At 36.4% G+C, this 144,179-nt stretch overlaps 1 protein-coding gene and 1 pseudogene across 2 annotated transcripts; one reads left to right on the top strand and one right to left on the bottom strand.

Annotated features, from left to right (window-relative positions):
- Window positions 1-28,532: 28,532 nt before the first annotated feature.
- On the bottom strand, window positions 28,533-117,885 carry LOC149548056 (uncharacterized). 2 transcript variants are annotated; one of them, XM_089792085.1, is made up of 4 exons: window positions 117,427-117,885; window positions 29,439-30,587; window positions 29,263-29,350; window positions 28,533-28,891 (listed from the first exon to the last, which is right to left on the bottom strand). In XM_089792085.1, exons 1-4 carry the CDS (start codon window positions 117,784-117,786, stop codon window positions 28,662-28,664), a joined length of 1,827 nt encoding a protein of 608 aa, XP_089648211.1. In that variant the 5' UTR covers window positions 117,787-117,885; the 3' UTR covers window positions 28,533-28,661. The 2 variants fall into 2 exon arrangements, with proteins under 2 accessions (XP_089648211.1, XP_089648212.1); XM_089792086.1 differs by lacking the exons at window positions 28,533-28,891; window positions 29,263-29,350; window positions 29,439-30,587 and adding an exon at window positions 103,083-103,621 and having other exon boundaries at window positions 117,427-117,878.
- LOC149548057 (uncharacterized) lies at window positions 36,970-38,381 on the top strand (annotated as a pseudogene).
- Window positions 117,886-144,179: the final 26,294 nt, after the last annotated feature.

Below are 144,179 nucleotides of genomic sequence, written 5' to 3'. Positions count from 1 at the left end.
CTTGAATGTCAACTTTGAAGTATTTTCAATATTCAAGTCTTTTAAAAGAGACTTGGGAATCCACATAACTTTAGATTTTCCTTGTTCTTTGGGTGCTTGAGATTGCATTTCTTCAATGATGGATTTAGGAACCCACATTTGCTTTGATTTAGCTCTCTTAACAGTGGACCTTTGCAGTCTCTTTTGTGCATTCTCCTTCTTAGCATTCACATGTCGATTAGATGGGACATAGTGATCTTTCTTTTTCAATGGATTCTTATGTTTATTCTCACTTCCAAAGGACTTGGGATTTATGGATGAATAAAGCTGATATGACTGGTTTAGGTGGATAGATGGGTGAAAAGTCATCAAGGATGAGTGTCTTTGTTGATCTTTAGGTATGATGGGAGAGCTAGGAGTGGAAAGTGTAGGAGATGAAGGAACATAAGGTCCCAATATAGATGGAAGGTTTGAATGCTTTAGCTTAGATGGATAAGGACCAAAGATAGATTTAGAAGATGCAAAGGCATAGTGGGAAGGGATATCAACATCTTTAGAATGAGCAACATGGTCAAAGCCATCAATAGACTCATGAGTACCTTTGATAGGAACAACATTTTTAATAGTAGCACTTGAAGCTTGAGAACAATTTTGAAGTGGATATGGAGAAGTAGAACATGAGGGGATGCTTTGATCTTGACAAGTAGCCTTGGATAGCATATGAAGAGAACTTTTCTCATAATTTTCAGTAAGCTCAAGGGAGATAATGGAAGTTGTGTCTTCATCATACTTAGGAGGTGGATAAGATATAGAATATGGAGGGGAAAAATCTTGAAAGAGATGAAAGGGTGCTTGATCTTGATCTTTCTTGATATTTATAGCTTTTTCTTTTTGAGAGTCCTCTTGACATGGAGCCACTTCTAAGGACAAGGGAGAATGAAGAGTGAATGGAGTAGTGCTTGGATTAGGCATAGTAGTGCATGAAGGTTGAGGATGTTTAGGATTAGTAGCATGGAAAAGGTTTGCAGCCAAGTGAAGGTTAGCTTGAGTTTCTTTTAGAGGTAGCCCTTGAGGATACACGTAGTCAATGTGGAAAGCACTAGGTTTTTTGTTTGTTGGAGGCAAGTTGGAAAGATTTGAAATGTCGGGAGATGCATGAGTGTTGGAAGAAGTGGAAGATGTAATAGAGCTGCTACTAGACATAGGTTCATTAATGTAATCTTGCTCAAGAGAAGTATCTTCACCACATGAATCATTAAAGGTATCAATAATTTTATTATCAATAAGATCTTGGATTTTATGTTTTAGCTCAATGCAATCTGAAGTACTATGCTCATTATGTTGATGATAAGCACAATAGATATCCAAGAATGGGTTTCCATATGAGCTAGACTTAGGTAACATGATGATCTTATTACCAAGAAGTTTTTGCAAAGTGTCATCATAAGAATCTTCCAAGGGAGCAAAAGTTCTATTAGAAGTATGTTTAGGATCTTCTTGTTGTTTCTCAAGTGAATGGTATGCATCCATGTCTTCATAATTATCTTGGGCAAAGATAGGTCCATCATGAAATTTTGGCATAGGCTCAAGTGCTTGTTCTCTACAAAGGTCTTTAGATCTAGAAGATGAAGACATTTGATGTCTTGAAGTAGAGCATGTAGACCTAGAAGAAGAGGATGACCTCAAAGAAGGTGACTCACATGCATGTAAAGACCTTAAGGAAGATTCATGTAATGATGCAATCTTCTCCTCTAACCTTTTCTCAAGTTTAGACTTCATTTCTGTCATGCGCTTAGAGAGATGAAGGTAAGAAAGATCATTTGTCTCTTCTAGTTCTTTGTATTGCGCATATAGATCTTGAAACTCTTTAGTAACATGGAGGATATCATGATCATCTAGATTCAGTTGAAGTTTGGTAGCACAAGATTTGAATTCCATAGTGGTAGATGCAAAGCCAAGCATAAAAGAGCCTAGAAGATAACTTGATGTTGAAACTATAGGAGGTAGAGTGTTTACTTGCCAAGATAGTAGAGAGAGATTAAAGTGACTTGTCAAACAATATGTCCAATAAACTTACGACATGAATGACTCAAGTCAATAGCTAGGCAAGATGCCCAAATAGCCAAATAGATAGAGCAAGCAAGGTGACAAGTGAACAACTCTCCAACCCAAGAGTGTAGTCAAGAAATCAAGGCAACCATTTCAGCAAAAATATAACTAGCAAGTGGACATAGACCATGAAGATAGAAAGACCAAGAGTACCAAGACCAAAGAGCCACTTTAAGCATGTTCAAAAACTAGAGACATAGAAAATCAAAGTCAAATGATGAGACTCCCCTTAGCAAGCAACACAAGAAAAAATGTTAAGACTTGATGCTTTGACTTGGTTGACAAAGTTTGACAATAGTTAATAGCATAGCAAGTTTGATGTTCAAAAGCAATTTCTTTCCAAGCAAGATAGTGACACATGGAGTATTCTTCAAATAATCAAGCAAGGGACAAAACAACCTTGCATGATACAAGCATATGTGACGTCTCAAAAGAATTCCCTAGAATTATCATCATGTGTATGTTCAAAATATTTTCACAGGTATAGCACATTCAAGAACACATAAAGCAATATCTACCTAGAAGTCATGGTTCATTACTCAACAACTTGGCCCACGCTTGATGCTCCTTTGCCTCACACTAAGCGGTTTCTCACAAGAGATATTGGCTTTGTCATGGAAATGCCATAAGCATAACCAAGGGAACAAATATGGTGAGTATAAATCTTGGGGTGATCCGGGTAGTCCACTAGGATCAATCCTTGCACCAAGAAGTTGAGCGGCTAAAAAAGGTAGTTACTAACTTAGGGTGTTTAGATAGGGCTTCCGTTCATAGTGTTCCTCTTGCTCCCAATTACGGGACACCTCACCTTGCGATGAGTAACCGATCTCACGATCACAAGAGTACCTTAAGCATTCTTGCCTAGTGATCTCCCTATGGTCGAAATCCCATAAGCAATCACACTAGGCGAAGACAAACACTACATCTACCAAAGTTTTGTGTCTTTGGTAGCCTTGAGTTTATAGTGGGTTGGAAGAGCCAGGTAATCAGCTTGTCCCCACTTGGGTCGTTCCTCTCAGGTTGTCCGAGAGCAGGCCCTCTAAAAGATCTTAACTATACAAAGTGGATCAACTTTCAGAAGTCAAGATTTTTGATTCACCACAAAGGTGAAGAGCATACTCTCCTATTCCAATTGTTTTCTCTCAAACACGCCAGGAAGATTCAGTTACCCTTTGTTTTTGAAACCAAATGGCAAGTCAAGATTTCTGATTCACCACAAGGGTGAAGAGCATACTCTCCTATTACCAAAAGATTCCAATCACAAGTTTTATGTGCCTATAAAAGATGAACAATTTATTCAATGCCGCATATGGAAACAAAAAAATAAAGCAAGTTTGGGTTTTTATGCTTTGGGCAGCCCTGCAAACAATGTTAGTAGCCCTTGCGCATTTGAAGCTTTGACATGCATTCTTTTTGTATGCAAGGTTTCGATATTTTCTTCACAAAAAAAGCAACCTGCAATCACAACTCGTTAGCTTCAAAAGTTAGTGTGAAATAACATAAAAATATGCAATAAAAAGTGGTGAGTTGCCTCAAAAATCCAATTTATCTTCCAACCAAGTGCATGCAAAGAAAGTGCAAGTTAATCACAAATGCTCTCATTTTTACTTTTTGATTTTGACCTAGTCAACAAGATTAGACTTTTTTACTATAATTTTGCATCCAAAAATGAAAATGAAAAGAAGAGACCCCTATTAAAAATCAGAGAGCTTTCCAAAAATGCAAGAACTTTTAAAAAATCTCTTCATTTGCGCTCTAGAGATCAATTTTGTCAAAATAGGCCAAATTTATCAAATCGAGTTTTTGATCTTTAATACGACCTCAAAATTCAAAACACAAAGAAAGAACCCCCATTAGAATTGAAAAATATTTCTGAAAATGTAAGTTTTTTTGAAAAAAATGCTGATGTGCGACCAGAAACGACTTTTTATGAAAAAAAAAGAAAATATCATAACTTTCACAAATCAAATCAAAATATTTTGAAAATCGGACGGAAACATTTTGAACACATAAACAACTTGCAAAAAAAAATTTAGAACCAAAATCCAAGCGGTTTAAAAGATATGATCAAATCTTTAAACCAACTAGATTTTTGGCCTTCAAACCAATCTACTTATGGGTTGGCCTTAAAATTAAAGTGATAATTCTTCAAAAGCACTTGATTAGATCAAATATGCTGCTGTAAAAAACCAGAGATAAAAAATAAAAGAAAATGGAGCTAGAACTTGATTCAAACCCCACGGTGGGCGCCAAAAATGTACACTCGAAAGTGTCCCACTCTAAACCCTTCTATCCAAACAATTCCATGAGTTGGAATGCTTAGATGCTGGCTTAGAGCTCCCTATCCATGGAGTGCAAGAGAGTGTATTTCAAGTTCAAGGGCTCTCAGATGAGCCTTAGATATACTCTTTTTGCTAGTAAACCATGCAATGGGAGGTTCCAAAGACAAGATGCAAGAATGCAAATGTCCCAAGGAGTTCCTCAAGAATGCAATGCAAATGAAAATTAAGCTAGAATGAGATGCAAAGTGGAGCTATGCTAAAAACATGTATGAGAGTGTTACAATACCATTATTAAGCTATGTGAGATTAAGCTACATGTAAAAATGAAAGCTAAGCTAAGATGCTATGGTATGAGAGAATGTAGACAAGAAATAGAAGTTCTCCACAAAGCTCCAAAGAAACCTGTTAGAAAACCTGCAGCATAACAATGTTCAAAAGATGAGGATTGATTGAGGGGGAAAGCTCTCTCCCTTTTAAAGATGTATGGATGGTAGAGATCAAGATGAAGATGGTGGATGATCAACGGTGGAATTTGAAAAGAGGAGTGATCCATGTGCACACACAAATCAACCAATAGAATATAAGTTGACTTGTCATATAAGACAAAAGTCACAAAGCCTTTTCTTTTAATTGCAAAATAGAAAAAAGACTTTATGTGTACACTTTAAGTGGGTTAGAAGAATGGGGTCTTTTATTTAATTAAAAGGGGACATGTTCTTTTAATAAAATAATGAACTTAGGATAGCATAGTCAAACTATAGGTTATAATCAAATAAATTGATTATTAGCAATTTGGCTTAGGTAAGTGATTAAATTAATTTAGCCAAAATGTTGAAAAGGGGGCTAATAGTCTAGATGACCATTTTTAGGTGATTACAGCATCTGTAGATGTTAACTCAATGCCCACCAAGTTCAAAGCTATAAAAAAGGAAAATGGAGATGTTTTCTATGTTTCGTAAAGGCATCCATGGGCCTAAAGACAAGGTATGCCTTCAAACCCACTAAATAATTTTGGTAATAATAATAGTAGTTTTAGTCAAACCAAAACCCCCAAAATTCTGCTCCTCAAGTTCAAAATTAGAATCACAATTGGTCCAATCAACAGCCATACTATAACCAAGCCTATCAGCAGCAACCACCATTTAACCCATACCAACAACAATATAACTCTTACCAGCATCCTTAGTAGAATAACCAATAGCCATCTTAAGGTGATTGGCAACCACAACCTCAGTGGGGACCTAATCAACCTAATCAGCAACCAGTACTAATGCCTCCACCTCAATAGCAAGCTATTATGCCACCACCTCCTGCAGAAAATAGCACTCCTTAGCTCAACCAACTCAGCTTCTAGCTCAACCAACTCCAAATCCTAGTAGTAAGCAGTAGGCATATTCCTTGCATATAAATGATATTCATCTTAGATCAGGAACTACACTACCTGCACCCAAAGAGCCAATAATAACTGAAGTTGTTGATACTAAGGATATACCCATGAGCCAGCCTATTAATGTTCCACCTATTGCTCAAATTGCACCAATACCTAAGAATCCTCCTTATCCGCAAAGATTGTCTTAGGATGTGCCTCCAAAACAAAATCTTGTTGCCACTGATTTGATTGATTAGCTCAAACAAATGACAATGTAAATTCCCTTGTTAGATGCAATTAAAGAAATTCTAGTCTATACCAAAGGAATTAAAGAATTCTATATCAAGTAGCCTGGAAGGAAAAAGAAAGACCCTAATACTATCCATGTCTTAGGCCAGCTCTCTAATCTCATGTCAAGTAAAGTTATCATGCCTAAGTATTTAGATCCAAGAAGTCCAGTTGTAACCATCTTCATTAATGGTATCCAAATTCAAAATGTTTTAATTGACTTAGGAGCATCAATTAATGGTATGACCAAAGAAGTTATGTTAAAGCTTAGTATCATTGGTTTGTAGGACACACCGACACTATTGTAGTTACCTAATAATTCCATAGTCAAGCCTGATGGTACTCTGGATTCTTTAGAGTACCCTTCAAATTTTATAGTCCTATCACCCAAAAACACTCTTGGAGGTTACTCATTATCCTAGGAAGGCCTTGGTTAGCCATAGTCAATGCTTGCATTGCATGTTATTCATGAAAGATGATCATATCAGATAGAATAAACACCAAAAGGTTAACTTTGTATTCTCTAGCAAAACCCCAAAGTGAACTTGATAGAGTTGTCTGGCCTGACTTGGGAGATGCTGCTTTTGAAGTAAGCTCTGTGCAAAAACTAATGGTCATTGAAAGAAATACATTCATGGAATCCCAAGAAGAAGATGACATTCTTGCAGTAATCCTTACCAACTAATATGATTTTGAGCAGTCATCTTGTGATGATCCAAATTGTTCGCTTCAAACAATACTGCTTGAGAAAACCACATCTTAGTTTCTTGCAGCACCTGATTACCTTCACACTTTGCTACCTCATGAGATAAATTCTCCATCCATAGCAAAAGTGTTGATGCTAGAAAAAGTAAGGAGAGTTGAAATTGCTTCAGGAAGGGAACTGAATGTTAATAAAAACCTCAATGAGTCTTAGATGTCTACTATTCTCAAGCTTTTACAAGATAGTCAGCAAGCCTTTGCATGGGATTACACTGACATGATAGGCCTATATCCTAAACTTTGTATTCGCATAATATATATAAGCCTAGAATACAAGCCAGTAATGTAAGCCCAAAGAAGAATAAACCCTGCTTTGAGGGACATAGTCAAAATCAAGTTGCAAAAGCTTCTTAGTGTAGGCTTTACTTATCCTATCTCTCATAGTTAGTGGGTTTCTCCTCTTGTCATTGTTCCAAAAAAAGGAGGAAAGTGAAGAGTGTGTGTTGACTACAGAGAACTTAAAAGCCACTAGGAAGGATCATTTTCCACTACCTTTCATTGATCAAGTGCTTGATATGTTGGCGAGAAAAAAGTATTTCTCATTTCTAGATGGCTTCAATGGGTATAATTAGATATAAATATCACCAAAAGATTAGGAAAAAACAACATTTACATGTCCTTGGGGAACCTTGCTTATTTAGTCTTTCCATTTGGATTATGTAATGCCCCTACTACTTTTCAGAGAGCAGTGCTGGGTATTTTCTCTAACATTGTTGTTGATAGTGTTGAAATCTATATGGATGACTTTACAACTCATGGATCAACATTTGAAGAAGCACAAGCTAACTTGGAAAAGGTTCTTAAGAGATGTCAAGATTATAATTTCTCTCTTAATAGTGAAAAGTGATACATGATGATGGAGGAAGGAGTAGTCCTGGGGACATTATCTATCATTATTTGGAATTTAAGTTGATCCTGCAAAAATTGTAGTTATAAACACACTTCCTACAATGGCTAAGCAGAAGGATGTCAGAAGTTTCCTCAGCCATGTTGGTTACCACAGAAGGTTCATAAAATATTTTGGCCAACTTGTAGCACCATTGTATAATTTATTGAAGAAAGAAGTTGAATTTGCATGGACAAAAGAATGTGAAGCATCATTTCAGAAGTTGAAGGATGCTCTGACAACAACACCTATTCTTAGAGGACCTAATTGGAAGCTTCCATTTCATATCCACATAGATGCATCTGATTATGCTATTAGAGCAGTTATGGGACAAAAGGAAGGTATTACTAAACATGCAATTTAGTATATTAGTAAAAAATTGCAAGGAGAAGAATTGAATTATGTTGTTTCTAAAAAAGAGTTATTAGTAGTTGTTTATGCACTAAACAAATTTAGGCATTACATTACAAGCTATGAAGTATTTGTATATAATGATCACTTAGCTATCAAATACTTAATGAATAAACCTCCCATTAGTGGTAGACTAGCACATTGGTTACTCCTTATGCAAGAGTTTGATGTAAAGATCATAGACAAACCAGGCAAGGCTAATGTAGTGGCTGATTTCTTATCATGGCTACAAGTGTCAGATGATCCTGCAGCAAGTGATGATAGTTTTCCTAATGAGCACTTGTTTTCTATTGATTCTTTTAACCCATGGTATGCAAACTTAGCAAACTACCTTGCTACAAGGAGAACACCACCTAACTTTTCTCCTAAACAGCGTCATTTTTTAGTTGAGAAGAGTTTTAACTTCTGTTGGATCTTAGGCTTTATGTTTTATACAGGACCAGACCAAGTCACAAGGAGATGTATTCAAGAAGATGAAACTTATGACATCCTTCAGGCATGCCATGATGAGCCATGTGGAGGACACTTTGCCGCAAAGAGGACAGCATATAAAATCTTGACAACTGGGTACTACTGACCTACTTTGCATAAGGATGCAGCAAAGCATATTCAGCACTATGATAGGTTTCAATGTATGGGACATCCCACAAAGATTGATGAAATGCCTCTACAGCCATAGGTAGTTGTCACATCCTTTGACAAGTGGGGTATTGACTTTGTTGGACCTATTGAGCCATCTTCTCATGGAAATTCTTACATCTAATGTGCAGATTATGCAACAAAATGGGTTGAAGCCAAAGCTATGAGACATGCCAGAGATCACAAGGTTGTTGAGTTCCTTTATGAATGCATATTCACCAAATTTGGAGTACCAAGAGAGATTGTCATAGATCAAGGGGCACAATTCACATCTAACCTCATCACTGAGGTGATGTAGGAGTACATGATGTGTCATGGAAAGTATTCACCCTATCACCCTCAGGCCAATTTCCAAGCTGAAATTACAAATAGGGAGATTGAATCTATTCTCACTAAAATAGTAGTTATGCATAAAAAGGATTGGGCTACTCACCTTCCTAAAGCCATATGGGCTTACCATACTGCATGGAAAACCACCATAGAGTTTACTCCTTTTGAGTTGGTATATGGAAAATCTGCCTCTATGCTGATTGAGTTCTAGCATAAAACACTCTACACTGCTTTAGATCTGGACATATATATATATATATATATATAGATATATATATATATATATATATATAGATATATATATATATATATAGATATATATATATATATATAGATATATATATATATATATATATATATATAGAGAGAGAGAGAGAGAGCACAGCAAGATTGGTTATTGCAATTAAATGGACTAGATGAATACAGGAAGTCTATTTTACATAATATAGAGTTGATACAACAGCAACGGAAAAAGTGGTATGATAAGTTCATCTGTGATAAGAAATTTTATGTTAGAGATTGGGTAATGTTATATGATTCATGATAACAACATACACCAGGGAAATTTCAGACCAGATGGCTTGGGCCCTATGAGATTATGTCAGTATTCAACAATGGAGCTATACAACTTTCAACAATAGATCCTATTCAATTCAAGTTACTCATCAATGGGCATCTTTTGAAACTTTACCACAAACCTATAATCCATGTTGAGTTCCTCAAGCAGTTCTAGAGCATAGTTGCAACAATAGCTCCTATAGCCAAAGAATCTGGGTCTTCCACCCATGATTCTATTGATTCTTGATTCCATTCAAGACCACCATAATAAAAATTTCACATTTCATGGAATACTTTCTCCATAATATTTTTTTGTCTCACCTTCTCTCTTTTCCACCTATCCACCCCACTCCATCACTTCACATATGCAAGTGCAATTTTTGGACAACTCTTCCTATAGCACCTTCAAGTTAGTGCCACATATACTTGTACATACATTATTTCTATTCATAAATCTTTAGGATTTTGTGTCATTTTAATTTTTCACTCTTGCCTAACCTAGCTTGGTGGGACCCATGCCATTACTTCTTCTTTCTTTTTCTTTTTTCTTTTTTTTGGGGGTGGGGGGGGACTATTCCATTTTTCAAAATTTGTCTGCAACATGACATGATGATTTGTCCTTTTGTGATTGCATCATCACAATCAAAATGAGTTAAAGATATTAAAAGATGATCTCAATTTTTAATGACGTGTTGTGACATGTTCAAGGTGGCAGCCTTGGCATGCACAAGTTTTTATGAGATGTTATGTAAAACTCATATCATTAGATTTCGTGCAAACAAATCTTTAATTTTATGATCAAGTTGTAGTTTGTACATCATCTTCTTCTACAGTATTTTGTTTTGTAATTCATTGAGGTATGTGACTTGCCATCACTAAAATCTATGAGAATTGTGTTCTACAAGTTAGAAATTTGTCTGAGAAAAGAAATGGGAGGTGAGCTCCAAAGGCATGAACCAGTGGACCACAAATTTTGTTAAATGATGTGCCCACCTATGAAATGTCTAGGAGAGGATGGTTGGATTATTGTTTAATCCTTAAGGGGTTTAATGAGGATGTCGCTCTACAATTTATGTCCACTTTGCTAGATGAGGTTGCAAAAGTTATAGGTTTGAAAGTTGAATTAATAGAAGATGCAGTTGTTGAGGTGACAAGGTTGCCTCAAAAAGGTGAACCATGGGTGAAAGATTTCAACCTACAATCAACAAGAGCACAGTTCACTTTACATGGTGACCCTCGGTTAGATATTGACAAGAAGCAAGGAACTGGGTGATTATCTTTACCCCTAGAGTTCATTCAGTTGGCCACATTTATTATTCAGTACTTCACTTGCAAGGGACCCTACAAATCTTGCCCCAGATCTTTGGCCAATCTCGGGCACCTTCAATGACATATACCTCTGAACACAGTGCCTATGAACACCCAAGGGGTGAGAGGACATGGTGGGGTAGTTTCCCACCTAGCCATAGAATTTTAGGGGATGGCTTCTGCCGAGTAAGGGCCACCCAACTATAGGTATCAGGTTCCCATGCATACAGTGCGGGGGGGGTCTATATTGGTGTAGATTCTATATGTAACACCATATTGTTCCCTATTTAGAGTAATTATTTGTTTACACTTATTAATTAGATCGCTTTGATTTAATTAATTAAGTTTTCTATTACTCTAGTTTACTTAAGCTATCTCTTAGGTGCATATAATTAATATTTTATATTAATTATAATGTGCAACCTAGTTTTTCCCCTTTTTAGGGTTTTGTTCACCTTTAAGGTTGAACTCTTGTAATTATTGTTTTTTACATCTTGGAATACATTTTGCTCTCACTCCACTGAGATTTCTAAGCTTCACTTTTTTTTTCTTTGCTTTCTTTTTAGCAACAGCTTATTTTGCAGGCAGGTGTTCTTGGTGAACTATGAAGTTGGTTTTCTCAACTTCTACATGGTATCAGAGTAGCTGTGAATGCTACTCAAGAGATTTTATGGCTTTGACAGTTGATGACTAAGTTTGGTTTTCCTCCTAATCATCCCACTATTTTATGGTGCGATAATAAGAGTGTTATTCACATTTCTCACAACCTAGTGGAGCATCAGCACACCAAACACATTGAGCTTCATATGCATTTCATTCATCAATAGATTCAGGATGGTGTTATCTCTTTGGAGTATATTCCCACTAACGTGCAAGTTGCTGACATCTTCACCAAACCTTTTGCATCACCACACTATCTTTGGTTGTGTTCTATGCTTGGGGTTATGGAAGTTTTCCTTTGGGGGGTCTTGTTGAGGCCTTTCTTCCTTCATGTTTTTTCATCATGTTTGTTCTATCTCTTTTTGGAGAGGAGTTTTTCCCACTGTCTCTGGTTTACAGATATTTCCTTGTTTAAGGTACCTAATCAAGCCTTGTTACCGAGACCCATTTTCCTACTTTTATAGTTGAGCTAGGTTAGCTTACCTCTTGAGATTTTCTTAAAGGGGGTGTTAGAGTAATTACTTGTTTACACTTATTAATTAGATCGCTTTGATTTAATTAATTAAGTTATCTATTACTCTAGTTTACTTAAACCATCTCTTAGGTACATATAATTAATATTTTATATTAATTATAATGCACAACCTAGTTTTTTTCCCTTTTTAGGGTTTCGTTCACCTTTAAGGTTGAACCCTTGTAATTATTGTTTTTAACATCTTGGAATACATTTTTTTCTCACTTTGCTGAGATTTTCAAGCTTCACTTTTTTCCTCTTTGGTTTCTTTTCAGCAATAGGTTATTTTGCATGCAAGTGTTCTTGGCAAACTATGAAGTTGGTTTTCTCAAGTTCTACAATAAATACTTGCATGCTTTGCACTTCAAAATTCTCAATCATCTCTACCATGATGATCGATCGATAAATCTTCCCAGCTTCTTATTTAACATTGTGAAAAATCAATCTTTGTTAGTCTAGTCAAGAAGCAACCAGTCTATTTCATAGCATTGCCTAATAAAATTAATGGTGGAAAGGGAATTGAGTGGATAAAAGGTTGGGACATGGGAAGAATTTTTGCAAATGAATAAGGTTGAACCTAGAATAGTTGGTCCTAGAGGCCATGATATTGGTAGCAGAGAACAAACATCTAGGTCACCTAGAAAAAGAATTTCCAATTCTGGAGCCTATACTTCTTAGAGGAAGAAAAACAAAAATGCAAAATTTTTTAATATTTCATAATCTTGACCGCTCATAAGGCCAAGGTCTACATCTAGGAAGGGTAAGGGTAACATAATGGAACCAAAAGAGGAAACATTAGAACCTCATCCTGGTGACAATGCTGATAATATGGAAGAAACCCTACCTTCCCTTAGGGAAGAACATTTTGAAAACCCTCTTGAAGAACATTCAGAGAATCCTCTTGAAGAGAATTTGGAGAACCCTAGGGAAGAGAATGTTGAAAAGCCTCCTGAAGTAGTGGCAGAGGAGGGGGTCATTAAGAAGAAAAAGAAATGGAAGTCCTTTGAGCTCATCCACACTCCCTATGAGGTGAAGTAAAAGACTTTTTCAAAAAGATGTTGAAGCATCTATTCCTGTTAACATTGATTCTTCTAAATCTGTAGGAAATGAACCTTTGAACAATTCCTCTTTTGAGGAATTGAGTAATCAACCTGCAACCAGTGGCACAATAATGCAAGAGCAGAGTCTAGAAATAGAGGTTAGCCCTGGGGTTAACTACATACTGATAGATAGTGATCAAAACTTTGAGGACTCTGAAGACACAAAGGAATATGTACATAATTCTACCTAGCTAGATGTTAGTATGAACTCAGAGGAAATGCTTGAATTTGGGACAGAAATCATTGAAGAAGTACCCTAGCAGGGTAGTCAGGAAAACTTAGAAATGTTGGCTAACGTGGTAGCTAATGTTAGTGAAGAAAACAATTCGATCAAGACAATTGTTATGTGGAAGGGTAAGTCCTCTAAACCTGAAGAAATAGTTAAAATTCCTCACTTTCCTTCTGGATGGGTAGATATACTCAATCAGGAACTATTACCCCCACCAAATTTGTCTACACCTCTTGCAGCAAGAATAAGTTTGTACCAATAGTTGTTATGGGAAAAGACACAATGGAATTTAGAAAAAGAAAAATTGAAACGAGTCATTAATGAGTAGAACTCTCTGTTGGAGAAAAAATCAAATGAGATTGAGGTATTGAAATGAAGAATTTACTAGGTTAATTCCATAGCTGATGGAATGCAGATCACCCTCACCAGTGTATGCAATATTCCTTCAAAAGCAACTTGTTAATTTCAAAAAAACAAGGATTGTAGAAGGCCTCAATCCATCCATCTCAACTCCACATGAATTTTACTATGCCTTTCAATAGGCCCCAGTGACTCTAAAGAATCTGTTGTGTGAATTGTACTTGCACAACCTGGCAGTTCCTGATGACACAAAGTGGAATTCACTCTACATAGGAGATGTACAACTTAGAGCAGTTATGTCATGGATGCAGAATGAGATGAGTCATGAACATCACGTTGCACCATACAAGGAGAAAGAAATGTTAGTTCCTGTAATGATGAGGCCTAAGGTACAACACTCCAAAAGAACATATTTTGATTGGATCTCTATTACAGGAAACACTAGTGGAGCCAATAAGATCTATCCAGTAAGAGAACAAGCTTTTGTAGACTGGGTCTAGCATTCCTCTCGAGATGTTGTTACAGCAATTAATGCCTCTAGGAAGAGGTGGATAAGGATGTCATAGGATTTAAAGAGAATGGAACCTCACTCACCTCAAAATTTAACCCTTGCCACAATAAGAGTTCCATGGTATACTATGTTGAGCAGGACACTCCTTAACTATTGGGTTCCATTAAGGTTTCAGCCTCCACTTTTCCTTCATCCATTGCTAGCAATGAACGACAATGCAGTAGATTATGACATGGCCTCTCAAGTCCAATGTTGGGAAAGACTCAAAGAGACTCATGGATACTTTGATTATATTCATGATGAACCAGGGCAGAAAATAGCTAATGATCTAAGGGTCCATGCCAAGGTTCGAAACTTTATGATTGTTGGGGACTAACAATAGTTTAGTTGGGGGGAATGATGGGCTCCTAAATTAGCCATCTTTCTCACCACTTTTTATCCTCTTTCTAAGACATTTGATTGCACGTAGGAATACATTTATGGTTTTAAGCATGTGAACTTATGGTTTCTATGTATATGATTATATATGCATGAACATAAGATGGAATGTGAATATCTCTAAAGACATAATATCTGCTTAATTTCATAGATAAGAATGGTGAACATAATAGTTATACATGTTAATGGATGCTTTCTCTCCTAAGCTATGTTTTGGGTAGTTACCTCCTATAGTTGTAGGTTTGCAAGAGTGATAATTAAGACTAACACCCTTTCCTAATATTGATGATGTGGAAATATATATGTGTATATGGTTGGATGTGTGTGCATTAATTATCTTGCAAGAGTTGAACATGGATATTCAAGGACTGGCATACTAGTGCAAGATTCGTCAAAGTCAATTGTGATTGGAGAATCTTCATAAGCAAGTCAATGCCTTTTGTTGCATGCAATGCATAGATTTAGTGTGCGCTATATTGTGGGATTGTTCATAGTTAATAATGTTTCTGTTATGAAACTTTGAGTTGTAACCGATCCTCATAATGAAGTGATCATAGGTTTAGGAGTTAGTGGTAGTTTCCTTTTAAATAATCAACTGTTGTAACTCTTTCAAGAGTAAGTCAAACAAACTAGTTTTTAATAGAGAACTCTTGCATATTGTTTCAATCAAGTGTAATTGTTTTTATGGATGAATAGAATGTTCAGCTTGAGTTTGCAACTTTTATCTTGATTGTACTTTTCATTCACTCATCCAAGGGGGGCCAACCTGATGAGTGAACTGCTTTGTTAGTATAGAGTTCATTTTCTATTGATTTAGACTTTTTAGAACTCTGTTGTTCCTGTAGCCACTGATACCAGAATTAGTAGCCTATTCTTGCAGCACAGTTAGTTGGAGTAGTTCCTAACTGTAGTTTCTTTCTTTGATTAGAATACAATTGCTTATCAGTTTTAGTTTAGTTTTCCTAAAGCATAAGCATTTAAATTCCTTAAATAGGCTTAGAAGAGGAAGTTTGAAGCATATACTTTGTAGATGTCATTCCAAGTTTGTCCTTGGTCGATAATTAAATGAGACTAAATAGTGCATTAGGAATCATTTGGGGTGTCCAATCCTGAATTAAGTAGTCTATTGCTTTGGCTTTCTAATATCATTGTTTGGCCAAGTAGTGTGATCAAAAGATAATATGGTAGGTAAATACAAATTTGCCTTTGAATGTCATGTCAAGCATTGATTTTGACGTTATTAACAAGAAGGATGGGATAATTGTTATTGGAAATGGAAGTACTTAGAAGTAACGGATTGTTGATTATGTGGCGTAGGATGGGGAGAAAGGATGTATTTGAAATTATATTGTCATTTTCTCACATTCTTTTTGGGTGTTTCTGAGAGTTATTGGGCTTTATTGCCTTCAAACTTTTTTTCTTAGTGTGAATATACTCTACAATAGTCTTCTAGTTAGCAAGAATCAAAATAAGAAAATGGGTGGCCAGCAAAGGAGACATGAACCCCCTAACTGTGACAAGTGCAAACAACACACCAAAGTTTGGGATATTCTTGAGAGAGGAGTTTTGACCACCTTCATGAAAAGACTCCATGTTGGGAATCCTCAAGTCACTCAGTTGTTCTTGAGAAAGTGGAACAAGAGCACGTTGAATGTAGGTGGCCACAATATTACCATCACAGAGGAACTTATCTGTAAGGTGACAGGAATTCAAATTATGCATTGAAAATTCTATGGGGATCGAAAGTTCTCAGATGATGCTATTGAAGAGTTTCCCAAGGATTTATATGAGAGTAAGGCCCTAGTCAAGCGAGAAGCTAAAATATATTTCTAGCCTAAGTGTATCAAGAAGCTCTGGTGATTTGTTTTGCATGTTATTGTATACTATATTACTTTGCATGGTGGATATTCTAGGGTTTTCTCGCACCATTTTTCCATTTTGAACCATTTTAGGCATGGCATTAAGATTTCCATCCATTTTATCTTTATTCCTTGATGAATTCTAGTATTGATGGTTTGAGAGAGAAAACTCTCACCAAACCCTTCCCTTCATGATGACTTAATCTTTCTAATGTACAAGCACATTAAAATGCATTGTGTGGAGAAATTTATTAAGGTGAAGGACATGGTGGAGGATGAAGAGGAGTCAGAGGATTCTTAGGGTTACTCTCATACTAAAGAAAGTGGGGGTTTGCATTTAGAGGACAATGATGTGGCTCCAAAAGGAAAGGTTAATGGAAAGGGGTTTGTTTCTAAAGCCCTTGTGAAGTCACCTAAAACAAATGAATGTATCTTCAGGTAAGAAGCAAAGCAAGAAGGTCATGGGATTGGATGATGATTGCCTAGAAGTGGATAAAGACATGGAGATTGATGTTGAGGAAGTGGTTTGTAGCAGAAATAAATAGGGGAAGGGGTTGGAGAAGAAGCGAAAGAAGGATAACTCAACTATGAAAAGTTTGAAAACCCCTATAACCAATAGATAGGCCAAATTTGTTGTTTTTTCTGATAATTATGAAGAGGGGGTGATGACATGGAAATAGACATTGAAGAGGAAGGGATGAGAAAAAGTGTGAACCCCTTAAGGAAAAAATAGAAATTTGCAAAGGGGATGATGGTGTCAGTAAGGGCAAATTCTCCCCTCTGAGTCTTCTTAAAGATTAGTATGGGGATGACTTTCCTATTGAGGAGGTTGAACAATAAATTCAAGCCACCTAGGCTACCCAGGTCAAGAATCTTGTTGAAGTCTCCTCTACTCCTTCCAAGGGTAGGAGAATGGTCTTGAAGAATATTAGTATGAATTCAGTGAGGCTCTGCATGCTAGAGAGAAAATTGATCTCATGGTGAGGTGAAGCCAGGCAATGTTGATCTCTACAAGCTTATTGACCCTTCAATGATTATCCTTAATGACTACAACAAGAAGGAGAACTTGGATGTGTTGAACAATGCTAGAAATAGCTCGCTATATAATTTCATATCCATCAAGTGGTTGTTCCATCAGGTCATGGATTTAAAGGACAAGATGGGTCTCCTAGAGAGAAGGATTGGCAATCATAGGGTTTTAGACATTGATGATAAGGAGAACCCTATGATGGGGTCTTTGACTGATATGGAGGCCTTTTACAGACTAAAGGCCAACGTGTTGGAGCTAGACAACAAGGTAAATGGTATTGAGAGTACTCTAAGAAGTATTGCTAACTAGAGTTATAAAATTCTTAAAGCCTCCAACGAGCATATCAATATTCTCATTAATAAATTGGAGAATTTTGCAGGGGAGAAGGCCATTGTTGTTGTTCCTGGGGATCAAGGTGGAGCTACAAGTAGCAAGGACGAGCACGGTAAGAGGACCAGAGCCAATACTAGGAAAATGGTTGTAGTTGTCTCTACTAATGTCAGTCAAATTAAGGAAGTTTTTGAGCAGATGGACCAACTCGAGATGCAAGTTATCGAGCTTTTAAAGAATATGTGATAAATTCCTTTGTGTCCTAGTACTTCTTGTGTCTTTTGTGTTTTCTATTAGTTGGTTTTTTGTCCTTCCATTGATGGATTTTGTTCATCTACTAGCACTGTTCTTTTTTGTCTTGTTTTGCCTAATGGGCTTAATGTTTTATCTTTAAGGTTTCCATGTACAAGGTTTCACGAGCCCTTTAATTAGAATAAAACTAAAAAATCCCAAATATTCCCTAGTTAGCTTATAAGTAAGGAACACCAAATTTATCCAAAAAATCAAGGATAAAAACATGTTGCAAAAACATCTATCCTTGAAAGTATAGATAAAAAATAGTGTCTACTAATTTTATTGCACTAACACCCCAGCTTAGGCATAACTAAGGAGACAAAAGCATAAAGAAGGAAAATAGATAAGATAGAAAACCTAGTAGGAACAACAACCCCACTCCACCCCTCAAAATATGCATTAGAAAATCATCTTCTGGGACACAAGAAAAGTGTGGACGATTGTCAAATGATAACTATTATAGTGTTGAATGAATAACTTTATTTGAAACTAGGATCAAAATCATGATCAATCTGCATGAGTGCCCCCAATGACACTAATGGAACAATAAGAAGATGTCAAACAAGGAAAATTGTCTTTTGATCACAGATACAAAAGACGGTAATTTACATAGGAGCCCTCAAACAATGAATAGATAGCAAATGAAGGCAAAACATCTTTCAGTTAAGGATGCAGATGACACATAAATTTGTATAAGTGACCCCAAAGACAGTACTCAACTGTGCAAGAAAAAATTGCTACTTAAAAATGTAAGTGCCAATTATCTAGAAAACTAATCAACTGTGGAACCAAGGAAGCATCGACACAGACAATATAAAACCCCTCTGAAATATTGAAAGGAAATACATGAAAGGTCCATTGAAATGTTGTGTCACTAAGAAGAAGATGAAGGCAAGACCAATACAAAAAAGAGCATGATCTTGGCATGTATGTGATGGATGAACAAAATTTGGATCAACCTTTGTTTGCATTGGTATTCGGTGTAAGCCTCTACTTATGAGTTGAAGCTAAATCTTTGGCTTCCATTTGAAATCATAATATAGCATCAAACTTGCAAAGGCTGAAAGTTCCATTCTTTAAAAGCTCTAAATTTCTTCAATACTTGCAACAACAACAAAAATATATTCTCCTTTCCACCAACTATTAACTCTGATACCATGTAAAATATTGTGCTATGTTAGCGTATAGAATTTCAACTAACAAGCAAGCATTGGATCAAAGACAGAAAAAAAAAGAATAAGCATACAAGTAAAAGAGGAAATATTAGAACAAGAATAAGAACAACAAACTCTTTGTTGTTGATTTACATATGAATATAGTTACAATATATAGACTTTCTCAAAGAAAAAAGTGGAGAGAAAAAGAAATAGATTTGAAAAACAAGAAATATTTCTTAGCTTAAAAATCAAGCAACACCAACTTTACACAAAAATATAGAGGATAAAACAAGTTGCAAAAACATCTATCCTTAAAAGTTGGGATAAAAAAATTAAGTCTAGTAGTTTTATTGCACCAATAGTTTCAAATCATAATTTGGTGACTATGTCAATAGCCTAGACATAATAAAATCAAAGAAAATGTAATGGGAATAATGAGAAGTTGGTTAACCTTGGAACATCAACTAGCTTAAAGGACATATTGTCTCGTTTCACATGCATCCATAGTGAATCATTTAAGATTTATCTCTCTGAGATTTAAAGATTGTCAAGATGCCTTCCCTTTTGTTGGTTGAATTCAAGTTTTATTCCTCGATATGGTTTCTTTCCCCTACTCTTGTTCTTTGTTTCTTGTGATTTGCATCCAAGGGTTCTCCAATTAGGTTTCTAGTGGACAAAAGGAAAATGTCCTTCTTGGGGCTAGTGACTTATAAGAAACTCACTAAGGTGCTTAATTGTTCCCATTATCTTTGGTCAGTTTATCAAGACAAATCATAGGTATAAATCATTATATTCCACTTGTGTTTCTTGCTACTATTTTGGTGGTGGATGAGTAGATTTTTTTTGTCAACGAATTATGTACTATAGTTTTAATAAGTTATTTTTGGGACATCCTAAGAAAATTATACTTAATGTGGATAAGAATATCATGGATTCTTTATCCTCTGCATTATTTTGTTGTAACACATGGTTGAAAGCACCAATGGATCCTCAAGGTGCGTATATTAAGTTTGATATATCTTTCTATGTTCATCTATTAGTATAGCTTGTAGATTTTCTATATCGAACCACATATTTGAGGTTCTTAGTTCCAAAGTTTTTCGTAATAATGGTTGCTAGGTTTGGTGAATAGGGAAGCTACTTCTAGTGAAGTTTTGATAATGTTTGCCCTTGAGAAGTGTTTGGTAGTCATCTTGGAGCTTTGCTCGGCCTCTCTTCTCCCCTATCTAAATTATGTTCTAATAATATGAAATATTTGCAACTTCAACCTTTTACCAATTAGAAAAAAATATGTTCTTTTACAAATAGAAAATAATGTGTATTTTGAATACTAAGAAATTCAACATTTCTTCACAGAGGAGAATAAACTAGCTAATAATTTAGCAAATTTAACTTGTGTTGAAGCTCAAAGAATTTCAGAATTGGATGATTGAATCATCAGACTTTCTAATTGTAAAAGGGGTCTTAGATGCATTATTTGTTAGGATTATTTACACAAAATATAATAATTACAAGCAAATATAACTAGTAACACAAAGGAATAATGAATGCATAAATGAAGCAAAAGAAAAACATTCATCCAATCTTGGGCTACATCTACCAAATAGAGAGTCCAATATTATTATGCAATAAAATCAAATTATAATCTTCAATCTTCTTACAACTCAATATTGTTGCAAGAAGCTATATATTCTCAAGAGAAAACCCTAACCCTAAGCCAATATCACGACTTGTGTTAGCTTAACAAGTTAACTCTAAATATACTTGACAAGTCAACCTGGGGAAATCCTTAACAAATTAACCCAAAAAATTTATGAAAAGTGTGCAATACTTGTCTAATCAGTCACCACAAATCAAAACTATTTTCTATTTACAAGATTTGATTGAGAATTAACATTTTTTAACAAAATATATGTGAGCATTTTATTTGGATCTTTTGCAAACTTCACATTGTTATTGAGAAGGAACTAAATTGCAGAATTCCTTACCAACCCAATCTGAGATGAAGTTATTGAAGCTCCAATGCTCAAATTGAAAAATACTCATACTTCGCAAAGTTATAGGAAACAAGAGAGTTTTTCATGTCAACTTTGATGGCTTGCTATGTTGGCATATTTTCGTAGTCTCTATCTCATCATAGCATATGTTTGTTGGCCACTAAAGTGTGTGAGTTTATTATTATGTTAAAAAATCATCAATCTAAATCTATATCAAATTGTTCCTTTGTTGGCAATTGTAAATAAGTGTATTATTCTCCTATCATGAAGTGCACATTTATAAATTATCGAAGGCATAATTTATTTGTATAACACAAAATGTTGAAGAAATGGAGCATTAGTTGAATAGACACATGTTTGTCTTATGCACAAATGGGAATACCCAATTCAAGGTGGTTTTGAAGCAAGCTTTCTTGCAAAGGTCTTTAGAATTGATTGCGTCGAAGTTGAGGAGGACATGAAAGAGATCATTGGACGAGAACCTTCTACAAGATTTTCTATATATCATCTATTTCTTTTTTCTTGTCAAAAGACAGAGATTTAGTAGCAAACACTAGTATTAGTCCTTGCAGGGAACTAATGTTTCCAATTGCCTAATTCTAATTAATCCTTCCAATAAAAAATACATATTCGTACCAGGATTTGATGACAACATGCAAAGATAACAAGAGGGATGTTCCTTAAATCCAAGATATATTATTGCAAACTAGATTCAACTTGGTCAAATTTCAATGTCCATAACCCATGTGATTAGGTTGTAAGTTGCTAGCTACAGAATGTATGTGGGTAGCTAGGGTAAATAACTCTAGTTGCTCATGCACCATTAGTTTCTTCTTGTTTGCACTCTAAAGCCTAAACTCCTCTAATTGGGTTTTATTCTAACCTTCAATGGTTTGTTCAACCCTGCAGAAGATCACGTCCAATAGCAAATTCAATCTAGTTATATTATTTTCAAGCTATATCGTAACCATACTAGATATATGATTATTACAAAATTTGGTTTCAAAACCTCTGTCTCGATTTCACTCCCCATGAGCTGACCTCCATTACCATAACATCTCACTCCTGGTGTCGATATTGAGACAGTGTATATCTTTTATTGATGAAATTAGTTCAGAGGGCTTTTCCATTAAAAATTTTGGGTGGAGGTGGGATATGCATTTATAACTGCACCAAAAGCATATGTACGGCTAGTGCTACAATAAAAATTATTGACATGTAAAACACTTTAATTTGTGTGTTTCTTTTGATATCTTCACCCTTCTATGTTGGGTTATTTACATGCACAATAAAATATACTTCTACAATCCGAAAAAAATAGGTTTTGAAAGATCAAAATTGATGTGTAGAATTAGCTTTTGAAAGATCACAATTGGTGTGTAAAAGTTGAGCTTTAGGGGTGTCGCTTGCACATAAAAAAATTATAATGAAATCAACTTTTCAAAGAAGGGATTTTTTTTTAGTGCACCCAAGCTTTTTTTATTTCTAAGTTTAACTATTTTATATTTTTGTTTTAATTCACATTTTTTATAAATGTTTTAGATTAAGGTAAAAGTAGGTTTTGAAGGGGTCTCGAAACCCTTTACAACAATAAGAAAGATAAACCATTAAGCACACCTAGGTTTTAAGAGGACCTGAAACCAGCAAAACAACTAAACCAAGTTTTACAGGGGCCTGAGACCAACAAATGTGACCAGAAAAAACAACCATAAGAACACTGGAACCTGGAAAGTCGACAGACTGGAAGAAAGCAACCTGACAAACCTCCTAAACCAGTTTCCAGCAAACCAAAAACTCGACCAGTTCACCATCACTAAAAAACCAGTCAACATAAGGGAGCATAAGATTTTCCTTTTGATTTGAATTTGTCCTTACACGATCAAAGGATCATATCTAAAGGGGGAGCAGAAGACTTGGTCTTCCTCCTTTTAACTGCAATCCAACCATCCTCAAACTTCGCTGCCTCAGCAACCCAATCCTCAGAAGATGACCCGAGGAATCTAGGGGACACAAAAGCCACATCATCATACGACAAATGGTCCCTGGGAGGATCAACTGAAGCAGGGGAAGAGACCAAAGCATCCTCTTCAACCACCGGCGTGGAAAGAACGTGATCCATAGCCACAGCATCTGCAGGAGCATCCAGGAAAATCGCCAAAGCATCCACCTCAACCACCAGCTCAAAATGAACGCAAGCTGATGCCTCAAAATCCACAGGAGCAGTCCGGGATTGTTTCACCGTGTAGTGCTCAGAGGAGGCCCCAGACCACCAAGAAGGTGGTCGTCTAGACTTGGATTTCCCAACAGCACAACGGGCAGCAATGTGCCCCATCAAGTGGCAGTTCTTGCAACGAAAAGGGATACCCTCGAAATCCAATATTTGGGTCCAAGAACCCCTCGGGGAGTCCAAGCAAACCACCTCAAGAAGGCCCTTAGAAACATCCAAGTCTACAAGAAAGCGCACACAGGTCGAATGGAGAATATCTGAAGTGTCAGCATCCACATATAAGAAATCACCAATAGCATTACCAATAGTTTCAAAAATCGAATCCTGCCAAAGATGAATCGGAAGATTAGGAAGTCGGACCCAGATATGGAACTTATTAAAGGATTCCAAGAGTGGATCAAAATCTATGTGCCACGGTTTGGCCATAAGAGGAAATCTGCCCTGCCAAGAAAAATTATTGTGACACAAAATTATCTTCCTGTCATCAGAACTTTGAAACTTAGCTATAAAAAAACCTTTTGCACACGAGAAGATGTGGACAATATTTTCTATAAGTGGCATCCAGTTCTTGGAGATCCAAACATTTAGATCAGCAAGAGAGGGCCAATAACCTCGAAAGCGAAAAATGGCAGCAAGAGAGGAAAGCTCTTCTGTCGTATGAAAAATATCTTCAACAGATTCTGGATCAAGAGAAACCTTAATGGGATTTAAAGCTCTTGCAGGCGATACAACAAGGGGCCCAAATGAAGCTGCATGAGGGAGAGCACCATGTAAGCTAGCATGAGGGAGAGCGCCATGTAAGTCGGCTTCGAAGGCAGCCACGTCTGCAAAAGTCCTTCCCCCCGAACAAGGAGGAGACCCAGGAGCCGAGCGAGGGGCAGAAGGAGCCCTAACCCCACCCGCAGAAGAGGTCAAACGAAGCCCACCATAACTAGTAAAAACAACACCTCCACCCATGCGACCAGCAATGCCATGAGCAGAAGGTCCACATTTTTGAACGAGAGCAGGAGTAGAAGAACCAGGTTTACGAACGAGAACAGAAGCCCCATCCCCAACCGCAGACCGTCCTCCAAAATCGGCTCCTCCACCCAAACGACCGATGGGAGCAGAGACCTCAACGTAGCCAAACGCTGAAGAAGCAGAAGCGCCATGTGCGGGAGAACCAGATTTTCGAACAGGAGATCCAAGTTTTCGAGCGGGAACAGGAGCGGGAGCCATCTTTACTTTTTTATAAATGTTATGGATCATAAAACTAGATTTTGATAAAGACTACTTCAAATCTTCATATTCAATGTGATAAATATGTTGTGCATTGCAACAATTGAAAAAAAATTGTTTTATGAAGGCTATTTGAAATCTTCTTATGATTACATTTGCACTCAACTTTCCTCCTTTCCTCGTCAAATTGGAAGAATTAAGTGTTTTGCTACTATAGTAATTTCACTTTCTATGAGTTCTCATGGAATACACATCCCTCCAAATACTCCTAAAGAATTCATAGTTCCATACATAGTACTAGGAGTTTAGTTTAACTACCACTTTGACAACTTCCTTGAGTTGTCTACTCTATTGTTTTTTATTTTTTCATGGAAGATACTTTTTAAATTTATCAAAAATATATTAAGATGCACAATCAAATAAGTTCCATTACTGATCATTGGATTTTTCAAACAAAATTATTAGTAAAAATCCACCCTTTATGCTAAAGTTATGGATGTTAGGCCATACACATTCAAATGGATTTTTTTCATTAGTATTAAAGAATATAACAATCCAATAATAGGTGACTATAAAACATTATGGAAAATGTCTGATCTTGATTTTTGTGGTAATTTCATTTACCTCAAGGAGGGTGCCCTTCGACTCTAGTTTTATTTTCAAATAAATAATTTTTTTGTTTAAATTTGTATCAATAAAAGAAATGATGAACAAAGTAATTGTTCTATGTATACTATGTATATTGCAGTGTGCCTAGAACACAGTTCTCAATTATACAGAATTTTGGATCAACAAATGTCAATCACAATGGTAATCACAATTTATCTCAAACACACTTTCTTCCTGTCTACATGTTTGATTGACAATGAACATGTAAATGACATGTTACATATTATATTGTTGATTTGTTGTAAATTATCAATTTGCATTTTTGCTTTTCTTTGAATAATAAAACTTGCATGTGAATTTAATAAGTATGATGTCCAGCATGTTCTAATGCTTGAATTGTTTTTTTCAATTTTGGATCAGCAAACACTAGTGACAAAGGTAATGGCAACTCACCTCAACCAGAATTTGTTCATGTTTACATGTTTGATTGTCAATAAAGATGTAAATGACATGTTAGAGATCGTTGATTCATTGGAGGTTGTAGAATTGTACTTTTCGTTTTTTGTTTTTACATAATAAAAATTGCATGCGACTTTACCTAGCATATCGTGTTTTTTTGTTGTGAAAAAGACTCTTTGATATTTTTCTCTACTATTTTAAGCTGCGTGCTTCAGCATTTACTTTTTAAAACTATAACGAAAAATTTGTATGCAAGACTAAATTCTTGTCATTGCAGGTTTCTAGGACCAGAAAAATAAAATGTCCGTGAATAAACACAGCCCCTGTTTACCTTCTGTGATTATCTTATCAGAAACAATCGTTATATATTTCGAACATAGGGAAAAAATAACAATCGTTACATATTTTGTACATTAAAAAAACATATAACTTATCTTGTATAGACTACGTCTGACCATAATATGCAGGTTGTCCTGTGGATTCTGCTTTAACTAATAACTTAATATTACATAACATTTTCTCTCCACGCTTCATTTTTGCATATGAATCGCAAACAACTTGATAATAGCTGTGCACATTGACTTGAATTGATAACACTTCACAGTATACATTTCAAACAAAATGACAATTGACACTCCTCACATATCTTTCGTCACTTGTACTAGGCCCCTACTCAAGCCCTGCAAGAGCTCTTGTTTTTATGATTGGCTGCAAATCATATTGTCGTGTGCGTATAATTCATTTCTAAAGTTAACAAGATAAATGTTGATAAATGTTGGAGGCCAATGATGATACAAGTTATTTGTGATAGTCCACTTTTACGTTTTGTGGGTTCTCGGTCGGAAATAATATTAACAGCACCTAATATTTCCTCAGCCGTGTATAGATGGGAAATCATTAAAATTTCAATACACACCACTATTATTTTCCCTAACCTTATTGAACGGTAACATGTTCTTTATTAAAATTATTGGTTACTTAATCTTCAGAGAAATCGTCGACTATTGCCCAACTGTGAAATTATTTTATGAAGCAGTGGCCATGAGACTCCCAGATTGTATTAGCGATTGGATTTGTGGCTAAAGGTACATTGCTAATGTAGAACTAAAATAAAAGTTCTTCCAAAAAACTTTATTTTATCTTTCAAATTTCGATTACATTCATTCTGTTATACATTTGAGAACTATGAGGAGAACGCAGACTAGATTTAAATGTTGATGTAAACCCTCTATGATGGCCCTTGTATCCATATAGATATTATTTACGTTTTAGTGTTTTGTTAAGAAGTCATCCCTCTTGGTTTGTTCTAGGTTGGGGTTTGTCTTTTTGCTTCCTTTGTTCTTTGTTCGAAGCCATTTTTGGCCTTGCTCTTTGTTCTATCCTTTATTGTATAAATAGATACCAAGTATCTGTGCCTTTCGTTTTCTTTAAAAAGTGGTCGGGCACATTAGAGCACCACCCAAAAACCCAAGGGATGATTAAATGTAAAGATGGCATAACACTTCCAAAGACGAGGGGCAAAATGAAAGGTGAGGTGGAATAAAATTCACAAGTCTGCACTACCAGCTCTAGATCTAGAACAATTAGGAGTCATAATGAAGAGGACCCCAAGAAAGGGACTAAAATAAAGAATAATTTGAGAGTCTAGAGCTAGAACAATCGGGGGAGGAGATTAAAGAGATAAATGAAGTATTAAAATAATTTATTATAATGGGAGGCAAGTTGTTAACATTCCCACTGAAACAATTCCCAATCTCTAAAGCTAAATCTTTTTCACCACAGCCACAATATTTTGTACAATCTCTTATTTCAAAGGACCAATTTATTCTGACCTTTCTGACTTCGTAACTAAAAGTGTACACCAAAAAATTCAGAACATATCATACATAAAAAGTTGCCCCTCAAACACACAAAATTGTTAGTGTTATAATAATGAAAAATAGCAGCAGCAAAATCTGTTTACGAACACTACAACAAAGGGCATGCACAAAATAAGCCTATATGATAGAAGTACATGATGTTATTCGATGGTACAAAACAGTGCCGAACTAAAGATGCTCTTACTTCAACATGTGGGAGATTTTCCACTTCTATGATTATAAAACATAAATGCAAATGTCATTCACATAAACGCAAATGTCTTATAGAATGACTTATAATGGAAAAGAATGAATAATTATATAAAGTTGAGAGATGCTTTCCTGTTTTCTACCCTTCAATCAAAATTGGAACATTAAGAAAATAAGAATACTTGTTGAGTGCACGACTGAAAACTCAAGGATGGCTCTTGTTAAGGATTTCAAGGGGTCAGTATTAAATTCTACTCTCCTCTACAATCTAGCAAGAACTCCTAGCCACTTGCAACCACTTGGCCCAATGCATTAGTTTATTTCCCAATCAGTATTACCTACTCAGTGTACACTCAATTATTACAAGTTTGGTCATTTCGTAAATGGAAATTATTATTAATTATTGTTCTATATTTAGTATTTACAATATGCAAGTCCACAGAATTATATCACCACAGAGCTATAAACCAAAGACATAATCATGCTAGCAGTGGCGGTCCAGAACTTCATGCTAGCTGTGGAAATTATCTCCTACTTATCAAAAGACATATTGCTCATCTTAAATGCATTGATTTCATCATAATTATTTTGCAGCTTTTGCTTATACATATGTTATCTTTCTGGTGTAAGGTGAAAACAACTACCATAATTTAACACAAACTTTAACTTTTCACACAATCTACATATTTAATGTCTCTTCTGCAATGCCATTTACCACGTCTTTTACAAATGAAACAAAACATCTATTACAGCTCATAGGCATCAATCTTGGAGATTGATCCCATTGGTTTGAGTGTTCACAAGATATTGGTTTTAAATAGTGTTCTCTCTGTACTGAATAATGGAATCCACAAGCTGCTAGAATTGCATGTGTTGAGCTTCTAGCTATCTCCTTGAATTGGCATTTTCCTTAAAACAAAGCCAAAACATTTGCAAAAATGTTATAACTGATAATTAAAAAAGGTTTGGCAGGTTTTCAAGAGAGTAAAAGATTGCAATGTTATTCTAATCTATTCAATTGAATTTGATTAAAAATGTATGGAGATATTTTGGAAGAGCTCCCATGATCTTTAAACTAACAATGTTCTCAAGTAAGCCCATGTTAAATCCAACTATACGAATTTGAACTTTGACAAGCCCTTCTTTAGGTTCAAGTTGAATTTTTAATTACATGATGCATATGATGTTGAACAAGTATATGTTTCTGATGAATCATGCAAAACAACAAAGTATCTGTAATAGAATTGAATAAACTAGATGCAAAATCAATAATAACATACCTAATTGTTTGCTTTCATAGAATTGCTTCAGGTGACTCTTGACCAATGTCAAGATCTTCTCCTTTGCATTTGCATCAACCACATTGGCCTGCAAAATGAAAGAAGCGATCATGATCCTAGGAATCGAATACTGTCCTTTGAAAAATTAGTTATTAGAAGCACATCGTGCCACCTACCCTTTGAGAGGGCACCCCTGATAGCCTTGCAACATGTTCTTCCCCACAGATTGAAGTTGTAGGAGCTTGATTATTTATTTTAGAAGAATCACTAATCTGAGGCATGAGCTTTGCACTAGAAGTTGTTGAACATTGAGAGAACTGAAGTGGAGTGGACCCCACTGAAGAAATTCTATTATTCAAAACATAATTGTTATGTTTCGCACAGGATGTGCTACTTACTCTTGAATTCACAGATGTCCTTTCAATTGGCCTTGTAGCACACTTAGTCTTGGAAACTTTTCTGCTAATTTGAGAGGAGGATACAGACAAATGAGACCTTTCGACTTTTCGATAGTTATCAAGACCCAGACCATTACCTCCAAAAGATTTTGCACGCTCCATCATAGCCCATGCTCGATCAATCTCAATTTGATTGTCAGGCTTCTGTCTATTCTCCTTATGGTGATTAACGGGAGCAGGAAGAGCACATTCATTGGATCTGTCAATAATCTTATCACTGAAGCAGAAAGGCTGTGATGAGAATTGAAGCTCACCACGTTGTAATGATTTCCAATTTTCACGCATAACCTGTATACGTTCCTGCAATAAGCGTCGCCCAGAAAGAGTTCTTGAAGGTCCAGAAGGTGGTAGGGAAGCAGGGCTAGATACCTTGGCTTCACTGGCTGATGCTGAGGACTGGCTAGCAAAGGCCCTGGCTACATTTGATAGTTTGGGAGCTTTCTTGCGGATTACTCTTCTATTCACTGGCTTCTGACTTGAAGCACTAGTGGCATGTCCAGACAATAATAATGATGGTAGAACAGGTTGTGGATTAACTTTTTCCACTGTCTTTATAGTTGAAGTTATTTCCATTGAGATGCTCCTTGAAGTAATATCATCATCATACAATTCAAAAGTAAAGTCATCATTCTCATCATCTTCCTCTGTCTCAGAGCTTACAATACCAGATGCTTCACATTCAGGGCAGTACCATTCTCCTGTTGGCACTGTCCTCCCTAGCCCAACACAATATGTATGTGCTGCTGAATCACATAAATCACAAAGAAGCAAAAGACTGTCATCCTCCCTGCCATTACATTTAGTACAGAATACGTCTTGATAGGGATCCTGAACTGCTTCATTGTCATCATCTGGAGGTATATGAACCTGGCACACACAAGGATGGAATAAGCTTATCTAAGATGCCATAAGTTTAAATATGAAATTCTGAAGGATAAATCAATTTTACATGTAAAAAAGTTACACAATTATGAAGATTTTAACAGGTATGGCACACTACTACAGCTTACAAAACATTTATATGGGTAATTAGTTGATACCAATTTAAAAACATCACTTTCATTTTTAACAAATAGTTAGCCACTGTTATTGAAATATATAGACTGCTTATCGCCTGCTTAAATCTATATTCTCTGAAATGCTGGCGGGAGTGAATGTGTTTCAAGTAGAGACAGCTTTGACAGATCCTGGTGATGTCAGGGTTAGAGGAGACAGAACCACTTCCCCCTCCCCCACCATCCCTCTCTCTCTCTCTCTCCGAGAGGGAAAGCTGTGAGTATGAAGAAACTTTACCAGATTTTGGAGATGGTGAGTGATATTAAATAAATCATAGCTTTTCATTTGCATAAAAGCATCATCATCTATTTTACGGAACTGCATTTCAAACATAATGGTAACGAACTTAGACCTTTCATTGATCCATGACATTGGATAATAAAATTAAAATTTGAGTTTAAGAAATATGATAATGTACTTTTTTTTTAATGGAGGGTTCAGACCTGCAAGGCAACCCAGCCAGGCACAAAGCCTATGAGCTAACAACCAGCAAAGGCCACCACATAAACGATTTAGGAACCCGATACAGGCCCACTCGTGCCTGAAACCTCTTCGGCTTAGAGCCAAGGGCTGAGGGGCATCCAAGCTGTCAAAATAACCCAAGGCATGATCCCGGCTTCATCCCTTATGATGTTGGAGCCTTGCACTCAGCAAGACTTGATCCCTGGAGGGCTCTTTGTGAGCCATTCAACTTCACCAATAAACCAAGGGCCCATTGATGATGATGTACTTTTTGATTGTTATGTTATCATAAAAAAATAAAAAAATAGACTGACAAGAAAAGAAAATTAAAATATATATATAAGAATCAAACACAAAAGAATTGTCTCTACACAACTTCAATAAGTCCCAGTAAGGCATCTTTACTGTTTTCTAGTTCTCAATTAGCTGGGTACTTCAGTGGAACCATAGCCAAATTATAGCTGTGTCATGCCCCCATTACAAAATTAGCACTTTCTATTTTTCGTAAGCTCAGCTTTCCAGAAATAGTAACATTGGAAAATACCTTACTGGTTGAATCAACTAAAAATGGTGACTTGTCATCGAGGATATTATTCAAGATTTCCTACTCGTGGATTTCTGGGAAGGCTTGTTAAAGCAACATTTTGGACTTATTGCATGTTTGACATTTGCTAGCAAATGGCAAGTTTTCTTTAGAACTATAGAAGGTGATGTTCAGCCCGTAGGTGAACACGAAAGAAACATATAACTTAACAAAGTAAAATATTATTCATTCATCAAATGCTTCCGTAAATAATAATAATGTTCAATACCAACATGATGCCAATTACATAAGTGTATGTCATATTTATAACATCCGACACAGTGCCAATGAAGCGACACAACAGTGCCCATACTTGTAAACGTCTAACTACCTAGTTTTTCGGACAACATCATCCTCGCGAAAAAGAAAAGTAGTCTCCTTGCAACTCAAAACTGACAAAATTAGGAGACAACATAAAAATATAGAAGCAAACATAGACTAGGGAGAAGGTTGCGTACCAGAAGTGTTCAGCAGCTAGCGCAACTCGTAAACTTGATCGGTGTATACACATAAGTCCTTTTGTGTCCATGTGTTGACCTTCACAGCCTCCTTCAGTAGAAGTGTTGCCTCCATAGCCTAGGTTTGAGCCGCTTGCAATTCTTTTTCGACCTTTTCCTCGTCTTTCAAGAGCGTTGCTCGCTCTGTGCCCATGTTGCCTGCTGACTAGCCAATTTAGCAGCTAGCTCCTCTTGAGCTTTTGCCTCGACTACCCTGGACCTTGTCGCTACAACCTTCTCTACTCCTCTATCTACCTCTGCACACCGATGAGCATAGTAGATGTCTTTATATGTCCCTACTATCTCATGTGCAAGCTTCTCCATAACAGTGTCGGATGATCCCAACTCAGGTTTTGTAGTCCAATCAGTCAACATCTCTGGCGTTTCCACAGCTAGCCATCCTCTAGCCTCAAAGCAAGAGGGGAAATGCTCCAGACAGCCCCTCTAGATATACTTATAGGTTCGGATCAACTGCAACTCCCTTCTATAGGTCAAAGCATGCTGCCCAATAATTCGACCTCTCTACAGCACAACCTCCATGGCTCTAATGTATGCCATGGATCTCTCCTCATCCGACCCATAATTCAGCTTGTCCTCAGTGCCTGCATCTTGCTCCGTATCCACCTCTGCCCCTTCTGTGGCAAGCACATCCTCTTCCGGTGCGGCCCCCTCATCTTTGGGCGCATCCTCGGACTGTGGTACTCTCGACTCCTGTGGCGCTAGAATGGAAAATACTCCTGTGAATGCCTCTCCTCACCTCGGGGACTGGATGGAGGGCCAACATCTACAGGGGTGAGTCAGAATTATTGTCTTAAGAAGACACTGGCTCAGTCCATCTCTTCAACACCCTCGTTCTCTAGCTGTACTAGTTGTGTTGGCTAGGTCGTACTCACGAGTTCAGCCAACAGCGATGAAGCTATAGTGACAACAGCTTCTATCTCAATCACATCTAGTTGAACTTGAGGCTCGAGCTCTGGTGCCTGGTGTATTTCCACGAACCTTGCCTTTGGAACTGCGGTTACTAGATCTAGGGCAACTAAATCCACTGGGACCTGAGCCGATACATCTGTGCTCTCTGCCATGGTCATGGGTGGAGTCATAACAACGGTCACATGCCTCTAGTCAAATTCAAGAATAAGCGGCATGGGGGTGGTGGCTATCAAGTGTGCCGAAGTCAGCAACTAAGGAGAGAAAAGTATCTTAGGTGGGGACCCTCCAACAACCTCTTTGTTCCCAACCTCTGCCAAGGTACTCTCTCCCTCTAAATCAATCCCACTACCCTCTATGGTATCCTTCCATCCCTTATCAGTGCCACCGTATGCATCTAAGCCCTGCATTACCCTCTTCTGGCAGGCCACTGTGCCACCTGTGTCCAAATGCTTCTAGTAGAATACTAGGGGTTCTCCTGGTACCAATCTTCCTCTCAGTGGGACTTCAAACTCATCCACTAGAATTTGATGGAGTGTTGCTTTAAGAAACAACCCAATAGCATGGTGCGGCATATAGAATGTGCGATGTTGTAGTGTCATGAATTCCTCCATTCTATCAGCAAGGACGATCGCCCAATCATATACCATACCATTCATAATGCAATTCATGAAGGTAATCTGTGGCAGGGCTATATCTGAAGCCCTACTCACCTCAGTTAACCTGCTCTTAATCACGTCCATGATACGCCACCAATGGCCTTCCCGAATGAAGTCCTACCACAATCCTCAACTCTTAGTACCCCTTATGACAGATTCAAATTCCTCTAGCATGAGGTCGCATCCCACCACCTTCACCCAATACATCTTGCATTCTTGCAGCAGTTTGTGGTTAGTAGTCACCACTTTGCAGCCTCCTTGGTCGGGAATGCCAAAAACCCTAGTGATGTCGCAGGCTTTGAACAAGACCGTGAGGCAATGCTTCTTGTATGTGAATGTACTTATTCTGTTGTGTTTGTTGCATGTTTCAATCATGGCTCTTAATATCGGCTCAAACAGCCGTATGGAAAACACCGAAAGTTGAATCGCCCAATGTACTTACACACGGATCAGTATTTGTTTGATGAGGACCATGGCAATCATTTCTTGCAACCATCTATGGCAATCACTGCCATTCAACCCTTCAAACTGTACTGTGAGATGAGAAAGGTTGGCCTTCTGTGCAGATGACTACACTTTAGGACACACCTTCTGCTTCTTGCTACTCAATGCTCCTGGGCCTACAACAAGGACTCCTAAGGCCAATACTCTCGCATTCTTGTCCATCTCGGCACTATTCTCCTTCAACTGATCCTTCCACTGTCTCCTTTTCCCTGTAGACTGCATACTCCAACTAATTAACGATCTCTTGTTTTGTCTTTATTGCAACAAAGACGGTTAGGTTTTGCGGTTGCTTCTCCTTTTGCTTCTCCACATCACGCCGTTGCTTCAACTTCTCAGTATTCTCTATCCCTCTCCCGCAATGTATATTTCCTTCTCCCTTTGTGGCACTTTTGGTTTTTTGGTTTTTTTGTATTTTTTCTTTACCGTGGAATGCTTCCATTTTCTCCTCCACGACAATGTTTCTCCAAACGACAATGGCTCCCTTTTTGCTCCCTTTTTGTTTCTTTTACTCTACTTCTTTCCTCGGCCACGCTACATATGTCTTATCCTGCGGTCACGCTACATGTGTCTTATCCCTTTCCCTTTCCGAGGAAAAGTCTTCGTTGGCGGCATTTTAACTTTCCTCCCCTCTTTGCGGTGTACACCTCTTCTTTTCTTTTCTTTCATGCGGAATGCTCTTCTTATGTTTTTCCCTACGAATGCTCCCTCTTCTTTTTGCTTCCCTCCGCAGACCACGAAAGTGGTTTTACCCACAGACCACATCGCACCCACGGGACAGTCGTGTCCGTGGGACACGTGTTTGCAACCTCCCCATGTCCACAGGTCGCCATGTGTCCACGAGCCGACATGTGTCCACAAGTGATTTTATTTTTATTTTTTTAATTTTCTTTTTCTTTTTCTCAACTTACTAAGTCTGATGCCTAGCAAGTATTACCCCTTGCCTCACCTTCTTGCCATTCATGATAGATTTTTAGCTTCAATCCATTAATGGCATTAGAAATTTCTCACCTGTCCAAGGTCTATAATTTTATAAAACCATTATCACCAACTTCTCTAATTTTATATGCTCCAAGCCATTTGACCTTCAATTTCCCCGATTTTATCTCATTGCGTCCATTGTACCGAAGCACCAGTTGGCCTAGCTAGAACCTTGTCCTTTTCAAATGTTTATCGTGTCATGCCTTGTGACGGGTTTGTGCCACCTTCGTTGCCCATTGCGTTGTTAAGCTTCATTCATCCAATTTGTTTAATCGATATAGGCACTCTCATAGACTTTCCATATCTCCGAGTCTATTTTCAATTGCAATCCTAAGGCTCGGGACCATGAATTCAGCTAGTACCATGGCCTCTTGCCCAAACATTAACTGGAATGGCGTTTGTCCAATTGTGACTCTGAATGTTATGCAGTAGGCCCATAGCACCGAAAGAAACTTTGCCTCCCAATCTACCTGTTCTACTCTACATGATTTATATATGATAGCCACGAGGATTTTGTTTGTCGCTTCTGCCTGGCCATTGGCTCCTGGGTAATATAGACTCGACAACGGATGGAAAATCTTGAATTCAGTTGTCAGTAATCTGATCATGTGATTCACAAAGTGACCTCCTCTGTCACGTGTCAACTGGATGGGTATACAGTACTGTGTGATGATCTGCTCATATAAAAAATTCGCAGTGCTTATTGTAGAGTTGTCTGATAGTGCCCGTGCCTCTAACCACTTTGTTAAATATTCAGTGGCCACTACCATGAATTGGCAACGTCGGGCCCTACTCGCCTTCAGAGAACCCACAAAGTCCAGTCCCCAACATTCAAACAATTCCTAAGCCTAGGAAGGGTTTAACGGCATGAAGTCTTGCTTAAGTGGTTTGTCGGCTCTCTGGCATGTATCACATCTTAACACCCATTCCCGTGCATCACTGTAAAGTGTGGGCCACCATAATCCAACAAGCAGGGCCTTCCATGTAGTTGTGTCAGGTCTCATGTGGCCCCCTGACAAACCTTCATGTGTCTCCCTCAAAACACTGCACTTCCTCTTCCATTACCCATCAACTTAGTACTTGGTCTGGGGCCCATCTTATATAGGAGGCCATTTATCAGTTGGAAGGTCCAACTCCTTAACACTACCTTCCGCAGTTCGCCTGGTGGCATCCCCTTCGAAATTGGGACATGGATAGATATTCCCCAATAGATTTATACCATCCTGGAAGGATAGCGATCCTGAACAAGTGTGCATCCAAAAAATCATCATTAACCCCTTCCGGCGGCTCTCCTGACTTGATTCCGGAGAGCTGGTCGGCAATGACGTGACATTTCCCCGGTTGCACAATAATGGTGAAGGTGAACTCCTACAGTAATAACAACCATCTACTAATCCTTCCTTGGCTTATTGGTTTATCAGTGCCTGGTGGTCCACGTAAAAGGTGAATGGAGTAGCCAAGAGGTGATGTCGAAACTTTTTTACAGCATTCACCATCCCGAGGGCCTCCCTTTTAGTGATGTTGTAATTCTTCTTGGCTTTCGAAAGTAGCCGGCTTGCAAAATATATTGGGTGATCCAGGCCATGGTCACCAATTTGCGCCAACGTTGCACATATGGCGAAGTTAGAAGCGTCCACATGAACGTGGTGATAGAGCCAAAATTTCTTGATTTCCTTTTTGATTTAAGGAGTGCAGTAAGTCTCAGAAGCAGATATCAAGGAGGTTCAGATATTGAAGTGGGATTGAGCATTTTTGAAAATTGTCTGATTAGACAGGAGCCCTGCCAGTTGTTCTAGTTTTCAAATTTCTTGAGCATGTCTTGAGCATACTGTTTATTCTTGGTTAGTGTAGACTTAAAAGATAAGTAACCTCGAGATATTAAACCAGTATCAAGTGCCAGTAGCAGCTCAGTTCAAGATAGCATAGCTCCTGAATTGGGACCTTCAACTAGCATTAATGGTGAGATTTCAACAAGAAGAAAGTTTATTAAATACTATCGGAATAACTACTGCTTAAATATTCCTAGCATTAATGATCATTCTAGAGTCCAATCGAGAAGGACTCCAAGTTCAGGGTCATTAGAAGAATATTCTGTCTTTGCAAGGAGACTAAGGCAGCAACACACTAGTGTTGAAGTAGTGTGGGTCATTCACAAAATAGCACAGCTACGCAGCAAATGCAGCAGAATGAAATAGGTACTGCATCTGAAACCAGATCCAGACACCAGATCCAGAGACCATAGAATTCATTCATTTCAAAAAAGACAATGCCAATCTGCTGGCCTTTTTTATAATGCCACAGATTGGAGAGACGCATTTACTGAATCTTCTAGTATGGCACAAAATGATTACATGAGTTGAGGTCAAGCCATTTCAAGAAATAGTGACCAGAATATTGTAATGTTAAGGCGTTCTTCATCAATGAGACCTGATTCTAAGGAAACAAGACGAATTCAAGGCAGATATGGGACAGCAGATCATATTGACAGGAATGCGAGTTTCAGAAGAACTCATAGTGGCAGGCATATGCGGGATAGAATGCCTAAGCAAGATTCAACTGAAGCCTTGTTTACCATGCTAGATAGAAACTCAGTGGATAGAGAAATAAGACGCCACAATGGAAGAAGGCTGTGGGAACCCTTGAGGAGTTCCTCACATCGACAAGTTGGAACCCAAGTAGCTACTGGACATGATCAATTTTTTTGTACACTTAGATCTCTTAGTGATAGTCGAAGGCATGGTGATGAGATCTATCAAATAAATCAAGATGCAGTTGTTGACAGTGGGAACTTTACAGAACAGAGAAGTTTACTTTAGAAGATAGAAGGCGATGGGCTAGATCACAGGTCCGGGCATTGCAAAACCTTAGCAACAACTTTGGAAATTTAGCTGGACATGAGAGATCACGTATTTTGGGTGGTTATCATCATTCAGCACGCTGCACTTGTCAAATTGCTGGACAAACTGATGAGTCAAATACCAGGAGCAAGGCATGAAAGCATTACCAACGATGTTCAAGCAAGAATATCCAAAATAGCGCTTAAACACACATAGCAGTAATAAAGAAGCCAAGTACCAGGATTTAACATTAAGCATCCCTTTTCTGAAGACGCTGTTGTCGAGTACAACTATCATAATATCTGTATGGATAAAGTGCAGTGCCTACAGCGATCTGATGTTGATAGTAGAGTGCAATAATGTTGGTAATATTTCTGGGAGTCATCATTCTTAAAGACGGCATATGAAGTCACGATCTGTGCAATCATTTGAATCGAATTTGCTCCTCTGCGAAAACGGTCTCCATAGGTTCCTTTGGTTGGTTTTTCTCACAAAATTATTACTCACATTCTTTCTTATAAGTGTTCTACGTGTTTGATGCAAGAAATGTACAGGTTGAATGGCCACTTACAGCGTTAGATGCAAAGGAATGATGCCTTCATATGCGGCAGAGAGAGTTCGGGATACATGTCAGAAGTTCTAAGAAGGAATCTATGGTTGAACTAGAGATTGTGATTGGGAAAAGGAAACCATTCAACAGATGAAGAAGTGCGCAGGAGGCATTCACGGGAATGAAGGATATCACATCAAAATTTATAATTCATGCGTTGAGTATTTCAAACCGCATAAGGATGCAATTGCCATTTATGATTTGATAGTTTTAAAAAGTATATTTAAAAGAGAATTAGTTGCTTTTTGTGAAAGGTTGCGATGTTTAGGAGAGCAACCGATACCCTTTGAATATCTATAAGTATATGAGGATAAAATCAAAGAGATACCATTCAAGATATTTTTTTAAATTAAAAAGCTCTGCACATTCTTAAGTACGTATGTTATCAAATTCATCTTCTGAAAAAGATTAAAGTTGAACTAAGCTCTTGCATATTGAGGGTGTTGGATATAAATTTCAAATATTGTGAGAAATTGGGTTGAATGGAGCATTGATAACTGGATGTCTTCAACATGACCTTTTTCCAGTAAAACCAGTAAGAATTTCATTTGTGCTAGAGTTAAATATTATATAATCCGTCTTTTGTGATCATTTTATTTTTATTTATCAACAATTCATTATCATAAGTAGATCAAATTGTTCACTGCTATTTGAACTTGATAAATACAAATACAGTAAAATAAAATTGTTTTCATATTTGTATCTATTTTGTCCTTTTATAGGTTAAAACATTATAGACTAGTTTAAATACGCATAAAAAGAAATAATTTGATGCATTGTGATAACTGAATTTTTTATAGATATTGTATATCATAAAATTATATGTGAGAAAGTATACTATTGACTCTATCACCCATTTGAAATTCGGCACTGATCATTTAACTATTCATGCTTCTCAATTCATGTGCTGGTGATTTTCTAATCAATTTCTTCGAAGGATTTGATACTTACCTGTTTTAGTAATTCATTTTAAATTTTCCTTTCAACAATTCACAACTCTACCAAAGTAATTAAAATTCGAAGATTATTCATCATTCGTAATCCAAAAGTTTTTCCTTAGAATCTTGCCATTTAAGGAGATTGCCTTTGTATTATAATCTATTCGCTATAAAACATCTTGGATCCAAGTTTTGCTGTCCAGGATCAGGTGTACAGGCTGTTGCCCCGAATCCATGATGCAAAGTGAAAAATGTTATGTCTTGGTTAAGCCTAAGTGTGTCTAGGTCTAGTTTTAATCTTTCTTAGGTTCAAAGTTTCTCCGTCGGATTATCCATTCTTCCCTTCCTTCGCATCACATGGCCAGGCGGGTTCCCTCTATGTCATGAGTTTGTGGGTAGCCTAGGACCTAATCTACTGGAGGTTCTTACAATTCACAAAGTGATATTCGGTAATGAACTTGTTTATGGCTTGTCATGTTTTTCATGAGAAAGGATGGAGCTTGCGGAGAATGGAGTATCACCTTCTCTTCGGCGGGTTTTCTACCCTTGAAGGTGATTTCCCACAGAGACTAACAAATGAGGGTTGCAGGCTGAAGCAAGAAGGAAGTAAGTTGTTCTATGGATAAGCCAAATCTCCATTACAATCTTTCGCCTTGGGAAGCGTTCGGAATTCATCATAGTGCTCAAAAATACCTCTAGCAGAAAACTCTAAAGCGGCTTTTCCACGGCAAGCTTTCGACCCATGAAGTCAATTTTCCAATAAAGGCATTGGTGAAAAAAAACAAGTGGGCCCCACTTCGACTTTTGCAGCCGTTTTGTGGTATTCCGAAACTAAGAGGCATATTGACTTAAAGAATAAAGTGAAAATAAAAGCAAGGGCGGAAGAACAGAAATCACCTTCTCCTCAGCGGGTTTCCAACCCTTGAAGGTGATTTTCCGCATCTAGTAAGAAATTGACTTCGCAAGCATGTTGGGCACACAAATTGATCACAAGATACTTAAAAGATGGTAATGGAAATAGGTTAATCACTGTTGGAAAAGTATTTTGAGCAGAATTTGGCTGAGCGGATATTTCTTTACGGAGTACTCCGTTCTTAATTCTCTGGGACTAGGTGAAAGATGGGAAGCTAAGTATTTAATAAAAGAAAGTTACCGTTGGGCCAACGGAAACAGTGAAAAGACATGGAAAAGTCCGTTAGAAACTCCCGCATTTACTAGGTCAATGGATTTATCCTTTAATTTGCTCATGTGGCGTGGATCTTGAAAATTAACGAGTGGATTAAGATTTCTATATAGAGAGAAACATAACAGTTTTTCAAATTACAGCTTTTTCTTGAACTGTTATGCTGCTGAATTGCACAACTTTTTCAAATCTCTTATACTTGCAAATTCTATCCTCTGCGCTTCCTTCAATTTCAAGGTTTCTATCCACTTCTACCTCAGATAAAATGGCCACCAAATTTGTTGGGTTTGACGGACTTAATGGGATCAAATCCCCGTTACAGAGTTTCATAGACACCTCACTCTGTTTCTTTGACATGCAAGATTTTCAAAGGAGACTGAGGTTGGAGCCAATCCACCCTATAACCGAGAAGCTCCGAGGAAGTGGGCTAGTGGAGGCAGCTGGATTTCTGGTGACTGTTCAAGCTCCTAAGTTGATTGTCAAATGTATAAATCACTACAACCCGGATACCAGACAAATCTTGCTGCCTGATCATACAGTTCTAATCTCTATTGATAGGCAAACTGTAGTAACTTGCCTCCGAGTTCCAAAATAGGAAGAGTTCTCTGAGTTGACAGTAGGAGGGGCAATGTCTGATTTCTCCTTGAAGAAAATGGTGTGGAGAAAAGAAATTATGAGGTCCTGGTTCCAAAAGCCATGGGGCACTAAGAGTAAGGTCCCTAAGACTCTATTCGGCACTGATCTCAAGCTCGAGATCGTAGACATTTTGGTTCTCTTACACAGATTGAAAGGTGAGGTAGAAGCACTTATTTTGTTGAACAATATTTCTTTCTGGTACAAATTATCTATTCAGATTCACATTTTGTTGATTGGGCCTACGAGGTAATTGAGCATCTATCCAGAGCCCTTAGCACCGCAGAGTTTTACAACACATTTTACATGTCTTCTTTCTTGATTTATATGTTGGCTTCTCTACAATTGTGCCCAGGCCTTCCCAGAATAGAGAACTTCCCTGATGATGTGAAAAGCTATGAATTCTATCCATGCTTGCAATTACAGAATAGCTATGCAGAATATCTCAAGGTTAATGACACATTTACAATGAGAATTTGCAAGGAACTTCAAGGATGCCCAGAGAGGAGGTTCAGCCCGAAGGAAATGGCAGCCATCAGTCAGTTTGGTAGCTATTTTATCCAGTTAATCCTTTTCATATTTACGTCTTGCAGCTTTCGACGGATTCCCTTTGAAGCTGCCCAGGTATCCAAGTGATCTGATTGTGTTGATAGAGATCATGAGGCAAGCGATCCAGGTGAACGTGCTGAGCACAAGCTTGAAGAAGAAAGGGTATGAATTCCCTATGAAGGTTGGAGCTTACAGTTGGAGTCTCGTTCCGATGCTAAAAATATGCTCAAAGCATTTGAGACTAAGTATAAGTTGGAGGACTATGAGGTCGTGAGACCTATGTTCGATCCAAATGGATATGCGAGAGAGGTGTTACAGATTGGTAGTGTGATCAAACACGTTACCACTATCGAAGATTATTGGGCGGACTGTAGAGATAAGCTCGAAAGCAAAGATCGTGCTTTTGCTAGGCTCACAGTGGAGCAAATCAAAACATACAGTATCAACTTGGATGTAGAAGGCTTGGAGGATGATGGCCAAAATATGTATACCAATACATATTTGACTAAGTTAAGGGGAATTCCTATCAATTCCGAGCCGTATGTAGATGTTGAGGAGAATTTCAATATCATGATGGCCAAGATCATCAAGAGAACAGGGAAGTGGGTTGAATGGATAACCAAAAGAAGCCGAAGTAAAGGTGCAGCCACTCAAGCTTCTCCAACAGCTGCAACGCCTACTTCATCTCAAAGTGCCACACCAAGTGTGGCAACAACAACCACTCAAGGACCAGCTCAACCTGCAGGAGGAGGTGATCAACCTCCAGAAAAGAACGTCCCAATAACTAAAACTTGTTATGATGGCTCTCTACCAGTTATTGTAACCCAGACTGGTGCTGAAGAGGAGAAGATGGAGGAGCCAAAGGACAGTGCTACCACTCCAGTCCCATCCCCACATGTCACTCCAGTTCCTTCTCCTCATACCACTCCAGTCCCATCTCCTCATCATAGCCCTGTGCCATCAGTAAGTGCTTCACTTTTGAAACCAAGTGGTTCCCCTATACAGATGGTAGACTTGGGAGATGGAAAGAGCAATAGATAGTAGACTTGGGAGGTGGATAAAAGTCAGAGCTCTTCTAGGCTCATTTCCCAGGATCCAAAAAATCCTTTCTCCTCAACCACAATGGTGGCAACTCCAGCTAAAAAGAAGATGTTTAGCATAGAATCACTTGGGATGGCCTCCAAGGTAATAGGTATTGATTCTTGGTTGGAGGACACTTTGGAAAGGAAGAGAAAAAGGAAAGATGAAGGTGCCCCTACCAAGGATATTGTATCCCTTGCGGTTCGTTCTGGATCCGCACTGACCAAAGTTAAGAAGCAAAAGACTTTGTCCATACTTGGGCAAGATCCAAAAACAGGGCACTTGACAATGGAAATAGCCAAGCCAAACAAAGGAGGAAGAATCAAGGATATGAAGGCTGATGATTTCACTTTGCACTCAATTGACCTTGGAGAGGCCAGGCACGATACAAAAATTGGCCTGTGGAGGTCAAGTAATGAAGTAATAGAAGGATAGTTAGAAAGTTTGAAGCTGTCAAAGATTAGGATGAAGGCCGAGATAGAATAGTTGAACAAGTTCATTAGGCAACTGGTCGCCCTATTGGCAACTATTTCTGGTATATCAGTGACCAAGAATCCTACTACAGCTGAAGTGCAAGCCCTCATTTCTCAACTTCAAGAAGATAGACACTTCAGCCAAATTGGAAAGGAATGGATTGAGAAGCTCAAATCAGAAGGAATTTCTATCATAGAACAGGTTGGTAATGTTATCCTCAGATTGGAAACAGAAAAGGATAACATCCTATCTAATAGCAATACTCTGGTGGGAGAAAGGGCAAAGTGTGATGATTGCATCTCTCTTCTAAAGATGATCATCTAGATGAAAGCAAAGGAAGCAATTGAAGCGAAGATCTTAAAGAAGGGAAATGAACCTCTGTTCGAGTGGTTTCAAAGCATGCAGTTCAAGCTAGAAATGATCCAGTTAGCTGAAAAGGGACTCAAAGAAACAGAGGATAAAGTAAAGAAGACTCAAGATAGAGGATTCGAACTCATGAGGGGATTACATACAGATTCACACACTAGTGGCCAAGGAAAGGCTCTCATTGGAATAGATGTAATGAAAGGTAACTTTTCTATATTTTTGAATAATTTGTTCGGAGTGACTTCCAGTAGTCAAAACAGAGTTGCAGAACTCCAGACACTCAACAGATGTATACACGTGGCTACGGAGGAGTTGCCAAATCAGTTGAATGTTGTGAAAGAGCTGGCTAGGGAACATTCAAAATGGCTCTTGAGATTCACCAATATACACGTGCCCAATCATGAAGAGCTAATTCCAATTATAGTTGCTGCTAAGGCATATAAAGCGAAAACAGAAAAGGGGAAGAAGTCTAAATGATTTACATTATGCCCTCTTTTCGTTTTCTTTTGTAATTTTTGTAATACGACAAACTGGCATCTTGCCATTTGTCATTTTCAGAAGATGAACTGATTAAGCTTCTATTGTAACGGTCATCTCGAAACTCTATATGTATGAAATTGAAAGATTAATGAAGGGTCGGCAAATTTTGGTGTGAAGTACTTTTTGTTGCAGAGACAATTGAACGATATTTTATGTCAATTATTTTCTGTCCCAGTTGCTATTAGATTTAGTCTTATGTTTCCTCTTTGTTTGAGTCAAAACGAGGAAAGAACAGAGTTTCACTTCCCCTGTTTTGAAGCAACGAATGAATGTGATAGGTGTTGTTATTGTTCATTCAAAGCGAAATCCCTTCAACATTTTTAGTTTATTAATCACAGTTTAGATTCAAATTAACTTAGTTTGGTATCAGCTATTATTCAGCTAAGCTTTATGAATTCATAAGATGTGTGAATGCATAAACCTGTTTTAATATTCCGAAGTTTTATTCGCCTGAGTTGGATTTTATTTAGGTCTAGCTTGGTTATACCTCTTTTGTTCTCAGGTCAAGAACACACCCCTGAATTAGTTTAGGAGGAAAACATAATTCAATGCAGACCTATTTTAGGGAGCTGTACCTACCAATTCAGAGAGAAGCCAATTTATCCACAAATGGCTTTTCAACTATTTGTAACCAGATATTGTTCCAAGTTGGGCATTCAAGAGTTATAATTTAAAAGAACAAATCTGTTTACCCACAAGCCTTGGTTTAGCGGAGCCAAAAGCGCGAAGGATTTAAGTCAATTTGATTTATCCTGTCAAGTTGGCCAAAATCGATTATATATCCCAGCATCTAGCAAGCAAGGCTCGTAGGTTTCTAATCAACAATTTTGATAACCAACAGATTGCCGACTCTACTGGGGAAAAAGTCGCAAGTAAGCTTTGCCTACTTACTCTATCAAACCAGTGTAGAGTTTCATTTAAACACGATTTTGTTGTAAGTTTTCAGATTGTCTTTTATAAGCATTTACCAAAAATCATGCACATATTATTAAGTTTACTTTCAGTATTTTCATTTGTTGTTTTATAATTTTCAGATTCTGTAAATTTGTTTTCTTATCAGCATTTAAGCAAAAAATTCATAAGGTTCTTCTTGAGATTTCTAATTGTGTTCAAAGCTCTAATTCACACTTAATCTAAAGTTTTCTCATTTGACACAAACATTTGAAACCAAAACTCTAGTTTTATTTTATTTTTAGAAAATCATTCTCAGGTTATTATTGGCGTTAACTCTGCTGGTTAAACACCTAAGCATTTCTTTCTTTCTTTTTAAAAGAGAAAGTGGCAACTCTATTGTGTTTCATTGATATATTTTATTGAAGAGCATTTGTTTGCTTTTGAGGTGTAGGTGGGGAAAAAGATCAGTGAATCCCCGACCTAAAACACTTGAGCAATTAACTTTTGAGAAAAAAACCAGGAAAGAATAAAGTTAAAAATCCAAACTCAAAAATGTTTTACATAGGACACAGAAACTTTCCGGAAAGGAGCAACAAACAACCCAAGATGTGTGAATCAAGTCATAACAATCTTGAAAAGGATGAAGAAAATTGTAATCCATTTTTTCACATTCCTATGGTAGATGAAGAACCAGAATGCGAGATAACTCGTATTGAGGATGGCAAAGAGAAAGAACAAATAATGCAATGGGATATGATTATAAAGAAAATGGCTGAAACAACGAATGGTAATAGTGCAATATTGGCCAAAACATTAAAAATGAAGCCAAATGATATCCTCGCAAAAATAGGAATATCAAAGGATCTTATTGCTTCCCCACCTAGAAAAGCTTGTAATGAAGAAAAGTCAGATAGGTGGAGAGAAGAAAGGTCTGGTCAAATGCAAAATGAAGTAAATACATCATCAAAGTACAATCCACCCCATAGAATCTGGAATCACAATTTGCCACTAGTCATGTTAATCTATTATATGAGACAAAAGGGATAAGAATCAAAATAATAATTTTAACCATAGTTCTAAAAATCGCCATAAAATCGCCAAAATCGCGTGAATCGCGAGAAGATTCATGGTTGCCGAGTTTTTGTGAATCTTGAATGAATCGCCTAAATCGGCTTCATGCCAAAAAATTGCATGAATCGCCCACGTGAATCACCCGTGGCAGCTAGAAAGTTGTATTGAAAATTTTAAAATAACACGTTTTATTTCATTTCTTTTTTGCCTTTCCTCTTTCTTATAACCCTAAAGAGCCTTTTAATTGTTAAGCATGAGTAGAAAAGAGGAAAAGTGAGAGAAAAAGAGAAAAGAAAAACCCTAGATTTCCAACCGACAAGAAGGAAGAGCACCAAAGAGATCAGAAGTCCATCTAGGGAGGCCATAAATTACATTGGGAGCATTAAGGAGTCAAAATATTAACACTCGTCAACTCATTTGCAAAAGGTAAAGTGCTGATTTTTTTTTTGCATGTTAGTGTATTATGCATTTTTTGTTGAATTTTTTTTATTTTCATTTGCAAATCTTAAATTTTTTTATTTTTACTAAATTGCAAACTAGGGTTTGTTGTTTTGTAGCTTTTGTTTATTAGTTTCAAACTTTGATATTTTACATGAATTTTTTTATTGCAGCAACCCTTTGCTTTCATTTTCCACAATGGGTAAAAAAGATGAATGTTGAAAATATAACGAAGAGTTTTCTGGAAGAACCAAATTTCAAACAAAATGTATATTTTGTAAAGAAAAAATAAATTCTAGAGGTATTTATAGATTGAAATACCACATTGCTGCTATACATAGACATGATGTTACAATTTGCACTCAACAGACTGCTAAGGAAAAACACACTTGTTTAGTGGCATTAGAAAAAATTGAACAAGACAAATTGAATAAGAAAATGCAACTTGAAGGGTTAAGGGGTATTGGCTCCCATGTTCCCGCATCTACAGCCGCATCTACATCTACATTTGCATCAACTTCCACATCCATAGGTTGTGTTGGAGAAGGTTCTTCTAGGCCTCCTTTTTGTCCTAGCTCTAGTGCTCATGCGAGTGCTAGTGCTAGTCGGTCTTATATTGAGACAAAGTCCAACACCAACCTATTGCGGCCTAGAGTACAAAAAAAAAGAATGCATAGTTACTTTGTGCCCCACACTACTCCTAGCTCCCAACCCACGCTTGAGGGCATGGGTTTGAACAAGGAGATTCATGATGCTACTAGAAAAGAGATTTGCAAATTTTGGTACTTTTGCAACATTTCATTTATTGCAGCCAGGTAATTGATTATTTTTTCTTTGTTTTCTTTAAAGTTAAAATTAAAAGTAAAAGTAAAACTTTAATTATATCTACTTGTTTTATGATTTGAGTTTTTGACATCTAAATTTTTAATCAATATCATTATCTATTTGTGACAGGGCTCCTTATTGGCAGAACATGATAGATGCAGTTGCTATTTGTGCTCCGGGGTCTAAAGCCCCAACTAAGGCTGAGTTGAGTGGATACCTCTTGGATGAAATGGTAGAGGATATGAGGGTTGAGCTTGAGGAGAACCGAAAGGAGTGGATTGAAAAGGGTTGCACCATCATGACTGATGGTTGGACAAATAAGAAGGAAAGAACACTCCTCAATTTTCTTGTATCCTGAAGAGGTGATTGATCATTCTACTTTCCTACATACATAATTTTGAATCGTGATTGACTATTTCAAATTTTAATTTGTTGATTGCTAATTTGTTGATGATCCATTTAACATTATAATTCGTTTTTTTGTTACTTGTAGAATATACCATGTTCCTCGAATCCATTGATGCTTCCGCTCATGTAAAAAACGCCACATACTTATGTGAGGTTATTGAGGAAGTCATAGCAGAGGTGGGGGAACAACATGTGGTGCAAGTGGTGACGAATAATGCAGCAAGTTATGTTGCTGCAGGTAAACTCTTAACTTTTCAAATTTTGAAAATAAATTTATTTGAATTTTGAACTTTTTCTAATTCTGAGTTTCCTAAGTTCTAACATGTCTGAAATTTGAATTTCTAATTAAATTAAAATTGTTGTAGGTAACTTTTGATAGAAAGGCACCCCGCCATATTTTGGTCCCCTTGTGCGGCACACTGCATTGACCTCATGTTGGAGGAAATTGGCAAACTTGAGTGGGTCAAGTCATGTGTGGAAAGGGAAAAAAACATATGCAAGTTTATTTATAATCATTCATTTGTCCTTAGCACAATGAGGAAGTACACAGGAGGCAAGGAGTTAGCTCAACCAGGCATCACGAGGTTTGCCTCGAATTTCATCGCCCTGTAGTCCTTGTTAACATCAAGGGACGATTTGAAGAGCATGTTTGTTGGGCGGGAGTGGATTTCATCTTCCTACACTGCAACCACTACAAGGGTAGATGTAGTGGATTGCATATTTGATGATGATGGTTTTTGGAAACATGCTAGAGAAATCCTTAAGATAAATTTATTGCAATTTAACATTTAGTATTTTACAGTTTACTATGCTAATTGTTTAATGATTTAGTTTTACATTAAGTTATATTATTTTATATTTAAGTTTTGACTCAAATTTTTGTTTTACTTTATATGTAGGTCACTAAGCCCCTTGTATCTCTCCTACGAACTGCTGATGGGGAGAAGCCCTCTATGAGCTACATATATGAGGGCATGGATAGGGCCAAGGAGGCCATTAGAGCCCAGTATGCAAGAGTGCAGGAGAAGTATGCCCTATTTGGGATATCATTGATAGGAGATGGCAGAATCAGCTCCATAGACCCATCCATGCAGCAGCTTACTTTTTGAATCTGGCATTTCGTTTCAGTCCTAACTTCAAGGCGGATGAAGAGGTTCTCATCGGCTTATATACAACAATCCAGAGATTGAGTAGTGATGAGGATAGCGCTACTGCAATTATTGAGCTCGACAAGTTCAATAATAAAGAAGGGCCACTTTTCTCTGGCAAGATGGCCATAGATGCTCGGGCAACAATATAGCCAAGTAAAAATTAAATAACATATTCAATGTTCATGAATCTAGATTCTAAACTTAAAGTTTATGACTTATAGACTTATAAGTTGTGAATTTCAAATTTTAATTGTTGATTAAGTAATTTTAGAGTTGTAATTTGTAAATGAGACTAACTATTTTTTTTTTTCCCTTTATTTCAGATAGATGGTGGCAAATGTTTGGGGCCACAATCCCAAAACTTCAAAAAATTGCCATCCGTATTCTAAGTCAGCCAAGCAGCGCTTCTGGATGTGAGTGCAGTTGGTCCACGTTCGAGTACATCCACTCGAAGAGGAGAAATAGGTTGACAGTGAAAAGGTTGAATGATCTTGTCTTTGTTCATTACAACCTTCGTCTTAGGATCAGACAGATCTTGGGAGTTGACTCCTCTTTGATCATTCTGGAGGAGATTGATCCAGAATTAGAGTGGCTCACAGAGGTTGTAGATCCAGTCTTCACTAAGGAAGACCGTGCATGGGTTGACCAAGTGGATATAGAGGCTGAGGCAGCTAGAGCACGTTCAGGCACTGGTAGACGCACACGCGCATGCACAGACACAGGCCCTAGCAACGTTGTTCGTGAGCCCATCTTACATGCGGGGGATATGGCTCAGCAGTCCTCTAGGACCTACATTAGACGCCTTTCTAGTAGGCAGACTGGATACTCAGAGGTTGAGGCTGAGGCTGTAGCCGAGCTTGAGGATGATGTTGAGGATGATGATGACTATGAGGCTTGAGTTGGAGCCTTGATTTTATATTTTGTTTACAGATATTGATATTGAATCACTGATAGACATACGTTTCAAACTTTCATGGATCTTCATCTTAGATTCTTACATACATTTATGATTTGATGTCTTATGAATCTTCATCTTACATACATTATATGATTTGAATCATTATGATCATTTGATTTCTATTTACTTCAACTAGCCTACAATTTACATTTTACATAACATAGTTACGTATGTGATGGATTTTATGTTTCATGTTTATGTATGTTAAGTTTTAACTTCTATTTGATAATGTTATAGTGTATTTAAGTAATATTCAATAAAAGGTGCATGAAATAAGTTTTAAATTGTTAAAATCTCTAAATTTAAAGCGTTTTTTCAAATTTGCCAATTCATTACCGATTCATGGCCGATTCACGATTTGATTCGGCCTTGTCGATTTCGATTCTCGTTACTTTGATTTTAATAGACATTTCCACAATAACCAACGGGCTTGGAATAATGGGCAACACACCAGAGGAGTTCCGTAAAATGGTGGAAACATTAGACAACCCTATGGTTTGAATCAAAATAATAACAATCAAAATACCCAAGGTCATATGGTGCAAAATCAAGGGATTAGAAATCAAGCAATAAGGCATCCTATGGCAATCGAAAGATATAGACAGCTTGATTTCAATGAAATTAGAAGATATCCAAATCTGATATCAAATAACTTAAGGAATGCTATTCCAAAGTTTTCAGGAAGCGAAACAGAATATGTTGAGCGACATGTGATTTATCTGAAAAATGTAATTGAAGATTTTGAGGAAGATCACGAAGATGTATTCATGAAACTTTTTGTACAATCATTAACTGAGGATGCTGCGGAATGGTATAGAAGTTTGTCAGATGGATCCATTTATGGATGGTGCGATTTTGCTGATTAGTTTATTGAGTAATTTGGTGATCACAATGACACATCCTTTGCATCAAATGAATTAACAAGTATTATGAAGAATACAAATGAGTTAGTATCAGAATTGAACAAAAGATTCAACAAGGTTCTCAATAGGATTCCAAGGGAGACTAGACCAGTGGATTCATTTTTTACTGATTTCTACTTAAGTGCATTTGATAGTAAAACTCATTATGAGATAAGATCTCAAACACCCTCTTCATTGCCACAAGCTTTCAAAGTTGCCATGACAATTGAAAATGATAGAAAAGCAACAGGTAGAATCAACAAAAGGGATGATCCAAAATTATATAATCCTAAAAACCCTAAGAAGGATGAACTAAAAGAGATAATGGATATGCTAAAAGAAATAAAGGTCAAACAAAATAGAAATGAAAGACAATCATTCCATAGAAATGACAGGGTAAGACTTCAGGAAATGCCTTACAATACAAATTGGAAGGATGGGAAACCAGAAAGACCAAATTATGCTAAGGACACCCCTGATCCTTTAAAGAAAATCAACATTGTTGATGACGGGCCATGGTGTGATGTATGTAGGCTGCCCCATGATCCTAAGTATTGCATTGTTGCACAATCTGTTTTTGAGGAGGAAAATCAAGAAAGTGAAGAAAAACCTGTGGTTAACGCCATATCATCAAAACCATTGTGGGGTAGAGATGAAGATGATTCTACAAACGAAGACCAAAATTATGCTTGTCACTACAGGGGTTCTAATCAGCAACGTTGTATTCAGCAAGTGTTTTCAGATGATGAAGATTTACCTATTTTACGCCGATTGACAGCAGAAGAAAGGAATGCTAATACAATTGCAGCAATAGAACATGCCAAACACACCTACCAAAGAGGAAATAAAGACAACAGTGCTGATTAAGATAATCCTGCCGGTATATTTGCAAAAAATAACAGCAAGTTGAAACATCCAGAAAATCTGGTAATCAAGCTCAGGTTAAGCAAAAAGAAAATAATCAGTCTTCTAGGCCAACCGAACAGCCAGTTATGCACAATAATGGTAAGCAAATATCTGACTGTTATTATTTTATAAATCAAGCATTGTCTCAGTTGAAAATAACTATTCCTTTAATGGAAATGACGAAATTTTCTGATTACAGGGATGAAACTTTGAAGATATTATCTAGCATAGAGGATGTCAGTATAAAAAATGATGCAAGAAATAATGAGGAACCACCTATTGTATATTTAGGAACAGTATTGAATAAAAATTCAAATCAAGTAGACTCATTTTATTTAACATTGTTGATAAATAATAAATTGATAAAGAATTGTATGATTGATTCTAGCGCAGCAATTAACATCATGTCTGCTGATGTAATGAAAGAAATAGGTCTCAAAGTTGATACTCCTTTTGGTAAATGCTATGCTATGGATAATAGATCTGTGCCAATAGTTGGAATTATTAAAAGTGTTGAATTTTGTTTTCCATCATTTCCGCATATATCATACAAGATTGGCATCACTGCAGTTGAGATATCAGCGAGTTATGGCTTGTTGTTATCTAGACAATGGTCGAATTTGGTTGGTGGTCATGTACAGCTAGATTTTTCATATGCTACTATACTAGTTGGGGGCAAAGAAATCAGAATTGAGAGGGAACCCCAGTCATATTACGTGGTTGAGGATTATATTCCGGATCCTGAAGTCAACTTTTGCCATTCCGACATGGATAACTTCCAAGTAAGCATAACTATACCTAGTTCTAAAACTATTAATCCAATTTCAATTCATGCAAAAGAAGATTGTACTAACATTTGGCTAATGTTTTTTGACGGTGCTTGTAGTAAGGAAGAAAATGGGGCTGGTGTTATATTTATTTCGCCATCAAGTAAAATGTTTAAATTTTCTTTCCTATTGAATTTTGAGTGTACTAACAATATTGTTGAATACGAGGCTTTGATTATTGGTCTTGATATTGCTAAGACTTATGGGATTAAGTTACTCGTTGTTTTAGGGGATTCAGATCTGATTGCTTCTCAAATTAGGCATAAGTTTTCAACTAGGAATCCAAGGTTAAAACAATATCATAATTATGTATGGGATTTGTTAGAATTTTTTGATTTTTTTTTATAAAATGGATTGATAGGTCAGCTAATTACTTGGCTGATATAATGGCCAACCTTGCTATTAGACAAATCAATCTTCCATTTGATGAGATTATTCAAGTTGAAATGAAAAACAGACCTTAAATACCCGATAATGTTCAAAATTGGCAAGTCTTTGAAGATGACAAAGATATTATTAGGTTTTTAACTTGTCAGGAGGATTATGAAAATCAGTTCATTGATTGGAACGGATGTGTGGAAGAATAGGATGGCAAGGAAATGCTATTTGGAAAAGAAATAGTGCAATTAAAAACAAACAAAATACCAAAAGGTCTAGTAGCCTTCGAAAGGATCTTTGATGAAAGAAAAAGTGCGAAAAATAGCAAATCCACTAAAATCCAAAACGATATTGAGGAAATAAACTTAGAAAGTGAGAATTCCCCAAAAAGGCTAATATAGGGAAGAAGTTGTCATCCAAGATTAGGGCTGACTTGATTTCTCTGTTAAGAAAATACAGACATGTCTTTGCTTGGACTTACGATGAACTTAAAGCTTATACGAAAGACTTGTTTCAACATGAAATACCCTTAAAACTTGATGCGAAACCTTTTAGACAGAGACAACGCCCAATAAAGTCAACCCTAGCCCCAAAAATGAAAGATGAACTCATTAAGTTGAGAGATGTCGGAATCATTAAACCTATTATGCACTCTACATATGTTTCAAATTTAGTCCCATTAAGAAAGAAGAACGGCGATATACAATTATGTACAGATTTCAGAAATTTGAACATATCTTCTCTTAAAGATAATTACGCATTACCTAATATGGAAATCTTATTTCAAAAGGTAACTGGTAATGAACTATTATCCATGATGGACGGATTTTCGGGCTATAATCAAGTTAAAGTCCGAACAGTATAAGATTGCTTTTATAAATCCTTGGGGTACTTACGTATATGCTAGGATGCCTTTCAAGTTAACGAATGCGGGAGCCACTTTTCAAAGAGCAATGGATGTTGCTTTTGACGAATTAATTGATTTGATTATGGTAGTTTATCAAGATGACCTTACCACTTACTCGAAAAGAGCGGAGATCATTGTAAGTATTTGGAGAAAATTTTCATAAGAGCTATTGAATTTGGAATTTCTTTAAACCCTAAAAAATGCCATTTTGGGGTCACTAAAGGGAAACTATCAGGTCATATTGTCTCCAAGGAAGGGGTAAGAATAGATCCAGAAAGGGTAGCAACTATTGATAACATCCAGATGCCTAAAAAAACTAAGGGTATCCAATCGTTCTTTGGGCAAATCAACTTCGTGAGAAGATTTGTTTCTAATTTTGTTGAGATCATTAAACCTATCACTAAAATGCTTAAAAAGGGAGCAAAAATTGCATGGGATAATGAAGCTGTAGAAGCTTTGCTAAAATAAAGAAAGCTATAAAGGAAGCTCCAGTCCTGAAATCTCCTGGTTTTAAGAAGCCTTTTCAAATATTCTCGTTTGCTTCTTATCATACCATAGCGTTGTTATGTTACAAAAGAATGATGAGGGACATGAGCAACCAATTGCATTTTTTAGCAAAAGTTTACAAGCTGTTGAACTTAACTATGATATAAATGAAAAGCAAGCTTATGCTCTTGTTAAAGCAGTTAAATCTTTTCGACCCTATTCAGTCGAAGCTGAAGTCATTGTTTATGTGGCAACTGCTGCCATTAAGGATATATTTAGACAATCTGAAATTACTAAAAGACGATGCCGTTGGATAAATCAAATCCAAGAATTTAATATAGATATATTCAAATCACAAAATTAGTTAGAGGGCAGGGATTGGCTAAACTCATGGCAGAATCAAATTTGGAGGCTGTGCAGGTGAATCAGATTAATGATGATCATACTAAAGTACTAAAGTTAGTATTGAAAGATGCCCTTGGTATACTAATGTAGTTTATTATTTATAGCATACAAAATGTAGAGATGATCTCAGTGACAATCAAACAAGAACTATCAAATTACAAGCTGCGAAGTATGTTCTAATTCAGGGAGACTTATATTGGGAAAATCAAGATGGGATTTTACTGTTTTGTTTGGAAGTTGCTCAGTCTGCAGATATTCTTAGAGAGATGCATGAAGGAGTTTGCGGCGGTCATTTTTCAGCCAGGACCACAGTGCATAAGATATTGCAAGCGGGTTATTACTAGCCCCAGCTTTTTAAAGATTCTCATTCTTATGTGCGAAAATGTGAGGATTGTCAGAAATTCTCAAGTAAGTTAAAATATGATGGTGCCTTTCCTTTAAGGACATTACAAGCAGAGGAACCTTTCCAAATGTGGGGAATTGATTTTATTGGGGAAATTAGTGATGAGTCGAGCGATGGGCATAGTTGGATTTTTCTGGCTACCGATTATTTTACCAAGTGGGTAGAGGTTATACCTACTCGACAGTCTACAGGTAAAGTAGTGATTAAGTTTCTTACTAAGAATATCTTAACTAGATTTGGAGTGCCTCAAAAGATTGTAGTAGATAACGGTATGTGTTTTAGATCTAATGGGTTTGCTGAATTTTGTAGGAAATATGGCATAATAGTATCGTTCTCCATATCATCCCCAAGGCAATGGACAGGTTGAGTCTAGCAACAAAAACATCTTGAAGATTATCAGAAGAATGTTAGACAACATGAAACGCACTTGGGATTCGAAGCTGAATCTAGCATTGTGGGCAAATAGAATCATGATGAAAAAGTCAACCGGTTTTTCTCCTTTCAACCTAGTTTATGGGATAGAAGCAAAGCTTCCTCTAAATAATTTACTACCTATTTACAAATTCATTACTGAGGAACAATTAGAAGATATCAATTTCATGGAAAATAGATTAAATGTACTAATTGAGCTAGATGAGGTAAGGAGACTTGCACACGAACAGAATATAAATAAGCAGCAACAAGTTAAATTTCTTCATGACAAGAAAGTTTTATACTAATCTTTTAGAGTAGGTGATTGGGTCCTGAAATGGAATGCAAAAGATCAAGACAAAGCAAAACATGGTAAGTTCAAGGCTTTATGGTTAGGACCATTTATCATTTTTGAAAAGGATGGAGAACACTCTTATTTTTTGCAGAATACAGATGGTCACATGCAGGATTTTTCAGTCCATGGACAGTACCTTAAGTCGTTCTTTCAATGAGCGTGAAAAGGGGAGTTCTATTTCCTTTCTTTGTTTTATTGTATTTTTATTTTATTGTTTAAGTTATTATATGTATTATTTCATGGACTAATCACCCCTTATGTTTTGGCAAGTCTGCTCCTCTAGAGATAACTGAGATGCTCACTATGCCCGCAAGGAGCATATGTCCCTAATAAGTGCCACTAATGGAGCCAAAATTTCTTGATATCCTTTTTTATTTAAGGAGTGCAGTAAGTCTCAGAAGCAGATATCAAGGGAGTTCAGATATTGAAGTGGGATTGAGCATTTTTTTAAATTGTCTAATTAGACAGGAGCCCTGCCAGTTGTTCTAGTTTTCAAATGTCTTGAGCATGTGCTGAGCATACTGTTTATTAGTAGTTAGTGTAGACTTAAAAGATAAGTAACCTCAAGATATTAAACCAGTATCAAGTGCCAGTACCAGCTCAGTTCAAGATAACATAGTTCCTGAATTGGGACCTTCAACTAGCATTAATGGTGAGATTTCAACAAGAAGAAAGTTTACTAAATACTATCAGAATAACTACCAAGCATTAATGATCATTCTAGAGTCCAATCGAGAAGGACTCCAAGTTCAGGGTCATTAGAAGAATATTCTGTCTTTGCAAGGAGGCTAAGGCAGCAACACACTAGTGTTGAAGTAATGTGGGTCATTCACAAAATAGTACAACTACACAGCAAATGCAGCAGAATGAAATAGGTACTGCATCTGAAACCAGATCCAGACACCATTGAATTCATTCATTTCAAACAAGACAAAGCCAATCTGCTGGCCTTTTTTATAGTGCCACAGATTGGAGAGACGCATTTACTCAATCTACTAGTATGGCACAAAATGATTACATGAGTTCAGGTCAAGCCATTTCAAGCAATAGTGACCAGAATATTGTAATGTTAAGGCGTTCTTCATCAATGAGACCTGACTCTAGGGAAACTAGACGAATTCAAGGCAGATATGGGACAGCAGACCATATTGACAGAAATGTGTGTTTCAAATGAACTCATAGTGGTGGACATATGCGGGATAGAATGCCTAGGCAAGATTCAACTGAAGGCTCGTTTACCATGCTAGATAGAGACTCAGTGAATAGAGAAATAAGGCGCCACAATGGAAGAAGGCTGTGGGAATCCTTAAGGAGGAGTTCCTCACATCGACAAGTTGGAACCCAAGTAGCTACTAGACAGGATCAATTTTTCCGTACACTTAGATCTCTTAGTGATAATCAAAGGCGTGGTGATGAGATCTATCAAATAAATCAAGATGCAGTTGTTGACAGTGGAAACTTTACAGAACAGAGAAGTTTACTTTTAGAAGATAGAAGGCGACAAGCTAGATCACAAGTCCGAGCATTGCAAAACATTAGCAAAAACTTTGGAAATTTAGCTGGACATGAGAGATCATGTATTTTTTGTGGTTATCATCATTCAACACTGGTGCAGGAGCACCATTTCAAGGCTCCTACCATATCAAATTTTGGTGTGATGAACTTCTTCTAAGAAGTATGTAGATAGAATAAGAGTTTCTAACTCATTTGGTGTGTTTTGCTCTAGTTTAGGCTCTTGGTCTAGGTGATTGGCAATGTATTGTCATGTTCTGATTTTTTGCTTGTATTTTTTGTGGTTATCATCATTCAGCACTGGTGCAGGAGCACCCTTTCAAGGCTCCTACCATATCAAATTTTGGTGTGATGAACTTCTTCTAAGAAGTATGTAAATAGAATAAGAGTTTCTAACTCATTCGGTGCGTTTTGCTCTAGTTTAGGCTATTGGTCTAGGTGATTGGCAATGTATTGTTATGTTGTGATTTTTTGTTTTCTGGGTGCATAGGGTGTTCCTAAAATGTTGGAATGGTGTATTGGGGGAAGTTTGAAGCCCAAGAATTCCTTGGGAAGACCCAACAATGGTCTTGGTGAAGGAATTGCAAAAAGAAATAAAAATTGTTAAGTTGTTGGTCACTTGTGTAAAAGTAGGGAGCAACTTTTGTTAGAAAGCAAGTTAACTTGTTTGAGTGGTTAAAAATGCCCTAACTCAACCCATACACCATGGGATAGCCTATCTAAGGTTGGAAGAACTCGAAATAAGGGTTGGAAGTCATTGTTTTGTATAGCATTGTACTGGTACAACAAACTGTGACTGTTTTTAATACATTTTTAATGGTTTTTGGTGTTGTTTGCCAGAAAATCACGTTTTTACTGTTTTTTTTTTTTGCATGCTCTAGTTTGTATCTTGTATATTCTCCATTATCCATGCATTAGATTAGATTTGTAATCACGTTTTGGAAGGTTTTAATAAATTTCTTTAAAAGTAACAGTTTGCTGTCCAGTTTTGAGTTCTCAGCAATGAATGGGCTGTAGCTCTTGTTTCCACCGTGGGATTTCCATGGCCATTTGGATTCCAAGACTATAGACCCTAATGTGTAACATATTGCAAGCAAGAGCCCAGCACAAGCATTTGTTTGACAAAGCCCTAGGCGAGCTAGGCAATGCCTGGCTAGGAGCAAGCAGCAAAGAATTTGTTCTTATGAGCAATGGGAGTAAGATCAAGACTTGCCCTTTGGAGAGGATGAAGGGGAGTATGTAAAGGTGCCATGTACAAGAGGAGAAATTTGTGTGAGTTGTGGAAGGCACTCAAAACAAGAGGACAGCAGGCAGTCCTCCAAACCCTCCTAAATCCTCATTTTTACAAAATCTGTTGTACGGCCTTTTTGGAACCCAAGACCCTAATAATCTTGTAGAAGGTGTCTAGGGGAGCAAATGTCCTTATTACTAGAGATTTTGAATCCTTAAGGGTAAAAATTTATAAGCCCTACAAATTGGGGTGGAGGCCTAATTTGGGGCTCTTTTAGTAGCCTTTTTGTGAAGAAATCTTGAGATCGGGTACAAACCCATTGTTGTCATCCATTCAAGCATAGTACAAATATTCCAATAACATCTTAAGACACCATGGAAACCTTGGTTGGACTAGGGAGTGTTGTGGTACCCTAGTAGACCTATAAAACCTTTGGAGGGATAGTGTTCCTAAAAGAGTAAGGGAATGACGTTGCAAGTTTGGATCAGTTACCCTGGTGAGGAGGTTGGGCAAGGTCAGGGGATGTTCTAAGTAGCAAGATATCCTATAGACCACATAGGTGTAGAGAAAACACCAAGATCCTATTGTTGGATGAGAAGCATAGACTAGCTAGTCTATCCTAGCCTACCCCATCAGATTGGTATTAGAGCCTATAAAGGTGTGGGACAAAGCAAGTGCAAAGCAAGGTGAATGCTGACACCTAGTGAATCCAATGATTCTAACACAATGGTAACCAATGCTGAATTGGCCAAGAAAATCGAAGAACAAGAGAGAAAGGTAGAAGAGCAAGAAGAGGACAACAGCTCTTTGAGAGAAAGATTGGCACAGCTTGAACAATTGTTGAGCGAGGTCCAAGACACAGCTGATAAAGTCAAGGACAAGATAGAGCAGAAAGAAGAGAAGGAGGCCAAAGAAAAAGACATTAAGTTGGAAGAAGAAACTCCAACACCAGACCTTGTTTTACCAGAAGAGTCTTTCTTGAAGGCAATCAAAACAATAAACAGTAAAGCCTTGGAAGGCATTCCTCTATTCAGTGGAAAGATGGATCCTGATCTCATCATGGAATGGATTGAAGGAATGGAGAACCATTTTGAATGTGATGGTGTCTCTAATGCTCAGAAAGTTAACGTGGCAAGGGTCAAGATTGAGAGGCACTGCTCTCACCTGGTGGAAATTTGTACAAACAGAGAGAGAAAAAGAAGGAAAAGGTCCTATTGCTACCTGGAAGGGAATGGTGGCTAAAATCAAACAAGCCTACATTCCTGAAGACTATGAAATACAGCTGCATAGGAGGAGACAAAATCTGAGGCAAAAAGACATGAATGTGCATTCTTATACTGAAGAATTCCAGAAGTTATGCTTGAGGTCTAAAGTGGTGGAAGATGAAAGCATCAAGTTGGCAAGATATCTAAATGGATTCAAATGGTCTATTCAAGAAGATATGAGCCTTGTCACTCCTAAAACAATTCACCAATGCTATCAAATGGCCCTAAAGGTGGAAGAGAAAGGAAAAAGAAAGCAGGACTGTACTTCCAAGAATAAAGGAAGAGGTAGAGATTCTAGAGGAGGTCAAAGAGGTGGTGAACCAAGAAACCCAGGGGAGAGAAAACTCTTGGAACAAAGTTCTGAAACCAGCACAAGGGGATCTTTTGGTAGAGGAAGAGGATCTCAAAGTAACAAAGGGAGAGGAGCAGAACGAAGTAGCTCCTACTTTGCCACCATGAAATGTTATCAATGTGGACAACTTGGACACCTAGCCTATAGGTGTCCTGATAAGCCATCAGCCTCAAATAGTGAGAAGCGGGTAGCCTATGCCCAAGAAGACAGTAGCAGCTCATGAACTAATGAAGTCAGCAAATTAGAATCAGAAATAGGTGAGAATTTGATGATTAGAAAGGTACTCATAAGGCAGCCCAATCAAAGTGAACCCAAGCAGAGAACCGCTCTTTTTAGAGTCAGATGCAAGATTTAAGGCAAAGTTTGCAAGGTTATAGTGGATTCAGGATCTACAAATAACATTATATCAGAGGAGGCAACAAAGAAGCTGAAACTTGCAAAGGTTCCCATGCAAATCCCTACAAGGTGACTTGGTTGAATCAAGACCAAAGTGTACTTGTTAATGAGCAGACATGGGTTGAGTTTTCTATTGGAGCCTATAAAGACAAAGTACTTTGTGATGTCTTACCCATGGATGCATGTCCTCTTCTAAAGGGAAGACCATGGCAATTTGACAAGGAGGTGATCTATGATGGAGAAGAAAATGCCATCTCTTTCAAGAAAGATGTAAGGACTTTCAAAATTCAGTCCTTAATAGAGAATGAAGGGGAAGCCTCTAAGACACCTAGTGTGTTACTTAGTAGTGGTAAAGAGTTCTTGCAAGCTTTATAGGATGAAGAAACCATAGGATGTGCAATTATGGTGAAACCAAAGGAAGAAGATACGAAATTGCAGCCAATACCTCTTGCAGTGCAGCAAATTCTTGATGATTTCAAAGAGATTATTTCAGATGGTACACCAGCAGTACTACCACCTAAAAGAGCAATCAGCCATCAAATTGATTTTGTACCCGGTGCTTCTTTGCCTAACAAAGCAGCTTATAAGCTTACTCTGGATCACAATAAGGAAGTGGCAAGACAAGTGCAAGAATTATTGGATCAAGGGCTGATTAAGAAGAGCATTAGTCCATGTGCAGTCCCAGTGGTCTTAGCAACAAAGAAAGGAGGAAAATGGAGGCTTTGTACAAATTCAAGGGCTATTAATTGGATCACTATCAGCTATAGATTCCCTATTCCAAGAGTAGAGGACTTGATGCATTGTTTAGGAGGTGCTATGTACTTTACTAAGTTGGATTTAAAGAGTGGTTATCACCAAATTAGAATCAAGGAGGGTGATGAATGGAAGACCGCTTTTAAAACCACAGATGGGTTGTATGAATGGCTTGTAATGCCATTTGGGCTCACAAATGCCCCAAGCACTTTCACGAGATTAATGAATGAGGTCTTGAAGGACTTCACAGGCAGATTTGTGGTAGTGTATCTAGATGATATACTCATCTATAGCAAGACAAAAGAGGAGCACTTGGAACATGTAAGGTTGGTCTTGAAGAGACTCTACGAAGAGCAACTAGCCATTAATCTGGAAAAGCATGTATTTATGCAGCAAGAATTGGTTTATTTGGGCTTTGTAGTTTACAAGGGTAATCTGAAAATGGACCCAAGCAAAGTGGAGGCAATCTTGGATTGGCCTACTCCTAGAACAAGGACTGAAGTGCGAAGTTTTCATGGCTTGGCAAAATTCTATAGAAAGTTTGTGAGGAACTTCAGTGGGATCTGTGTACCAATATTAGACACCATTAAAGGAGGGCTGAAAACAAAGTTCAAATGGACTGAGGCAGCAGAGAAAGCATTTCAAACATTGAAACAAGAGAGGTAGCTACAAAACCCATTCTAATCTTACCTACTTTTGATAAGTTATTCACTCTTGAATGTGATGCAAGTAATGTAGCAGTAGGGGGTGTATTGAGTCAAGAAGGAAGACCTATGGCATTCTTTAGTGAGAAACTCAATAAGGCTAAGAAGAAATATTCAGCCTATGACTTGGAGTTGTATGCATTAGTACAATCTCTCAAGAAGTGGAGACATTACCTCCTACCCAAAGAATTTGTTGTCTTTACAGATAATCAGGCTTTGAGTTATATAAACACTCGAGAAGCTTAGTAACAGGCATTTGAAGTGGATGGTGTATTTACAATCTTTCACATTCACAATCAAGCATAAGAAGGGGCAGCCCAACAAGGTAGCAGATGCCTTGAGTAGGAAGCTTTTGACTGTCCAAGAAGTAAAGCTACAAAGCATTGGAATTGAAAGTTTTAAAGACTTGTATGGAGAGGATGAAGACTTATCCCAAGCCTACAAGGTATGCCTAGAGTTTAAGAATCATTTTCATAGTGATTTTGCAGATTATACCCTTCAAAATGGATTGCTATTTAAAGGTAATCAGCTCTATGTACCTAAGGGATCCATAAGGGAAAATCTAATTCAAGAAAAGCATAATGGCAGCTTGAGTGGACATTTTGGCATAAACAAGACATTGGAATTGGTATAGAGATACTACTTTTGGCCTAAGTTAGCAAGGGATGTACAAAGATATGTTGAGCAATGTGGAATATGTCAAAGAGCTAAAGGAGGTTCAAGCAATGCAAGACTCTATCAACCCTTGCCAATTCCAAATAGGCCTTGGGAATGTGTAAGTATGGACTTTATGGTTGGACTTCCCAAAACCAAATCAGGTATGGACAGCATTTATGTTGTAGTAGACAGGTTCTCTAAAATGAGTCATTTTATTCCATGTAAGACTACTCATGATGCAAGTTATATAGCACATCTCTTCATTAAGGAGATAGTTCGGATTCATGGACTCCCTTTGAGTATTGTGTCTAATAGGGACAGCAAGTTCATGGGTCATTTTTGGCAAACCTTATGGAAGACGCTGGGAACTAATCTCTCTTTTAGTTCAGCATACCATCCTCAAACTGATGGTCAAACTAAGGTCATCAACAGGGTGCTCCGTAACTTGTCAAGGTGCTTAACAAAGGAGTATGGGCAGACTTGGGATCTTGTTATCTCTCAGGCTGAATATGCTTATAATGATAGTGTTAACAGGACTACAGGAAGGAGTCCTGTTGAGATAGTATATGGTAGACACCCTAGAGGAGTGAATGAGTTGAGAGATTTAGGTCCTATGGAGCTAAAAAGTGGACAAGCTGAAGATTTTACCCAAACTATCAAAGAGGTTCAAGAACAGGGGAAGAAAACTAAGTTAGAGTCTACTCAAAGACTCAAGGCCAAAATTGGTGAGAAGAGGAAAGAAGTACAATTTCAAATTGGGGACTATGTCATGGTCCACCTTAACAAAGCAAGAATGCAGCGTATGCCCACTAAGCTCCAAATGAGAAGATTTGGCCCATGCAAGATTCTAGCTAAATACCTACCAAGTGGACTTGCCATCAGACCTAGCTGTCTCACCAGCGTTTAATGTTGCAAACCTGATCAGATTTAAGGGAGAAATCAGTCAGCAAAGTGCAGCTCCACCAGGGGTCCTACAAGACCTTGACACTAATGCAATGCCCAAGAAAAAGCCAGCCAAAGCAGAGAAAGTACTGGAATCTAGGGTGAAGAAAACTACACGGTATCAAGTGTATATGGAACACCTGATCAAATGGAAGGATCAACCTGAATCTAAAGCTACCTGGGTTGAGGAAGCACATTTCAAGAAGTTTGGCATTGATCCAGCTCTTCTTGACCCCAAAGTGCTTTAGTTTGTGTTGAGGGGGGGAGTATGGTGCAGGAGCACCCTTTCAAGGCTCCTACCATATCAAATTTTGGTGTGATGAACTTCTTCTAAGAAGTATGTAGACAGAATAAGAGTTTCTAACTCATTTGGTGTGTTTTGCTCTAGTTTAGGCTCTTGGTCTAGGTGATTGGCAATGTATTGTCATGTTGCGATTTTTTGCTTTCTAGGTGCATAGGGTGTTTCTAAAATGTTGGAGTGGTGTATTGGGGGAAGTTTGAAGCCCAAGAATTCCTTGGGAAGACCCAACAATGGTATTGGTGAAGGAATTGCAAAAAGAGCAAAAAAAGAGATAAAGATTGCTAAGTTGCTGGTCACTTGTGTCAAAGTACTGAGCAACTTTTGTTAGAAAGCAAGTTAACTTGTTTAAGTGGCTAAAAATGCCCTAACTCAACCCATACACCATGGGATAGCCTATGTAAGGTTGGAAGAACCTGAACCAAGGGTTGGAAGTCATTGTTTTGTATAGCATTGTACTGCTACAGCAAACTGTGACTGTTTTTATACATTTTTACTAGTTTTTGGTGTTGTTTGCTAGAAAATCACGTTTTTACTGTCATTTTTTATCATGTTCTAGTTTGTATCTTGTATATTCTCCATTATCCATGCATTAGATTAGATCTGTAATCACGTTTTGGAAGGTTTTAGTAAATTTCTTTAAAAGTAACAATTTGCTGTCCAGTTTTGAGTTCTCAGCAATGAATGGGCTGTAGCTCTTGTTTCCACCCTGGGATTTCCATGGCCATTTGAATTCCAAGACTATAGACCCTAATGTGTAACATATTGCAAGCAAGGGCCCAAAAAATGTGTGCAAGCATTTGTTTGACAAAGCCCTAGGCGAGCTAGGCAATGCCCAGCTAGGAGCAAACAGCAAAAAATTTGTTCTCATGAGCAATGGGAGTAAGATCAAGACTTGCCCTTTGGAGAGGATGAAGGGGAGTATGTAAAGGTGCTATGTCAAAGAGGAGAAGTTTGTGTGTGTTGTGGAAGGTGTTCAAAACAAGAGGACAGCAGGCAGTCCTTCAAACCCTCCTAAATCCTCATTTTTACAAAATTTGTTGTATGGCCTTTTTGGAGCCCAAGACCCTAATAATCTTATAGAAGGTATCTAGGGGAGAAAATGTCCTTATTACCAAAGATTTTGAATCCTTAAGGGTAAAAATTTATCAGCCCCACAAATTCGGGTGGAGGCCTAATTTGGGGCTCTTTTAGTAGCCTTTTTGTCAAGAAATCTTGAAATCGGGTACAAACCCATTGTTGTCATCCATTCAAGCATAGTGCAAATGTTCCAATAACATCTAAAGACACCATGGAAACCTTGGTTGGATTGGGGAGTGTTGTCGTACCCTAGTAGACCTATAAAACCTTTGGAGGGATAGTGTTCCTAGAAGAGTAAGGGAATGATGCTGCAAGTTTGGATCAGTTACCCTGGTGAGCAGGTTGGGCAAGGTCAGGGAATGTTCTAAGTAGCAAGAGATCCTATAGACCACATAGGTGTAGAGAAAACACCAAGATCCTATTGTTGGATGAGAAGCATAGATTAGCTAGTCTATCCTAGCCTACCCCATCAAGCACGTTGCACTTGTCAAATTGGTGGACAAACTGATGAGTCAAATACTAGGAGCAAGGCATGAAAGCATTACCAACGATGTTCAAGCAAGAATATCCAAAATAGCGCTTAAACACACATAGCAGTAATAAAGAAGCTGAGTATCAGGATTTAACATTAAGCATCCCTTTTTCTGAAGATGCTATTGTCGGGTACAACTATCATAATATCTGTATGGATAAAGTGCAGTGCCTACAGCAATTCGATATTGATAGTAGGGTGCAATAGCGTTGGTAATATTTCTGGGAGTCATCATTCTTAAGGACCGCATATGAAGTCACGATCTATGCAATCGTTTGAATCGAATTTGCTCCTTTGCAACAACGGTCTTCGTAGGTTCCTTTGGTCGGTTTTTCTCACAAAATTATTACTCACACTCTTTCTTATAAGTGTTCTATGTGTTTGATGCAGGAAATGTATGGGTCAAATGGCCACTTACAGCATTAGATGCAAAGGAATGATGCTTTCATATGCGGCAAAGAGAGTTTGGGATTCATGTTAGAAGTTCTAAGGAATCTATGGTTGAACTAGAGATTGTGATTGGTAAAAGGAAACCATTCGACAGATGAAGAAGTGCGTAGGAGGCATTCACGGAAATGGATATCGCATCAAAATTTATAATTCATGCGTTGAGTATTTCAAATTGCATAAGGATGCAATTGTATGATTTGATAGTTTTTAAATTATATTTAAAAGAGGATGAGTTGCTTTTTGTGAAAGGTTGTGATGTTTAGGAGAGCAACCGATACCCTTTGAATATCTATAAGTATATGAGGATAAAATCAAAGAGCTACCATTCAAGATATTTTTTTTAATTAAAAAGCTCTGCACATTCCGAAGCACGTATGTTATCAAATTCATCTTCTGAAAAAGATTAAAGTCGAACTAAGCTCTTGCATATTGAGGGTGTTGGATATATATTTCAAATATTGTGAGAAATTGTGTTGAAAGGAGCGTTGATAACTGGATGTCTTCAACATGACTTTTTTGCAATAAAACTAGTAAGAACTTCATTTGTGCTAGAGTTAATATTATATAATTCATCTTTTGTGATCATTTTATTTCTATTAAACAATTCATTATCACGATAAGTAGATCAAACTGCTTGTATACAGTAAAATGAAATTATTTTCATATTTGTATCTATTTTGTCCTTTTATAGATTAAAACATTATAGACTAGTTTAAATACGCATAAAAAGAAATAATTTGATGCATCGTGATAACTGAATTATTCATAGATAACGTATATCATAAATTTGTATGTGAGAGAGTATACTATTGACTCTATAGCCCATTTGAAATTCGGCACTAATCATTTAACTATTCATGCTTCTCAATTCATGTGCTGGCGATTTTCTAATCTTTTTCTTCGAAGGATTTGATACTTATCTGTTTTAGTAATTCATTTTAAATTTTCCTTTCAGCAATTCACAACTCTACCAAAGTAATTAAAATTTGAAGATTATTCATCATTCGTAATCCAGAAGGTTTTCCTTAGAATCTTGCCATTTAAGGAGATTGCCTTTGTATTATAATATATTCGCTATAAAACATCTTGGATCCAAGTTTTTCTGTCCAGGATCAAGTGTACAAGCCTTGGTTTAGCGGAGCCAAAAGCGCGAAGGATTTAAGTCAATTTGATTTATCCTTTCAAGTTGGCCAAAATCGATTTGATATCCTAGCATCGAGCAGGCAAGGCTCGTAGGTTTCTAATCAACAATTTTGATAACCAACATGTGGAACTCCTTGTCCCAATTTGAATATGCCAAGATAGGCGCCCCCAACAAATCTATTCTTCAACTCTTTGAAGGACGTCTCCTGGTCGGAGCTCTAGATTTACGGTTCTCCCTTCCATGTCAACTGATTGAGGGGAAGAGCAATTTGGGCGTAGTTCTTTATGAACTGTCTATAGTATCCAATGTGCCCGGGAAAAGATTTCGCTCTAGTTACCTTCGTCACGGCTTCCATTTCCCCAATCACCCTCACTTTGTCCATGTCAGTCTTCAATCCTAACTTGCACACAATGTGCCCAAGTAATTTTCCTTGAGGAACCATGAACCGACACTTTTTAGGGTTTTGTGCCAGCGGTACTTACCGACCACTTTCCATACATTCTTGGAGTGCTACCAAGTGGTTGTCCTATCCACTAAAGATGGACCAATCATCCAAAAATGCTCAGAAGTTGCCTATTGACATTTTGTCAAAGATGTGTAAAATGATTCTCTGAAATGTGGCAAGTGCATTACACAATCCGGAGGGCATCCAGTTGTAAGCATACACTCCATCCTCCACCACAAAGGTAGTTTTCAATTTATCTTCTTCAGCAATGGAGATCTGGTTATAGCCAAAGAATCCATCCATGGAGGAGTACATCTCGTGTCCTGCCACTTCTTCGAGGATTGTGTCCGTGAACGGGATGGGGGAGGGATCTTTTATCATGACAGCATTTAGGTACCAGAAGTCCACACATATCTGGATTTGGTTCCCCTCCTTCATGGATATCACGATTGGTGACACCCACTCACTTGTTTGGACCTTGAATATTATGTCGGCTTCCAACATTCGTTGTATATTTCCTCACCTACGCGTGCCATGTAGTTCTTATTCATTTTGTATGGTCGCTTCCACACAGGTATGGCTCCGAACACCAAAGGTATGTGGTAAACGCACATCTCTAGCGAGACCCCTGTTAAGTCCTTATAAGTCCAGGCAAATACATCTTTATACTCCATAAAGATTTTAAATGTTGCAACCTTCAGTATGAGGTTCCAATTGTCTCCGACAAGTATGTTCCTAGAGTTTTCCAAATCGCCAAGATTTGTGGCCTCCATTGACAACTCTTCATATCTTATGGATTTCCCTTCAAAGCGATGGGTGGGACTCTTGTTGATCTTTGCATGGTGGGAATACCTCCTCACCTTCAAGTTCCTCGATGCCAAGCATGTAAGAATGAAAGAGCTCATAGTCTTCCATCTACCAATGGAAAAGTCCATTCATTGAACTAGTATCATCTCCTAAACATTCCTCCAATTCCAAAATGCCTTCGTCGTTCAGGTCTATGCAGGCTCTTCCCTCATCCTTTTGATGTTCCCCGTCTAACTTAGACTCTGATGACGACGCCATTACTTCACTTACTATTTGTGTTTGGAGGTCAATGGTGAACTTCCGCCCTCCACTTTCCATAGACAAAATATTCTTTTTCCAATTATGATTCACCTTGGCTGCAACCAGCCATCCTCTTCCAAGAATGGCATCGTGTCCCTTTTTCTTCAAAGGAATCACAATGAAATCAAGCACAAAGGGTTGTGTACCGATGGTTACCTATTGAGTCACTAGGGACCCTAGCGGCTTTATCCCCTACTGGTCGGCGCTGAGCAAGTTGAATGCGATCGGCCATAAGATACACTTGCCAAGTTTCTTCCATGTCTCCTCGAGAAGGACGTTCACCCCAGACCCACCATCCACAATGGTGTCCATCAGTGTCATGTCCCCTTCTCCATTTTAGCTCTGGGTAACAGGATTAATCTATCTTCACATTTGAATAGATTAATAACAAATTCTAGCAAGATGCCTTCCAGTCACAATGGGGATTTAATTTAATTTATTCCAGTACTTTATTAATATGAGCAGAGCTAAGTTATTTTAATGTTATAAAGTTATTTATTTTATAAATAGCTTTAAGTGACTATAGGACGAAAATGACATTAATCCCACATTCTTTGCTCTTTGTATTTTCCCTCACTTCGAGGCTATATATGCGGGTTGCATTGGGATTATCAACACACAAGAAAAGGGATATTAAATGCTCATATAATCTACTAGTTGCTTGAATGTGACTAGAACTTCTAAGGACGAAAACCCTTAAGAGTATTGGCAATAACTGGATGTAGCCCCAATAATCTTGCCATTTTGTGCTTGAAGGTAATTACAGTAGTGCCAAAAATCTTAGGTTCCACCATTGGAGAATTTAGGGAGTTTGAAATTCGAAATGCAATGCTACCACTACACAGGTCGAAATCATTCTGATAGAGGGAAAGAGGTGTAGCAATACTGCACTCGAGGGCTTGTACATACTGTAAAGATTGGAGTGTTTATTGGAGGTCGAGTTTCATTTGCTCATTCTTGATCGCTGAAGGAAGTCACAGGGTCATCTACTCACGCACAGAACAAGGAGGTTGAGTTTTTGCATGTTCCCATGAGGAAGTTGGCCGCACGCCGTTTTTATTTGCTGCTCACGAATACTGCAGGAACTCACAGAACTAGGGCAGTAACTGTTCACACCGAGGTTATACGTCATCTACAGAGCAGAAAGTCAAAGGTGTTGGTCGCCAGAGGGAGCGTGGTGTAGTTCTAAACACGTTAACATACCTTATGGGTGCACAGGCAGTGAGTAAAGGAACTCACGCATTACACAGGCATCGGCAGTCCTCATTTCTTGATACTTCACTCTAGTGGTATAGGGTTGGAGGTTCATTCTTGTGCGCGTCAACTGTAGCATCATTCATCGGGCTCATTATCAATCTTGGTGGAAGACAGTCAGCGGATTGGAGCAACATTCAAAGGCTGAAACTAGATCGCAAGGAAACTGTTTGACGAAATTCCTCCATATATTTTCCTGTCAGCATTTGTTTAAAATAATTAATTATAGATTACTACAGTGGTATCAGAGCCACAAGTCCTGCTTGCTTGTGGGAAAAACTATTATTTGCAGGTTCATTAAACAAAATGACGGCCGGGAATGAGTAAAAGGCAGTATAAATTCCGTCATCTTCAGCCAGAACAAACAGAATCTTTAGAACATCTTGTAGTGGAAGATAGTTATTCAGTAGATGAGGACATAAGTTTTGGGCCAGAAGTACAGGTTGAACAAACTACTAGAATTGAACAGGTTCGAGAACAAGCACCAATTTCTCCAATGGCACGAAATGAAGAAGCACAGGATAGGGAAGTAATGGAGACCTTGCGGGCTATTAGAGATGGGCAAAATACCTTGCTGCAGCATTACAGCAACTCACAGGTGCCATGCAGCAGTTAGCTCCGATAAATAGAGGAGCACCGAGCCACCACAATGGAGGTGGTAGCATAGCAGGATCAGCCCGTGCAGCAAGAGCTCCAACTCAGAATACAGATAGACCATTGATGCCTGTTTTTGTGGGAAATAATGCTGAAGAAGAAGTGGCTCATCCCGCAGCCCCAGCTTTGTTACCTGATAATGTTATGGCAATGTATGATGAGTGGGATTTATTTCCGGATCCAATCAAACAAAATTTGACTTTTGTTCAATATATGAATCAAAAGAGGGAAGCTGAAAGACCTCAACAAGATAGGAGGCCAGGATGCAAAACAAGGATCTTAAACATGTTATGAACAAATTAACCCTTCCCACTTTTGATGACAGCAATAAAACTTCAGCCAGGGCATGGATTCATAAGTTAGATACTTACCTAATACTCAAGCCCATGACAGAAACAGAAGCTATCAAATTTGCCATGATGCATCTTGAGGGAGCAGCCTATGATTGGTGGCATCATGGATTAGTCACCCAGGATCACAAACTCATCACTTCATACGAGGTTTTCAGCTCAAAGCTGATTACTCGTTTTGACCGGAAGGATATCGAGGTTTATTACAAGGATTTGGCTTAGTTACGACAGAGTGGGACCTTGGATCACTATATAGACGTGTTTCAACGGATATCAGTGATGGTGTCGGACATGTCCGAACAGCACAAGGTGATGTTATTCACTGCAGCATTACAGGACAGATTTAGGGGTTTGGTTAAAGTTTTAAAACCAAACACCTTGGATGATGCTATTAAGATTGCTCACGATTTGGACTCACCTACCTCACTGTTGTAGCCTCCTAAGAAATCCTATAAAGGATCCACTTCTTTTCAAGGAAACAAAAACCAGCAAAAGACAAACACCCCCAGATTGGATTTTGAGACACATAATGAACTCAGGAGAAAGAAGTTATGTTTTACTTGCAGAGAGCCTTGGACTCCTGACCATAGAACAATACTATCACTACACAGGTCGAAATCGAAGAGGTGTAGCAATATTGCATTCGAGGGCTTGTACGAACTGTAAAGATTGGAGTGTTTATTGGAGGCCGAGTTTCATTTGCTCATTCTTGATCGTTGAAGGAAGTCACTGGGTCATCTACTCACACACAGAACAAGGAGGTTGAGTTTTTGCGTGTTTGTGTGAGGAAGTTGGCCGCACATCGTTTTTATTTGCTGCTCGTGAATACTGCAGGAACTCACGGAACCAAGGCAGTTATTGTTCGCGCGAGGGTTATACATCATCTGCAGAGCGGAAGGTTAAAGGTATTGATCGCCAAAGGGAGCCTAGTGTAGTTCTAAACACGTTAACATACCTTATGGGTGCACAGGCAACGAGTAAAGGAACTCACGCATTACACAGGCATCGACAGTCCTCATTTCTTAATACTTTAGTCTGGTGGTATAGGGTTGGAGGTTCATTGTTGCACACGTCAACTGTAGCATCATTCATCGAGCTCATTATCAGTCTTTGTGGAAGACAGTCAGCGGATTGGAGCAACATTCAAAGGCTGAAACTAGATCACAAGGAAATTGTTTGACGAAATTCCTCCATATACTTTCCTGTCAGCATTTGTTTAAAGTAATTAATCAAAGATTAGTACAATCAAGATGGTTCCAAGGATTTCCATCTTGACCACTGTCGGGTGATGGCCATTGTTTATTGTTAGCAACATGGGGTCTATGGCCGACCCTCCTAGTAAAGTTGGTTGTTCATTTGTCTTTGGTACCGTTGGTGGGTTTGTGTAAGTGCTTAATAATGTCGTCCTTAATTGTGGTACTACTTGTAAGAGGTCTTGAAGTTTGATGGGCAACTCCATTTGCAACATCTGGTTCAATAAGTTGTTCTCCCCCTCCATCTAGAAGTAGTTCTATTGATATCTTTTCTACCCTTCATTGCCCTTTCTATTTCTTCTCATCCCTCCCACAGTCTTTGCTTCTCGGTGCGGGGATATGGATACATTGACTGCTTGGCCTAATTGCGGATGAGGACCTTCTCCTCATCAATGTTAAGGAGGTTCACTTGTTTTGGGCAGTTGGCGTCTTTGTGGTCCCCTGGACCACACCATCGACACAATTTCTAAGTGTCACCCTTTGGGCAAAGTGGCCCCATTGGCTACATGCACGGCATTGGATTACGGGTCTTCCCTTAGAGTCATACTATATCTGATTCCTATTGTCATTTCCACCCCGTCCCCCTCAGCGGTTGTTTCTATAGCCGCTGGATGTGGCATTGTTGTTGTTCCCCTGCGTCTCATTATTAGTGCCAGAGGTGGATGGTTGTTCCTACATGAAGAGTATTTGTTGGCTTTGTGTCTTCATGTTATAGGGACACTCCTTCGTAGAATGACCCAAAACATAATAAATATCCCACATCGCCTTCTTAGGACATGCTCCCCTTGTGTGTCCTTTCTCTTTACAATCAATACACCATATTTCTTTCTCCTCTATACAACTAGTGGTTCCCTTCATGGACTTGAACTCCATCATTCGCTCCATATCCTTTTGGAGGGCTTGTACCTTCTTGTTGGGTTCTTTGTCGCTATTGGCACTACTTCCCTCTTCAGAGGACTCATCGCTCTAAGAGGAGGATGAGGATTTACTCTTCTTTTTCTTTTTCTTTGCCATCTTGCCCTTACTTGCCAAGTTCATGGCACGGTCGTAGACATATGTGTACGATGTGAGCGAGACTATCTTCAACTTCTTTCTCAGTGCCTTGCGGAGTCCTACAAACCACTATTTCTTTAATTCATCGACGAGTTGAGTACCCATCTTGCTAAGAAGATCCTTGAGCCTTCAATCGTAGGCTCGTATGGTTTCCTTTTTCCCTTGTTTGCAATTGTAGATCTCAATGACGACCTCATTGTCATCCTGCAACAATCAAAATTCTGCTTGAAATTCTAGTTTGAGATTGTCCCATGTGTTGATCTTCACCTTGTCCATATCAGAAAACCAATCCACCACCACTACCTATAGGATGGTTGGAAGTTGGTGCAACCATTCGTTCGCGTCTGTGACCAAATTGGCGGTCCATATGTTTCACATGTACGGAAATGTCGTACGGGGTCTTCCTTCTTGTCACCTGTGAACTTCGAGAGTTTTTGTTTCTAAGACATCGTGTTTCTTGTCCTTTGATGACCAATTGTGTGCGTACCACTTGCTTGTGTCCCCGAACTGTTAGGAATTGGTCCCAGCGGGTTATCTGACCACCGTGCAGTGTCCCTCCGACACATCTTTGTGCCCCGGTGTCCTCTATTGACCCCGCCTCCTTTCCTACTTCTCCACGGGTTCCCTCTCGCAGTAGTTGTAATGTCCCTTCTTTGGGGACATTAAAATTATTAAGAAGGAACGATTTCTCAATATTAAATTTGACTATGTTACCTGGAGATTTATTATTAAAGATCAAATTAATATCCCATGTGGTCACAAGAGGATGCGAAGGAAGAAGATGATTTATCAAGGAGAAGTTGAAGAGTCACTGCTGTGATAATAAAAGGAGATACGACTCATTGTTTTAGACATGCTTGATTTATTATTTTGATTTTCAATTCTCTTGTGAAAGTCATTTAGAAAGCTTCAGCTTTCAGCCCATGTGAGGACGTAGCCCCTCGTGCAGGTAGGCAATGGACGCAAATCCATTGTCCGTGGAGATATCGACACAGGTGTCTCATTGAGCTTATAGGTTCTTCTTTGTTTTCCAATCTGTGTATAAGATTGGATTGTGGTTGGATGGTTATTGTATTGTTGTTGTATAATACAATAACGTTTTAGAAGTTATTTGAAAGTTGTTGGTTATTATACTACTGATGAATAAGAAAATAACACGCTTCTGGACTGGTTGGAAGGTTGTTGGTTTAGTACTTTGATTTGTACTGCATTTTCCTTATGCTTGAGTCTTTAATATCATTTTGAAAAGACAGATTTATTGGAGAGGGCTTCGGGTTTATTTGTTGTTCGTATTTTCATCTACATGTGGATGTATTGCTAAGTGTGTTATTTAAGAGTGAGTTTGAGTAAATACCTATCTCAAATTTCATCTGTTATTCGTATTGCTGGTTATTTGTTAAATGGGTTCGTACACTGAGATTTACATTAAAAGGGAAAACAAAAAAAATTGGATTCAAGACAGTACGGTACTGGTTGAATTTATTACAATACTGGTACGAGTCATTACAGTGGTGTACGAGATGAATGTAGAAACTGTCCCCTCGTCTCCTCGAGCACAATTAATCTGTGTCGTGTTTCCTCGACCAACTTCTCATTGCTCTATACCCACCGTTCAAGCGAACTGTGGCACCCTTCGGTGGTTCCTGCATCACCCGCGCGGTTGCCTTCTACCACACATGGTGATTCTTCCAACTGCCCCATAGTCCATTCTTTAGCAAGTTGTCTTAGTCACTGCCTTCGTTCGGCTTGGATTAAATCTCTTCCCTCAAGTTCCTATTTTTATTTAAGAGGTTGGGCATTTGACATATACCATTATATTAAAAAACCAAAACAGAACACTTTTATTTATTTAATATGTATACATCATGTAGTCGACTCATGTGACGGTTACAAACTCTTGAGTGCTCTTGGTACCATGGCTCAAAAGCTCATGGTTCAGTTTTGCGATGTCGTGCATCTCTCTCTCCGCATAGAAATTCTTGAGGGTTTGTTGACGACATTCCTCTTGTTCCACTTCTTCCCTGCGTCTCTTCTGCGACAGGTATGCTTGTGCAATTAAACGAGGAAGTTGGTCTAGGAATCTATTTGTTGTTGGGCTTGTGTGCATGGCATCCCACACAGTGTCCTGTGTCACCTTGTGTTCGCCTTCCAAGAGTTATGTCTCATCCTCATCATTAGTTTTCTGGTTGTCTGGTACAGGTATTCCCATTTATCCTCCGCTTTCCATTCACTGCCACTCCAGATTTGAACTGGCAACGGCACCAATTGTTCAGCCCGTAGGTGAACAAGAAAGAAACATATAACTTAACAAAATAAAATATTATTCATTCATCAAATGCTTCCGCACAAAATATTAAAGTTCAATACCAACATGATGCCAATTACGTAAGTGTATGTCATATTTATAACATCCGACACAGTGCCAATAAAGCGACACAACTTTGCTTGTACCCATAACCATCTAACTACCCAGTTTGTCGGACAAGAGGTGAAGGACAAAATCAAATTAGCAATTTTCAAGCAGGAAGTAGGGAATATTCCAACATGGGTATGGGCTGCCTTGGATTATAAAGCTATGGTTTAAAGAATATTTTGGCAACATTTTGTATTCATTCTATCTTGTCGATTCTAATCAACTGATGCTGTTATTTCTTCACATGCTGATAAACCAATGAAGGAGGATCTCTAAAACTGATAAACCAAAGAGATTGGAGCTCAAAGGCAGTGGTCCAGAGGGTCTCCAAGAGCAATCTCATCCAGACATTGTATTGGTGCTGAATATTTTCCATTTGCAGTGTTTTCCTTAGTAGTTTGCAGGTTATTTGTAGGAGTTTGGAGTGAATAGTTTAGAAGTTTAGTTTCAGACTTGAATTGCTATTACTTACAGCACATCTCGGTGCTCGTTGTTGTTGTTGGAGTCTTATTTCATGTTCTTTGTTGTTGTGAACAATTGTGAGAATTTTGGAAGTTTATGTAGAAGTTCTTAATGCAATTTGCCGCAGAGATTCATTTCTATTATCTGATCTATTTGACAACAAAGAACATGTAAACCTTGACAAAACCTCAGTAGTGTTTATCACAAATCCTATCATGATTCCAATAACCCATTAAATGAGGTGAACTCCCTTTGAGTAGTTTCACCTCATTTGTGTTCATCACAGCTCATTTCTGCACATCCACACACAGGTCAATATTTCAATCCAAAGATGACAAATGCTACCCAAAGCACCATTATGATGTGAAAATGATGAATAGCTATGACACATGGAAAATTCCCTTAGCCTTCTTTGGCCCAATTTTATACATAACCTTACTATTGCTTATACACTTGCCAGTTGAGCCTTTGTTTGTCTTTCAAAATTTTATGTAGTAGAAGTTCTTAATGCAATTTGCCGCAGAGATTCATTTCTGTTATCTGATCTATTTGACAACAAAGAACATGTAAACCTTGATAAAACCTCAGTAGTGTTTATCACAAATCCTATCATGATTCCAATAACGCATTATATGAGGTGAGCTCCCTTTGAGTAGTTTCACCTCATTTGTGTTCATCACAGCTCATTTCTGCACATCCACGCACAGGTCAATATTTCAATCCAAAGATGACAAACACCACCCAAAGCACCATTATGATGTGAAAATGATGAATAGCTATGACACAGAGAAAATTCCCTTAGCCTTCTTTGGCCCAATTTTATACATAACCTTACCATTGCTTATACACTTGCTAGTACACTTGCTAGTTGAGCCTTTGTTTGTCTTTCAAAATTTTATGTTTCCACGAATAATTTGTCTTCTTCTATGTGTCCAATATAAAATATTCTCAAAAATATGTGCAATCTTCTACAATTTCTATAAATCTAATACATTGTGATTAACCTATTGCAATGTCCTCTTTTACTTGCCCTTCAAAATGATAACATGATTTCATGATATTGTAAGTATGTTTCATGCGTTTCTGTTTTACATTATTTTAATTTTATTTAGACAACCCCACTAGATATTTTTATCAAATTTCTATAAATGTAGTACTTTGTGATTAACCTATTGCAATGTCCTCTTTACTTATCCTTCAAATGACAATATGATTTCATGATATTTTAAGTACATTTACTATTCATCCTCCACTAGTTATTCCATAGCACACCCCTTGTCCCCTTCTCTTCCTACACTTGTATTTGTCTCCTACTTTCATTCCTATAACAACATTAATGTCGTCCATTATGTACCCTACATTCTCTTACACATTGGAAGAGTTGTTGAGCAACCCCATAGTAACAGACAGAGAGAGAGAGAGAGAGAGAGAGAGAGAGAGTGCTAGCAAGCTAGAGAAGTCATCAGTGCAAAATGAGACTGGTACAATATACAATGAAGAAACCCATGCTATAAAGACAAGGATAAAACCTTTAAATAGATTAAGATCGTGACAAATGTCTTAATCATATAATATGAGACACAAAAAGTAAATGACCCAAATAAGCTTAAGTGTGAATACAACCTAATTGGATACTAGTTAGTCAATATGCCATGTTTGCATCAACAAAAGTGAATTCCTCCACTTTTAATTAAGAAAAGCTCAATCCTTATGTCATGGTCCTCACGTGACATCTGCTCTTCTACTCATCATGGCATTATAACTTCTGCTATGCTTGATCAGACATACATATATACTAAGCATAAGGAGCCCAAAATGAGAGTAGAAACTCTCACCTTTCCATCTTCAATGCTTTTTGTGGTTGGTATCACCCCTCATCTACCATCCTTACATACAGTACTCCTAGACTCCTAGTAAAATAAGTTCTTTACATTTTGATATATACGATGGCCCAAAAGTCCCATTAAACATGTGTAACACTTTTATATCCTTTGTTTGACCATTCTAATTATCCCTTCTTGGCTACACCCTTTCCTAGTACTTTGAAAGGCAATGAATTAGATGTGCTTCATATTTTACCATCATGATCCAAGCACTCTTTTTAAAAACCATGTTCATACCTTCATGATACACTTTGAATTTAATATCAAACCTAATTTTACACCAAAGTTTCATGGGGACACGCTCCCTCCATAGAACAATGTTTTTTGGCACGGGCACGTTTTTAGGACTTGGAGACTAAGGGGAAATGTCCCCCGACCATATTGCCACCACCTTTGCCACCTCAAAGACATCTGTGAGACAATCAAGGAACTCCTAAGAGTCTCCGAACAGTCTCAAGGAAGCCTAAAGTCTCCCATTGTTGAACAATAAAAAAGGCATCATTTAAAAATATCCAATCTTTAATGATCCCAATGCCCAAGAATGAACTTAATGGCCCCTACAACCCTATAAAACACCCTCAAATCCTAATTTTTACTCACAAAAACAATTCAACAACAAGATGATAGTGTGTGTGAGATAGAGCTACAAGTGCAAGGCAAAGAGTGAGTGAAATGTAAGACATTTAAGAAGCAAGAAGAATTTGGGGATGACTAGAGGTCTCTCTTCATTTATTTTTATTGAATTGTTAATGTTCACTTCAAGTTTTAGTAGTTTTCACATTTAGTGGTTTGCCAAAGTTTTATTTGTTTGTATTTATACATATTTTTATAACTGTTTTTTCAATAACTAGATGTGCTTCAGCACCACCCACCATCACCACTTCACTGAATCCCAAAACTTAGTCCCTTGGTCCCCCTATCCCCCCATCAGTAAACTAGAGGAACCATGTTTTACTCCTACAAATAATGCATCACAGACAGGACCCAACCAAAACTATTCACAACTACACATCTCTCTTATTTTCATTACTTATTTGCATAGATTTCCATCATCCCAATGCTACACTATAGCTCACTTTTTTTTAATTGTTCATCTCATCACTCATTGCACTTCTCTTCTAGTCTTATATCTGGCAGGCATTCAAATTGATTGTATACTTATTAGCCAGTTCAACGGCACTTCTTTTTGTTTTTCCACTTCAAACCCTCTAATAGTCAAATTCTTTCCTACTTCGTCAAATAAACTAAAATTTATTAATCATCTTGAGCATCTCTCACCCTTTCTCTTGACAATCATTTAATTTCCCTACTACTTATGGCATTTCAAATATCTCCAAGTAAAGTCGCCCATTCCTTTCATCCTATCCTATGATTGCATGTTAGGTCAAGGCAATAATCAATCTCAAGCTTTGCAAAGCAAAATCCAAGATCATGTCAATAATCATTCTATACTCTTTAATGAAACACTTTCACTCCCAAAAACATTATGTATAAGGAACATAGCTCACAAACTTAGCCTCTCTCCAATTCTTGGCAAGCCCAAAACTTTTGTCTCTGAAAACACTTGACAAAAACTCAAGAAAAAGAGTTATTTGAGGGGCATGTTGGGTTTTAAACTTCTATTGAAAAATCATTGTGAAATATGCATTTTAACCCATCTTTTTGTTGAAAATGGTAGCTGTGATAGAGATCTTTTATCTCTGGAAATATGAACATTATTATCGTTATTGTTACGTTAAGTTGAAAAGGACACTTATGTTTAAATTATAATATTAAATGTAATGACATGGGTCATTCGACATGCATTGTATGAGGCATGAATATTTGAAGAGTCATAATTAATTATAGGAGTTACGAAAATCTCAAGAGACCTTCAGTTATAATGTGAAGAGTCTCTCCTATTGTTATATATTCACATCAAGCAAAGGATATTTGTACACTTGAACATTTTATTATCAATAAAGATATATCTTTGTTGTGTGACTTGGTTTTTCCCTTCATTCTCGAAGGGTTTTCCTAGGATATTTCTAGTGTTTATTAATTCAGTTTTTGCTCCTTATTGTTGTTTATTACAATTATTTTCTGGACTAAATTTTCACATGGTATGAGAGCTAGGTTGGATAACAACATTTAAAGAAGTCTCTCTTCTCTAGTTCACACATCTATTGTGATTTCTTATTTTAATTGTTGAAATCTGGTAGTATCAAGATAAATTTACAAGTGTTCTCTTATGGTCTTTTGTGAGTTGCTTCCTTCATATTTTTTCTTTATCTTCCTCATCGCCGAGTTAGTATGATATGACTCTGACTGTGTTGAGGTGGCTCATTTTTAAAAAATTACATGATAACAGTTGGATGTTGGCGATTACATTGTTTACCCCTGTCTCCATGTACGCTCAAGTGAAATCTCTCCGGATTCTTGAAGAATCTATTTAAGACAAGTGGAAGAAAAATTTAGTCTTCTTGATGACATTTTTTTTAAAATGTGTCTTCGGTTCTTGCATTGGTTCAATAATTCCATTGATTTCTTTATAATCATTGTTTATATTTTTTATTTGAGATCGATTGACGAACATTGCTTTGGCTCTGGAATTGACCAGAAACAAAGAAACAAATTAATCATTTATGGACGCCATCGTAGCTGTTGCATTGAACATAATATCTGAACATGGAGAGCAGGGTGTTTGCTGCAGGAAATATGGAGCGGCCTTCAGAGAGCCACAACTTCTGCAGGTTTACATTTATGCGATGGAGTGAAACAAATGATATGGCAAGCTCTTCTAAAGGTTCCAAGGCTTACCTATGGAGGTCCAAGATCGCCAATGGACCGTATGTTTCCTAATTCGCACCCGTCCATTTAGTCTGTGGAGAGCGCAGAGTGGCTTGGAGTTAACATTGTATTGCCTGAGCATTTGAGAGATAGTTGCGTTGGTCTTTGTGATTTGAAGTTCTCGGACGCTGGTCTTTCTACTGATCAGAGGTTTTCTCTGGAGAGATTGGTGACAACCAGGAGGAAAAGTAGTGAAATTTGATCGGGTATTGTATTCATTGATTCTTATTATTGTTGCCTCAATATCATATTTGCATGCTTCATCAGTTTCATTGATGTTGTGTTTATGTCATGACATCGATGAAAGTAATTCAAAAAGAGCTTGAAGTTGTGTGCTCTTGAGAGGGAAATCAGTGATGATGGCAGAATAGTCCTACCATGTTTTGACAGGGAAAGATGTTCGTTGAGGATTATTACAAGTAAACAAATTCTCAAGTTCATTGGATTTCTTTAGATCTAGAAGCCATGTATCCACAGGCAGAGTGGACGTGTGCAATTCTTTGCATGAGGCATCCCATTAATCTTACACTAGTTTGGGATTCTTTAAAGGTGCATGTCTTATACATGCAAGCATTATTTATCTTCTCGAAGGGATGAGTATTGACATGCATGTTGTGAATACGCATTAGGAGAGACTAAGACTACATAAAGATAAGTATTCTATCATTATTTCTATAGCTGGTAACAGTGTTTTCTTCTAGTATCTATTTCTATATATGATAGATTGTTTTACTAATCTCTCTTGATTGCAAATGGATGCAATAGGATTTTTTAAAATGTTTTATTCACAGTCACATTCAGAGGGAAGTTTCCAGCATATTCTTTTGTGATATTTGCTTTTAGTCTTCAGATTTTAAAATGATAAAATATTGAGTAGTAGTTTATGAGTATTTTTGTGTAAAACTCTGAGTTTTTGTGACTTCTGATTGTGACTTTTTTTAAGGATGGATACTTGAGGAATGTTGACAGTGTGATTGTATTATTGTACATTCTTGACAACCCAATTTAGATTCTGAGATATCTTATAACAAGAACAACAAGCTGGGTGCAATTGTAGTGTTCAAAGGTTATGTCGCCTCTGTGTAGAAAATATGAGATAAGTATAATGGTTACTATGGTACGCAAGTACTTGTGCATTATTTCTAGTACAGCCTCGTATATAAACATTGGTTATTGATTCTGCATGTTAAAGAAGATTATGATACATCATATAAATATTATGAGTAAAAGCTTTTTATTTTGGAAAAACATTTAAATTTATGAATTAATAAAATAATCTCTCTCTATTGCAAGATGCAACAATATAAGGATTATAACTCCAGAGGCAGATGTTGAGCTTGAGAGGGAGATTTTAGCTTCAAATGGAGGCTTCATAATTAAGAGGGAGTACTTATGGAATCCTCATCACTCTCATAGATGCTTGTGATGCTTGTAGTATTAATAAAATTTGAGACTTAAATGGAATCAAGTCTTAGTTTGTTATTGCCTATTTTATTCTTGTGTGAATAAATGAGATTGTAAGATCAGCTATGATTACTCTTTCACTATGCGATAGTAAACATCATGTTGAAAGAGTTTATGATGTCATCATGTTGAAAGATTTTGTGATGGGAGTTGGCTATCATGTTGAGAGATTCCATGACAATTCACGTTGAGAGAATCCGTGAATAAAGGCTTAGCTGTGAGTCTTACAAATCTTTTCATGTTGAGTGATTCCATGAATGTGATTAATTGTTATAAGTTTTCATGTTGAGTGATTCCATGAATATGAGTAATTGTTACAGAATTTCATTTTGAGTGATTCCATGAATGTTATTGATTGTTACAAGTTTTCATAGGATATATGAGATGAGATTTTATCATTAACATTTTTGGTTGCAATCTCGTGTGATGTGATTGTTCAACTAAAGATCTCTCTTTGGCTAAGAGAGAGTGTTGAAAATGGTAGCTGCGATAGAGATCTTTTATCTCTGAAAATATGGACGTTATTACTCTTATTGTTACTTCAATTGAAAAGGACACTTATGTTTAAATTATAATATTAAATATAATGACATGTGTCATTCGACATGCATTGAGGCATGAATATTCGAAGAGTCATACTTAATTATAGGAGTTATGAGAATCTTAAGAGACCTTCGGTTATAATGTGAAGAGTCTCTCCTATTGTTATATATTCACACCAAGCAAAAGATATTGTAAACTTGAACATTCTATTATCAATTAAGATATATTTTTGTTGTGTGGCTGGATTTTTCCTTCATTCTCGAGGGGTTTTCCAGGATATTTCTAGTGTTTATTAGTTCAGTTTTTGCTCCTCCTTATTGTTGTTTATCACCATTGTTTTCTAAACTAAATCTCAACACTTTTAACCTACTCCAACATATTTTAACCGGCATTTATGACCTGTCCCGATGTGTTTTAACCCAAATTGGCACAAATCAATCTCATGTCATAATTGTTTAGCTCAAAATTGTGTTAAGCATGATGAGTTTGCCAGGAATTGAGGCCTTTGTTGGCACTTGGATGAGTATCTAAGATGTATCGATGACTAGTTTTGTCATTGATGACAACATATGTTTGTATGTTCATGACAGACATAAATTTATCTGATCAGTGAAGTCGGTATGTAATAGGATATGATATATGAGCTTACATATGTGCAGTAAAATGAGTACAGACATCATGTCTATGTTAGTTGAGCTTTATGTTGTGTTCTGGATGAGTTACAGCTTATTTGGTGAAGACTAGTAGCAAACCAGTGTACAGGGAATAATGACAGAGATGGTTTGTAGCAATTTTTCTATATCTTACTATCGAGCAAGAAATAATGTCAGCGAGATTAGGATATGGTAGAAGACTTGTTCATGCACGTATGTTAGATAGTAAGAAGCATTTGGGTTATTCTATAATGGTGGTTGTTGTGTAACATGTGGTAAATTTTACTGGCAGCTAACTCTGATGTGGAAGCATGTATTTTATCATTGGCAACTGTAATATTAGTGTTGTAATGTATGGGAACCTTATTGTAATAGTTGTAATGATGTTTATGAAGGTGTGTATGTCTTAGTATGGACCTATGTGATTAAATGTACATTGGGGAAGCTCTAACAAGCTGATCTAATTAGTTATTTGTAAAGAGCATAAAGGAAAGATGTTTTCCTTGGTTGGGTATGATTATGGTATGCATGTATGCTAAGTCACGACGTTCGAATTCGAATTCGAGTTCAATGACTATAAAATTCAAATGCTCATAAATTATTATCATAGTTAGAATTGCTTAATAGATTTAAAAAATTTATAAACATGATAACATATTTATGAAGTATAAAACATAAGAAACATGTATTTGTAAAGTATAAAACAAAAATTTCATTTCACATTAAATATAAACTTAATATATTAATACTTTTAAAGCATTTCATTTTGTTGTTGAGTCGATTCAAAAGATAATGTTTGTACAGATAGAACTGATTGGCCAGCATCCCTATTGGCCAGATTGATAAGTTTAAACATAGCTAAAACTTGTAAGAAAAAAACAACAGAAAAGCGTAAAGTTATAAAAAAAATAAGAAAAGAATGAATTTTGGGGGAAAACTATGAAAAATTTGCAAAAATTGCTAAGAGCTGGTGTTAGATCTTATTCATTACCTTCTAAAAGGTGTTAGAGTCGATTGGAAATGGTATGAGAGAGTTTGTGTAAACTTGGATGCATTTAATACAAGACAAAAAGGTTTTAAAACAAAAGAGAGAGAATCTTGAAGCTTACTTGTGAATCTGACTTTGCTTGAAAAAACTCTTTGAATCTGCTCCAAATCCACAACAAATTGGTGTAGATGGCTGCAAATGATGATCTTTTCCCTCCAAAAGCTTTCTGCCCCCTCAAAAACGATCTAGCAATCAAGAAAACAGAAATAGGTGCTTGCTGGGCTGTCACAGACCAATATACTGGCGCGGGCAATATTTTGAGGCAAACCACGATAAGTTAATGAAATATCACCTATATAAAGGTGATAGACAGGCAATAACTTGCAGTATGTAGGTGGCAAAATTTGGGAGCAATTTATCACCTAGCTCGTTTTATCACGATAAGACAACGTATCGCCTATTTATCAGCGATAAGTTGATCTATGGTTTGTACCATTGGAGGAATAAAAAATAATATGTCTAACTGCAGTGAAAATTATGATGTGTCGGCTTGTGTGAGAATCTATGGGGGTAATGCTGGAGGCAATTTATTTTTTCATCACCATGACATGCGATTAATACAGGAGTCTCCTTGACTACCTTGTTCATATATTTTTCACTCCATGTGGTAGCAGGTATGGCCAGAGATTGAAGAGTGCATTATATATACCATTATTGTGGCAAAGGGAGAGATTATCATGTTCGCTTCGTCCGTCACAGTCCGAGACAGCTTGAAGAACATTGTTCGCTGTTCAGTAATTTAACATCTGGTGTGTTATTTCTGTGTTAAGCAAGTGAAAGGACTATGTGACTCTGAGATAGTTTGATGTGTATTTCTCAGCATTACAATATTCTGTGTTTGATTACAACATCATCAGTTTTATATATGTGTGATTTGTGATTCAAAAGAGAAGTGTACATGTTCTACATATCTAATCCTAGAAGGATATTCTACTAGCATCTATTATGACATAACAGATTGTTGAAGAAGCCATTCTTCCAAGTAAGCTTGCGAAGCTTTGTATTGAATCCCCTGCTTTTAATAAAGGAACTACTTTTTGGGTGTGGCTGGGTTTTTCCCTCGAGCTGGAGGGTTTCCCCAGGGTCTGGTGTATTTATGTTCTTGCTTTATCTGTTATTTAGCTATGCTATTCTGGTTCTCGAAACTTTAACACAATTGACACATAAAGGGCATTATATGAATATGTTATAAAGTGGCATATGAAATGATTGTCCTAAGTGAACACCCAAAAACCCAAATATATTTTGCTGTTTTAAAACACAAAAAGCAAGGAGTTTGGGGTTACGTATTTAAACGTCTCTTGGAAGAAATCGGTCTTCATCATGCCTTTGTTGTCTGTCATTAAATTGATTGCATTTGGTCTTGGTTGGAGTTGTTCTTGAGAATTGGTGCAATTTGTTCGTGGGTTCTGCAGCTTGGGGAAACATGGATTTCTTCAAGCATTCAGCATTAGCTGAAATCTGCTATAGAGGGTGATTTATCTCAGAGTCTCATTGTGCATAAATTGGTGAGGAAATTGATAGTTGCAGGTCATTTTCAGAGGGTAGTTGCAGAGATACAACAAAGGCAGGCAGCTACAAGAATTTGTAGCATCAAGAAAGGTTTATGCATTGAAAGAAGGCAGATGCTACAGTACATGCAGCTCACGTGAACCATGGGATATGCCAACTTTTACACACAAAAAATGTCACTCATACACTAGTGATGCACTTGAAACAAATACATCAGAGTGAACACAACACAAATAATTTAAGTGCAAGGTAGGCACTTATCACCCTTACAATAGATAAATTGCTTGAAATATTTTGTAGATTATGGCTTTTTTTGTTTCAGCATCATTTCGAAAAGATTCTAGTCCCATGGAGGGTGGATTCCTAACATATCTTAGCAGGCATTGCTCAGTCTTTTTAAAGCTTTTATGCTAGGTAGCCAAACCGCTCCCTCCAGCCCATCAATTCCGGGTACGAGTCGATTCAGATTCTGAAACCGAGGGGAATCGACTGTGGGCACACAATCAATTTTTTTAAGTTGAAACAATTCAGAAATTTTCATTTCGTTTTTGTGCGATTCGTGTGCTGACATGGTGATACCACGTCGACTCCTGTCAATGGTTTGATTTTGACCGTGGATACAACCCTAAAAAATCTTGTTTTAACTTCACATGGTGTGGGTTTTGCTTTCTTATTTTTACTTCACGCGGCCACGTTTGCATTTCTTTCTCCTATGTGTGTTTGTATTTGTTTGCCGCTCTACCTACATTTGCAGCTCACCGGTGTTTACAGCTCTCCTGCATTTGCGACCTGTGTCTGCAGCAAATGGCCTCCATCATCGAACATTCTATATTTGTTTTGGGTTTTTTACTACCAAAGTTTCAATGTAGATTTGAATATTATTATTTCATTTGTAGAGGATTATTTTAATTAGTTATGTTTATATTAATATATATAGTTGTATATATGTTTATATATTTATCATATTATAAATATGATAAGGTTAATGTATTTATAAAATATGTTTATATTGTTATATACTAGTTTATAAACACATTAGAATAATCATATATATATTTATAAACATATAAGATATATATAACTATATTATAAAATATTAATATGGTTATGTTTTGGATATTCATATTAATTTTTTATATATACAAATTCATTAGATTTTATATTTATTTTTAATGTAAAGTTTAAAGTTTATTTATTTAGCTATTTAGTATTAGTAAATATTAAATAGGTTTAATAAATATTTTTGATTTCAAGTTTTATTATTTTACTATTGAAATTATCTGTTTTAAAAGTTATTTTTGTATGAATTGTAGGGTGCTAGCAGCTATTCAAATTTAACATGGTAGGCACTACTCCTGCATTTACTATTGACCCAGCTTCACCATTATGGAGGCATGTGAACATATTAGAGCATGTTCTTGATGGAGGAACATGTATTTGGATATGTCCCGGATGTGATGTGCAATATACAAGTTCGTACAGCCGAGTGAAAGGGCATTTGAGTGCAATTCCTAACAAGGGAATCAAAGCTTGTCCAAGAAAAGATAAGGTACCTATACAAGTTTCTAAAATAGCAGCATATATTAAGAAACAAGAGAAAGCAAATGCAAGGATTGAAAGTGCGTATGGGCATCCATTGCTTAAGACCAAAGGAAGGGGCTCACGGAAGTCACATGCTTCACCATCTCATAGTCATACACCTAGTGCTGCTCTTGATATTGTTGTAGAAAGCCATCCATTTATGAGAAGAAATGAAAATGAGAATAGAAATCCAAAGAGAGCAAGAGGACCATCAAAGATGGCATTTAACAATGATGCTAGAGATATTGCTGATGAAGTGATTGCTAGGTGCCTCTATGCAAACGCTTTATCATTCAATGTTGTCAGATCACCCTATTAGCAAGACATGATAAGAAAAATAAATGAAGCTCCAAAGGGGTATATAGGCCCTGGTTATGAGAAGGTTCGTACCACTTTATTGACAAAAGAGGTCAAGCATATATAGAAACTTCATTAGCTCCTATTAGAAACATATAAAGAAACTAGGGTGTCCATTATTTCTAATGGGTGGAAGGATGCAAAAAATAGACCCTTAATTAACGTGATTGCAACGTCCCCTAAAGGGGCAATGTTTCCAAAAGTTGTTGATTGTGAGGGCCAAGTAAAGGATGCACAATTCATTCCTAACATTCTCATAGAATGCATTAATGAAGTAGGCCCTCAACATGTCGTCCAAGTTGTAACCGACAATGCAAAGAACTGTAGAGCAGCTAGTATGTTAGTTGAGACACGATTCCCACATATATTTTGGACACCTTGTGTCGTGCATCTTCTCAACCTCATGCTACAGAAGTTGGGTACTAAAATAGCTTGGATTAAACAAGTTTATGAGGAAGTTCAAGATATCCAGATGTTCATAACGAACCACCACTTCTCCCAGGCTATTTTTAGATCATTCTTGCGGCTGGAGCTATTGAAGGTAATCCAAAATTCAAATACTACATTTTTATGTTTTACTTTAGTTATTAACTTATTTATTTCAATAAAAGTATATATGTACATATTCTTTATTTTTAATTACTTGTTTTTAATCTTCAAATAGGTTGTTGAGATAGATTCGCATCAAATACAATTATCTTGAGAAGGCTTGTGAATGTTCGAGCGGCACTTTCTAGTATGGTGATCAGCCACCAATGGAACAGATGGAGGCAGTTCAATAGTGAGAGGGCAACAAATATCAGGAAAAGGATTTTGGATGAAACTTGGTGGAGTTGTGCATAATACATTCTTAGTTTAACAAAGCCCATCCTAGGTATGATACGCTTTACTAACATGGATAAGCCATGCTTGATGGAATAGACTCAATGATTGAGAATATGAGATTTGTCATAAATACAAAAGAGCAAGACTAAAGAAACCTTCTTCAAAGAGGTGGAATTAATATGTGTTGAGCGATGAAACAAAACGAAAACCCCACTACATCTTCTTGCCTTCTCATTGAGTCCCAAATATTATAGTGAAGAGATTCTTGCTTTGCCAACAAGGGTGCCACCATATCATGATGCAAAAGTTGGTGAAGGGTTTAGGAAAGCTATTGCTGAACTCCTCCCTGATATTGAAATGGAGGATGTAGATACAAGTAAAGTTGCTGATTTTGTATCATCCATTGGCCATAGTCTTGTTGTTATTCGTGACAAGTATAGGAAGGATGCTCACTCTTGGTATTACCTAAATGCCCACAAATCACCAAACCTCCAAATTCTGGCAATCAAAGTTCTATCACAATAAGTTTATGAATTTGTATACACTCTAAATCTGGTTGTCATTTTGAAATTAACAAACTCATTTGATTTACTTATATTTTAGAGACTCCAATGAGATCTTCCTTTGCTTCAATAGGTTGCTAGTTTATCTCCAGCTGAACGAAATTGGAGTAAACACCCCTTCATCCATTTTGTGAAGCGCAACTGGTTGACATCAAGCATAGCTGAGGATTTAGTCTATGTGAATTCAAACTTGCACCTTCTTACTCACAAATATGATGAGTACAAGGAAGGGGCAGCAAAATTATGTGATGTAGATCCGGAGTCTACTAACTTGGATCTTCCTATTAGTGCACCAACTTTACCAATGTTGGATTTTGTAATCACCTAAAAATGGTATTACAATAATAGATAAGACGTCTATTATTAGTTAATGGTTATCTTGTAAATATCTTTAGCTTTAGTTTGCTTTCGTTTTTTGCTTTCTCTGGAATAGAATGTTTCTATTCTTTACGATCGTTTCCTAAGGAAACATCGTCTCTTCCTTTTGTATAAATTGACCTTTCGGTCTCTGTTATTAATAAGCAAGTATTTACCAATTACCTTGTAATATGGTATCAGAGCTAAATACTTAAATTTTTTCGGAAAAATTTATAATTTCTTCTTGAAATTATTTGTTTAAATTTTTCCAAAATTATTTCAGCTAATTTCTCCAAAACCCACCTAGGGTTTTTCTGCTTGGAGAAATTCCCGAATTACGGGTCTGCAAATCTGTGGAAATCGTGGCCATTTTTTGGAGACTCGCGTTTTTGGGGTGAAAATCTGCATGTTTCTGTATCAAATCTTCATGCTCTTAGCCGTCTCAATCTGTCATCGTGCTCTGGGAAGCAGATTCGACCATTTTTCATCAAGAAATCTGAAGTTTTTTCAAGTTTTTTTCAGCTAGGGCTGTTTTTTTTCAAAACTCTAATTTTTGGGGTCGAAAAAAAATTTTGTTTGCAGATTCTTGGTGGGTTTTTCGAGAGCTCAACTGGGTTGTTGTCCGTTTTTTCTGGGTGCCTCAATTTTTGAGCCAGCGGTTTCAGAAAATGACAGCAGATTCCTTTTGGGTTTTTCGAGCTCTCTTCTGGGTCATTCTTTGATTCTTCTGGGTCTTCCGTATTTTTGCCTCGAAGAACGTGCCTTCACAAATTTTCACAATTTTCATTGAAAAACGTGCCATGGCATCTCTGACAAATATTCTGCTCGAGCATAATTCCAAATTCAATGGTCACAATTATGGAACCTAGAAGCAACGCATCATTGCAATCTTCGCATATCGAAACACTGATCAACTTGTTCTGGGTGTTACGCAGCATCCGACTTCTCCGAGTCCTGATCAAGATACATGGGATCTGAATAATCGAGAGGCAGTAATGCTTCTCAAACTATCCGTAGCTGATGACCAGCTTTCTCAGATTCCATCCGGCAAGACAGCAGCCGAAATCTGGACACATCTCAAAGGTCTTCATGAGACTTCCGACAAGAGCAGAGCCTTTTTTTTGAAAAACACTCTGTTTTCTATTGTCATGGATGAGCGCACCTCGCTCCAGGCACACCTGAATCGGATTCAGGAAATCCGTGATCAGTTACTTACCATCGGACGCAAGATGGAGGAAGAGGATATTGTGGTAATCACTCTTCGGAGTTTACCAAATTCCTATGAGCATTTTATCGAGACTCTCAACATCACATCTACTGGTGTTGATCTAAAGTTCACTGATCTCTGCACCCTGCTACTTCAGCAAGATCGGTGGAAACAACAGTTCGGTAGCAGCTCCAGTTCCACCTCCACTGAGCAAGCCTTTGCTGCGAAATCCTTTCAGAAGGATAAGGGCAAATTTCAGCAACCATCTCAGCAGAAGTCTTCTGCTCCAGCATCCGATGGTACCAAAAAGAACATTCAATGCAACTATTGCCACAAGTATGGTCACATGAAGGTTGCATGTCGGAAACGCTTAGCTGCCCAGTCTAAGCAATCAGGTTCGCAACCCAAAGCGAACAGTGCAGAGCACACTGAGCAGGTGGAATCTGCCTTTTACGCCTTCATGGCTAAAAGACCCGCAGATCATGTACAGTCATCTGCCTGGTACATTGATTCAGGTGCCTCTCGACATTTCACTCACCGCAGAGACTGGTTTACTGACTACCAGCATTATTCAGATTCTGTTATCTTTGGTGGTGGAGAAGAGTACACGGTTGTTGGTAAAGGCAACATTCAAATTCAGTCTGTTGGGAGGAAGCTCATATTCCTTGATGTGTACTACGTTCCAGGGATGGAACTAAATCTACTCTCGGTCAGTCAGTTGCTGCGACATTCTCCACACTTGGCAGTCACCTTCAGTTCACATCAGTGCACCATCACTGATCGGGCGACTAAGTCTACTATTGCAGTTGGTCTTGAGGATCATGGTCTTTTCAAACTTACTAATTCTGGTGATTCTCAGGACTTAGCTATGGCTGCTCGGCGATCTTCCATCAGCACACTTTGGCATCAGCGATATGGGCACTTAAATGTGCATTATCTCTCACAACTTGCTCGGGATGAGCTTGTTCTTGGTTTGCCAGAGATTCAAACCCAACACCTTGGAGTTTGTGACGCATGTCAGGCTGGGAAGCAACATCGCACACCTTTCCCCAGTGGCGATTCTTGGCGAGCTTCTCAAGTACTTCAGCTTGTTCATGCTGATATCTGTGGCCCTATGGCCACTCCTTCTGTTCTTGGATACAGGTATTTTCTGTTGTTTGTAGATGATTTCAGTAGAAAAATGTGGGTGTATTTCCTTAAAAAGAAATCCGATGCATTTATTGTATTTCAGAAGTTTAAACCCTTAGTTGAAAAAGAGTCTGGGAAATCTATTATTACTCTTAGATCAGACAATGGGGGGGAATTTTGTTCTAATGTTTTCTCCAGCTTCTTGGATACACATGGCATCCAACGCCAGTTCACCACACCCCACACGCCTCAACAGAACAGTGTAGTTGAACGTCGGAACAGGACAATCATCGAGATGGCTCGTTCCATGCTCGAACACAGACATGTTCCGAAGCGTTTTTGGGCAGAAGCAGTTAACACTGCAATTTATCTGTTGAACCGGTCACCCACAGTGGCAGTCAAAGGTAAAACTCTGGAAGAGGCCTGGTCAGGTCGCAAGCCCAGAATCAGTCACCTGAAGGTTTTTGGCTCTCTTGCTTTTGTTTGGATCCCTGATGCTTCACGCACCAAGTTGGATGCCAAAAGTCAGAAACTGATGCTTGCTGGATATAGCAGTCTTCACAAAGCCTACCGCCTTATTGATGTTGAGACATCTCGTCTCATATACAGCCGCGATGTAGTCTTTGATGAGCAGCGAGGACCATTCATGCCTGTTTCTCCTGTTCCTGATCCAGCAGTCCAGCCTATGCAGGTTCATGATTTGGGAGTTCGGCTTCCATTAGGTCCACCTGATGGGAGGGCTCCAGTAGCTCCTACAGCTCCAGTCCTGCCAGTGATACTTGTACAGCCACCTCCGGCTTCTCCTGCAGGATCACCTCGTTTTGAAGATGCTTCACTTGAGTTTGATCCAAATTCTTCTGATCAGGATCCTGCTGATCAAGCATCTCCTAGTACTACTGTTGGTCATTCTCCTCTCCGGCCTAAGTGGTGGGCTAAGACACTTGCTGATCTTCATGATGATGAGCTCATTGATGGGAGAACTACTCGGAAAAAGAGCAAAACTATAGATTCTGTTAACTTTGCTCTTATGGCCAACATTCACAGTGTGTTTGAACCTCAAACATATTCCGAGGCTAAAGGAATTCCAGAGTGGGAACGGGCCATGCAATCTGAACACCAGAGCCTGCTGAAGAATAACACTTGGGTCCTTTCTGATCTTCCCCCAAGGAAGAAACCCATTAGCTGCAAATGGGTCTACAAAATCAAATACAAATCAGATGGTACTTTGGATAAGTACAAAGCTCGTTTAGTGGCAAAGGGCTTTTCTCAACGTCAGGGCATTGATTATGAGGAGACCTTTGCTCCTACTGCAAAGATGAGCACCATCAGATTAGTCTTAGCCATGGCAGCACAGTTTGGCTGGAAGGTCCATCAGATGGACGTAAAGAGTGCTTTCCTGAATGGTGATCTCCATGAAGAGGTCTACATGACGCAGCCTCCTGGTTTCAAGGTTGCTGGTAAAGACCATCAGGTTCTCAGATTGGTAAAAGCTCTCTATGGTTTGAAGCAGTCCCCTCGGGCATGGTACATCAAGATTGATACGTACCTCAGTGATCAAGGCTTCAAGAGGAGTTCTTCAGACTCAAATTTGTACATCAAGACTACTGACAGTGACATCATCCTTCTGGTTATCTATGTGGATGATCTGATCATCACTGGCAGTTCGGCATCTTTGATTTAGGGAATCAAACAACACTTATGCCAGTCTTTTGATATGACTGACCTTGGGCTCATGCATTATTGCTTACGTGTTGAAGTTTGGCAACAGTCTTCTGGTATATTCATCTCTCAGTCCAAATATGCCAGAGCCTTGTTAGACAAATTCCGAATGCAGGATTGCAAACCTGCATCTACACCTATGGAGAAAGGTCTCAGGTTATCAGCCAAGTCTGATTCTCCTTCCGTTGATGATACTACGTATAGGCAACTAGTAGGCAGCCTCATCTACCTATCTGCTACTAGGCCTGATATCAGCTTCGCAGTCAGCTATATTTCACGCTTTATGACAGCTCCTAAGGTTGATCATTGGATGGCAGCAAAGCGTGTGCTTCGTTATGTGAAGGGCACTTCTGATTATGGACTTCTGTATTCTCGGAGTTCTAATCCTAAACTCAGTGGGTTCACAGATTCAAATTGAGCAGGCTCTGTTGATGATAAAAAGTCAACATCTGGATATGTGTTCAGTTTGGGATCCGGTGCAGTCACATGGACCAGCAAGAAGCAGCAGGCAGTTTCTCTCTCTTCTACAGAGGCTGAATATAGAGGGACTGTTAAGGCAGGATGTGAAGCTGTCTGGCTTCGTCGGATGCTTGGGGATATGCAGATGTCACCAGCAGGACCGACTACTCTGTTTGTTGATAACGAAGGCGTTATCAAGTTAGCACGGAATCCAGTCTTCCATGAACGAACCAAGCATGTGGATGTTCATTGTCATTACATACGACAGCTGGTTGAAGACGGGACTATAGATCTGCAGTATGTTCCTACCTCAGATCAGACTGCAGACATTCTCACCAAGCCTCTTGGTCCTGATAAGTTTGTCAAATTCAGAGGACAGCTTGGTGTGTTAGATAGATTAACCATTAAGGGAGGGTATTACAATAATAGATAAGACGTCTATTATTAGTTAATGGTTATCTTGTAAATATCTTTAGCTTTAGTTTGCTTTCGTTTTTTGCTTTCTCTGGAATAAAATGTTTCTATTCTTTACGATCATTTCCTAAGGAAACATCGTCTCTTCCTTTTGTATAAATTGACCTTTCGGTCTCTGTTATTAATAAGCAAGTATTTACCAATTACCTTGCAATAAATGGTCATCTAGACTATTAGCCCCCTTCTCAGCATTTTGGCTAAATTAATTTAATCATTTATCTAGACCAAATTGCTAATAATCAATTTATTTGATTATAACCTATAGTTTGACTATGTTATCCTAAGTTCATTATTTGATTAAAAGAACATGTCCCCTTTTAATTAAATAAAAGACCCCATTCTTCTAACCCACTTAAAGTGCACACATAAAGTCCTTTTTCTATTTTGCAATTAAAAGAAAAGGCTTTGTGACTTTTGTCTTATATGACAAGTCAACTTATATTCTATTGGTTGACTTGTGTGTGCACATGGATCACTCCTCTTTTCAAATTCCACCGTTAATCATCCACCATCTTCATCTTGATCTCTACCGTTCGTACGACTTTAAAAGGGAGAGAGTTTTCTCTCTCAAATGATCCATCCATCATTTGAATATCGTTATGATGCAGGTTTTCTAACAGGTTTCTTTGGAGCTTTGTGGAGAACTTCTCTTTCTTGTCTACATTCTCTCATCCATGGCATTCTCGCTTAGCTTAGCTTTCATTTTTACATGTAGCTTAAATCATATAGTCTAATATTTGGATTGTAACACTCTCATCCATGCTTAGAACAGCTGCACTTTTCATATTCAGTTTAGCTTAATCTTTATTTGCATTGCATCCTTGAGGAACTCCTTGGGACATTTGCATTCTTGCATCTTGTCTTTGGAACCTCTCATTGCATGGTTTACTAACAAGAAGAGTATCTCTAAAGCTCATATAAGAGCCTTCTTATTCTTGAAATATACTCTCTTGCACTCTGTAGATAGGGAGCTCTAAGCTGGCATTCGAACATTCCAAACTCATGGAATTGTTTGGATAGAAAGGTTTAGAGTGGAACACTTTTTGAGTGTACATTTTTGGCGCCCACCGTGGGGCTTGAATCAAGTTTCTAGCTCCATTTGCTTTTATTTTTCATCTCTGATTTTTTACAACAGCATATTGGATCTAATCAAGTGCTTTTGTAGAATTATCACTTGGGTTTTAAGGCCAACCCATAAGTAGATTGGTTTGAAGGCCAAAACTCTAGTTGGTTTCAAGATTTGATCATATCTTTTAAACCGCTTAGAGTTTAGTTCTGAATTTTTTTTTGCAGATTGGATATGTGTCCAACATGTCTCAGTTCGATTTTTAGAGCATTTGAACGTGATTTGCATGAGTTATAATATTTTCTTTATTTTTCATAAAAAGTCGTTTCTGATCGCAAATCAGCGAATTTTTCAGAAGAACTTACATTTTCAGAAAGCTTTTTTAATTCTAAGAGGGGTACTCTCTTTGTGTTTTTACTTTTGAGGTCGTATTAGGGATCAAAAACCCAATTTGATAAATTTGGCCTGTTTTGACAAAATCGGTCTCTAGGGAGCAAATGAAGAGATTTTTTTGAATTTCTTACATTTTTGGAAAGCTCTCTAACTTTTAATAGGGGTCTCTTCTTTTCATTTCTGTTTTTGGATCCGAAATAATAACAAAAAAGTCTAATCTTGTTGACTAGATCAAAAGCAAAGAATAAAACTGAGAGAGCACTTGTGATTAGTTTGCCCTTTCTTTGCATACACTTGATTGGAAGACAACTTGGATATTTGAGGCAACTAACCACTTTTTATTTTAGTTTTTTTATATTATTTCACACTAACTTGTGGGCTAACAAGTTGTGATTGCAGGTTGCCCTCTTTGTGAAGCAAAATTGAAACCTTGCATACAAAATAACGCATGTCAAAGCTTCAAATGCACAAGGGCTACTAACATTGTTTGCAGGGCTGCCCAAAGCATAAAAACCCAAATTTGCTTGATTTTTTGTTTTCATGTGCGGCATTGACTAATTGTTCATTTTTTATAGGCACATACAACTTGTGATTGGAGTCTTTTGGTAATAGGAGAGTATGCTCTTCACCCTTGTGGTGAATCAGAAATTTTGACTTCCGAAAGTTGATCCACTCTGTGTAGTTAGAATCCTTTAGAGGGCCCGCTCTCGGACAACCTGAGAGGAACGACCCAAGTGGGGACAAGCAAATTACCCGGCTCTTCCAACCCACTATAAACTCAAGGCTATCAAGGACACAAAACCTTGGTAGATGTAGTGTTTATCTTCGCCTAGTGTGATCGCTTATGGGATTTCGACCATAGGGAGATCACTAGGCAAGAATGCTTAAGGTACTCTTGTGATCGCGAGATTGGTTACTCATCGCAAGGTGAGGTGTCCCGTAATTGGGAGCAAGAGGAACACTATGAACGGAAGCCCTATCTAAACACCCTAAGTTAGTAACTACCTTTTTTAGCCGCTCAACTTCTTGGTACAAGGATCGATCCTAGTGGACTACCTGGATCACCCCAAGATTTTACACTCACCATTTGTGTTCCTTTGGTTATGCTTATGGCATTTCCATGACAAAGCCAATATCTCTTGTGGGCAACCACTTGGTGTGAGGCGAAGGAGCATCAAACGCGGGCCAAGTTGTTTAGTAATGAACCATGACCTTTAGGTAGATATTGCTTGATGTGTTCTCAAATGTGCTATACCAGTGAAAATCTTTTGAACATACACATGACGATAATTCTAGGGAATTCTTTTGAGACGTCACATACGCTTGTATCATGCAAGGTTGTTTTGTCCCTTGCTTGATTGTTTGAAGAATACTCCATGTGTCACTATCTTGCTTGGAAAGAAATTGTTTTTGAACATCAAACTTGCTATGCTATCAACTATTGTCAAACTTTGTCAACCAAGTCAAAACATCAAATGCAAACATTTTCTTGTGTTGCTTGCTAAGGGGAGTCTCATCATTTGATTTTTATTTTCTATGTCTCTAGTTCTTGAACATGCTTAAAGTGACTCTTTGGTCTTGGTGCTCTTGATCTTTCTATCTTCATGGTCTATGCATGCTTGCTAGTTATCCTTTTGCTAAAATGGTTACCTTGATTTCTTGACTACACTCTTGGGTTCGAGAGTTGTTCACTTGTCACCCCGCTTGCTCTATCTATTTGGCTATTTGGGCATCTTTCCTAGCTATTGACTTGAGTCATTCATGTCGTAAGTTTCTTGGACATATTGTTTGACAAGTCACTTTAATCTCTCTCTACTATCTTGGCAAATGAACACTCTACCTCCTATAGTTTCAACATCAAGTTATCTTCTAGGCTCTTTTATGCTTGGCTTTGCATCTAAAATTATGGGATCTAAACCTTGTGCTATCAAACCTTGGCCAAATCTAGATGATCATGATATCCTCCATGTCACTAAAGAGTTTCAAGATCTATATGCACAATACAAAGAACTAGAAGAGACAAATGATCTTTCTTACCTTCATCTCTCTAAGCGCATGATGGAAATGAAGTCTAAACTTGAGAAAAGGTTAGAGGAGAAGATTGCATCATTACATGAATCTTCCTTAAGGTCTTTACATGCATGTGAGTCACCTTCTTTGAGGTCATCCTCTTCTTCTAGGTCTACATGCTCTACTTCAAAACATCAAATGTCTTCATCTTCTAGATCTGAAGACCTTTGTAGAGAACAAGCACTTGAGCCTATGCCAAAATTTCATGATGGACCTATCTTTGACGAAGATAATGATGAAGACATGAACGCATGCTATTCACTTGAGAAACAACAAGAAGATGCTAAACATATTTTTGAGAGGACTTCTACTCCCTTGGAACATTCTTATGATGACATTTTGCAAACACTTCTTGAAACTAAGCTTATCATGTTGCTTAAGTCTAGCTCCTATGGAAATCCTTTCTTGGATGCTTATTGTGCTTATCATCAATCTAATGACCATGCTACTTCTGATTGTATAGAGCAAAAACATAAAATCCAAGATCTCATTGATGATGAGATTGTTGATCTTAGAACCTCTAGTGACTCATGTGCTGAGGATACTTCTCTTGAGCAAGATTACATTGATGAACCTATGTCTAGTAGTGGCTCCATTACATCATCCACTTCTTCCAACACTCATGCATCTCCCAACACTTCAAAGCTTTCCAACATGCCTCTATCAAAAAAGGAACCTAATGCTTTCCACATTGACTACGTGTATCCTCAAGGGCTACCTCTAAAAGAAACTCAAGCTAACCTTCACTTGGTTGCAAACCTTTTCCATGCTACTAATCCTAAACATCCTCAACCTTCATGCACTACTATGCCTAATCCAAACACTACTCCATTCACTCTTCATTCTCCCTTGTCCTTGGAAGTGGCTCCATGTCAAGAGGACTCTCAAAAAGAAAAAGCTATAAATTTCAAGAAAGATCAAGATCAAGCACCCTTTCATCTCTTTCAATATTTTTCCCCTCCATATCCTATATCTTGTCCACCCCCCAAGTATGATGAAGATACCACTTCCATTATCTCCCTTGAGCTTACTGAAAATTATGAGAAAAGTTCTCTTCATATGCTATCCAAAACTACTTGTCAAGATCAAAGCACCCCCTCATGTTCTACTTCTCCACATCCACTTCAAAATTGTGCTCAAGCTTCAAGTGCTTCTATTAAAAATGTTGTTCCTATCAAAGGTACTTATGAGTCTATTGATGGCTTTGACCATGTTGCTCATTCTAAAGATGTTGATATCCCTTCCCACTATCCCTTTGCATCTTCTAAATCTATCCTTGGTCCTTATCCATCTAAGCTAAAGCATTCAAACCTTCCATCCATATTGGGGCCTTATGTTCCTCCATCTCCTACATTCACTCATAGCTCATTCCCTAGCTCTCCTATAATACCTCAAGATCAACAAAGACACTCATCCTTGATGACTTTTCACCCATCTATACATCTAAACCCGTCATATCATCCTTATTCATCCACAAATCCCAAGTCCTTTGGAAGTAAGAATAAACATAAGAATCCATTGAAAAAGAAAGATCACTATGTCCCATCTAATCGACATGTGAATGCTAAGAAGGAGATTGCACAAAAGAGACCGCAAAGGTCCACTACTCAAAGAGCTAAACCAAAGAAAATATGGGTTCCTAAATCCATCATTATACAAATGCACTCTCAAGCACCCAAAGAACGAGGAAAATCTAAAGCTATGTGGATTCCCAAGTCTCTTTTAAAAGACTTGAATATTGAAAATACTTCAAAGTTGACATTCAAGCTTCCAAAGGCTTCCATTCCATCTTCCAAAACTCTTTCTAAAAATATTCCAAAGCCTTCCACTCCACTTTTTTCCAAATCTCTTCTACCACCTCATACATCTAAACCTCAAGCTACTTCATCCATGATTCCTCCATTGTTCCAATACCCTTCAAGGTGTGTGTCAATGTTGATCTTGTCCAATATTTTAGCTACCCTCATGAAATCCTCTAAAGCTTACACTTACTTTCTATACATGAACTCTTATCCTCCATATACTCTTCCTACTACCATTTCTCTTTCATCACCCTATCAACATCTTTGAGCATACCTTTCTATGGTCTTGGCTTATCATGACATATCTTTTCTATGGGAGCACTATCTACATTCAAACAACTTGAGCTCTTTCTAAAAATTCTAAAAATTTTTAAAAACATGAAAAAAAAATGAAAATGTGCCTTGGTGAAAACTACTTCTTGTGGCACCTTAGTAGCAAAAGTAAAGAGAAATAAATGCGTCCTATGGTGAAAACTACATCTTGTGGTACCTTGGATAAGTACCATGATGAAAACCTGTCAAACAAGCGTCATGTGTAATTCTTCCACCATCCATCTATCCCCTCTTCTCTCTTTGATCTTCACAATGTTAAGCTATCTTTGCATATTGGCTATCTTATCCATGAGATTCTCTATTTGTGCTTTCTCATTCCCTCATAGCCTCCATCTTGAGCTTTATTTTTATTGCTCTATCCCATCGCTATCCTATCTAGTTGACCCCTTGGTCTTGATCATAATAAATGAAACATGGTTCTCATTGGTCTCTTGACATGGCTACTCTTTTGGACTACACGCTTTCATGCTATCTTACTCATTAGCTTCCATCGCTTATCTTATATGCTATCACACTTGTTGGCTTCACCACTTATCCTACATGCTATCTTTCTCATTACTTCCATTGCTTATCCAAAACATGCTTCATATGACTATTTCACCTCTTTCCCTAGCTTGGGTACTCTTGAGGAGTCAGTCCTTGAGGATCACTTTCACTTGCTTCATACTCTTTTTTCATCCATCTTCGGTTATCCACTGGCTCGTTGTTCCATCATATCCTATCCCTTGCTAGACATTGGGAGAAAATGATGTGATCTTGCTTGAGAACTAGTGATATCGAAAACCTTCTTAAAAATTCCAAAAAAAATCATATATGATCCTAAAAAAAATTCCTAAAAATCAAAAAATGCCTTGAAAAAAATGATCTTCTTGGTGAAAACCTAGCAATAGGCACTTTGATGTATCATCAAAAAAATCCTAAAAATCAACCAAAAAAAAAAAAACAAAAATTAAATAAAATCTGTCACAGGCGCTACTTGAAACCCTTGCACCTATGTCTATCAGTCTCAATCATCCACTTCGCTACACATTTCCTGGCTTGGAATTGTTTCTTGTCCTCATCTCGAGGGCATAGCTACTTAGCCTATTGAGGTATTCTTGTGCATTAGGGTTTCTTTGACAACTCACAAAACAGTGTTTCTCAACACTACCCCCACCCACTTTGACATCAAGTGTTTTTCAACACTTTACAGATAGTTTACTTACGGTCTTCGATGTCGCGATATTTCTCACTATCAGAATCAAGTCTTGAAGAAATGGCCAAGTGACTTGCACACACGCACTTTAACACTTAAACGACTGAGCTATGCTGATCTTTATCTACTTTGTGTGCTGTCTATGATGATTTCTTTCCCATGTGTTCCCTCCCTAATAGTCTTTCGAGGATGTCATTGACTAGAAGACTGGGGGCATGGGACATATTTTCTTGATTTCTGCTTGTGGGTATACTTTTGTTTGTCTATAGTGTTGTAAGCATTTGTGCTGGTCCTATTCAACACGTTGACTTACAAATGTATCATCCTTGACTGTTTTGAAAGACCGCACTCAAGGTTTATCCTGGCGCTTATGCCTTGATACAAGTGTAATCTTGCTAAATTAAACTTAGGGAATCTAATCGTGTAGTTATCTTGACTTACATGTCTCTGATGCTTAGAATGGATGTCCACATACCTATCTAATATCGATCATATTCATATCCTCATAGTTATACTAGTGATGGTTGTATGATCTCATGATGTCCCTAATAAACGCTCAATGATGAAATTAAGAGTTTAAATGTTCTGAGTTTCTTGCTAGTAAACCACTTTGCATAGTAGCTTGCATTTTAGGTTCATGTCATATTTTTTCTAGTTGCACATTCCTACATGTGGGAAGAGCTCTCTCTCTTCATCTTTTTCATGGACATATCAACTAGCTGCTTTTATCTTTCGCTTCTGCATGTCTTTTCACCTTCTTAATCTTTCGCTACATTTCTTTGCTATCCTGTTATCACAAGGGGTTAATCCAAAAATCATCACATACGATCTATCCAAGTGTCACATTTGCACAAAAACATTTAAATCTATACCATCCATATGAGAGATCAAAATCAATACACATAAGCATATACACATACACGAGCTGAAAACAAAAACCGAAACATCACATGAAAGCTGAAATATACATTTTGAGACAAGTACACAAGAATATCGATAAACCCAGTATTTGATATATATATCAAATGTGTCTTGGTACATATACAAATGTGAGATCCAAAATCTAGATATATCTCAAAAATACATGAGGTACAAATCAAAACACAATGTCATGTCTGACTGCCACCCTCTGCGGCTGGTGCTGGCCCTGGTGGAGGAGCCTGTCTCCTATCCGGTGCCTGCACTGCACCCTCTGATCTGCCCACTCGCTTCGAATAATCAGGAAGACCCTGTCCTGGTGGTACCACACTCCTATAGGCAGCATAATAGTATGTAGCTCGTGCACCATGATGCACTGCCTCTCGCCTCGCAGTATCCCGCTCTCGGCGCAACTCATCTGCTCGTGCTCGCTCATCCATCAGCTGCTGATCTCGTACTGCAATGGTCACCCGAGCTGCCTGCAGCTCTGCCTCCAAGGCACGGATCCTCGCACCCTGCTCCTCTCCTCCTACTGGCTGCTCTGCAGGTGCCTCTACCCTCACCGCTCGCCGTCTCCTCAGGGGAGCTCTAATCTGTAATGCCGGGAATACCTCCTATTCAGGTAAAACAAGCAATCATCAGTAATAGTCACATGACGAAAAAAAAAGCATTAAGAAAAACAACAAAACTAGTCGTGCGACACTTTTTACATAAAGAGTGCGACACATCTTTGAAACAGTGTTGAGCGAGACTTTTTACATAAGGAGTGCGACATTTCGCACTGCGGCATTTGGGTATGGCCGGGGCGACACATTTTTCTGAACGGTGCGATACTTTTTTTGGAAAAAAGTGTCGCGCGACAGTTTTTCCGAGCCCATGCGATACTTTAAAAGTATTGCGCGACTTTTTTTCAAAAAACTTAAAAACGTGTGAAAAAGCTCACAAAAAGCTCGAAAAAGCGACAAAAAGGTAGTTACTTACCGGCGCCCCATATCGCTCTGGCCGGTTGTGCAACCGGCTGCGCTCGAAACGGTGTCGATGAAGAGGAATGTTCGCCTGAGCCATGATGCTATGTGGACCACACAAAATCTCTCAAATCACAAAAAGACAAATGAATAGTGAAAATGACACTTGGACCCCTTTTATAGCCTCCAACTTCATTTTGACCTAATTTTCGAACTCCTTGGAATTGCGTGAAAATTGCACCCCTAGCTAATTTCGACGTCTTGGATCCATTTTCGGGATCGAAATTGAAATCCGAGTTCATCTTGATGGTCAAAATCGCATTTTAAAATTTTACCTTCTTCTGAGCAGTTAGCTGACCGTTTGAGGTCTAATCTTTGAATCATCACTGGGGCATCTTCATTTCTTCATGACTTCATCATTTCTATGCTTCATATCTACTTCTATTCACCTTTTCACATCTAAATCCTCTTTCTACTCAATTTGACCTAATTTTTATGATTTATCTTTCGCAATCAACTTTGGTCAAACTGGGGCATTTTATCAATTTCTTATAGTCATTCTTGGGTTCTAATCATTTATCTATCATATCAGACATTGCTATATCTCGATTTTCTCATGTCTAGCTACTTTCTGCTTCCTCTTACCTCATTTCGATTTCGATCCCGAGGGGGCAGAAATACTCTATTGCTGATTGTTACAGCTATCTATTTCTTAGGAGCATTTGTTTGACCTTATCACTTGCTCTCGATCTATTCGCTTTGCTAGATGTTAGAATTCTTTTCGGATCCTAACATCATCTTCCTAATGTTCAGTACTACCGCTATCAAGCTATGCATTCAGGACTTGCTATCTATTTCTGCATTTCATTCTTTGGAATCAGATATCTATATCTATCATCGCCTACTTGGCTTCGATTTTTTTTGACATAATGTGTTCCCAGATCGATCATGCATTAGTCAAAGAGGGGCAAATGTAATCACTTAAAAATGGTCATCTAGACTATTAGCCCCCTTCTCAGCATTTTGGCTAAATTAATTTAATCATTTATCTAGACCAAATTGCTAATAATCAATTTATTTGATTGTAACCTATAGTTTGACTATGCTATCCTAAGTTCATTATTTGATTAAAAGAACATGTTCCCTTTTAATTAAATAAAACAACCCATTCTTCTAACCCACTTAAAGTGCACAGATAAAGTCCTTTTTCTATTTTACAATTAAAAGAAAAGGCTTGTGAGACTTTTGTCTTATGTGACAAATCAACTTATATTCTATTGGTTGACTTGTGTGTGCACATGGATCACTCCTCTTTTCGAATTCCACCGTTGATCATCCATCATCTTCATCTTGATCTCTACTGTCCGTACGACTTTAAAAGGGAGAGAGCTTTCCCCCTCAAAGGATTCATCTTTTGAATATTGTTATGCTGCAGGTTTTCTAACAAGTTTCTTGGGAACTTTATGGAGAACTTCTCACTCCTTGTCTACATTCTCTCATTCCATCATATTAGCATAGGATCATATGGCATTCTTAGCATAGTTGCATGTTAGTTTAGCTTTCATTCTTGCAATAATCTCACATAGCTTAATATTTGGTTTTGTAATACTCTCATTCATGCTTAGAATAGTTGCACTTTGCATATTCATTCTAGTGTAGTCTTCATATTCGCATTTGTATCCTTGAGGGATTCATTGTAGACACTTGCATTCTTGCTCTTGTCTCAAAGAACCTCCCATTGCATGGTTTACTAGCAAGAACCTTATCTCTAAGGCTCGGCTGAGAGCCTTCAAACTTGAAACAATACCTTCTTGCACTCCGTGGATAAGGAGCTCTAAGCCGGCATCCAAGCATTCTAACTCATGGAATCGTTTGGATAGAATGGTTTAGAGCGTGACACATTTCTAGTGTACAAATTTAAGTAGCAGTGGGATTCAATCATCTAATGTCAATGTTGATCAGAATCTTGCTATTGATGATAACCCATATGGCTCTGATTAGTGAGCTGATCAGTGATTTCTAGTACTATTTCTATTTCAAACAATTACTATATTTCATGACACTAGTTCGATCTTTTCTATATCGAAAACTGAATTTCAAATTAAATTAGTTACGTTTCAAACTCTAAAATTTGTAATGGTTTTGTTTAACTCCAAGCATATGTATAGATAGGTATGTGAATTCTAAATTTGATTTGTTTTTGAACTTGGTATGTTTTTTAGCAACAGACATGCATAAATATTATAAATATTTTATATATGTGTGTGTGTGTAGAAATACCGGTACCCATATCCAACACCCTAAAAAAAATTTGTCATACTAGTGTTTCATACCCATGTACCCATACTCGTTCCCGTACCCGATTCAGCTACTTCACTTTTATGAGCATAGGATCCTATGAAATTTTTAACAATGGCCAAGCTTTAGCTTTAAGCTCCAAAATTTCACGAAGTTGGTGGTGTCAGTTCCCAAAACCACAGATTTGAATTCCAAGAGCTTGCCAATTCTCCAATAGGATTCCACAATCAATTCTGGCCAATGAACAAGAATCACCTTGATTCCCTTGCACTTCAAGCTTCGCAACACCTAGGCGGGTAAACCTTCACTCCAAACCTTATCACTCCATCCAAAGCTTTTTTATAGCGAATTTAAGCTTTGCAAGTTCTCCGGTTGACAAGGTTCTCAAACTCAATCAAAACGGAATTGAATGTTGATTGCTTGATATGGCTGAATGTTTATGTAAGGTTGTCAATAATAAAGTTAATGCTTGCAGGAAGGAAGATATAGATTTCTAACTCCAATAATAAATCTGATAATTATATTCCAATGATTTTAAAAGACCAGTGCCTCTGCTTATTCAGGCAACAAAGTCAACTACAATGAAAATTTCCATGTACAAGTTTATAAAATCATATGCACTTATACTGTCAACAATTTAATAATCAAGATGCGACAGATCAAATATATATGCAATCTTAAATTAGTCCAGATTGGGTAGGGAGAAAACTGGACACAGATACAAAAACAATTTGATATTTCACTATATCTATGATGACCACATTTAAGATGCTAAATGATCATGTCCACTTATCTGACATTTAAACTCTTTACAAAATTTTAAAATGATTATAAAGGACTAATGAACTGCAATTTAAATCTCCATGTCTTTTAAATAAACAAAAAGCAAAAAAGGCTTTTATTAATCATTAAAATATATTTTTTGAATTTTATGTTACAAAGCTATATTAAACTACTTATCCCTTTGTACAAATGAATATGAATGCTTTTCTTCTTCTTGAATGCTTATTTGTATGTGTCTTGTTTTTTCAATGTCTTCTTCTAAGTTGTCGGTTCGGATTCTGGTTCGGATACGAGTTCGATATTCACTCAATTTTTTTTGGGGCTGGGTTCGAATTCGTTTTAGTTTTGTCCGTACAAGATTTCTTTTTAAAATATATAAATATATGTCTGTGTAAAACTATGCTGCATCAAATAAGTTCATACACTGCTATGCTAATATTAAAGCAACTTAGCAAATACCCTACCACATATATTAACGATTTAGTTCAAATGACAACAAAATGTCAAAATACACCCCCATATCAATGATTCAATTCAAAAATTCAGGCTATATGTGAGTTTAATGGTCTAATAGAGGCATAATGCTTGTGAGGCAAATGCTCAAGAGTGCATTTGAACATTGGTGGTAACATCAACACTATAATTTTACCATCACACCATGCCTTCAATGGCATTTTTGTAAACTATAATTTATATTTTATGTATAATTTTTAGCTTGACTTTATTTTAAATATGTTTTAACTTTTAATAATTTTAAATATGTTTAAAGTTTATTATTTTTAATTAAAAATATAATATATGTAAACTCAAAAATAAAAATAGTACTAGAATTTAATCCCAAATTTATTTGTAAAATTTATTAATAGAGAAATTTATTAAACATAATATATGTAAACAAAAATAAAAATAATATTCGAACTCGTGTTTTATATGAGGAATTGCGAGCAGGATTCATATTGTCGTGTAGGGTAGGGTAGCTATCAGGCAAATAAAATCAAAGACAACTCTTTTTCTTTGAATTTATTTGGGTTTCATTAAACTTTATTAATTTCTCCCAAGCTTTGCATAGATTTATTGTGACCAGTCAAAGTGGGCTTCAATACTTGGATTGTGCAGTATGACTCTGTATATTAGCCATGTGAGCTTGCATTTTTCTGTAGATGCCCACGATTTCTTTGTGGATGAGCCCGTGTTTTTCTATAGATGGTCATCGTTTTAACTTGGGATGTCGTGTAAAACAAAAGAAAAACAATATTAAAAATTTACAATAAAAAACAAAATAGGCTTTCATCCAAAGTTCAGACAAATTTGTTTCCAACCCGATGGGGCAATTTAAAAGTCAATCAAAATTCACCTCTCATTCGACTAGGGTCTCGCATGGTGTTTTGTAATGTCCCCTTTCTGGGACATTAGAAAAGTTTAAAACAATTTTATATAATTTTAAAATTGACTTGGAGGGCGTGGACTCAAATTATAAAAGGTCAATTTAATATTATAAAGTGGGCTAAAAATGCCAAGGAAAGATAAGACGAAAAGCCAAGAAGGGAGTCGACGAGTCACAGCTGTGGAGATAAAGGAGAAGAGACTCATTCATTTCATATGCTTGATTTATGATTCAGATTTCAGTTCTCTATTGCGAGAGTTATTCGAAAAGCTTTAGCTTTCAGCCAGTGTAAGAGCGTAGCCCCTCATGCCGGCAGACAATGGACACAAACCCATTGTCCGTGGAGACGTCACTTCAGATGTCTCGTATGCACTTACAGGTTTTTCTCTTAGTGTTCCAATCTGATTGTAAAACTGTGTTTAAGATTGGATTCTGAATGTTGGTTATTGTATTACTGTTGTATAATGCAATAACATGTTTTAAGGAAGTTTCATGAGAATTTACTAGTTTTATTATGTTGGTTTGTAATGTATTTTTCATAACTGCATGAATCCTGATTATTATTTTGAAAGAGCGGGTTTATATCTATTGTAGCTTCCATTGGTTTCTATTCTGTTCTGTAATACATCGGCCTTTATTTAAATGTTGAATATCAGTTTTGAGGAAACAACCGGACAAATATCTATTAGGTATATTTTCCTAGGGCTTATTCTGTTGGTTTCTATAATGCAACGTCATATGTTTAAGTCCTTAATATACTATTGAAAAAGAAATTGGTTCAATATCTGTTTGGGATATTTCAATGGTATCAGAGCTGGTTTTTCCTGCCAGCCTGTGAAGATTTACCAGAACAATTTCGCAGAAGATTTTATCAGCAAGGCCTTATTAATATTGGATATTTTATTGCCAGTAAATATTGTATGAATAGCCTTGTGTATGGTGTATTGACTTAAAGGAATTGCTTCCAAATTCTGTTAAGGAAGTATTTGTGTTGGCCGACCTCAAGATTGAATCAATTGCCATCTTGGCTGGGAAGAAACGCTTGCAATATCTTTGAAACAATTCATAGAGGTTGTCCAATTGCTACCTTGCAAGAGTTAGAAAGTAATAGGCACAGTTCTGTACCGAATCAAGAAAGAGAGGAATCAGTCATGTGTCGGCAACTAAATTACATAATGTAAAACTAAGACAGCGTGAAGAGTATAGCATTAAAATTCATAGAAAATTGTTGTTGCCTATGTAGGCAAGAAGAGTTGGTAACTGCTTACAACCCAAACTCCATTACGAAAAATTCAAACTCCCAACAATAGTTTAGGATATAATATTGGGCTAAGCCAAGTTTACTACGGTAGTTCGGAGATTGATATTTGTGGTGAAGACTATGCCTTAAGGAATATTGAACCATCTGGAGATTACAGCAACACCCTGGAACAAGGTTAATAGAATACAGCAATTCACCACGATGAATCATATTTATCTGTCTCTGTCAAGCATCCACGGTGGTCAACTATGGGATGTAGTGGTCATTGGTCACAATAGCACCAGATTTACGGGTGATAAAGATTATATTACAAGGTCGGTGTATTTCTAAGTACCATGGTGGTGATTGAAAATAATGATAAAATTGCAAGCTACGTATTGGATGATAAATTTGTGAAGAAGGAATATCGCAAGTTAATCAAATGTTAAGTTTGGCATATAATTTATTGAAGAACACTGCACAAAGGAGAAACGATTCATTTTCATCGCAAGGTACCGAGACAGTCTATATTGGTAGAAGAAGTTTTTGCATGTCGGTGTGGCTGTTTCTTTTCTCAACAATGTCAGCGACAAGTTTATCAATCATTAGTGCGGGATATGGAAAACTCCGAATAAAGGGAAAGACGCCTAGAGGTTGCAGGCTACTGTCCAATTAATATTCCACTTTCACCAACAGTTTGGGGCCGAAGTTTCTAATGTTTGGTGTAAATAAGCTTGCAAAATTAGATTATTATTGTCGTGGTCAAGTAACGCCCACTTTACTAGCATCTTGAGCATAATGCTTCAGGCAAAAGGCAATACCACTTAGATATTCATTTGGGCAAACATTCTTAATTCAAGATTCCTATTTTTGTTGTTTTTCATGGTACCATGACTATCGTTACATGAATCTTGTCGTTTTAATATAGGAGTTCAGCTCTCTGTCATTGTTAGGTATACAACTTGCGAAAAAGTTCAGAGCACATCAAATCTATCATAATCCATGTTTTTATGGTGTTTGTGGAAATTACGGAAGTCTTGAGGAAATATTGTGTTAACCTATGGTTCTTGCAATTTTGGGAGTTATCGTGACACTCGCCAACTACTCTGAAGAAAAATTTGTGTAACGTTAAGGACCATCTCTACAATTTTCAAGTAACAATAATCGTCAATGATTAATATTGGTTATTCTCTCAGTTCTAAACATCTCTATCAAAAAGTCATTTTGGTTGTCGTGAGTTTTATCTTCAAAAGGTGATGTGAATGCGAGGAAGCATTGGTGCTGCTGAGAAGCTCCAGAAAAATCCTGAAAGATATTGGCTCTCTAAGGCTCCATCGAGTGTCATTTCAAATTCTAGAGTTGTTGCCAGAGAGTTTAGAATAAATTTCTGGGAGTGAAATAGGAGGGCCTGCCATAATTGCAACTGGGAAAGAGAGAGCAAGCGAGAAGAGCAAAAGTTGACGTGTTCAAAAAAGATTTGGTATACTCTGTAGAAGACATTCTGCAATACCACAACAAATTATACATCTGAAGTCGTCATGAAAGTCCAAAACCAGGAGTATCAACCAAGTTACTACAGTGATTGTTTTTGTTGATAACTATATTATTCTCAGTAATTATTTTAAACACATGTTAGAAATTGTGACAGTTGTCGAATTTGCTTGGAGTCATGGTTGTTCCTTAATGCAAGCTTACTATATTCGTGGTCGGTTTGAATAGTAAGTGAAATTTTGCTCACAGTGAACTTTAGTGTACTAAGGGGGTGCTCTAGTGACAATGCGGGGTATAAATTTATCCCTGTGCAGCAAATGACTTCAATCCAGTCTTGAGAAGAAGTGTGCCTAATGTGGAGTCTGTATGAGCTACGAATAGGCAAGTTGGCTCGTATTACTAATCGTCAGGTACACAAGTGTGGAAGACTTTCTGAAGCGTGGAATTTCTAGAAACAAGTCTTTGATTCGGTGTGAATTTTATGGCTAAGTGCAACTTTGAGGTTTTCCCAAAATAACGAAGTCTCACGGACTAATATTGGTGTGGGTTACGTGGTAAAATACTACACAAAACTTGAAGCATGTCATATGGTTTACTACCAATTTATAACTGCTGCTGGTGTTGCCACTATAGTTTCCAATTGTCCAAACATAAACGAGGTGTTAGTTGAGAAGTGGAAAGTTACCCCAAGAACAAGAAGAGCACAATTGTCGAGAGCAGATTTGGGATGAACTGGAGGAGATTATTGCACGGCTTGAACCACATAGTGTATTTGGTGAAATTGTTGTGCTTTGCAAGATTCCACAACCATACACACTCCATGTTTGTGAGCTGTGTAGGTTGTTGCGAGTAGAAAGACAATCTTTTATTAATATTCTTCAACTTTATTTCAAAGATGGGTGACAGGTCCTAACAAACCTCCTTGTGGGAAAAGAAACAAATCTAAGAATCAAGCAGCTAGAATCAAATATCACTCTTCTAATTGCAAAACAAGAAGTTGAGTTAGCTTTATAAGTAAGCAGTGCTGCAATTTATTCCATATTCTAATAATTTCATAAAGGACCAGTACCAAGGTAGGTAATCTAGCTATGGAAAAAATACAAGACCTGGACAAAATCGGGAAAGGTACTATGAAGCTACAAGAGCAGTTAGCCCAAAATTTTGAATCCAACATAAGAGCAGAAATACTCAACATTTATAGAGAGTATAAAGAACTTCCTACCCGAATTCAAAATGATTTATCATTCAGTGATTACATGGATTTTCATCTAGAGCAGCAAAATAAGACTGATATGGCAAAAAGAAAGTATTTGGAATTGGTTCAGGATCTCCTTATAAACGACCAGCGCAAAGGTGTGTATGAAAAATTTCCAACAAACCAAAATCATCGAATAGAGGGTCTTGAAAAAGAAAAACAGTCAACTACCATTGATTTGCAGCCTTATCGCGATCACATAAAAGATGTTACACAGGGTGCAAGTTTCTACGTTGGCGATTTGAAGGTTAGCATTGACAAGCAAGTTGATGAGGTCAGTTGCACACGAGGTAATAGCAGATTGGAATCTTGGTATGATAAACCATATATTTATGATACCCATGACATGAATTTAGAGGAACAACCTAAGATGACACTACAAGACGATGAACCACTTCAACAGGACAATAATGAAATGCATACCTTAAAGAACTAGCTAAAGGTTAGTGAAGACGTGGTTGTGGCGTCTTTGATACGTTATGACAGCACTCACAAGTAGATTGAGAATCTCTATAGGAAGGCTCAAAGGGAAGTGGAAGGATATTGGCTTGTTGCTGATTAACAGGTGGTCAAAACAGCTCTCGAAACTATGAAATCAGATTATTTATATTTGTTGTCTAATAGGGATTATATTCTTAAGGTTGTTGAAATATATGTTGATCAATCAAATAGAGAAAAGAATGAGATTAAGGAGCTTAAGTATGCTCGTGAGGCATTGGATGAAACTCAATTTTCTCTTCAAAAAGCAAAAAATTAGATCAGAGTCACGAATCACTCTCAAGAACATAAGGGTAAAGTGAGGCAGGAGTTTTTCCAAGTCATTGATGAACTTGGTAGCATTCAACAGATGTATGACTTGGATAGTTGCCCCAAACGATTAAGTATCAAAACTTCAGATCACATTTAGCTTGTAGACAACCCTTTGTTTGAAGTAGTTGTTATTTGGACTTTCGATAATCCCCTTTTTGTGATAAACGAGGGAACTCCTTTTGATTGCCATGAAGAGACTGATTTTGATTTTAGGATACTAGATCTTGGTACAATTCCTACTAGTAAATCTAGTTCACAAAATGGGAGTAGTGATTTGACTATTGTCGCTTGTCATTGGATTAGTCCAAATATTGTTTCCGATTTCACCTCATATAGGAGTTGGAAGGATTTCCTACATCAGCCATTGAATAGATCTTGGTGGAGTATTGATGAGAGTTATGTTTCAATCATAGCGAATGGCTTTTCAGCTTCATACTTACTCTTTGCACCCTACGTATTTGGGGGTTCTCCAAATTTATGATGACGGTATGGTTTTTGATGTGCCTATGGTGTTAGTTGCAGCTTTTGAGTAGCTCATTCTTACATCATCTATTTAGGACGGGTCATCACTATCTACTAGGTTATACATAGCCCCTTGATATATCCAGGTGTTGACAGTATGTATCTATGGCTTATTGAGGATTTTGTTACAATTATGTTCAGTTTGAGACTGGATGTGAAGATAATCAAAGTTGTACAATCTACAAGTGCAAATGATATTTCATAGATTTACATGGGATCCACGCATCCGATTGATGGACGGGTTGCAAAGTGACCCCTTGCTTCACAATGTGACCGGTTTGGTTTTCAATTTGGTCTACAGGGCTACCTGCAGATTTGTATGGGATCCTGGTACTGATTGCTTGAGGACAAACAATTTCAAAAGGGGAGATTTGTAATGTCCCCTTTTTGGGACATTAGAAAAGTTTAAAACAATTTTATATAATATTAAAATTGACTTGGAGAGTGTGGACTCAAATTATAAAAGGTCAATTTAATATTATAAAGTGGGCTAAAAGGGACAAGGAAAGATAAGACAAAAAGCCAGAAAGGGAGTCAAAGAGTCACAGCTGTGGGCATAAAAGGAGAAGAGACTCATTCATTTCATATGCTTGATTTATGATTCAGATTTCAGTTCTCTCTTGCGAGAGTTATGTGGAAAGCTTCAGCTTTCAACCAGTGTGAGGATGTAGCCCTCCTGCCGGTAGACAGTGGATGCAAACCCATTGTCTGTGGAGACATCACTTCAGGTGCCTCGTATGCGCTTCTAGTTTTTTCTCTCAGTGTTCCAATCTGACTATAAAATTGTGTTTGAGATTGGATTTTGAATGTTGGTTATTGTATTGTTGTTGTATAATGCAATAACATGTTTTAAGGAAATTTCATGAGAATTTACCAGTTTTATTCTATTGGTTTGTAATGTATTTTTCATGACCGCATGAATCCTGATTATTATTTTGAAAGAACAAGTTTATATCTATTGAAGCTTCTATTGGTTTCTATTGTGTTTCGTAATACATATGCCTTTATTTAAGTGTTGAATATCAGTTTTGAGGAAACAACTGGATAAATATCTATTGGGTATATTTTCCTAGGGCTTATTCTGCTGGTTCCTATAATGCAACGTCATATGTTTAAGTCCTTAATATACTGTTGAAAAAGAAACCGGTTCATTATCTATGGGATATTTCATGTTTTTCAACGAATTCTCTAGGTCAAAATAGGATTTGATACGAATTCAAATCGAATTCACATGTCTAGCAAATCGACTTCTGAATTCCATGATCAACTAGCGAATATGGTAACTTAGGTCTTCTTTTTTATATCTCTTCCTTCCTAAAGTCATGCCTTTTAGAATAAAAGGTCATATCTTTTCTTAAAACATAACTCACTCCTTTCTTATAAACAATCGCACTTTATAATATAATATAATTTCTCCAATTAATAGCATAAAATTACAAACTTTATTTAATACTATTAACTTTTATTCTATGCAACTCCCGTGAATTATCTCTTCAATCCAAACAACACCAAGAATGTCCTACAACATCATTTGGACCCTGGTCTTTATTTTGTGAATCCGTCACTACTCTTTGTTCCAAATTGTGGTCACAGTACTCTGCAAACAGCAGAGACGTGATCATGGGCATGATTCAACTTCCTGTAACTTAATTTTGGAATACCTAGGCACGATATTCTTCCAATCGCTACATACTCAAATGTGATCGCATTATCTTAATATATCCTTCAACCATGTAAAGTGGAATCCAGCAACTCCTTTGTATTGTCATAAACAGGTCAATTGGTCATTGCTGTGGATGAGAGAACACCGCTTTTGCATATCGTAAATATCTAGTCCTTCAATGATGATTTCCTTCTTATCTCCACGCACATCCTTTCCATTTGAGTGGCAATACCAGTAGTAACCAATCACTAGATTGGTATATCCAATATTAATAAGGGCACATCGTGATGTTCCACGTCTAGGAAGCAACTTTTGATTTTGCCTGTAACTTTGTTATCATATGTTCAAACACGACACAAACACTCCATTTGTGACGCTGAATATAGTTGAAGATGATATGTGATATTTTCCTCCTTCCGTCTTTGCTATACTGTATCATGTATTTTCATATACAAATCGAACTGTATGTTGATGATTTAATTTTGATACTCTTTGTCTCTCCTTGTGTTGTTGTTCAATTTCTTGTATCAATATATGGCACCCAAGATATGCAGCAACTGACGTTTGTACTCATGGATACGTTTGATTTGAATATCAACGAGATTGTTTGGATTAACTTTCACTAAGATTCTTCTTGAAAACTTTTGTACACCAGAGATGAGGAAGACTAAAGATTGTTCAGAACCTAAAAATGTCTGATCATCAGGTTGCTCAAAATGCCACCCTCTCGACAAGAGTTGAGGCCACGCTGCTTCCCAAAACAAGTCATTGGATTGTGCTTTGCTAAGACAATAATCACCAGTCAAGAATTTGACAATCTCTACCTGTAACTTCAGGATCATCGAGGGTTGTATTGGGAAGTTTTGACCAGGAAACATCCAAGCCTGACTGCCCCACATATGGAATAGATATTCAAATGCAACTAGGAATCTGGAGAGTACTGGCATGGAAAACAGCAATTAGTAGAACTTTCACAATATGCCATATCAGAAATTTTTTGAAATATACAATAATTCCAATATTTGACTGGATGGATTCATCAACACTCCCACAAGGCAGCTCAGCTGAACTTCCCACCCTTTCAGCAACCTATCAGTTTTTACCAAACTCTATATTACTGGTTGAAGGATAAATATCAGGTAGGGTGCAAAAAATGGAGGCCCAAATTTGTAAAAATTGGAGCTCCATCAGGTGGTCTCATGATTATTTTTTAGTGACAAGGAATACTATAGTTACAATTATATAGCTAAATCTAAAAATTATTGGCAGGCATCTTAAACATTATAGTTAAATGACATGTGCCATAAAAATCTGAGTAGATAAGAGAAACTTTCAGCTCCTTCCGATATACAACAATTTGAATTTAAAATCTAACAAGCAGAGTCTCCTATTTTCTTGCAGAAGTTTCTAGTTTTCATGTAGCATAAGTTTTTCCGTCAGCAACACCCACTCCTTAAAAAATAGTTATTGTAATGGCTCCATGGAGCCCATTCCGAAGGCCCCTTTTATTTGGATCTCGCCAGTCTCATTAGGCTAAGAATCATTTGTTCACTAAACTCTATCTTCTAGGACCATACCCTAGGTTGATCTAGATTAGATTAAGTTCATCGTTCATGTGGTATGTACTTCACCATTAAAGCAAAGCGCTCACTCTCGTTACTTTTCGCCCAATTGTCTCTAGCACTAGACCTTGTTGAGAATCCTTAGTATACTAACTACTATAACTATTTATTAAAGTTCATATTAGTTTGATCCCTACTCCATAATAAAATCTCCAAAACAACAGGGAAACATTCTCAGTGTATGCCAGCTTAAGCGGCATAAGGCTGGTTACAATTTTTATAATTAGTTTCGAAGTAATTTCTTAATTAGCTAAAAACGCACAATTGGCAAACAAAGGTAGCCCTTTAGAAGGAACGCCTAGTGTCAGAGAAATAAATAGCTACCAAAAAAAAGGGACATGTTTGGGGAAAAACTGGAGGAAGCATTACAGGAAAAGGGTACCTACCTGGTTGCGCAAGGGAAGATTGAGAGTCCTGCCTCTGCTTCGAAATCCACAGGGTCTGGAAATAGTGGTAAAGCGTTGTCTGCAGGTAGGGCAGCGAGTCTCGACCTTAGCCCATTCCAGAATGCACGCAAAACAGAAGTAGTGCTCGCAACTGTCCATTTTACCCCTCGCACTTACGCTCTCCTCCGCCAGGCATATGCCGCAGAGATCCTTTTCAGCTTCCTCAATCTTCTTCTTCTTCTTCTTTTCAGGTGGAGACATATCCATGGCATCCAGGCTACTTTTGCTTCCATCTCTTCCCTGCTTCTTCTGCGTGTCTCTCGCGGGTTTCGAATTCTCCGACTTCTCCATCATCTCCATGCTCTGCAACCTGTTTCCTCGTATCCAAATAATTTACCGTCTCCTCAGCGATTTGGGAGGTTGATTCATAAGAATGTGATTCTCATAATTTAACTTCGTGTCCACATGTTTTGTAACTATTCATATATACAAATATTAATAAATTATATTTTCGGGTAAATAACAAGTGACGCGTAGCATCATAGTTCCTGCCATATGCGTGATTGAAATGGGTTATGCCATTAGGTGATATGTTGACCAAAAAATAGATAATAGACATTTATCCGTTCAGTGTGATTATAAGTTTGGAGCTATAATACAGATGATGTTAAATAGATATGCAAATATCCTCACTAATCAAATGGAAAGCAATGTTTTAAAATAGCATATTTGAAGAAAGAGAATATTATAAATAAAAGTGCATCAATAATTTTACTAGAGGTATGTTTATGATCTTCATAGGCAAGGGAATAACAAAAGCAATTATAAATAAGGCATTTAAATCATAATGACATTGAAAACTTGACAGTTGCAAGTTTACTCAAGCAGAGCAGAGCATAAACCAATTTAAATGTAGAGAAAGCATGTTCTAAATACTTAATTTACAATGTCTTTAATTGAGTCTTTAACTAGGTATTTTTCCAAAGTACAAAGCTTACTGTCTTGAATCTGTACATACAGATTTGGTTACTTTAGAAACAGTATATATACATATAATTGAGCCAGATATTTTGACTTAACAAAACTTTAATGTAGTGGGAGATACATATAAGAAACTTTTACATTCAATGTAGTAGGGAGGTATATTATTTTGGTGGCCAAACGTGATACCTGCAAAATTGGTAACATTATCAGTGCATTGTAAATGATGTTTAATAGGGAAAAAGTAATTGATTTTTTGTAATTAAAAATAGAGAAGTATAAAGAATAAGTACCTTTGTTGTTTGATGCCTAGTTTAGTGATTCATAAGGACTATACGGGTGATGATATTGTACTGGTTGAGAGTGTATGTGCCAATTGCTGAAAAGTCTCGGAGCATAAATATTACTTCTGATTTGTCATCAATGTACTGCTGATAATCTATGTCTTTAAGAGCAGGAAGTAATTATTGTACAATATTGTCTTCAATAGAGCAATGAACTGGTTGTTGGCTATCATTTGTGATAATTGCTTTCAGGTACAATGAATACTAGTATCGGACATGTTCCTTGCATCGGTTGCGGTATCCTTTTCTCCATTCAATGCTCTGTAGCTTTCAAATCTGCGACCACATTTTGAGCAAGAAGCATGGAATGGACTTGAGTATGCATTTCTTATAGTCAAATTTCTCATGACCTGTTTACAATGTGCATGTATTAGTATGCTTTAAAACATGAAAGATAAAAAGATAAAGTAAAATGACAAAGAATCTAGAATCACTTACCTCAATTGAAGTCTGCAACAGCCCATGGAGTGTATCTAATGTTCTTTTGTTATGTAGGTTGCAGATAAATGTTGTTGGAGTTGTTCGTAGAGCTGGTTTTTGGTCAGTTCTTTTAGCTATGTTTCTAAAGAGCACTGGTGGTATTTCATTTCTTTCAAGTTGGTGGTGTATCTGAATATATTGGGGTGTGAAAGCTGGATGCATGTATAGCTAATCACAAGTAACAGAGTTAGTTTTCGAGTTTTAGAAGTTGACATAGTGAAATCGTAAAATGTAATAGAAAGAAGGAAATAAAGATTTATTTTCATAGATGTATCAATGAAGTTGTTTGTATGAGCTTACCAGTGCTTTGCTCATGTCGTTATTTCCATCTTTGATTTCAAGCACATTTTGAGTACCTTTTTTGTATGCTACTAAAACGATAGCACCAATTGTTCCAGTGGTGTAATCAGTTGTGCTTGTCAGTAATTGCTTTATAGTTGTACCAAGAATGAATTTGTATTCATGCAATATAGCTGGTATTGTTTCAACTATGCTGGACTCTTTTAGAATTAGTATGCAATCACTATCTCCTCGATCAAAATCTATTATTCTTAATGCCATGCTTGGGATTATTTTACTTTCATGACTGCTAATAAGATTGTTGTTACTGATATTCAATGCTATAGTAAGCTCTCCTTTGGAGTCTGTAAGATCAGCAAGATCAGCACGTAGCACCTCACGTATTCTATTCACTTTGTCTAGGAAGGCTTTGTAAACCACCAAGACATCACCTTTGAAAGTTTGGCTTGCCTTTTTTTGCATTTAGATCTTCTATTAATGTACATGGTTCATTGTCCTCTTTTGTCCTACAGTAGTTTAAGGAAAAAAAATTTAATGTTCAAATATTTGGAAGCATGTAAAGGTTGGAAGAATGAAGAGGTTGCAAAGTTTAGATTTAAAATACCTTTTGGTGGGCTTCTGTTGATCCTGTGGTGGTTCACTTGCTAATCGCTTTGGTGGAGTCATTGTTGTTGTAGACATAATCCAAGTTAAAACTAAATTGCATATAGCTGAATGAATGTTGCAAGATGATCTGTCCAGTATGCTTCAGTTTTGTTGATAGAGCATATACTTGCTGGTGTATTTGTCCATACATGGTCAATGAGTGGTTTGTTTATGTTGTGTGTTTGAGCTAGGATGAATTGAATATTGTATTTTTGCATATGTTTTACGAGTGTTGTTGAAGTTATGTTTTGTGTGGACATGTCTATGTTGAAATCTCCAACAATGTAAAACTTGTTTTTTGATATGTAGGTTGTAGCTATTTCAGTAATTAGTGTTTTGATTTCGGCAATTGTTGTATGTGGTCGTATGTAAACATTAGAAACACTGAGTTGAGAATTTGTTTTTTTGAGGGTAATTGTTATAGCTTCAATATTTTTAGATCTATGTTCTATTGAATTGGTTATGAGGAGATTGCTTGAAGTATTGTTATACCGTGTATATGATACATTGAATGGTTATTGTATTTTCCAAAAAGAATATCGGTGTTGCATGGGAGGAAAAATAGTTCCCGTAGATATATGATATCAATGGACATGATATCCCAATCATTTGAAATGTCGTTTGCATGAGCATGTAGGCTACGTGTGTTCAGTGTGCATAGCAATATGTGTTCATTGTGAGCTATACAATGTAGTTGACTTTCAAGTTTCCATGTTGCCTCTGAGTATAGCCGAGACATTTCATGATGGATTTTTTTGTGGATTTTGAAATTTGTTGGAATCAAAGGTTTTAAGAGATATAACGAATTAATTGATCTTGTTTTTTAAAGTGTTGTGTATGTTAAGCCATGTCATGTTATGTCACTAGGATCAAATGCAAGACCATTCATTGTGAGGCCTTGGGCTCTATGTACTGTCCTAGCACATGCTACTTGTACTGGAAATTGTTTTCTGATTTGAACTTTTCTAGTAGTTGATATTTTGGGAATGGGTCTTGCAATTCGAAGAATCAAAACCCAGTCTTTTTGAATGCCTTGAATGTAATATTGGCATAATTTCTTTGTTCCTAGCCTATTTTTGCATTGTTGAATTGTATCCAAACTATGTCGACTTCTTCTTGTTTGGTATATGCCTTAAATATTTCGTCTGAGCCATTTACTAGCCCATCCTTTGTATTGTAGTTTCTTGTAAAATTTTTGACAAGAATATTTGGCTTCACAACTATTTGGACTGGTAGAATCATTGTCTATGTATACAGTCGCATTGCGTTAAAATTTTCATCTTTGAAGTCTATTGCATCTAATATAATATAGTCTCCAGGAACTTTGGAAAGCATATTGTTGTTGTGTGTAGCCACATCTTTTTTTTTGTAAACTAGATATGAAAATGTTGGATCGATAGGTGGCGGTCGTAGACAGGTTTCATTGAGATAGTCTATATCATCTTGTGTATGTTTCCCTAAACGTATGTTATTTAGAATCAAAATAAATTTATCATCTTTCTAATGCATTGTACTGTTTAGTGAATAGCATTTCACATTATTAGTCCAAAAATTATAGGGCATTAATTCTATTGTCGATGGTTTGTTATCAAAAATAGTTGAGTCAAGTACTGGAAGTGCTTGATAGAAATCATTACAGAAAATTGTGTCTAGGTTGCCAAAGTATGTTGTCGGCAATTGCATTATGTTGCGCAATCGTTTGTCAATGTAACGTAAGAAGGTGGAACCTACTAGTGAAATTTCATCTATGAGGAGCACGTGTAATTGACTATAGTTCTTTGACATTGTATCCAATGTTTCTATACTAAGTGGGATGAAATTTGATTTATTAAAAGGTATGTGAAAAGCTGAATGCAATGTACTTCCACCTATATTGTATGTCGCTTTTCCTATATATGCAGTTATTAAGCCTTTAGGTTTGTCTAGATCGTTGTCAATGAGATTACTGTAAATGTGAATAAGTGCTTGAAAAATGGCTATTGCTGTAAATGTTTTTCCAGTTCCAGCGCCTCCAGTTAGGAAAAGATGCAGAGGAGTTTTTATGTCCTTAAGTTTTTTCATCACAATATCCTTGACGATTGTTTGTTGCTCTCCATTTAACTTTCTTCTTAAGTTATAGTACTCATTATTGCTCATTATTTGAGGGAGTTGTATAAGCTCAAAAGATTTTGGACTTGTATTTTTGGAGCTGTCAAAAATTTTGGTTTTTATATCTTCATGCATGTCATATTTTTCATCAAGTGTTTCAATTATTGGTTGTTGGCAAATATTGTCTTTGGTTTCTTTGCTATTATCTATTTCATTAATAGCATGATCAATATCACCCCACGTTAAATTTGTGTTGTGTGAAAACTTTGCTCGATTCTGTTGAATTATATTTGCATTATGCATATAAGCTTTTTCCCATGAGCCATACATTTGTCTGAATGTATCTTCAGCCATAATGAATGGAACATATAGCAATAATTGTTCTCTGCAATAGTTTTCTAGTTGTAAATGTTTATTGAAATTAATGAAACGTATAATGTTTGGTTTAGCTTTTGGTTCAAGCTTAGTTCCATCTTTTTTATAGCTTGATACAAATTCTGCTAGACACAAATTAGCAATAGCTTGTGGCTGGCATAGGTAATATTCAATTAATGATTTGCACATCACATTTTCAGAGTTGTCATGTTCTTTCTTTAATTGCTCTATTGGTTTTAGTACAAATGTACGATCATTATGTGGTCGTGCGTTAATAAAGATGCATTTTCTAGAGCTAGAGTGTAGTGGTAGGGCTAAAATTAGATGAACTACTTGTTGAGCAGACATTTGTTGTAAGTTTAGTAAAGTGTTTCCAAGTCTGGCTATTATTTTGAGTGCATCTATATTGTCTCGTTGATGATCATCACATATTTTCTTGAAAGTATTTGTCATAAACCTATCAACTTTTGCTATGTATGAACTGCAATACATTGCAGCTGCATAAGCATTAAGAATAAACTATGCATCTGTATTGGCTTTCCATAGAAGAGGTATCTTTTTGCCAAAGCTATTATTCCAAATTTGTGAGGGCTTTCTTTGGAGATAGATTGTTGGTCTTTGAACTGTTGACCTCAGAGCAACTATGTAATTTTCTTCAGTTATGTCTATTTCACTTAGGAAGCTGTCAAATGTGAAAGATGTATCGTACGTTGCAACTTCAAGTTTTCACTTAATTTTGTTGGCTATCAAGCTTATGCTTTTGCCTTTTTCAGGCAAGGGCTCAAGTATTGTTGTTTTTCTTATTGGTGAAAATGGAAAGTTATGTCTACAATGTTTATTTATTGATCTTTTTGCATTGCTTTGTATGATGATGTCTATGAAAAATAGTAATATCTGGATCAAAATTTTCTATTTCACATCTAAGATATGTATCGATGAAATTTGTAATACTTTCATTGCTTTGCTTTCCATAGACAGGTGCATCCTTCACCCATATGAGAAAGTGATCGTGTTCATTTCCACGATTTTGAAATTCTGTTATTGAAAAGTAATCTACTACATTTCCAAAAAAAAGATTCGTCTGAAAGTATCATTTTCTTTAGGGCATTTATCTGATGTCTATAGTACCGCACACAAGTTATTGGATCCTTCTTAATTAGTTCATATGTGGTAAGTTCTTCTGTCATATTTGATATGTTATGTGTTGTTGACTGGTGATTGTTGTATAGTTGTTTGAGCGTTTTCATTAAAGCATTCCAATTTTGTTCAGCACTTGTAAATGTAAGAAAAAATGTTGGAGGTCCTAGTTGTCGTATCATAGTGAAGACGTCTTTTTTTAGTTGATGTGCATAGTCTGGAGATATAAGAATTCTCTTGAAGTCAACTTATTCTATATCTGATTTTAGTATTTTTTCTAGGTTTGGTTTGTGTTTAACATCTCTTGCTAATAGCTTCCTTCCTTTTAGTTGTCCTTTACGAATTCTTATCTACATTGTGGACATGACTTGATCTATGAGTATTTTTATTGTTTTGAAGAAAAGATTTGTTGTGTGATATGAAAAATGTCTTAGTGAATGCAACAATTTCCACTTTGCAATTTTTTGATATGATAGTTTTTGGTCGATGTCATGGTCACGTAGATTACCAAAAAATAGTGTTGGAAAATTCATTTCTTCTGCATATTTATCTTTGAATATTCCAATTGGGCATTGGTTTTGTGCAGGTGCAATTTCCACTAGTTTGTCTTGCATTTTATGTATATTTATAGATTCTATGAATCCATGTACCAAAGTTTCACAAGGGTCATTCTCAACATCACTTTCACATTTAGTTTCAGTGTTATCAATGTCATTTTTTTCAACAAACTCATTATTTGGTTCTAGAACTTGTTTCCAATCTCTATTGAGTTTGACATGTTGCATTTTGTACAATGTTCTTGTTAGCAGTTGTTGAAGAGCCTGTGTAATAATTTTTGGTCACACCATTCCCTTTTGAAATGCATTTTTGTATTCTAGTCTTCTTTTCAAGGATACAACAATAGTTGTTGTATCAGTAGTTGATAAAGGCAGAGCTTTTTGTGTAACAATACTATATACAGGAACATTGATTATTGAACCAGTTAAGCCAACTTGAGATCTTTTGTGCCCCAATTCTCAAATTTGTGCAAATGCAATTCATAGTGAAACAAGACGTTCTTCTTATTGTGTTAGCATCTACACATACTACATTGGCTTGTTCACTCGAATGTCATATGGTGTAGCGTATTGAGGAATCTTGTTTTTCTTTAATGCGGTATTATAGTTGTGACAAATGAAATTTGATAATGCATTGCAATTTGATTTGATTAATTTGGAATAAGTTTGCTTTTGTTCAAGCTGAAATTTTTTAATGCTTTTCTTAAAATGTAATGTTTGACAAATACTGCACATGTGTATTGGTGTGTCTGCAATTGCATTTTGGAATACTTCAGTTGCAGATAATGCTCTTTTCTTTTTTTTAAAGAGTTGTTATGGATTACTGTTTCGAATGCTTTTTTTCAATCTCTGCAGAGAAGTTATTTGTTTTGTAAGCTGTTTTTGTTGATTGGTGTCTCGAATACTATTTTTTATTTTTTGGAGGCAAGTGTTCTGTTTTACGAGCTCCTTTTGGTTATTGTCTGCTTGTTTATGGCTTTGATCTATGTTGGTTGCAATTTTTATGCATAGTTGTTGCTGGTTCTGCAAACTTGGTGTCACTATTTCTATTAGTGGTTCAAAATGACCAGAAAGTGGGTTAGCATTATGGAAAAAAAGTGAGTATGGTTTAGTCGCTAAAGATTTGTTGAAATGCGAGTATTTTTTGCCCGTTGTAGATGACCAAATGTGTATTCCTATATTCAACCATTTTGACAACCATCGTATGCAGAATATATCTCCCCAAAGACCTTGTTCATTATTACTTATGTTAGGATTTGTAGGTTTTTGCATTCTTCGCAAATATGTTTCACGGTCCCTAACTTTATGCAATTCGTAAAGTATCTCTAGATATAATTCATGGTTGTAAGAATCAATTGCCTCTAATTCTTATTTTTTGAGACTGTTCAAAAAGTGTTCAATAGTTCCTCTGCGAAGATCAATTGATGTATACTAATTCTCAAGCAAAAGTTGTAATGAATCAAATAAGCAATCTCCAATATTATATGTAAATGTTGGAATCCTAGACAATCCCTATTGATTAAGTACGTTGTCAATGTTGGAGATTGGCTTTAAGCTTTGGTTTATGTAGTTCTCTATATCTATAGTTTCAATGCTTTCTATTTTCCTTTTTTCTGGTGGCACCATCTTCTGTAATTATTTTGGCTTCGATCGTGGAATCTAACTCTAGCTATTAACTCAAGGAGAACAAAACACTAAGTTTCTTATATCAGGAAAACATAGATATGACTATTAGATTTAGAAAACACAACAAAACAATGATTTAAAATTGAAACCAACCAAGCATTTTAATTACATCTTTCTACATGTGATAAAGAAACCAATAGTTTACCTGGTGCTTCTGTATTTGCAACCAAATGCTCTGGATGATTTGAAATCTGTTACAAGGGTAAGCAATATCAGCTGTCATCTATGTACAATATTACATATATAATCAACAATATAAAACACTTGTCTAAAAGTAATGGAGCTAAGATTCAAGATAGAAAGGTGGGACAAATTAGTAGAATAAAATAAGGCTAAAATATTATTAAAATGTAGTTGATAAGTTTATGGAAATATAGTGTAAATATTTAGTGGAATATATTAGAGGTCATAGAAAATGATAGAAGATAAAATGAATATAAAGCGTATAGAGATATATGTATACATAAATTATAGAGATAATAATAACAAATATTCTAAAAATTGTGACGGAAAAGATGTGAAATTTTATTCCATCTAAACAACACACAGACAAATCTAGTATGCCATATTTTATGGGACAAAAATATCATAACGTCGTTCATAAATAACAGTTAAGATTATAATTCTAATTATTAAGCAAACTAAATTATACATAAATATTTATATATATTTAAATAGTTGCTAGGTAGATTAATTTTTAAAATATTTTCTTTAATAATTTGCGTCCTTTTCATATTTAGTTTGTTAAAAATATTAGTTATCAATATATTTATAATCAGTTATAAATAAATCAAACTATAAATATATCTACACACCTCTATGAGTGTATATATATATTCATTTTAAAAATATATACTTATATTTCTATCTTATCAATTCATTTGATTTTTTATTAGTCCATTTATATTTATATTCCTTATTAATATTTAAGTATAACTATAACTATATCAAAAGTTACATTTTTAATAGTTAAATCACGACCAAATTATCAAGAATCTATTTCACATTTAAAAAACTAAAGACGAAAATATCATAACATTGTTTATATAAAATAATTAAGATTAGAATTCTAATTATTAAGTAAGCTAAATTAAATATAACTATTTATGTTTGACGAAATTATTAAGAAAAACGTAAACATAATTCAAGAATATATTAGACATTTAAGAAACTAAACACAAAAAAATCATAACATTGTTCATATAGAATAATTAAGATTAGAATTCTAATTATTAAGTAAACTAAATTAGATATAAATATTTACAGTTATTTAAATGTTTGCTAGTTTGATTAATTTTTATATTTTCTTTAATAATTTGTGTCCTTTTTATATTTAATTTGTTAAAAATATTACCTTTATTAATATATTTATAATTAATTATAAATAAATCAAATTATAAGTATATCCACGCACTTCAATTAGTGCATAACTTATTTATTATTAAAGTGACAAGTAAAACTAAATTTACAAAATTAAAATGATAGTAGTTAATTTTTTTTCATTTTTAATATATAATAATCAATCCACCCTATTATTCAAGTTACTTGAGAAATTAGCAATGTTTTAAAAGAAAAACTAAATGTAGTAGAAAGGGCTTTAGCTCCTTACGTGACTTAGAATATGGACTGACACTATAAACCTTCTAGAGTCAGCCTCGTTCACTATTGACTAATTTTTTTTAGTGGCCAACTCTATTATTAGGCTTCTAGTCATCCTTTTCTAAATTGTGGTCGGTACATGACTTAACCAAACATGGGCATTTGATATATCATTACAAACTCTTCAACATATTATTATTGGATAGTAACACTGTAATGGTAATACCGTATCAGTATAAGAAATATTGAGTATCAATAGTATATTGCTTTAACTAAATAGAGATCTAGATTATGGATTCCATGGTAATGGCCTTTAAAAACAAAGTGTATGCAACCACAAAAAATTAGGAACAAATCTACTAATGGTGAGTATCATCTGCTTGAACCCTACACAATAATTTAAATTCTATTCACTAAAATTTAATAGTATTAATAAATAGTCATTGTTAACTGTTAAAATTCTAAGGGCAGATAAGTGTATGGCTTGGCTTATCAACACATTATAGAAAGTTCATTCTAACTCTAGCTAGCAATTTTATAAAACCTTGCTTGCAATTTGTCAGTAGCATGAATAACTTTGGTGTGTTCATTCTAGACAATCCTTGTTGCCTAAGTGCATTGTCAATGTTAGAGGACATTTCACCATTTTCTAGAATTAAAATTTTACGTAGTGGCCTCAATTTTTTAATTGAACTTACAAGGAAATTAGTCTACAGTGAGGTGGTCATGAAAGCTAGTTTTTTTTTTTGAAATGGAAGAGCAAAAGTATACAAAGGAAAACCTCTAACAAAAAGGAATGTAACGCTGAAATTATACCTTATAATAGTATGAATGTATAAACTAAATTGAAGAAAGTAAATAACAATAGCTTTTTTTTTCAATAATCTTACCTAAACACAAAAGCTCGTGTTGATACAATGCCTGGGACAGTTTACTTACTTCAACTGATTGTACCAAAACGCTCAAAGAGAATGAAGTAGCACCTAATAAGCTATTCAAAGAAAGAAAAGCAAAAGTAAATGTCAGGGAAAAATATCATTGCATCAAATAAATAGTAAAGTAAAAATGATAAGGAAAAAATTATAGCAACTATATGTCTAGAAATAATTGAGAATTGATTAAATTAAGAAAACGTATAAATAAATATAGATTAATTCATTGAATAAATTGTTATATCTAAATTCATATATATATATATATAACTTATAAAAAAATATTAATTCCTATAAAATATTATCTTAAAATTAAAGCAAAAAATAAATTAACCTAAGTCTACTTACAAATGAATGCTCTCCTATATGATAAAAATCAAAAGCAAAAATAAAGCAAAAAATGAATTAATCTAGTAAGAGTGAAATGAGACATTAATTAACCTAATTTTGGACAAAAAAATAAGAGTGTTTGATTTATTTTGTAAGAAAATTATTTTAAATATATTTATTCTATGTAACTATTATTTTTAAATATTAAAACTTGTAATGGTCAATCATTTTCTATATCTAAATGTATATTTTTGTAACAAATTTTAATAGATGCTATTAGTTTATTTATTTTTTAAATATTTTGTAGCTTTATTTAATTTTTAAGTTAAATAAATGGGAGTGTATGCCAATCCTAATGTATATGTTATTTGTTAGCTCACGACATGAATATCAATTTCTACAAGTATAGTGTGAAAAGACTTATAGCATGGTATTTTCATTTTACAGATTGATTTTGTATAAATGTATTAACAAACTAAATGAACAATCATTTTCATAAAAAAATCAAATAATGGTTTGGGGCATGAAATAGGTTTAGCATAAAATGTGGAAGATGATGCAAATTTGCAATAATGTATGTGCAAGATTGGCCTCAATAGAGAAGTAATAAGTAGAGGTAAATTTGAAAGCTCCCACCCATTACATAAACTTTAATATTAAACCCTAAAATATTATTTTAACTATAATAAAAACTTTAAGCCCAGTCAAAATGCTAACTCTAAATATAATACTAACTATCACATAAACTTTAATTTGTTATGAACTTGTTGATACACAATTATTAATTTTATAATTTAAATATTAATAAATAATACATATAATTAATATTAACAAATAAAAATGTATTATAAGCTTAAAACTAAATAAATAATGAAATTCTTAAATAAAATAGTCTTTGGTAATTAAAATATTACTTTTTTTTAATAGGTAATGGGTCAAAGCCTAGATGTAATTGCTTTTTGAGATTAATTATAGTTTTATGTTTAAAAAAAAGATTATCAATGGTCGACTTCATGTAGACACCATGTGGCGAGATAGAAGGGGTTGGAGAATCAGAGAAGGCTTGTTGATGCATGAGGTGGAATGTTCTCTATGCAGAAGGATTTCATGTTCGAGCAAATCGCTCAAAAATTTTGGAGACCCAAATAAAAAATGAGACGCTTGAAAAGTGGAAAGGTGCACTCCATAAAGTTTCCTATCTTTCCGCCTGATGTCGTATGAGAGTTTGAAATTGTCAGATCTAGTCGAGGTTATCGAGATGTAGAGATTGTAGGAATTGTGAGCATGGGCAGCTGCAGAAAGACTACCCTTGCCAGAGAGTTATATAACAAGAAATTCTCGGCCTTCAAAAACTGTAGCTTTCTATCCAACGTAAGAGAGGACGGGTTTCATGAGTTGCAGAAAAAGCTCTTGGAGAACTTGGCACATCTCAGAAATTTACCATTCAAGGATGTCAGCCAAGGCAATTCTATTTTATCCTGGGTGTTTAAGATATGCAGTGTCAAAGAATTCCCAGGTTGAAAATCCTTTGACAGCTTTAAAGTATTTAGGCAGATTCCATGCGCAGCTCTTTTTTACTTTGGATAGTTTGGAAAACCAACTTAAGGCTTCAAATTTGAGGACGATGGCCATTATGGCCGTATAGAGAACATGTACTTTTCTTAATTTGGGCATATTATTTGATCAATGTCAGGTGTAGGCACTCTGATACCACAATTCAACTTTTTGTCATCTTGGTACTCATTCTATGTTCTAGCATGGATTTCTGCAGCAATAAAATTGGGGGTTTCTCTAAGCTTTGCCTGCAGAGTCACTTCTGCTGGCAGTTATAGGTTCTCTATATTTGTACTTCATTCTTTAATAAAATACGATCGCTTTTACCCCAAAGAAACAAACAAATTTGGAAAATGATTTTTCACTGGGCACGACCATGATGGACGTCATGGCATGGACAATATTTGCGAAGAAGTTGAGAAAACCCTGGTGCGCTACATGTCCGTGGGCATTGCCTCACTTATCTGATTTGAGGCAACCCTTTTTGTTTTATCTGGCTCGGGGGCAAGAAACCAGCAAACAGATTGAACATCATATTCATCCAGAAACAGAAATAGTTCCAACAAAATTAACAAGTTCTAGAGGCGCATCCAAACCACCCATTTTATTATAGTCAGGAAAAACTGCGACTAATCTTAGAATAAATATCTTCGGTAATATTTTCCATAGGTATGTGGTAGCGTCCATGGAGGAAAGGAGCTACTATGAAATGAATGCAATATTCAAAGGTTCTTATCAGTTCTGATGATCTCGTAGGTATCAGGTCTCTCCTTAAGATTATCGAGTATTGTGAGGGAGAGACACTGAAAGCTGGCATTTCTTGATAATGCAAAGTTTACTGAGCACGTTAAGAAGCTCTCTTAGGGCACACCTCAACCACATAGCGAAGATGCGTTCTACATTATTATCTGGTTTATGAAGGCAACGGGAGACGGGAAGATAATAATTTCAAGAGCTTCTCGAACGTCTTTTCTCTTGACATGGATACTGATTCTCACCAAGTTATGTTTAGGACAACTTTCCAAATTTGCTGACTTCGAGTAGGTAGGTCTTAAGATTATTGAGAGTCTTCCTTTAGTAGATAAGAAACGGATATGCTTGTTATGGGCAAAGAAGTACAACGAATACGATATTGATATTGCAACACCTTTTACTTTATTTAATGCAAATTTTTAAAAAAAAATTGAAATGCATCGAGCTGGGAATGAAACTATTGCAGAAATTAGATTAAAAATGATTAAATAATTAGAACATTGATGAATCGAATGGCGGAAGATGGATCAAAATGCTGCACATGTTCTTTATCAAAAAAGCTTGAGAAACAGAAGCATTGAAAATATAACAAAAATATTTATTATCATCGTCAATTTTACACTTTAAAATTCCGAATCTCAGGCAAATTGTGAAACAATCAAAATTTTTCTCATCAAAATAACCACGACTAATAAGATGACTAGCTAATTGAAACTTTAATGAGTCAATCTGGACGATTGACAGTGAAATTCTTCATCAATGATTCTAAACGGCGCCTGATCATTCTTCATGGATTGAAAACAATGGCGTACTACCAATTTCAATTGAATCTAATAAGCCAATAAAAACTAATTTTTTAAAAAAACTCAGAAGAATCAAAGTCCATCCTGGACAATGCTTGACGAGCCCATTTTACAACAGAAGGCAAAGTTTGGCAAGAGCATAAAACATAAACATGGAACATAAGGCAAAAACAGATCACAACCATGGTTTCTTATATGCGTACCTCTAGAAATATCACTAGTTTCTTGCACCTATCTCGAACAACAATCTCCTGTACTGGCACGAATTGCAGACAGTAAAAGATATAGCAGACAAAGTAAATGGAAAGTCGTTCTCCTCAGCTATCTATTCTAAATCTCAAGGCAAAGTGAGTACTGTGTGCCTTACAACCTACCCCGCTACCATTTTATACGCAAATGCACCACCTAACCCACGTTACAACCAACTAGAAGCATTCATTGAAGGCTTATTGTTTGAGAAACACAATCTCTGCAACCCACAATTTCCCAAAGACAACAAAAATAAAAAGACTATCATGGAGCAATTTTACGAGATGTCTCTGCACTCGAATTCACTTATTCAACTAACGCACTGGTTTTTGCATTGAATTCTAGATAAGAACAACACTAATGACCATTCATTAGAAATAAATATTTCTAACAAAGCTTTTATTACACATAAATATTCTGACAAAGCTTTTTGGTGCTGCCTCATCCTGGAATTTTAGACTAATTTCTATTGAAGAAAAATATTCTATTCCTTGCCTAATTTCCTGACAACCAATGACATGGCTAAGAAAATTGTATTTCAATATATTTTAAATACATTTTAATTCAGAAACTTTTAGTACAACTTAAGATTAGAGAAAATAGTCAAAATTCATTGGTTCAAAAAGAAAAACTAATAACATCCAAATGAATGCATAAGTATTTCCTGCCTTTAGGCAGGAACTAATAAATATAAACAAGGAGAGATGCATAGGTCTAGTTCTTGCCATTAATAACTAGTATAGATATCTTAAATAAATCTATCTAAAGAAATGCCAATAGATATCCACTACAAAATAATTATAATTTAATTTATTACATCTAAAATTATTTATATTTCTTTTATCTCTATTTATTTAACTTTTTGCTAACTTAAGCTTTTTATTTTTTTTAATTTTTAAATGAATGATTTATAAAATAATTATAATTTAATTTATTACATCTAAAATAATTTATATTTCTTTTATCTCTATTTATTTAACTTTTTGCTAACTTAAGCTTTTTATTTTAATTTTTAAAAAAATGGATGATTTATATTTCCAAATATTATAATTTATATGGATAGTTTATGTGGTATTTATTAAATTATTTTTAAAAGTATATTCTATTTATAATAAAGTTTAAACTTTTGACATGTAGATGGTTGTCAAATTTAACCTAGAAGAATAAGAGTTAACATTAACACAGTCACACCTTCTCACTCCCCCATTCTGCCATTATAGAATGCCTATCGGCACTAATTATTGTAGAAGTTTTTAGTTGATATATTTAGGTTGGTTACCAAATTTATATTTTGGTCATTGATAACATGCAATAGACTTGGTGAAGATGAGAGGACCAGTAGTCATTTAAAAAATATATATGGTAGGAAAATTATTTGAGATTATTTTAAATAGAAATAGAATGTTCATATTTTAAGAAATTTAAATTTTAACATATTTTAAAAATTTGTGAAATCACTACATTATGCAAACAATTGTTGGAATAGCATCTCAAACAAAAACTTTCACATAGTAGTCAGAATATTAATAACAAGTATGTATTAGTGTTCTACCTTATAAACATAAAATATGAACCTGTAGGAAAATTATTTATATCAAATAAGCTTTAAAAGCTGCAAATATCTACAAATAAGGCCCAAAATTACCATAAGTTGTTCGTGCCACAAAATTCACATTTAAAATAATTTATGGAAGGCTTTTGTAAACCATAATAATTTCAATCCATAAAAACAAGGATGTCTCTAAAATTAATGCTGATCTAATGATAAAAATTGCATGTAAAATTTGGAAATCTATTTGCAATGTAAATCACAAATAATCTCGTTACAATAGTTGAGGGACTTGAAGCTAGCTAATAACTACAAAAAAAATGCTACTGTGCGGAAATTATAGGGAAAATTCAAGCCACTCTTTACAATTATAATTGTAAATTATGTAATAACCTTATTATACAACAAAGAATAATATATTTAAGAAACTTGAATTACCTACTACTTCCTTAATTTATGATGATTTTAGTTAAGAAATTATGGCCTTCCTAATCCATCAACAAGATATGATACCGTCTATAAATGGCTTTTGTATTTTTCAAACAGAAGGAAAAGAGTTGAATTTAAGAATCCAAATCTACTTCAACCTACCTAGATCATCCATGTAATTGCTAGAATTGTTTTAAGAAAGACACTGCATTGATGGACCAATCTTCGCAATAGCATACTAAAACAACCTTACAACTGATTCAAGCGTTCATAATGAATATTCCATAATGTAATAGAAGGGAAATGGAGTTTTTTTGGGGTGAAATTAGATGTTTCTAGAAATGAAGGATTTAACTAGAAGACAACCAAATGCATGCAAACCTCTTTTTTTCCCAAAATGTGTTGTCATGTGGCAAAGTAATAGTGCATAATATAAATGTGCTCCTCAAAGCAAAAAAAATTGGATAGATTTTCTCCTACTTAGTCCATCAATGCACTATAGTTGAGGAGACATTTCAGAAACAGGAAATATTGGCAAAGCAATTGGAAATAACAGTGTACACAATTACTGGAAAATGAAAGCATTCAATTATTGGAAAACAAAAGCATTCATAAGGCACAACACTTGGTGAAGGTTTTTTTATAAATGGGAAGTCCTGGTGCTTCATCCCTGTGAGTATCACCTAGATTCAATGAGTGTTAAGTGTTCCATTTATTCTCATGAGAGATGGATTCATGTTGAATCACTACTGATGAAACATGGGTCAATGAGTGCGACTCAAAATCACACACTTAAATCCTAATAGCAATATCACAAAATGAAAGCATTCAATATTTGTTGTAATAAAGGTTGTACAATTCTTTTGAGTGCAACAAAGGTGAAAGCCTTACTATTCACAGTACGAACCAATTAGAAATTTGAAATATAGTAATTTTACCAATTAATGAATTATGAGCTAAACAAAATACATTGTAGAAAACAATGCTAGAAAATAAATACAGTTTTCTCATTGATCAAAACTATTTGAGAAATAACATTATTTCTTGTCATAATTAATAGGATCATTTCATAAATGATATTTGAGAGGATTTAAAGGGAAGTATATTTTATATTTTTTCACATCCAATTATAGGTAAGAAATAAATATGCTAATTATATTTACAAATTCCTCACCATTTAATCAGGGTCTTAAACAATGGATTGTAAAAACTAAAAAGTACTGTAAATCTCATGATTCTACCATATTCAGTAACCTTGCCTTATGCAATACCTGGGCAGAAGGTACATTTGCATGACTGAAGAAAATTTGGATTCTCAAGGCGTGTATCAATATGTATACTAATTTAGGTGTCGATCGCCTTAAAGACTTCACGCATTGACGCTCAAAATTTAAATGACACAATTCATCCAATTCAACAGTAAAGCCATGCAACTAAACTCCTGCTCGAGAAGTTAAAAGCCTGAATTCATAGGTTAATTATTCAAAATTTGCATAATCTAACCCTAGATCCCTCATTTTCCACAATGCGCTAAAATTTCAACGCACTACTTGTCAAATGGGTTGAGGTCAAATAATTGAATAACAAAGCAATCACGGCTGTAAACCCCAAGGTTCAAATACGCAATGGACGGGATAAAATGTTGGAACTGGATTAAAGAGTGATCCAATTACGTGGAAGGTATGCCCTACCTGTCAAAAACATGGAAAAATTAGCATACGAAAAAGTCAAGCCAAACCCACTACTAAAATGTTGTTAGTACAAGCGTCCATAAATTGGGAGAGCTTGCTCTTAATGCCCTATGCAAGCACACAACACCATCGCTGGAGACATCTATGTTAATCCCTCCTTCCATTACTGTTTTCGTTGATCTATAAAGAAATGAAGACCGAAGCTCAACTTAGTAGGCTCCGCTATGACGACTCTCATATTCAATATATTTGTTGGCAAATTGATAAAGGTTTTCAGCTTTGAAACAAGAAGAGAGTTGTCCATGGACATTATTTTTATATGTTGTCTGCTTCCTGATAAGTCCATAAAAAACCAAACCCACACTAGTGTAGAGAAAGGCTAGTCCCTAACCTACAAACTACTGCCACTATGTTCACTGGTTTTCTTAATTTAAAACTATTTGTTCAAATTGACATACCCACACTAGTGTAGACAAAGACCGGTCCCTAACCTACAAACTATTGCTACTATGTTCACTAGTTTTGTTCATTTAAAACTTGTTCAAATTGACATAAACAAATTATCTTGCTCCTTGAAAACAAGAAACTTCCAGCTGTTAGAGGAAATACAAAACTTCAGTAGAACTCACCATACTGCAAGGCTTAAAACATCCACCTCTCTTGGTATTACCTACTAGATCAATGACATATAATGACACTGTGGTTGGATTAGACTAGGATTTCTGGCAATTGACAGCAAGGTTGCTCATTCAGAGGCGTTTAGAGTAGATCTTCTTAGTTATGAAGATTCTATAACTGAAGCAAGGAATTCCATCACAATACAGAGCTTAAATCTAAAACAAGCCAATACACAGATCAAGCCTTGCATTTCCCTTTAAAGGTGTAAATCTATTCTAGTTGAGATCATTGGGCAGAAACTTGTAAATACAACACCCTAAAACTACATTAAAATGAAAAATGTGAAGAATTAGTCCAACAACACTAGATTTGTACTGATTTTATGAAAACTCGGGCACATGCATCAATCTATTCTTTCCAACTATTTGCCAAGATCTTGGATTAAAAATGGATTATGAATGTTCCAGAATGTAATAATGTTTTCAGAAATAAAAAATGGATTTTGAATGTTCCAAAATGTAATGATATTTTTAGGAATAAAAGATGTGGATAGATTTTTCTTTCACAATTAGAGGTTTCCAAAAATTTGCAATGAATGCAACCACTTAAACTTGCATTGAATGCACCACCCACTCATCACTAAGAGGCGTGATTCCAAAATTTAAAAATAAATGGATAGAAATTCTGCAACAAATATAAGACATTCACAATTCAGATGAATTCGCAAACAAAAATGTTTTGTATACCGGCTCATGAAACAATAAATTTACATTTAAAACCACTTTAGAGAGACGTTGAAGTCTAGTGAAATAAAAAATCGCTTGAAAAAATGGGGGAGATATCTAGCAGAGTAGTTGTAGCAATTACAAACAAGCGCGTGAATAGACGACAATAATGGTAGCTTTTCCTAACCCAAAATAGTTGAAGTAAACTGGTCTAAAACCTAATCAATGGCGAATAAATAATCGCAATGCCTCGCATTCACAAATAACTTGTGAATAACTGAGTATGAACAACTAATAATAAGAAAGAAATTATATTTCAGTTTACATATAAGTGGCTTTTTGTAAAACATAAATATATAAGAATAAGCTACAGTAGCAATAAAGTGGTAAATTAATAGACATGTCATGGCAATGCTCCATAATCAAAATCCTAGCTAGTTTCTTACTTCAAAGAAATGGGTTGTAAAATGGGTTTCTTGTGCATGGTTCATTGGTATCAGATTTCACTGGCAAAAAATTGGTACTCCAAATCGATCATATATACTTTCAATGAATAAAAACCTTTGACTCAAATATAAATTCCTAACAATGCATTTTCTAAAGTAAATAATGTTGTTCACCCAGCATATAACACATAGACAAACTTCCAAACAATTTCAACTAAAAGCCCTCAGAACCAACAACATAAACAATATAAAATCATCATGAACAAGGCAGATTAGAAGCAATAAATTATGCTGTAGTAAATTGAACTGTTTCCTTGTGACTCATTAGTGCCATACTTGTGCAATTTGAAATATATTATCTAATACATATGGTAGCATTTATGATATTCAATATATTGTTAAACATATTGTTTTAAACAATCTACATAAACTACATTTGGTCTACCACGAAGATAGTTCTATGGCAATTATTACATTTTCTTTATATATATATATATATATATATATATATATATTCTTATTCTAGTAAATAGTTTTAGTAAGTAGGAATTAATATTATTTAGACTAAGGATGCATTTTGAGAGTGGATCATATCAGTTCACTATTGTTGGGTAGTGTCCTAAAATATGTGGGAGAAAAAAAGTTTTGTTAGTCAATGGAGTGGAGATGATCTGAAAGTTTTGAAAACCTTTTTTTTTCTTGTATGTATACTACAATTGGGCTTGAAGTATATTACCTTTTAGACCTCTTCATGATGAGGGAAGAGAGTGACATTTCTGACAATATTGTTCTAGGTTAGTGTGAACCTTGCTTTTATTGATATTTCTCACAGAGTGAAGACAAATTTGGAACTTTTCTCTATGTAGTCTTCATATTTGATTTATACAATTTGTAGGACCAACTCTTTTATTATGGAATGGTCAACTAAACAGTAAATTGTTTGTTTGTTTTTTGTAGCCAAGACCGATTTCAAATGAATCTTTTGTACATAGTTGACATTTTCATTACACTTGATGTAGTGCCCAGATCCTTCCTCGAGAATACCAAAGCCATCAAACTTGTAATTGCATTGTGAGCAGAAGGCAATGAAAGGATTAGAGAATGGATTGGCAACTCTCAGAATGCCACAGGCCTATTTGACAATTAATGAATGTTAGTGAGGGAAGTTTCTTTTATTTTTTAGAAAATGAATCTATTAGAATTATTTTCTATTACCTCATATGTCTACTACAACAGTTCATCAAGCATTTAAAGAGTTCTTGAGTCATTTAACTTGCAAATGTATGTAGATGTTCTTGTATGGAATGTATTTTTTTGTTTGCCTTTATGACAATGTTGTGGAACATAAGTGTTGGAGTTTCATTTCATGCAACATTTCATCTACTAGAGCATGATGATGTCCCAAGTTTGGATGTAGTTCAAGCTGCAATACAGTGGTAACATTAGCTTTTCACAAAGATGGAGGTGAAGCTTTATTCTGATTACCGTATGCATTATATTGGTAATGGTTGTTAATAATATTTGTACTATAATAGTTATATGTGCTCTTTCATTGTCACCATGGCCATCTTTGAGCTCAAATGTTGTCAGTGATCCTATTTTTTTTGCTCCAACTACAAGTGTTCCAATAGTTCCAATTGGATACTCATTTGGATTGTTTAGTAGCTGATGGATTATACTGCTTGGAATGAACTTGTATTCCATGCAAATCTGAGGAATTGTTTCAATGGTGGTGGTCTCTTTTACCACAATTATGTAGTCGCAGTCCCCATGGTCGTAATTAGATTTTGGCTCCAACTGAAAATTAGAAATGCGTACACCTATCCCTACAATCAGTTTATCTTCATATTGTTGGACCAATTTATCCTTCACATGAACTGTTACTGCCATTTCGACCTTGCTATCTGTGACATCACCACGTAACACCTCACAAGTCTTGTTGATCTTGTTAAGGATGTATTTGAACACAACTAATACATCCCCTTCAAATATCTTGCCAATTTTTCTTTCATTAAGTTCTTCAATTAAAATAGTACCAGTTCTTTTGACCTTTGACCTGTGTATTGCCAATGTGTTTCTGTCAACTCTTGTTTGTTTTGTAAAAATAGTATGTGCTTAATTCTCATAAAAATTTTTTATACCTTTTTGTATTCTAATCTTGTTTCACCATTGTGTTTTTTCCCATTCTTTTAGCTGCTTCCACTTTGACTTGGGTAGTGGTTGTATCATTTTTTTGCATATTGGTTACTTCCATTGTACCCTACAAACTGCAAAACCATGATTGGATAGGTATAGTTTTGTATACAATAAAATGCATCGATAGAATAATTCTTTCATAATTGTATTTATATGTTTTTAATGTTGTGCTTGTTAAATAGAATTACTATAGATGTTTGATCAAATTGCAATTGATTTGCATGTTTCTTTTGAATGCATTGTTGTTTTACAGTAGGTTGGTTACAAATGTTGGGTGGATTGTGAGTAAAGTTGAAAAGTGGTTGGTCCAATATACTTTTGATTTGAAAATATTGCATATGTTTGAATTAAGATTAGACCATATATGATAAATAAGCGAATAGTTAGTACTATGTGTAGTATTTACTAGGAGTTTGTGGTCATGGTTGTGCATGTAGGATGTCAAACCTCTGCTTATGTTGTTTGTTGTTTGCATATTGATGTTGAAATCTCCTACTATGTACAATATCTTATTTGGTTCTATTCTTTTGACTACATTATCTAGAGCCTGTTCTATCTCCTCTAAGTAAGTGTGTGGCCTTGCATAAACATTAGTTATATTTATTTCTTTGTTTTCTATTTCTATCTTCACTGTTAGGGTTTCCACATTTGTGGAGATGTGGTGGTCAATTTTGGTAGTAGTTATGGTTTTCTTTGTCGAAGTCATTAAACTATGGATACCAGTAATTGAGAATTGGTTGTACAAGTTGCTGAAACAGGCTAGTCCTTTCTCTTTTGTGTTAAGTTCTTGCAAGCATATCATATATGAAGATATTATATGGTAGTCATTGGTTAGGTCATATATATGTAGATGGTATCCATGAGTGTTTTGTGTGCATAAGGTCAAGTTTGATGAGGATGTTAAACATATTTTGTTGCACTCAAGCTTCCATGATGAAGTTGTTTGTAGTTGTTGCATTTCTAGAATAATGAGGTTCTTTACTTTGAGATTTTTTGGCGTAAGAGGCTTGAGCAAGTATAAATTATCAATTTTTTGTGTTCATGAGAGGGCTATTTATGCTAGACCATGTTGTTTTGCTCTTGTTGGATCAAAAGCTAGCACTTCCATTGTAAGGCCTTGGGATTGATGAATGGTATGAGCACAAGCGAGTTGTATGAGGAATTGTTTCCTTATGGTTATATTTTTATTTGATGTAATTCGTAGTATTGGTCTTGCAATGCCCAATATGGGTACCCATTCATGGTGAATTTCGTTGTTGTAATATGTCATATATTTTTTACGTTGTTGGTGCCCTATGTTTGCATCATTGAACTTGATCCAGACAATGTCCTTGTTGTCTTTTTTGCTATATAATTTGAACATACCATCAGAGCCATTGCCAATACCATCTTTGGTTTATAGTTACCTGAGTATATTTCAACCAAAACCCCTGGCTTCACATGTATTTCACTTGGGAGTGACATTGTATGGGTATAAAGGCGTATGGCATGGGATTGTTCTTCAATATCATCAATAGCTTTCAATGTGATTTTATGACCAGGCATGTCTGACTGTATTTTATTGTTATGTGCAACTAAAAATGATCTACAAAAAAATAGATATGGAAGTGTAGGGTCAGCTGGTATAGGTTTGAGACAATTGTCATTATGGTATTCTATGTCTTTTATTGTCTGACTTCTTGTACATATTCTATTCAAAATAAAAACAAATGTTTGATCTTTTTGTCTCATTGTTGTTGTCAAAGAGTAGCACTTGTCTTTCCAAAAATTGTAAGGCAATAGTTCTTTAGTACTTGGTTTGCTTTCAAAAACATTGGAATCTAAAATGGGCAATGCTTGGTATAGATCACCACAAAAGATTGTGTCCAAACCTCCAAAATAGATTGTTGGTTTTTGCATTATATCACGTAGGCATCAATATATCTTAAGAAGGTAGACCCTACTAAGGATATCTCATCAATGAGAAGGACATGTAGTTGGCAATAATGTTTGCACATCTTGTTTAGAGTCTCGCTGCTTAATGGGATGAATTCTAACTTGTTGAATGGAATGTGCAATGCAGAGTGTACTATAGCGTCGCCAATATTATATATTTCCTTCCCTGTGTATGTAGCTATCAACCCCTTTGGTTTTTCTGGGTCATTGTTTATGTCATTGCTATATAGTCGAATGAGTGGTTGGTAAATAGCCTTTGCTATAAATTTTTTGCTAATGTCAGCTCCACCTGTGAGAAATAGGTATATTGGGGTCGCTATAATTTTTTCTTTTCTTATAAGAATATCTTTGACTATCATTTGTTGTTCAATATTAAGTGTGTGATGTAATTTTAGGTAATCATTATTATCTATTATCTCAGGGTGTTTGTCTATTTCAAAACTGATATGCAATGGATGGCCTATTTTATTGTTTGATAGTCTTGGAAAGTCTTTTACAATTTCATAGTCTTCATGGATTGCATTGATTTTGTTTTTTGGATTTGATTCTTCACTACTCCAATCTCTAACATGTACCTCATTCTCCTCTTTCTCAATGTCTCCCCATTTTGTATTGACATTGTAGACAATTTTTGCACATTTTTTTCAACGATTTTCTCATGGTGCTTATATGCAAATTGCCAAGTTTGAAATTTATGTAGGAGTGTGTAAACATTTACCACAAATGGCACATATAGGTGAAGTTGTTCTCTGTAGTAGTTAATTGGATCAGTATGGTTGTTATAATTTATGTAACATATAATGTTTGGTTGTATTTTCTTACTAGTTACATGTTTGGTTTTGTGATATTGTGAGACGAATTCAGCAAAGCATATATGCTTTAGATATTCTGAACGTTGAACATAATAATCTACAATTGATTTTTCCATCACATTTTCAAAATCATCTGGCTCATTGTTCAATTATTTTACAGTTTTAAGCACAAAGACTCTCTCATCATCATCTTTTGTATCAATAAATGTACATTTTTGTGAACTTTGATTAAGTGGCATTGAGAGCACTAGATGTGCTACTTGTTGTGCTGACATTTGTTGTAAGTTTAGTAAAGCATTTCCATGTTTTCTTATCATGTGCATTGCATCTATGTTATTTTTTTAATGGTTATTTCTTATTTTTTTAAATGCATTTGTCAACTTTTGTCATAAACGAACTACAATACATAGTTGCAACATATGTGTTAAGTACAAATTGTGCGTCCATGTTTGCTTTCCATAATGTAGGCATTGCCTTTGAAAAACTATTATTCCATATTTCACAAGGTCTTCTTCTTAGAAATAGAGTAGGTTGGTCCAATGTACATCTTATTAAGTTGATGTATTCAAAGTTTATTAACTATAGTTTTTCAAAAAACATCTCATATGTCCATGAACTATCATAGTTATCTTTTTCCAAGATTGAGAAAACATCTTTTGCTTATATTACCGATGATTGTATTTTTTCGAATAAAGGATCTAATATCATTGTTTTTGAAAACATAGGCATTGGGAAGTTGTATTGACAAAAAAAATTTAATGTCTTCTTATAACGTTTTGTGTCATGATGCTTATGTAATTTTGGTAAAGATGACTCTAAGTGGTCCACACAATAGGTTATGTAGTTGTCAAAGAATTTAACTATTTCGTTGTTCATTTCTCTATTGTAAATCAGGGCATTCTCAACCCAAATCAACATATGGTCATGTTCATTTCCCCTATTTTGAAATTCGATGATTGAGAAAAAGTCATTAATTTTGCCAAAAAATAACTGATCATTGAAAATAAGTTTTTGTAGTTGTTGTACTCTATGTCTATAGTATCGTGCACATGTGATAGGGTCTTTGCTTACAAGGGTGTCTATGTCACAATTACTGTATGCATTTCTTTTAGTATTGTCTATTTCATTGTCGAGTTTTTTGTATAATTTAAGTAAAGTGTTTTGTAATGGTTCCCAATTTTGCTCAGCACTTGTAAAAGTGAGGAAAAAAGTGGGAGGACCTAATTGTCGTATCATAGCAAAAATATTTTTCTTTAGCATTTGGGAATAGTCTAGAGATATTCTAATTCTCTTAAAATCTATGTAGCCAATGTCTAATTTCAAAATCTTTTCCAAGTTTGGTTTGTTCTTGACATCTTTGGCAACCAGTTTCCTACCTTTTAATTGACCTTTTCTGATTCTTACCCACATTGTTGAGAGGACTTGGTGGATGAGTATTTTAATTATTTTGAAAAACAAATTTGTAATGTGTAGTTCAAATACATGACTTGAATTTAGAAGCTCCCATTGTGAAACTTTTTGATAACTTCATTTTTCAAA

Source organism: Cupressus sempervirens, chromosome 7, assembly GCF_028749045.1.
Source record: "Cupressus sempervirens isolate cs-2001-9-10 chromosome 7, ASM2874904v1, whole genome shotgun sequence".
NCBI classification, from domain to species: Eukaryota; Viridiplantae; Streptophyta; class Pinopsida; order Cupressales; family Cupressaceae; genus Cupressus; species Cupressus sempervirens.
The sequence above is the reverse complement of the archived record's forward strand: the minus strand, read 5'-3'. Positions and strand labels throughout refer to the sequence as shown.

What these genes read in the sequence shown, in the direction of transcription:
- LOC149548056 (XM_089792085.1), bottom strand. Translation starts at nt 117,786, where the DNA reads ATGGAGATGATGGAGAAGTCGGAGAATTCGAAACCCGCGAGAGACACG. An exon ending in ATCTTCCCTTGCGCAACCAG is followed by an intron (nt 30,588 to 117,426) that starts GTAGGTACCCTT and finishes TGTGTGTGCCAG; the next exon opens with GTTCATATACCTCCAGATGA. An exon ending in CAGGGGTGCCCTCTCAAAGG is followed by an intron (nt 29,351 to 29,438) that starts GTAGGTGGCACG and finishes TTCATTTTGCAG; the next exon opens with GCCAATGTGGTTGATGCAAA.